The 144,179-nt window shown below is 41.4% G+C and overlaps 1 protein-coding gene and 1 long non-coding RNA gene across 3 annotated transcripts; one reads left to right on the forward strand and one right to left on the reverse strand.

Moving 5' to 3' along the window:
• Positions 1-968: 968 nt before the first annotated feature.
• LOC124099312 (uncharacterized) lies at positions 969-66,375 on the forward strand. Of its 2 annotated transcripts, XR_006853924.2 has the most exons (4): positions 969-1,081; positions 6,444-6,622; positions 63,072-63,395; positions 64,567-66,375. It is a non-coding gene; the product is annotated as an uncharacterized LOC124099312 (long non-coding RNA). The 2 variants fall into 2 exon arrangements; XR_006853925.2 differs by lacking the exon at positions 63,072-63,395.
• A 62,572-nt stretch (positions 66,376-128,947) lies between these two features.
• Positions 128,948-129,892, reverse strand: LOC124099487 (putative olfactory receptor 2B8). The gene has a single exon (XM_046454623.1). It carries the CDS (start codon positions 129,890-129,892, stop codon positions 128,948-128,950), a length of 945 nt encoding a protein of 314 aa, XP_046310579.1.
• Between the last annotated feature and the right edge of the window lie 14,287 nt (positions 129,893-144,179).

The raw sequence follows: 144,179 nt of genomic DNA on the forward strand, positions 1-144,179 counted from the left end.
CTTGATTTGGCTTTAAAATGTAGCTCCATATCCTTTTTTAATAAGATGTGAGATGTTATTACTCAAAATGCTTTAATATCTGAATAAAAACTTCAGCAATAAAAACCTTTTCTTAGTTGTAGTAGTAATATGACTTGCATTTGTTGAGGCTTTAGGCATTCTCATTTACTCCTCAACAAAACCATAAAGATACTCAATCTTGTTCTACAGGATCAAAGCTGAAGCACAGAGAGGTTAAGTAATTTGCCCACAGTCACCCATAGTAAATGGTGGAACTGTGATCAGAAATCAAGTAGTCTGATTCTAGAGCAGAATAAAACACTGTGGACAGGTTTTGGGGAACGAGCAGTTTGTGAGACTGGTTTGTGTCCACTTTTATATATCTAATTATAAATATGCTCTAGAAAAAGCAAATTGGTTTGCATTTGTTGACAAATTTATTTCTGCATCTCTTTGACTAACTCTAAACCTCCAGGTCCTTGACTTTCTCCTAAACCAGTCTTAACATCTTCCTGATTTCCTCATTAATTCAGTTGAGTAGAATCTTTGACTTCTGTTTTTTTCTTTTTAAAGAGACTTAATTTTTTGAAAATTATACTTTGCAAGAGTATTGCCAATATGAGCTCATATAACTCCCATATAATAAGATCCACTTTCAACTTCATGCATTCTTAAGTTAAACTTGGCCAAGTAGCAGAGAATAACACACATACATACATCTATGCTGTGTAAGATATATATATATATATATATATATATATATATATATATATAAATATAATTTCTTAAAGAGAAGTATAATTTGGTACTATGATGTTAAAATATTAAAACTACAAGTTGATATTAATTTTAAGAACTACAGACAATTTTAACAGGCTGGCCTGTTGCTCATTGGACTCTCATTCTATTTGCAAAAGCCCAGTGTTTGATCTGAGTTCCTCTCTTGTGGAGCCATTTCATAATCTATGGGTGTTAATGATTAATAAATGAGAAAAGAAGAATTTTAAATGTTCTCAGGGATCTATCTGTGTGACCAAGATATCTATACATTAGAAGAACAAGACTCTCTAAGGACTGGAAGGTAAACAAAATTTGTGATTTCAAAGGGATTCCCTGGGATTAGTGAAAATAGTAAATAAACCAGGACTAATGAAATGGTGGCATAGCACATTTGAAAGAAATCCTCTCCTATGATTTCCAGCTCTGGAATGTGGTGTCGATTAAATACTGGCTTTGCTGATTGAGAGATTTGCATCCCCATGCAACTTTATTTCTGACAAGGGTGACACCTGGCAGTTTAGGAGAGAAGACAATTTAGTAAAGAATCGTGAATGGGCAGGTCTGTCCAGCATACGCCATTTATTGCATAAGGTGAAGAACTCTGTGGGTTTGATGCTATAACAGTCTCTGCCATCCACGGATGCACAGTCTTGTCATAAAAAGATGTCAAAGCTAGAACATGAGCAAGCAGGGTGAAAATGACACAGGAGAAATGTAAGTGCTCTGGAGGTCAGAGAAGGAGGGCATATCCACAGAGGGACCAGGAGGGTCTTCGGAGCAGTAGTGGAAGTCCAGAGAGGACTGAAAGAACAACTAGGATTTCAACAGACAGATGTGAGTGGGGCCATTCCGTCGAGTCCACCAGCTCAGAAAAGATGTGTGGAAATAGAACAATGGTGTTTAAAGACTTGTGAACAATGAGGCAGAAGCAACATAGTGGGCCCACCTTGTACCAGGCTCCCAAGGGATAGGATAAGAGGCTTGTTCTCAATTCAGTAGAAAATCAGAAGGAAAATATGTGACCACGAAGTCCATTTGAGTTTGAAATGGAGAGGAAATACTATTAATTGAGCACTTACAGTGTGCCGGGAACTTAATAGTTGTTATTGTAACTCTACAGCCTGAAGACTGAGACTCTGGAGAGATTGAGAAATTAAAACCACAGTGTAAATAACTGCAAATTCAAATCACAAAGCTCACCTTTTTTCTCTCACACCTTACTGGCTAGCAGGGAGGAATGGTGGGGAGATCACTGCAGAAGCCACTGTATCAATCCAAGCAATAGGTAATGAGGGCCAGAAAGAGGAAGATGGCTTTGGAAATGGAAAGGAAGACATAAAGATGCATCCAAGAAGGCCAGTCTATGTGGCAAAGGAAATAGATGCATCAGAGGAGTCTAATTAATGCCCAGTTTTGAAGCCTGAACTCAGAAAATGATGGGAGTGTTTAACAGGAAAAATGCAAGTCTGGAGAAGGCCCTGGTTTAGAGGAAGAAGGATAAGCTCAGTTTGATAGTTACTATGAGATGGGTCAGGCTCCATTTCAGATGTAGGAGACATCTTCACAGAAGTGAGAGGTGAAGGCTTTGAATAAATGGCTAAAGTGAAGAAACATGGAAGGACCAGCAGACACCTTTAGACAATTCCCACCTTTAGGTGAAAGATAGAAAAAGAACTAGGGGAGGAGAGGGAGAGGGAACTGAATCACAGTAATCAGCCTGAAAGGAAGGAGATAATTTCAAGGCACTGACCCCAAAGGTTAGGAGTGCAGCAGTTCTAGTGCTAGTGGCCTCAGGATGTACCACAGAGCACACTGGTCATCCTGGGTCATGGGACAGGGGCCTGGCACACACTCCAGCCTAAGAGGCTGGGAAGCCATGGGCAAGGTAAAGATGGGGAAAGATACTGACTGGGGTGAGGCCTAGGTCAAAGGTGACTTTGTTCAAGGGTGATGGGGATGCAGGAGCAGAGCAGACTGGGAGAACAAAAATGCCCCAGAGAAAAATAGACAATGGGGCTAATGCTCAGAGCTGGAGATAGAGGAAAAAAAATAAAAGTGGCCTTGGTTTTCTTCCTTTCACACCTACAGAAAACCTGTTTTTGTATTTATTTGCCTCTTCTTAAAGACCAGCATTTATGTTACCAGGAGTACTTCCAACTTGGAACAGAACCACAAGTCACAGTGAATAACAACTGGCGCTTTTCTGAAGACTTCTATTTTAACAAAGGAGTGGTGCTGTTTGGCCATGAGGGCTGCCTGTATGTATATTGACTGGTGAAAGGCCTAGAATCCCTCTGTTTGTAGCCAGGTTTACAGCTTCATTATTATTTAAAGCCTCCCTTTCAGCAAGTTGTAATATCAAACCCTGTGCTGGCTAATGGAATCTGAAGCTGCAAGCTGAGGTTTAGTGGCTCTCCCCAGCCAATCCCAAGACTTTGTAAGAATTTTTATTTTGGTTGTGCTGAGCTTACTATAACTGGAGCAGCTGAGTTGCTATGGTGATTTGTTCTCAAACAAAGCACTTTGCTTCAATGTATTAAAACCCGTTGATAAATCTACTTTATTTGACTTGATCGTGGCATTAATTCTAGTTAAGAGAACATTCCTCTACCCCAATCCTGCCGCCCCATCCCCACTCCCATTAGGACTTCGTGTATAGGAATCTGAAGTGGGCCAAGAAGGCATTGGCTAAAAAAAAATAATAATAATGCAACTTTGCTTTTTAAACCTGGGTCTTCAGATTTCACAGATTTGAAGGCTGTTGGCTTGCAGCCTGGAGAGCTGCATCCTGGGGGTGGTCTGTAGCTGGGGGAAGATTGTCCTGAAGCAATTTTGTGACTCGCAATTTTGTGACTCACACTATGAGCTCACCCCTCCTTGCAGGTGGAGCGGACAGGATGCAGGATGCAAAAACCTCAGCTGCAGCTTCCAGTTTCTTTTGTACATCTGAAAGTCACCCCCATCTGCCTTGAGGTGTGGGAAAGGCAGACATTAGCTCCTAGGCACATGCCCTCCTGGTCTCACCAGTAGGGGTCCTCATTGAGTCACAAGTCCTAAACTGTTAGGCTGGAGTCACCAGACACTTTAAGGATGACTATGCTTTGACTGGGGTGTCTCTGCCTCTGATTTCTTGCCTAACCATAACATGGGAGAGAAAATAAGGAGATGCCTGAATTCCAGTGTGACTCATTCATTATAAACAAATGGAGGACAGATTCACTGCCTCTTATTGGAACCGAGGATGTGCCCCAGTACAAGTGTGAGTCAAAACGGAAGTCCTGAGCCTCGCTGATCAGAGCATTCTCCCTCCAGCTCCACCTCCCCAGGAAGAGGTGCAGTGGGGGGTGTAGCACTTTGGGTTTCTTAAATCCTATCAGAGACCCCATATTAAACCCTGGGCTTCTAAGTGAGTCAAATCCCCTCAAAACCAAGAAGGCTTCCAAGTTAAAGATAAACATTGGCCATATCTACAAAGAAACTAATTTGGAGTGGACAGAAATGTTTGTAATCTTAGCAGGGATGATTTCTCAGCATATGTCAAAAATCAACAAAGGGCACTTTAAATATGTACAGTTTACTCTATGTAAATTATACTTAAATGATATTTTTAAGAAGAAATAGAGGGGCCTGCAGTTGTATCTCAGTGATTGAGTGCTTGCCTCGCATGTGTGAGACACTGGGTTTAATCCTCAGAACCACATATAAAAATAAATAAATAACAAAGATACTGTGTCCATATACAACGAAGAAGAAGAAGGAGAAGGAGGAGAAGAAGGAGAAGGAGAAGAAGAAGAAGAAGAGGAAGAGGAAGAGGAAGAGGGAAGAAGGAAGAAGGAAGAAGAAGAAAGAAGAAGAAGAAGAAATACAATTCCCAAACTAGTGGAGGTAAAAACACCTATCCACAACCTATCTTCAGTGTGCTGTATCTTGAAGCTCCAGGTAGCTCTTCTTTTTCCATCCATACCCTTGTTCGATTGTGTGTGGGTGCAAACCCGTAAAAGACACAAGCCTACAGGGATCCTGATGTTGTATCATCAAACACTGATCCCAGTTTCCCAGAGCGTGTGTTGGTAATGTGTTACTTATTTTTTTTTACACAACACCCCACTCTTCAAAGGGAATTGTAGCAGCAGGAAGGGGTGAAGACTAGGTTGACAAGCAATTTCGAGTAGTGGGGAGAAATGTTAGGTAGCCAAGGGAAAAAAAAGCATCTTCTGTGAACTCTGCCCCACCCCACCTCAGGCAGCCACAGGGTGGTTGTTTGTGCCTTCGTGTTCTGGTGGAGGCAAGGTTGACTTGGGTCAAGTCGACAGCATGACTGCACTTAAGAGCTGGCTGTCAGCTGTGCCTGCAAACATGCACATGAGAAATGACTTCATGACTTCACGGTTGGAGACCAGTTTATCATGAAGCATATTAATTTAGGGGAAACAAACACAAGACTTAGATGGAAAACAAAACAACAGCAAAAAAATGAAATAGTTTGGCAAGTAGAGTCACTCAAAGAATGAGCAGTCACCAGCAGAGGGAAGGTTCAGATTTTTTTTAATATAAATAACCTCAATTGGGAAAATATGAACATGTGTCTATGCATGAATGTCCTATGACTTCCTGAAAAGTATGTGGGATTTTTCTCCTTTTGGATAAAATGCCCATAAGGGACAGGAAAAGGAACTTGTTCTTTCTCTTTCTAGAGGTATGCTCTTGTGAATATCTGCTTTTGATGGCTAACTTTATGGGAAAGGTCCTTGTTTCTTTAATTTTGATGGTTAAACTTCATCCCAAAGGACTTATTTATGTCTTTCATTTTCTCCTTTTCCCTTTGGTTTCCAATATGACCAGCATTAGACCCTGCTATTGTCTTTTGGCAAGAAAATTCAAGATTTGCATCCTAGCCATCTGGAAAATTTGTCATTTTAACAAGGGGGCCATCTATGTAGGAGAGCTTTGTTATTCTCCTAATTGCTCGGTCAGTGGTATGTGTGTGTATGTGTGTGTGTGTGCATGCGCGCGCACGTGTGCATGCGCGCACGTGTGTGTGTGTGTCTGTGTGTGCATGTGCATGCACATATGCTGCCTCTCCCAATTCTATACACTCTTTGAAGGTATGTCCTTGCCATGTGGATGTCCTCAAGCAAAATGCCTATCAGTGTCCATAATTCCTATAGTCCCAGATTTCAACTTCTTTTTTTTTTGACATACGCCATAAATACATTTATACTATTTAGGGCAATCTTCTTGCCATAGAAAACACTGTCCAGAGGAAGTATATTCTTAACTAGTCTTTCTCTTTAAATCCAAAAATTAGTATTTGGAAAATCATGCATGGTTATTTAACAAGCATTCTGAAGTGTCTACTGTGTGCCAGAACAGCAGAGCCCGTCCCATAGATCAGAGTTAACAGGTTGTTGTTTTCTCCAGGTCCTAAGGAATCCAAAAAACAGAGCAAGCTTCTGTATTTGTAATAATGGAATTGCAGCAACATGTAACTTATTAAAAACAATGACAACTAACTCATTGCCTGGAAGTAGCCTGTGTTTGCAGCACTCCAATATGCATTACAGAGCTCTTTGGTACAATAAGCATGGGTTACAGAAGTTGCAAAAGGATACTTGGTGGCAAACTGCCAAGCAAGACCTTATTTCACATTTAATGCCTTGTAGGAAGAAGAGAACATGAGAGAAGTCTTTGGAGCAGACAGGAGAGTTCAGTTGTGAAAAGCAAGGAATCCATGTCCTCCATTGCTGGGGATCTCCAAGTCACTCGCTGGTTTTTGATGACCTGGGTCCAGGTGCCATCTGGAAATGGAAGAGAATATTTACAAAGAAAATGCATTCTTCAGGTGTGTCTTATGTAATATACTCCTGAGAGCTGTCGTGGAGATAAGTTTCATAATGGGTCTTTTTAGCATGAGCTCTGAACCTTCCATCTGACACTTTGAATTGAATCATTAATCTGTGGTCCAGACTCAAACCTCCCATGTTTCTTATAACTAATAACCTTATTTCCCTCATCTCAGTCTAACTTCTGTTTTAAAAATATGCTTTTATAATTGGGCCCCTCTTACTATGTGGTCCACAAAGCATGCATTGATCCATGCATGACCTTCTTTGTTATTTTCAATGAAGGTAAAACTCCTGAAACTCCCCCTTCCTCCACTGCCAAAAAAATCACTAGGACCTTGACAAGAAATTAAAACATATAACAACCTTATTGATCCACATTCATCTGATTTCCCTCCTTCTCCCAAGCCAAAGTGAACTCTCATCCCGAGTTATGTGATTAATATTTCCTGGCATTCTTTTCCAAAGAATCTTATCAAGTCTTCTTTGTGGGGGCTGGGGATATAGCTCAGTTGGTAGAGTGCTTGCCTCGCATGCACAAGGCCCTGGGTTCAATCCTCAGCACCACAAAAAATATAAATAAGTAAAAAAAATAAAAATAAAAAATCTTCTTTGTGTTATATGTATTTCAAAAAGTATGTATATGCATATATATGTTGTTTTAACTTTATTAAAAAATGTGTAATTGTAGGGCTTACTTATATTGGTAAGATCCACCCTGGTGACGCATGTGGCAGGCATTTGGTTTGGGCTTTCTATAATATTTTATTATATGAATATATCCTAATTTATTCACCAACACTGCCTTTTCTGGTTGGCTGGGTTACTTATAGGTTCTTGATATTATGAACTGTGCTTTTATGAACATTCGTACATCTATCCAATCTTATCCATGTGCAATCTAGGAGTGAAATTAGGTTAAGGGTTACATTCAACTTTAGAGGAGAGTGTCAAACTGGTTTTTTAATGTTTTTTATTGGTGCATTATAGTTTATATAATAGATATATAATCATATATACATGGAATATAATTTCCCCATTTTCCTTCCTCTCCTCCTGCAACTCTTCTCCTTCCTCTACTCTGCTGGTCTTCCTTCTCTTTACTTATTGCTTCTTTTTAAATTGGTGCTGTATAGCTATACACAAAGGTGGATTTCACTGTGGTATATTCGTATGCATTCATAGCATAATCTGGTCAATTTCATTTCACCATTCTTCTCTTTTTTCTGTACCTCCTCCTCTACTCCACTGATCTCTCTATTTTTCTGAGATCCACTCTCCTTTTTATTTTATTTTATTTTTTTCATATTGTGCTCTAGCTTCCACATATAAGAAAAAAATTGTCCCTTGAATTTCTGAGCCTGGCTTATTTAACTTAGCATGATGTTCTCCAATTCCATCCATTTATTCAATTACCAGTAAATACCATCATTTCACTCTCCTTCATAGCTAAGTAAAACTCCCTTGCATAGATATGCCACATTTTTTTTCATTCATTAATATGTTGACAGGCACCTGGGCTGGTTCCATAACTACGTTATTTTGAATTGTATTGCTATAAATGTTGATGTGGCTGCATCTGTATAGTGTGCTGATTTTATATCTTTTGGATAAATATCAAGGAGTAAGTTAACTGGGTCACTTGGTGGTTCCTTTGAGGAATATTCATAGTGCTTTCCAAAGTGCTTGTACTAATTTGCAGTCCCTCGGGCAATGTTTGAGTATACCTTTCTCCCTCATCCTCATTTTCTCCCTAATATGCCTGGCAGGTTGATAAGATGCTTTGGGTCAAGTTCCCAGAATAGGCCCTGGGTCACATACCATTAAAGCTAAAAGAAGCTTTCGAGATAGGAATGAGGAACCTAACTAATGCTTATTCATTCAATAGCTATTAATCAGGGCTAACTTGGTGCTAACTATTGCCCTAAGCCCTGGAAACTTACTAGAGAATGAGTCAAACAAGACCTCCACTTTTCTGAAGTTACTTTCTCATCTTGGGAGGGAATCGGGATTATAGTTTGATTAAAGTACTTTGAAAAACACATTGATTAGATAGGGAGAGAGAGAAACAGAAAGCTACTGTTCTCGGGCCTCCCTTATTCTCCTTTGCCTTCCTAGGAGTGACTCTGAATAGTAGGGCATCTATTAGCACTCAAAGTCCCATCTTAAAACACCTCCCACCGCTGCCTGTTCCATAGCCAATCAAACCCAATAGTACAGCCCAGCACCCAAGCTAGGCAAACATGATTCAGAGAGCCATGGAACTATGAGGACACAAGACTGGATACATTCTGAAATCCACCTTTGTCAAGTATGCCCTCACTGAGCACCCACTCTGTGCCAGGGTCCTGTGGCATGTACCAGGGCTTCCAACATGAAAAAGTCAGTGCATATGTTCTTCAGGAACTCACGATACCCTGGGTAAGGCAGAAACACATGGTGATGCTTTCAAAGCAATGCATGTGATACAATGGAGAGATGAATGGAGTTCACTGGGAACCCAGAAGAGAAACACCTTGTCTGGTCTTGGAAGTCAGGAAGACTTCCTGCAAGAAGGGATGCCTGCTGGAATAGTTTGTTCTCTGTAAGGCCACAGGAGCAGAGAGCTAGTTGGGTGCTAGTGAGCTAATTCTGAGGTTAAGCACACAATTTAAGCTCTGGCTTAAACAGATTCACTTAATATCTTACATTACCCACCAGCGAAAACATTCATTTTCCCATCTGTAAAACAGGGATGATAGAGAACATACGTTCATTAGAAGAATTAAATTAAAATGTGTCAAATACTTAGCTCTTAGTCAATTCTTTCCATGACCAACTTACAGCAAATCAATTCAGTTAGCCAAGTTACCAATACACTGAATTTTTCCAAAGTTACCAAGTAGCTTAATTAGAATATTTAGCTGTGAGTTTCTGATTGTAAGGTATATTTTACTATTAACCAAATTTAGCTTGATAATGCCACCCAGCAAATGAATCCATGTAATGCTACCTTTTAAAAGTGACATAGGCAAAGCCATGGGTTCAACCTTTAGCACTGCAAAGGTTGGGGGGAGATATGTCAAAGCAGCAATAAGTCTAAGCTGATTTTTTTCTATGTGAAGAACTATTTTCCAACCAAATATTAAGTAGTTTATGTCAAACAAATTTGCTTCAGTTTCTTCTCATTTCCTTTTGATACTCATGGATGTCTTTTTCTATTCTTTGAACTGTAAATTTTAAAATGATCTTTCATTAGTTTTTTCATGGTATATCAGGCTAAAATTTAAATTTATTAAGTTTAAAATTTAATTTAGTTGTAATTCAGTTTTAAACAAATCAAATTTTAATGCAAAACATCCCAAAGAAATCTGAAATCTCAATTAAGCTTAAAAGAATATTAGAAAAATCAGGATTAGCTAAAACAATCCTTTCCTGAGAAATGCTGAAAATTTTGGCTCTAACAAGGATCATTTGGAATATGTGAATAAGTAGCAGTTTGCATAAACATTTGTCATAAAAATGTGTTGAACAGTTCAAAAACGAGAAAGTTAATTTCCTCAGAACAAACTAGTGTAATGAATCACGTTATCAGTACTTCCTTTCTGAGATGCACTAACCATAAATAGAAACTTTAAAGGAAATAATCAACAAAACCAGCTTCATAAAAGGCCAAGAATGTTAAGTGATCATCAAAAAGTTGAACAAGGATTGTAATCAAAGCATTGACCATATTCTTAGAAATAAATAAGGAAAGAAAGAAAGAGAAAGAGAGAAAAGAGAAACCTCAATGTAACCATTTTGCAATCCAGATAATGGGTACATGGGAATTTATGGCATAATTTTTTCCCCCATGGCTGGGGACTTAACCCAGGACCTCACTCTCTAGATAAGCTCTTTGCTTACTATGCTCTACCACTGAACCTCACTCCACATCCCTGTATATATACAGCCCTTACATAATATTTATATAAGTTTGAAATTCTAAATATGCAGGTCGGGGGGGGGAAGTTGATGTAAAATCAAATTTTTTTATAAGAAATGCTGAAAGCATATTCCTATCAATAATAACCAAAACTAAACTGTGCCTAAAGCTATGAAATTTTCTGGTAAAAGCTACTGAAACTTTTTTTTTGTTTTAATGAATATCCAAACTGACTAATGTTGGCCAGTGTTTCAGTCCATAAATTAATTCCTGGGATATTAAGCTTCGAAGAAGAGAATGCAGTCCTGGCAGGAAAAAAAAACAAAAAACAGAAAGTAGATATGACACAATGGAAACGACAGAATTTAGCTGGAATTCTGCAACCAGGAGAGGGAGAGAAATTATGGAGATAAGCAGGGCCCAGTCCTAGGGCAGTTATAGTCATAGTATTGTTTTATAATACTTAGAAGTTGTACTGTGAGGGTTTTTGTTTTCTGATTGTAAGCATAACATAACATAATCAAATTTGGACTAAGGAGAAGAACCTAAAAAAGAAAATGAAAACCACAAGCCTGTCACTCACATTTTTATGGGACATGCTAATAAGCATTTTTCTTAATACTTTACTTTTTCTCCTGAAAGGCTGAAAGTCTTGATATGATGACCAGTAGGTGACTGCCTGACTCCAGTCAGAAACCTTTCCAGATAGTACCTTTTTCCACCCTGGAACACCTACCAGTATTAACCATTATTCTTTTTTAAAAAATTATTTATTCATTCTAATTCATTATATATGACAGCATAATGCATTTCAATTTATAGTACACATATAGAGCACAGTTTTTCATGTCTCTGGTTGTATACAAAGTAGAGTCACACCATTCTGGTCTTCATACATGTACATGTCATTGCACCATGTTTTCTACCCCCATGCCCCCCCCCCTTACTTTCCCTTTCCTTTACCCTATCAAAAGTTTCTCCATTTTTACCATGCTGCTCCCCATACCCCTGTTATGGATCAGCATCCACCTATCAGAGACAACATTTGGCCTTTGGTTTGGGGATTGGCTTACTTCACTTAGCATGATATTCTTATCTCTCTCTCTTTTTAAGAACTTCTGCTAAAGAAATTACAGTAGTTCCTTTTATTCACATGGGGTAGGTTTCAAGACGCCAGCAGATGCCTGAAAACACACTGAACTCTCTATCTATTTCTAGCATGGCTAGAAATGGAGAGTAGAAAAAGTGTTCATCAAAGGCACCCAGGGACCCAGGCTGATGGGAAGTCCTGGAGGAGGAAGAGGCAGACTGCTGTGGTTTCAATGTCCCCTCCAATGCTCACGGTGAAATTTAATTGCCAGTATAACAGAGGTGGCACCTTTGAGAGGTGGGATCTTTAAGGGATGATTAGGACAAAAAGGCACCACACTTGCCAATGGATTAAGCCTTTTATTGCAGGAGTGAGTTCATTATCAGTGGACTCTTTGTGAAAGGATGAGTTCAGCTTGCTTTCTCTACTTGTGTTTCTTCCATGTTACAATGCAGCACAAAGGCCTGGCCAGACACTGACGCCATGCTCTTTTTAGTCTCCAAACGTGTGAAAAATTCTTTTCTTTTTTATAATTTACCTATTGTGTAATATTCTGTTAAAGCAACAGAACATGGGCTAAGACACAGACCACACCAATTCTCAAAGCTTCTGCCTTGCAGTGACAAAGTCACTTTCATTCCTATTTCACTAACTGGCAATGCACACAGTCACCTTTAACTTCAAAATTGGCCAAAAAGGGCTGGGTCTGTGGCTCAGTGGTAGTGCACTTGCCTGGCATGTGTGAGGAACATTTTTAAAAAAATTTTTTAAGTGGGTGAAATATAGAATCATTTTATTGAGAGGGGAAGGTAAATTGGAATATTTGTGAAAAGCTTATTCACTTCATAAATGCTGAGGAAGATATTCTCAGCTTTTTACAGACTGGGAAGTCAAAAATCAGAGCTGAAGGGCCTTGAAGAGGAAAGACAGCTAATAATTCAAGCAGAAGGAACCCACCTCCCAAGCCTGTGTTTGTTTGTGTGTGTGTGTTTGTGTATGTGTGTGTGTGTGTGTTTGTGTGTGTGTGTGTGTATGTCTGTCTGTCTATCTTTGTGGGGGTACCAGGGATTGAACTCAGGGCACTCAGCCACTGAGCCATATCCCCAGCCTTATTTTGTATTTTATTTAGAGACAGGGTCTCACTGAGTTGCTTAGAGCCTCTCTTTTTGCTAAGTATGGCTTTGAACTCATGAACCTCCTGCCTCAGCCTTTTAAGCTGCTGGGATTACAGGTGTGCACCATGTTGTTTGCATTTGTATTAACTACATTGACACTTTCACTGAGATACTGTTTTCTACAGAGTTTTGAAACATCCCCACTGAGTAGTAGGACACACACACACACACACACACACACAAACAAACACATATGAACAACTTTGGCACATGGCTTTACTCAGTCCTATAATGAGATCAAGCTCACATCTAGAGAGCCATGTCATGGTCTCTAAATACTGACTCTGTTTGCCTACTTCAAACTAGGGTTTATGTAATCATGTAATCATCTCCTTTGAGATATAGAAGACCCCTGATCCTGTCACCATTTTCATAGCTACAGGCCATATCTTTTTACTACCCATCCCCAGTGCTTTTGCTCTCAAAAAACTCCAGACCATATTCCAAACATAGAAAACCCTGCATGCTTGGAATGGGTCAAATAAATTTGTTAATTAAAAGCCAGCAAAGACCAGGAGAGGGACTTTATTGTAAATAGGGAAGAACAGCACATAACTCCAAGCTGACTTGGTGCCTCAAGGAGAGTACTACCGTGAATTTCCAGGTCCCTATTCTGAGGATTGCATCATAGTCAGGTGTGCAACACATCCTCCAGGCCTGGACTTGGCTCTGTTGGCTGGCTTTGAAACCTTGTGCAGCTGACTCCTCTAAGCCTTTGTTCCCTCCTTGGTAATTGAATAAGGAAATATGTAAACATCCTTATCAGGGCTCCTGGAGCTTGGTGAGAGTTCAGCGGTCATGTTAACCAGGGGTATCATTGACATCATCATAACATATTCAGGTAGCGGTAAACAGAAGTTTCCAGGTTTGATGTTCAGGGAAATCTTGGTCTTGGAATTATATTCTAGTTTGAAGTTACACTGCGATGACTGTCTCCATTTATGATTATGTCTACTTTTGCCAACACTAGTCCAGGGCAATTTATGATAAGTTGAGGGAAAGGAAAGAACATCAAGAAGGCATTGAAGGGACTAGGAAGGGGCTCTTTCCTTAAGGAATAGGAGTGCTAATGATTCCCTTCAGGGGGGAAGCAGCATCTAGTGGGGTACTACCTCTGGGGCCCTGAGCAGCTTACCTTGCCTGTCTGGCCCTCTGGGTAGGAGAACTTAAGCAGTGGAACTTTAGTTTTGCCTCTGGTGTCTCTTTAAAGTTTTAATGGGGTGAATCCTTATACCCACACTGGATAAGAATTTCAGGCTGGCACCAGAACATTTCTTCTCACTCATAGTTTTAAACACTCCTTTTATTCCTAAGTCACACAGTTAGTCTCTTTTCTAATATTGGAATGTCCTACCTAACACACTAACCTATACTTCAGACTTTTTTGAAGAGAGCCTTCTTCCTCTTCCTCCACTGAAGAGGGTTGCTGATCTTCTGGAAAGAGGAAAATAGACGCCATCTTCCCCAACATATGCACATGGGGGCTGGAAGTGGGGAGAGGTAGGATTCATGAGGGTGAATCCATGGTGCTCAGGCACCATGTGGGTCAATAATTGGGCATGGTGGGTGGCTAGGGTTATGGCTCAGAGGTAAAGTGCTCACCTATCATGTGTGAGGCCCTGGGTTCAATCCTTAGCACCACATACAAATAAATAAAATAAAGGCATTGTGTCCAACAACTAATAAATAATAATAATAATAAGGCACAAAAGGAGCCACCAGCCCTGAGGTAGCTGCAGCTCTGGCCACCTTAGGAATCCCTTCCTTCTTTGAAGACTCTGGTGGTCCACCTTCCTGTGTGTCTGATGGGGACTCATGTCCTCTAGATTATCCCAGGAGACCATATCTAAGATGTTCCACATCACAAGACTGTCTGCAGGAAACATACTCTGTCAAGACCAGCTTTCAGCATACAAATTCACATTCATTTTTGTGTTAGTCAGCTTTCCTTGACTCTAAAAATACCTAAGTTAATATATTTATAAAGAGAAAAGGACTTCTTTCTTTTGAACAGAAGTGGTGAAAATGGAATTCCTGTCTTGTTGCAGTTTGTCAAGGCAATGCCTTCCATTTTTTCTGTGTTTAGAGTACTGTTGGCCTGAGGCTTTGCAGAGATAGCTTTTATGATGTTGAGATGAGTTCCTGTTATCCATAGTTTTTCCAGTGTTTTGAACTTAAAGGGGTGCTGTATTTTGTCAAATGCTTTTTCTGCATCTATTGAGATGGCCATATGGTTCTTATCTTGAAGTCTTATTGATATGATGAATGGCATTATTTGATATCCGTATATTGAGACAACCTTGAATACCTGGGATGAATCCCACGTGATCATGGTGCATGATCTTTTTGATATGTTTTTGTATTTGATTTGCCAGAATTTAATTGAGGATTTTTGCCTCTATATTCATTAGAGATATTGGTCTGAAGTTTTCTTTATTTCAGGTGTCTTTGTCTGATTTTGGAATCAGGGTAATATTAGCCTCAGAGAATGAAGTTGGATGTACTCCCTCTTTTTCTATTTGCTGAAATAGATTGAAGAGTATTGGTATTAGTACTTATTGAAAGGTCTTGTAAAACTTTGGCTGTATATCCATCTGGTCCTGGGCCTTTCTTGGTTGGTAACCTTTTGATTGCTTCTTCTATGTCCTCACTTGATATTGGTCTCTTTAAGTTGTGTATACCTTCCTGACTCAATCTAGGCAGGTCATATGACTTTAGGAATTTACCGATGCCTTCATTATCTTCTATTTTATTAGAGTTACAGTTTCAAAATTTTCTAAAATTATCTTCTGCATTTCTGTAGTGTCTGTTTTGATATTGCCTTTTTTCATCACATATGCTAGTAATTTGGGTTCTCTCTCTTCTTCTCTTCATTAGAATGGCTAAGGGTCTGTCAGTCTTATGTATTTTTTCAAAGAACCAACTGTGAGTTTGTCAATTTTTCCAAATGTTTCTTTTGTTTCTATTTCACTGATTTCAGCTCTGATTTTAATTATTGCTTCCCTTTACTGCTTTTGCTGCTGGTTTATTCTTCTTTTTCTAGGGCTCTGAGGTGTACTGTGAGGTTATTTACCTGTTGGCTCTTTCTTTTTTTAAGGAATAGACTTCATGCAATGATTTTTCCTCTTAGTACTGCCTTCATAGTGTCCAGGGATTTCAATATATTGTGTCTGTGTTTTCATTAACCTCTAAGAATTTTTTAATTTCCTTCTTGATGTCTTCTGTAACCCATAAATGAACATTCAGTAGCATATTGTTCATTCTCCAAGTGATGAAGAAATTTTTCTTCCTTATTTTATCATTGATTTCCAATTTCATTCCATTTTGATGGAATAAAATGCATGGTAGTAACTCTACTCCCCTGTATTTGCTAAGAGTTTCCCTGTGGCATAATATAGGGTCTATTTTTGAGAAGGATCCATGTGCTGCTGAGAAGACAGGGTATCCTCTTGATGTTGGTTGATATTTTATATATGTCAATTAAGTCTATATTATTAACTGTGTTATTGAGTTCTATAGTTTCTTTATTCAAATTTGTTTGGAAGATCTCTCCAGTGGTGAGAGAGGTGTGTTAAAATCACACATGATTATTGTGCTGTGGACTATTTGACTCTTGAAATTGAGAAGAGTTTTTTAGATGAACATAGCTGCACCATGGTTTGGGGCATATATATTAATGATTGTTATGTCTTCTTCGTGTATGGTTTCTTTGAGCAGTATGTAGGTTCCTTCTTTGTTACTTTTGATAAACTTTGGTTAGAAGTCTACCTTATTTGATATGAGTATGGACACCCCTGCTTGCTTCTGAGGTCAATGTGAGTGGTATGAGATTTCCCAACTTTTCACCTTCAGTCTCTGTATGTCTTTTCCTATCTATTGAGTCTCTTGTAGGTAGCATATTGTAGCATCTTTTATTTTAAATCCAGTCTACTATCCTATGTCTTTTGAATGGTGAGTTTAAGCCATTAACATTTAAGGTTACTATTGAGATATTGTATGTATATCCAGCCATATTGGTTTATTTTTGTTATTTAACTTGAACTTGATTTTCCTCTATGATTAGATCTTCCTTTACTGTACTACCTCCCACTCTTGGTTTTCACTATCATTTTTTATTTACTCTTTATGAAAAATTTTGCCAAGGATGTGTTGAACTGCCTGTTTTCTACCTGCAGATTCTCTTAACTTTTGTTTATTGTGGAATGATTTTACTTCATCCTCAAACTTGAAGCTTAGACTTGCTGCATACAAGAGTCTGGGTTAGTGAAAGAATGAACAAGGCTCGTCGTGGAAGAAAATGCCTATTTATTGAGGAACAGCTCTTTATATTTATAAAGCTGGGGGTGATTTGACAGTTATGACAGTTCTATGGTTGAATGGTTTGACAGTTGGCATGGGGTGCTTTCTGATTTGTGGGTAAGGATCATGTGAGCCAGCAGCACTAGTCTTATTGGTGGGTAAGGATCATGTGATCCATCAGGGCTAATCTGATTGGTAGGTAAGGATCATGTGAGCCAGCAGGGCTCACCATTGAACAGCTCTTCTCGGGGGGTGGGGGTGGGAAAGTTAGTCTTTGGAGCCAGGGTGACTCCCAACATTCCCCCCTCTTTGTTATTAAATGAGAGTGGGTGTTTACTCATTCTGGCTGCTTCCTGCTGAGATGGGGCAGCATGGGAGAATAGGAGGGAAGTAGGGAGCCCCCACAGGAGGGCAGAGAGAACTGGAATAACTTCAGGAACCAGATCAACGAAGGTTCCTTGCCACTGCAAATCCATGAAGATGTCAGTCCATTTGGCATAGATCTCAACTGAAGGTATCATCAGTAGCCAGGAGTTGGTTATTCCTGAGGAGAAGCTGGTTAAAAGCTTGATTACAAATTTTTACCCACCAGAGTCTGAATGAACTTTATGATAAAGGGAAGGAACAGGCACAGGTGGTGAAGGCGATCCCCCACTCACTGTCTTGACAGGGTCACAGTGAGGATGAATGGTGGCAAAGCCACGCTGGTTGGTGGGAAACCGAAACCATGAGACCCTTTTTTATGTAATTGGGACTTTTCATTTTCATGCTTATGTTCCTGACAGGAGGCATGAGTATGTTAAATGCCAAACAAATTAAATTTCAGATGGCTAGAACATAACAGGTAGTTCATGCCTTGAAGGCTGTTCTACTACCCCTCAGCATATCAAGGACAAAGTAGAAGGCTGTTCTTCTACCTCAGTACATTGAGGACAAATCTGATAATGGACAACAATCATTTTCTGAAAGGTCATGAGAATTTTAGGCACCACATTGATTATATCAACTAGAACCCAAGCTCATATTTCTGGCCTCTTAGAAAACCTAATTATTATGCTGATTTTACAAAGCCCACCATATGTAGCCTCATTCCTGATTGACGAAAGTTATATTATACACTTAGGAAAGTTAAAACATATAAAGATATATTCTTCTCTTTTTATAAACCCCTTTTTACTTTCTATAGGGATTTATGATGAGCATAGTTAATATTGGCGGAAAGTGAACTAATGTTTAGAACTTACTTTCTATTGAGAAAGATTATAAAGATATGAGAACTAGTGCACCTTGACTGAGAAACAAAGAAACTCTTTGAGAAAGCAGCTCAACCAGTTTTATGAGAATAAATTTAGGAATTAATTAAAGTAGCTTTATAAGATGTACTTTTAGAATAATGTTAGAAATATTATCCTATTTAGATTTTTGGTTTAGAAATTCTTAAGTTTTTAGTTGTATGGGTTTCTGATATGTTTTAAGAATGATTTATAAACTTTAGGATATTTTAAGTATAAGATTTAAGGGTACTTTTTTAGATGGGAATTTTAGATTAGAAATAAAGTAAAGGTGTACTTTAAACTTAAAGGTTAATGATAGGTTAGGAGAATTAAAGTCTGGTTATGTAGTTTGGCATTAGTTAATAAGAAAATAGCATATCTTGGGGAAAATAGTAAATCTTGGGAAAATCTGAAAAATGTAAATTAGTGACGCATTTTATTAATGATTCTGTACTCTTAATAATTAAATAACTAAAGGTCATATCCTGGAAAAATGTAAATTAATGTTACATTTTTTGTACCCCTAATTATGGTTAAGGAAATGTCGTGTCTTGGCAAAGTTTTAAATTGTATAATTAATGACGTATTCTGAATTTCTAATGATGAGAAAAATTGTAATAAAAGATGACCCAGAGAAAGCTGCATTAGAGCTCTCTCTCTCTGGAGATTGCTCCAATGGAACGACTCCTGTCTCATCTTTTTGCAGATGCCACTCATCCTTCAGGACTCCCTGGACCCTGCTAGGGCAGGACCCTGGCACATAGGGAGTTTTTATAGCCCAAATCTAATGGGGTCTCTGGGTCTTCAAGCTGCCTTGTTGGCACAATGGGGGTTAAGTGTTCAGCCTTGAATGGGGGCTTGGGTGTTTGGGCTTGAAGCAAACAGGTGGTAAAGAACCAGACAGAGGGTTTGAGAAGCCAGGTCATCCTGCAGCTAACTTTGTTTGGCATGCCCTGCAGACAACTTATTCAGTCTGTCCTGCACCTAATACCCTCAATTCCACTCTTCATTCAAACTCTCTCCTACCTGGGTGTCTCTGAAACCAGCTGGATTCTCTCTTTACCTTTCTCAAAATATTCCAGCTTTCCAAACCAGCTTAAATCCCACTTCTCCCATGCTCTGAACAAAGGAGGCCAAGGGAGGACGGTGGCCCATTGTTACCAGATTTCCCTTTGAGAGCAGTCAGATCTCTCCAGGTTTAAACACCTCAACTTTAAATACTGATACTTGAAATTCTTATGAAACTGGGAGGGTAAACAAAACACACATATACCTCCTTAGGCCCAGAAGGCAACTGGTAAAGTGCTCTCTTATGATAAAGGTAGTTCACTCTTATTCAGGGGTCACCATGCTCCAGACACCTAAGTGATTTTTCAGAAGGACAACACACAACAGTTCCACTACCAGCCAGATCCAAGCAAGTAGGGCTCTGTAAGGAGGAGAAGGGGGTCTTGCTGGAGGGGGCCCTTAGGGTCACTTGCTATGACTCTCCAGACATAGGATGAAGAGAGGACCCAAAAGGGGCCAGAAATGAGGGGGAGCATTAGGTATTGGGCTAAGAACAGAGACATGGGAGAGGCAGAGCTTGAGGGGATCTTGTGGAGAGGGATGACAAGAGTAGGAGCGCCGGGCTTAAGCCTGGAAATGTGAATAGTTTGGCCACCAAGGGAGTGCACATAATGACTGCCGTCCCTCTGGTGGTCAATAACCCCCTTTCTCTCCAAATGGCTGCGTGTGAGATCAGGATATGGAAGATATATTTGGAATCTGTATATATAGAGAGGGTTTTTCCCTCCACTAGCTCACATGCCCTTGTGACAGCTAGGAGTTCAGCTTGTTGGTTGGTGGTATTGGGTGGGAGAGGTTTTGCCACTTTAACCCCGTCGTATATAAAGGAGCTACCATCTGAGAACCAGATGAGGTCCGAGGAGAGCAGGAGTCCCTCAGAAATGGTAGTAGGGCAGGGTAAAATCATCTCTAATACCTCCAGGCATTTGTGGATGGGATCTTGTGAGGGAGAAGATGGGAGCAGGACTGAAAAAAGATGGAGGGATTTTCAAGGAATGAGACAAGGAGGGATAGAACCCTGGAAGGAGGAAGTGACTGTAGCCCCTTGTAAGTGAGGAAATCCTTCAGATGGTGAGGAGATGAGATGGTTAGCGGGGAGCCAAAGGTAAGCTTGTGTGCTTCTTTCTTGAAGTCATGGGCTGCTGTTAGGGCTCTGAGGCATGGGGGTCAGCTCCTGATGGTGGGGAAAAGTTGTTTTGATATGTAGGCCACTGGTGCAAATGTGGGGCCATTTTCCTGACCCAGAATGCCCAGACTTTGTCCCTGTTTTTCATGTACATAGAGAGTGAAGGGTCTGGAGAAGTTGGGGAGATGCAGGGTGGGTGTCCAGAAAGGGCTTCCCTACCATTGAGGGTAGGGGTTCATCTTGGGGGCCCTTGGCCAGATTATATAGCAGCCTGGTGAGGAGGGAGAAATTAGGAATCCAGGCCCTGAAGTACCCAGCCAAACCCAAGAAGGAGAGTATGTCATCTTTGGTCTTTGGTTTAGGTATAGACACAATAAGTTGTTTTCTGTCTACTGTAATGGCCTTTTTCCCTTGAGAGATATGTGACCTCTTTACATGCTCTTTTGTGGAGAGGCCCAATATCCCTTTAAGGCCAAGAAAGTAGGAGAACTGTGTCATCTGTTGAGCACCCTTTGGATGGGCTAGAAGAATTTGTAGAGGTTTGCAAGAGGTGCAGAGAGCAGGATTGGATTGGAGCAAGAAGAAAGCCTGGAAGAGATCCCTTAGAATGGAGGGATCCAGGGACCCAAAAAGGGGCCATCTGCTTTGGTTGTCTAAAGGATAAGTGGGCCAGGCCTGGGTGCTATAATTGATCCAAGAGGCATTGTAGGGGAGAGTTGACTGGCAGAGAGGACACATTACCCATGTAAGGAGGAGGGAAGAGGACACAGATAAGGAGAAAACTGATTTATTGGCAAAAGGGGTGTCCACACTAGAACCAAAAAATCAGGAGTGCCAAAGTGGCAGGTTCGAGCTGCAGAGATTGGTCGTCACCAAATCCTGGCAGTCAAATCTCTCTTCCTGGACAGAGCCGAAGCCATGGGAGACCTTGGCCAAGGCTTTTCAGGACCCCTCCTGGAGAGACCGGATACTCTCAGGGCCAGAAAGAGGGGAGAGGCAGGGCAAGAGAGAGGAAGGGGAGGGTAAGCATCTCTCTAGTGGCCAAGTCTTAAAGGTGAGAGGACTAGGACTTTAGGAATCTGCCCAAGGAAGGAGTCCCTGAGGTCCACCGTAGACTTAAAGGCTGTGGTGGGGTGCTTTCCTCCCCGCAGGTGGGCAAAGAGATTTGCTGGATGATCAACATATTGCAAGAGGGTGGATTCGGGGCACTGGGGGTGAAAAGATTGGAGGTTGGAGGCCAAGGTTTGTCCAAAGAGGTGTGAACTATCTCAAAATCTCTGAGGAAGGACAGTCCAGGTTAAAGGCAAAAAGATATCCTTTAAATCTATGACCAAGAAGTGGGTGGCAGTGTGGGGGATCATAGGACCCATTGGGCTTTTTTACCGCCAGTATGGGAGTATTGTAAGGGGAATGAACAGGATGGAGGTACCCTTTGTTAAGAAGGTCCTGAATAATAGGTTGTAGGCCCAGAAGAGCTTTTGTGGACAGGGGGTATTGAGCTTGATTAGGGAAAGTTTTGGGATCTTTAACTGGTGAGCAGGAAACGGTGGAGGGGGTGTGGGTATCCCATACAATCGGGTCAACCAGGTTCATAAGTAAGGGGTCTTTTTTAGTATGGTGTTTCATGTCAGCCTCACAAGTGGAGCAGAATGGCCAGTCTTCTGTCAAAAGGGCCAGAAAAGATGAACAGGTCAATTCTGGGGCCTGACTGAGTCCAGGAGCCCAGATGTTGATTGTTGTATTGAATTTAGACAGAATATCTCATCCAAGCAAAGGAACTGGACATTGGGGCATAACTAGGAACGTCTGAGAGAATGGGAAGTTGTCTATGGAACAGAATAATAGGGGAGTCTTTTTTGGATAGATGGTCTTTCCTCCTACCCTGACAATAGGAGAGGTGGACAGCACTGTTTGCCCCCAGAATTCTGTCAGGACTGAGAAGGTAGCCCTAGTGTCAAGGAGAAAGTCAACCTTGCACCCATCCACCTGAATCCGCACCCTGGGTTCCTGTCTATTCATTGTTACAGCCGGGGACAAGGACCCAAGGCTCCATCAATTGATTGTTATGCCCAGAAGGTCGGAGGGTTCCCTGGCCATAGGCCTCCTATGGAATCTAGGACAGTCAGAGCCCCAATGACCTTGTTGTTGACATTTAGGGCATGGGGTACGTGGAGTGCATGCTGCGGGGCATACCTTGGCCCAATGTCCCTCCTTGCCAAACTTGAAGCAGGCACCCTGGGGGGTTTTGACCTGTGGTGATGGGTGGCGACCCGAGGAAGCACCCTGCAAGGCCTGGGTGAGAATCCGAAATTTCTCAGTCTGGAGGGTGGCAGGGCCTTGTTCGAGCTTTTTAAGTTTGGCCCAGATGTCAGGGTAGCTCTGCGAGAGGAAATATGTCATAAGGACATGATGGCCATCTGGGGTTTCAGGATCTAGGTTACTGCTGAAGGGCTTTTGTAAGCCAATCCAGAAATTCTGATGGGGTCTCTTGTAACTTTTGGAAATTGACAGACTTATGTGCAGCTTTTTTGAGCCCAGCAATAATACATGCGGAGAATCGGTCCCTACTCTGTATGCCAGCTTGTGTATAATTTCAGTCGGGAGTTTGATCTGGGACAGCAAGTGGCCCCAGAGGGTGATTGGGATTAACTCAGTGAGTTTCATTTGCATGGGCTCTGGCAAGTTCCCAGACTCTGGTATGTTCCTCAAGAAGGAGAGTATTAGCCAATAACATATATATATCATGGTGAGTGAGGCTTTTAGCCCAACCCATTGAAACTCTCTTCTGTGGTGAATGAGCCCAACCTTCGCTCGAGTTGCGTGAGGTCATTCATAGAGAATGGGACATGTACCCAGATAATGCCCTCAGGTCCAGCAACCTCTCTTAAGGGGGCCATGGTTTGTGGGACTAGGGAGCAGGACCTAGTTTTGGGGGAATAAAGGTGTCGGCTGAGTCAGAGGGAGCACCTGAGGGGCTGGTCGGAGCCGGTGGGGGAGGTTGGTAGGGAGGGGGGATCATCTGTCAGATAGGTTGGGGTGAGAACAAAGAAGAGAAAAAGCCTCAACATAGGGGATCTCCTTCCACTTTTTCGAGTGCTCACAGAAGTTAAATAGATCTCTGAGAATTGCAGGATCTAGGGATCCTCCTGGGGGCCATTGACTTTGATTGTCTAATTGATAGTAAGGCCAATCTTGTGTGCAGAATTTAGTAATGGGGAGTCTGCAGGGAGGGAAGAAGAGGCCCCATAGGTCAGGAGAGGGACAAGGGTGGTTGAGAGAGAGAGAGAGAGAGAGAGGAGTGCCTGTTATTTCACCCCTCAGGACCTCCCACTCATGAACCGGGTTCCAGAGAGTCCACTGTGACCATGAAGGTCATGGTGGGGTGCGTTCTCTGCTCCAGATTTGGCATCAGAGGTTTGCCAGATGATCACGGTCAAAGCCCCTGAGTATAGCCCATCTGAAGTTCGATACTCAATAGGGGAACTCACCTACTGAAGAACCAGTGTTGTGCAAGTAGTAGCAGGCTCAAAAGAGTGGACAAGGATGGCAAGCCTTGAGAGAGGGGGCCCTCGAGCAGCGAGGCATTTCCCCCTCCCGGGATTTGGCACCAATGAAAGAACAAACAAGGCTTGTCATCAGAGAAAATGCCCATTTATTGAGGAACAGCTCTGCATATTTATAGAGCCGGGGGTGGTTTGACAGTTATGACAGTTTAATGGTTGAACGGTTTGACAGTTGGCATGGGGTGCTTTCTGATTGGTGGGTAAGGATCATGTGATCCAGCAGGGCTAGTCTGATTGGTGGGCAAGGATCATGTGATCCAGCAGGGCTAGTCTGATTGGTGGGTAAGGATCATGTGAGCCAGCAGGGCTCACCATTGGACAGCTCTTCTCAGGAGGTGGGGAAGTTAGTCTTTGGAGCCGGGGCAACTCCTAACAGTTAGAACACAGTATATTGTAGTGTTGGAAATATATTGTTCCAGGATCTTCTAGCTTTCAGGGTTAGTGTTGAAAGATCAACCTTTAACCTATTTGGTATACCTCTATATGAGATTTGCTTCCTTTTTCTTGTGGCTTTTAATATTTTCTTCTTGTTGTGTATGTTGGGCATTTTCATTTTAATAGTCTTGGTGTGGATCTTTTTAACATTTGGCGTCCTGTAGAATTCAAGGAGTTAGATTTCTGTTTCATTCTTCATCTCTGGAAAGATTTCCAATATTATTGCATTGAAAAGATTGCTCATTCCTTTGGTTTGGACCACAATACCTCCCTCCATCCCAATCACCCTTAAATTTGATCTCTTTATGCTATCCCATATCTCTTGGATGTTCGGTTCCTGGCTTCTTGTCAGTCTCTTTATGCTGTCTACGTTCTATTTGATATGATATACTCAGTCTTTGTTGTCTGATGTCCTATCTTCTAAGTGGTCTACTCTGCTGGTGACACTCTCATTTGAGTTTTTAATTTGGTTTATCATTTCCATCTCAGAGGCTTATATACAGAAATTCCTTCGATTTATTGGTATTGATTTTATATCCTGCAACTTTGCTGAAATCCTTTACTAGTTCTAAATGTTTTCTGGGTTTTCTAGGTATAGAAACATCATCGGCAAAGAGTGCTCATTTAAGTTCTTATTTTCCTATACATATCCCTTTGATTTCCTTTGTCTCTGTAATTGCTCTGTCTATTGTTTCAACAACTATGTTGAATAGAAGTGATAAAACAGAGCATCCCTGTCTTGCTACAGTTTTTCCAGGGAATGCCTTCCATTTTTCTGGGTTTAGAATGATATTGGCCTGAAGCTTAGCATAGATAGCCTTTATGATGTTTAGATGAGTTCCTGTTATCCCTAGTTTTTCCAGTGATTTGAACATAAAAAGTTGCTTTTTCCGCATCTATAGAGATGGTCATATGGTTCTTATCTTGGAGTCTATTGATGTGGTGAATTACATTGATTGATTTCTATATGTTGAACCAATCTTGCATACCTGGGATGACTCCCACCTGATCATGGCCCACGATCTTTATGATATGTTTTTGTATTCGATTTGCCAGAATTTAATTAAGGATTTTTGCATCTATATTCATTGGAGATATTGGTCTGAAGTTTTCTTTCTTCGAGTGTCATTGTCTGGCTTTGTTATCATGGTGATATTGGCTTCATAGAATGAAGTTTGAAGTACTTCCTCTTTTTCAATTTCCTGAAAGATATTGAAGAGTATTGGTATTAGTTCTTCTTGAGAGGTCTTGTAAAACTTAGCTGTATATCCATCCGGTCCTGGGCTTTTCTTGGTTGGTAATATTTTGATGGCTTCTTCTATGTATTCACTTGCTATTGGTCTCTTTAATTCATGTATATCTTCCTAGCTCTCTCTGGGCAGGTCATATGACTTTAGGAATTTACCACTGCCTTCACTATCTTCTATATTATTAGAGTTATGGTTTGAAAATAATTTCTAATTATCTTCTGTATTTCTGTAGTGTCTGTTTTGATATTGCCTTTTTCATCATGTATGCTAGTAATTTGGGTTCTCTCTCTTCTTCGTTAGCATGGCTAAGGGTCTGTCAATCTTATGTATTTTTTCAAAGAGCCAACTCTGAGTTTTGTCAATTTTTCCAAATGTTTCTTTTGTTTCGATTTTACTGATTTCAGCCCTGATTTTAATTATTGCTTGCCTTCTACTGCTTTTGCTGCTGGTTTGTTCTTCTTTTTCAAGGGCTTTTAAGTGTAGTGTGCGGTCATTTACTTGTTGACTCTTCCTTCTTTTAAGGAATAAACTCCATTCAATGAATTTTCCTCTTAGTACTGCTTTCATAGTGCCCCAGGGATTTCAGTATGTTTTGTCTGTGTTCTCATTTACCTCTAAGAATTTTTTAATTTATTCCTTCATGACTTCTCTAACCCATTATTCCTTCAGTAGCATATTGTTCATTCTGCATGTGATGAAGGAATTTTTCTTCCTTATTTTATCTGATTTCCAATTTCATTCCATTACAATTGGATAAAATGCATGGTGTTAACTCTACTCCTTTATATTTGCTAAGAGTTGCCCTGTGACATAATATAGGGTCTATTTTTGAGAAGGATCCATGTGCTGCTGAGAAGACAGGGTATCTGTTTGATGTTGTTGTATATTTCATATATGTCAATTAAGTCTAAGTTATGAATTGTGTTATTGAGTTCTATAATTTCTTTATTCAAATTTGTTTGGATGATCTCTCCAGTGGTGAGAAAAGTGAGTTAAAATCATCTATGTTTATTGTGCTGTGGTCTATTTTACTCTTGAACTTAAGAAGAGTTTTTTAGATGAACACAGCTGCACCATGGTTTGGGGCATATATATTAATGATTGTTATGTCTTCTTAGTGTATGGTTCCCTTGAGCAGCATGTAGGGTCCTTCTTTGTCCCATTTGATCAACTTTGGTTATAAGTCTACTTTATTTCATATGAGTATGGACACCCCTACATCCTTCTGAGTTCCATGTGAGTGGTATGATTTTTCCCAACCTTTCACCTGTATGTCTTTTCCTATCTAATGGTTCTCCTGAATATCTCTGTATGTCTTTTCCTATCTAATGATTCTCCTGAATACAGAATATTGTAGGATCTTTTGTGTGTGTGTGTGTGTGTGTGTGTAAATCCAGTCTACTAAGCCTATGTCTTTTGAATGGTGAGTTTAAGCCATTAACATTTAGTGTTACTATTGAGATATGGTTTGTATATTCAGCAATATTGGTTTGTTTTTGTTATTTTAATTGACTTGATTTTTTTCTCTTTGATTAGATTTTAATTTAGTGTACTCCCTCCCACTGTGGGTTTTCATTTCCTCTTCATGAAAAATTTTGCCAAGGATGTGTTGAACTGCCTGTTTTCTACCTGCAGATTCTCTTAACTTTTGTTTATTTTAGAAGGTTTTTATTTCATCTTCAAACCTGAAGCTTAGTCTTGCTGCATACAAAAGTCTTGGTTAGAACACAGTATCTTTTGGCATTGGATATATATTGTTCCAGGATCTTCTATCTTTCAGGGTCTGTGTTGAAAGATCAGCCTTTAACCTAACTGATATACCCCTATATGTAATCTTCTTCCATTCTCTTGTGGCTTTTAAATTTTTCTTCTTTTTCTGTATGTTGGGAATTTTCATTGTAATGTGTCTTGCTTGTATTTTTTTCACATGGGCATCCTATATGATTCTAGGATTTGGATTTCTGTTTCATTCTTCTTTTCTGGATTTTTTTCCAATATTATTGCATTGAATAGATAGCTCATTCCATTGGTTTGGACCACAATACATTCCTCCATCCCAATCACTCTTAAATTTGTCTCTTCATGCTATCCCATATCTCTTGGATGATCTCTTTGTGGCTTCTTGTCAGTCTCTTCATGCTGTCTACATTTTATTTGATATGATATACTCTGCCTTTGTTGTCTGATGTCCTATCTTCTAAGTGGTCTACTCTGATGGTGACACTCTCATTTGAGTTTTTAATTTGGTTTATCATTTCCATCTCAGAGGCTTATATACAGAAATTCCTTTGATTTATTGGTGTTGATTTTATATCCTGCTACTTTGCTGAATTCATTTACTAGTTCTAGAAGTTTTCTGGTGCATTTTTCTGGGTCTTCTAGGTATAGACACATATCATTGGCAAAGAGTGCTCATTTAAGTTTTTCTTTTCCTATACATATCCTTTGATTTTCTTTGTCTCTCTAAGTTTTCTGACCAGTGTTTCAAAAAGTATGTTGAATAGAAGTGGTGAAACAGAGCATTCCTGTCTTGTTGCAGTTTTTTGAGGGAATGCCTTCATTTTTCTGTGTTTAGAAATGTTGGCCTGAGGCTTAGCGTAGATAGCCTTTATGATGTTGAGATGAGTTCCTGTTATCCCTAGTTTTTCTAGTGTTTTGAACTTAAAGGGGTGCTGTATCATGTCAAATGCTATTTCTGCACCTATGGAGATGGTCATGTTTCTTGTCTTGAAGTCTGTTGATGTGATGAACTACATTGTTTGATTTTCGTGTGTTGAAACAACCTTGCAGAGCTGGGATGAATCCCACCTTATCATGGTGCAGATCTTCTTGATATGTTTTTGTATTCGATTTGCCAGAATGTAATTGAGGATATTTGCATCTATATTCATTAGAGATATTGGTCTGAAATTTTCTTTCTTTGAGTTTTGCGTTTGGCTCTCCCCCCTCCCCCTCCCCACACCTGGGTTCAAGGGGTCTCGCCCCTATGGGGGGTGTCCCCTGGACAAAACTGGGTGCAGCCGTACCTGATCTCCCCCTTGCACCTGGGTTCAAGGGGTCTCGCCACTAGATGGGGGAGTCCCCTGACCCTGGGTACTGCTTTACTGGAACTCCCCCCACCACCCAGGTTCAAGGGATCTCATCCCTAGAGGGGGTATCCCCTGGACCTTGGATGCAGCAGTACTTGACCTCCCCCCAGCACCTAGTTTGAGGGGTTTCGCCCCTAGAGGGGGGGAGTCCCCTGGACCCTGTGTGCAGCCGTACCTGATCTCCCCCTGGCACCCGGGTTTGAGGGGTCTCGTCCCTTGAGGGGGGCGTCCCCTGGACCCTGGATGCAGCCATACCTGATCTACCCTAGGCACCTGGGATCGAGAAGTCTCCCCGCTACAAGGGGGCGTCCCCTGGGCCTGGGTGCAGAGGTACCTGATCTCCCCCCAGAACCCGGGTTCAAAGTGTCGCGCCCATACTGGGGGATCCCCTGGACCCTGGGTGCAGTGGGAGTCCCCCAGACACCCAGGTTTGAGGGGTCTCGCCCCTAGAGGTGGGCCTCCCCTGGACCCTGGGTGCAGCCATACCTGATCTCCCCCCAGCATCCGGTTTCCACAGGTCTTGCTCATAGAGGGGGAGTCACCTGGACCCTGTGTTCGGCCATACCTGATCTCCCCCCTGCAACCAGGTTCCAGGGGTCTCAACCCCATAGTGGGGAGTCCTCTCAACCCTGGGTGCAGTGGAAACTCACCCCAACACCCGGGTTTGAGGGGTCTCCCACTAGAGGAGGGCATCCCTTGGACCATGGGTGCCCCGATAGCTGATCTCCCCCGGCACCCGGTTTGAGGGGTCTCGCCCCTATAGTGGGGGGTCCTCCTCGACCCTGCATGCGGCAGGTGCTCCCCCTGACACCAGGGTTCGAGGGGTCTCGCCCCTAGAGAGTGGAGTCCCCTGGACCCTGGGTGCGGCCGTTCCTGATCTCCCCCCCTGCACCCGGGTTCGAGGGGTCTCACCCCTAGAGTGGGGCGTCCCCTGGACCCTGGGTGCAGCCATACCTGATCTCCCCCTAGCACCGGGTTCAAGGGGTCTTGCCACTAGAGGGGGGCGTCCCCTGGATTCTGGGTGTGTCGGTACCTGATCCCCCGGCATCTGTGTTCAAGGGGTCTCTCCCCTAGAGGGGGGAGTTCCCTGGACCTAGGGTGCAGCCGTACCTGATCTCCCCCCAGCACCCGAGTTCAAGGGGTCTCCTCTGGAGAGGGGGGAGTCCCCTGGACTTTGGGTGCAGCTGTACATGATCGCCACCCCAAACCTGGGTTCAAGGGGTCTCTTCCCGCAAGGGGGGAATCCTCAAGACCCTGGTGTGGCCTTACCTGATCTCCCCCAGCACCCGGTTTCCAGTTTTCTTGCCCCTAGAGTGGGGCGTCCTCTGGACCCTGGGTGCAGCCATACCTGATCTCCCCCCCCAGCACCCAGGTTCGAGGGGTCTTGCTCCTATAGTGGGGGGGTCCCCTCGACCCTGGGTTTGGCGGGTGCCCTCCCACACCCGGGTTCGAGGGGTCTCGCCTCTAGAGGGGGGAGTTCCCTGGACCCTGGGTGCAGCAGAACCTGATCTCCCCCTGCACCCGGGTTCGAGGGGTTTCGCCCCTAGAAGGGGGAGTCCACTGGACCCTGGATGCAGTGGTACCTGACCTCCCCGCAGCACACGGGTACGAGGGGTCTCGCCCCTAGAGGGGGGAGTCTCCTGGACCCTGGGTGGAGCGGTACCTGATCCCCCCCCCCGGTTCGAGGGGTCTCGCCCCTAGAAGGGGGAATCCCCTAGACCCTGTGTGTGGCGGGAGTTCACCGGACACCTGGGTTTGAGGAATCTTTCCCCTAAAGGGCAGCGTCCCCTGGACCTTGGAGGCCGCAGTACCTGATCTCCCCGGGCACCCGGGTTCGAGAAGTCTCCCCACTAGAGGGGGGCGTCTCTATATCTGATCTTCCCCTGGAACCTGGGTTTGAGGTGTCACACCCTTAGCAGGGGGAGTCCCCTGGACCCTGAGTGCAGCCGTACCTGATCTACAACCTACACCTGGTTTTGAGAGGTCTCGTCCCTAGAGGGGAGAGTCCCCTGGACCCTGGGTGCAGCCGTACCTGATCTCCCCCCAGCACCCAGTTTCAAGGGGTCTTTCCCCTAGAGGGGGGTGTCCCCTGGACCCTGGGTGCGGCTGTACCAGATCTCCCCCCCTGCACCCGGGTTCGAGGGGTCTCGTCCCTAAGGGGGAAGTCCCCTGGAACCTGGGTGCAGGCGTACTTGATCTCACCCGGGCACCCGGTTTTGGATCCCTTGGATCCTTGTTGCAGAGGTACTTGATCTCCCCCGGTACCCAGTTTCTTACCCTAACCCTAACCCCAACCCTAACCTCAACCCCAACCCTTAACCCTTAACACTTAACCTAACTCTAATCCCCACCCCTAACCCTAACCCCTAACCCAATCCCCTAAACCCCAACCCCCAACCCCAGACCCCAGACCCCCGACCCCTAAACCCTGACCCCTAAACCCTGACCCTCTAACCCTCTAAAACTCAACCCCAACTCTAACCCTATCCATAACCCTAACAACAACCCCAACCCCAATTCTAACCCTAACCCCCAAAACATAACCCTTAGGATGGTTAGTTGTAAGGATTAGGGTTAGGGGTTAGGGTTTTGATTAGAGGGTTAGGGTTAGGGTGGGGTTAGGGTTAGGTTAGAAATTAGAGGTTAGGAGTTAGAGGTTAGAGTTTAGGGTTTAGGGTTGGGGTTGGGTTAGGGGATAGGGTTAGTGTTAGGGTTGGGGTTAGGGTTTAACCAAAAACCCTAACCCTAAACCATAACCCTAACCTTAACCCCAACCACTAACCCTAACCCCTAACCCTCAACCCTAACTCTAAACCCTAAACACTAACCCTAACTCCTAATCCTAACCCCTATCTCCTAACCCTAATCCTTGGCCCTAACCCCTATCCCTAACCCCTACCCTAACCCCTACCCTAACTCCTGACCCTAACTTTCAACCTAACCCAACCCCAACCCTAAACCCTAAACATTAATCTAACCGCAACCCTCACCCTCACCCTAACTACCCTCACCTTCCCCTCACCTTCCCCCTAACCCTAACCCTCACCCTAACCCTCATACTCACCCTCACCCTCACCCTGTCCCTCATACTCACCCTCATAGTGAATTTCATAGTGGCTCAGAAGCACTGTCATTATAGAAGTCTAGTTTCCTGGATCACCACAAGGAACCCACCAAACTTGGGTCTTGTGTCATCATATATACCCAATACAACATTCTGCAAAAACAATTTTCTGAAAATCCTGAGTAATGGAAATAGGTTTCTTTTTTTTTTTTTTTTTCAATTTTAAAGTTACTTTGATAGTTAATAAAAATTTACACAAGAAAGTAAGGAAAAAACAAGAAGATTGAATGCCTAGGCCCAGTGCCTGGAGATGCGAGTCCCTAGGCTTTTCTCAGAAATGTATACAAGGACGTGACTTCTGTTCTTCCTTAATCAAGTACCAGGAGTTTAAGTTCCACCAAGGACAACTCTAGTTTTGTAGAACAGATTGATCTCCAAGGTGTTCTCAGCCACTGAGAGTCCCTCCAGCTAATTACAGCCTTGAACCCTAAGATGCAGGCTCTGGGGCAGCACAGACCCCTCTGCATTAAGGATGTAACCACTGCCCCGTGCGCTCAGTGGGAGCTGTAGCTCTCCACCTGACCTTCACCGTAGGACCGCTGCGCCCAATCAGGGCTCTGAAGCTGCCCGTGGATGGCGCGTTCCAGGGAGCCCCCGCCTCCCGTATCTGCAGCTGCAGCAGCCTCAGCGTCCTGCCCGGTGCCTGCCCATGTCCCACCTGCCCCGCCTGCCCGCTCTCAGACACTGCAGCGAGTTAGGAGCCCCACTCACCTGGGTGGAGGCGCTCACGACGGACAGCAGGTAGACCGCAGCATCACAGTGAGCTAATGGCGTGCACAGGAAGAGCAGCAGAAGAGCGAGAGTAGTGGTAAGTGCGCCTGTGTCCGCACAGGGGTCTGCCATTGTGCATGTGCGACCCCCTTTCGCCTCCCTGAGCCTCAAGGGCAGGGTCTCTTTCCTGGTGGCGCTCTGCAGTCCCGCAGTCCGAGCTGGGGTTCCCTGGGGAGTGCCCCCCCCCCCCAGGTCTCTGTTGCTCACCCAAGTGGTATTAGGATACCATACTAAAGATGTTATATTAGTATAAAAGTCACAGGGCATATATCAATTTTGTATGCTACTATATGGATGTCACATTTGTATTAAATGTCACAAGGCAGTTATTACATTTGGTTTAGAAACTATAATATGGCTATGATATTAAAATTAAAGGCCACAGAGCAGCTATTATATTCATTTCAGATGCTGGAATTAAAAGCCAAGGATATTTTATAATTTCTGATGTTAATATTAAAGACCAAAGGGTAGTTAATATATTAGTATCAAAAGCTACACTATCCTAAAGACCAAAGTGCACCAATTATTTTTAGTTTTATATACTCTACTAGGATGTCACAGTAATATTAAAGTAGACAGAATAGCTATTAAATTAGTTTTAGATAGCATACAATGAATATCATATTGGTATTACTTGCCAGAAGGCAAGTAATATCAATTGTAGGTCAAGTATATGAATTGTAGATGCCATGGTATTGATATTACATGAGTACTAAAGGCCTCAGTACAGCTATTATATTAGTTTTAGATACTATATTGTGGATATTATGCAAGCAAGAAAGGAATTTATTACATTAGTTCTAAAGGCAACACTATGGCTACTATATTAATGTTAAAGGACATAGAATAGTAATTATATTAGTTTTTGAGGTCACAGTATGGGTACTATATTAATAAAAAAGGAAACAGGTCAGTTATTAAATTAATTAGTTGCTATAGAATCTATATCATATTAATATTAGAGGCCATGGGGCAACTATCATATGAGCATTAAATGCTATATTAAAGATGTTAGGTTAATATTAAAAGCTACAGAACATTAATATATCAGTTTTCAATGCTATTGTATTGATATCATGTTAGTACTAAGGTCACAGGTCAGTCATTATATTAGTTTTAGATACTATAGTATGGATATTATATTAAAAGTAAAGGACAAAGAGTACCTGTTACATTAGTTTTAAAATGTATAATACCTGTACTGTATAAATTATAATTGCCACAGGAAAGCTATATACCATAGTATGGATATTATATTAATATAAAAGGCCACATTGTAGCTATTATATTAGTTTTAGATTGTACGGAATAGATATTATATTAGTACAAAGTTCCAGAGGGCAGCAATTGTATTAGTTTGAGAATCTATAATACATGTAATATATTTGTTATAATCACTACAGGCCAGCTATTTTGTTAGTTTTGAATACTATGGTATAGATATCATATTTGTACTAGAGGCCACAAGGCAGCCATTATATTATAGAATAGGCCACAGTGTATGTATTATATTAATATTAAAGACCACAGGGCAGCTAATATCTTAATTTTAGAGGCCAAATTATGCATATTATGTTAATATTAAAGACCACAGGGCAGTTATTATTTCAGTTTTGTGACCAAAGTATGGATATTATATTAATATTAAAAGCCAAAGGATATTTATCACATTGGTTTTAGAGGCTGTAATATGTATATTATGTAAGCATTGAAGGCCACAAGGAAGATAATATATTAGCTTTAGAAGCTATAGTGTGGATATCATAATAGTCTTTAAAGCTATAGGGAAGCTATTTTATTAGCTTCAGATGCTACATGTGGATACTGTGTTACTAAAAAGGACAAATGAACAGCTAATATGCTAGTGCTAGGTGTTACACTAAGGATATCATATTAGTATAAAAGACCACAGAACAGCTCTTACATCCATTTTTTGATGCTATAATATGAATATGATGTTAGTATTAAATACCACAGGGCAGCTATTATATTAATTTTAAATTATATATATCACATTAAAATTAAAAGCCAAAGGATAGCTATGGTATCAGTTTTCAATGCAAGAGTATGGTTACCACATTAATATGAAAGACCACAGAGCAGCTATAATATCAGTTCTGAAACTATAGTATGAATATATTATTATTAAAAGACAGGACAGCTACTAAGTTTGTTATAGATGCACTAGTATGGATATTATATTAACACTAAAGGCAATTGGACAACTGTTACATCAGTTTTAGATGCTACAGTACACAGGGCAGATATTGTATTAGTTTTAGATGCAATAGTATGGATATTATAGTAATACTGAAGTTTCAGGGTAGCTATTCTACAAGTTTTGATGTAGGAAAGACGTTACATTAATACTAAAGGACATAGGGCAGCTATTACATCAGTTTTAGAAGCCAGATTTTGGATATAGTAGTAAAGGCCACAGGATGGCTCTTATAGTAGTTTAAGATGCTATAGTATACATATTATGTTAGTATTGAAGGCCAAAAGTCAACCTTTTTTTAAAACTTTTGATGCTGTAGCATGGATATCATATTAATATTAATGGCCATAGTGCAACTATTATATCAGATGTCAGATGCTACTGTGGATATTAGTAATAAAGAACTCAGAGAAGGTATTACATTTGTTTCAGAGGCTGATATATATATCTCATTAACAAAAAGGTTAAAGTTCATCTATCTTATTAGCTTTAGATGCTGTAATACAGATATTACATTAATATTAAAGGCCACAGGACAGCTATTATAACAGTTTAAGATGTTAAAGTGTACATGTTTTACAAGTGTTAAAGGCCAGAGACTCACCATTATATTAGTTTAAGAGACTTTAGTATGGATAGTATGGCTATTGCATAATTATTCAAGGTCACAGGGCAGATATTATATCAGCTTTAGTTGCTAAAGTATGAATATATAACTATTAAAATCATATTACACTTAATGTATTAATTTTTGATTATATAATATGGATACCATATTGGTGTTAAAGTACACAGGACAGCAATTAGTTTTAGATGCTACGGTTTCCACATTGTGTTAATCTTAAAATCTTCAGGGCAGCAATTATATTAATTTTAGATTCTACAGTGTGGAAATCATATTAGTTATGAAGGCCACAGAGCAGCTATTATATCAGTTTTAGATACTACAGTATTGATACTGTATTTGTATTAGAACACAGGACAGCTATTATTTCAGTTTTATAAGCCACGGTATGGATGTTATATCAATATTAAAGGCCATGGTGCAGCTATTATTGATTGTAGATGCTATTATACTGACATCATATTATTATTAAAGGCTGAAGGGTAGCTATTATATTATTTTATAGGCTATGTCATGAATATTGTATTGGTATTCAAGGCCGCAAGGCAGTGATTATGTTGGTTTTAGGATGATATGATGTAAATATAATATTAGTATTAGAAGACACAGGGCAGCTATTACATTAGCTTTAATTGATATAGTGTGAATATCATATTAATACTAAAGGCACAGGGTAGTTATTATATCAGTTTCAGATATTCTGATATGTACATTATATTAGTATTAAAGGCCATAGGAAAACTATTATGTCTGTTTCCGATGTTATGTTTTAGATTTTATGTTAGTATTAAAGGTCATAAATGTTAGTATGTACACACCCACCCAGTCACAATTAATACCAATAGAATAGCTGAACTGTGGCCTTCAATATTAATATAACATACATAATATGATCTTTAATACCAATGGAAATACTATATTAGTATTAAAGGTAAGAGGGCATATATTAGTTCTAGATGTTCTGGTATGGATATCCTATTAATATTAAATGCCACACGGCAACAATTACGTAAGCTTCAAATGCTATAGTTTGGATATCATCTTAGTTAAAAGCAGCTATTACATTAGTTTTGTATCCTATAATACAGATTATATATTAATATTGAAGGTCACAGTGCAGCTAGTATATTTGTTTTAGATGTCATAATATGGATATTATATTACTATTGAAGGCTACCTATTATATTAGTACTAGAAGCCACAGGATATTTATTTTATTAATATTGATGGCCACAACAAGCTATTAGTTAAAGGTGTTATAGAATGGAGTTTGAATTAATAATAAAAGCCACTTTGCAGCTTTTACATTACAGTTATACACTATTTTATGGATATTATATTATATTTTATTATATATTATATTAATAGTAAAGGCCACAAGGTAATTATATCAGATTTAGATGCTATAGAATGAGTATTATATTAGTAATAAAGGAGGCAGTGCAGCTATTCATTTTAGATACTATAATATGAAAAGCTTCATGGCATCCATTATCTTACGTTTTGTTACTATAATGTGCATATTATATTAGAAATAAAAAACACAGGCAGTTACTATATTTGATTTTAATGCTATAATATGAATTTCATATCAGTATTTAATCCCATAGGATATTAATTTTAGGTTCTATTGTATGGATATCTTATTAGTATTAAAGATCACAAGGCAGATATTATATTAGATTTAGATTCTATAATATGAATATTATATTAGTAATAAAATCCACAGGGAACCTATTATATTAGTTTTAGATACTATAGTAAGGATAAAATATTAACACTAAATCTGCAGGCAGGTAATATATCAATTTTCAAAGCTATCATATGGATAATGTTAGTATTAAAGGTCACAGGGCAACTGTTGTATCAGTTCTACATGCCATAATATGGCTATCATGTTTGTGTTAAAGGCCCACAGTGCAGCTATTTTGTCAGTATTATCTAATAATATGAATAAGACAGTATTTAAGGCCACATGTCAGCTATTCTATTTGTTTTAGATGCTGTAGTACTGTATTACATTATTATTAAAGACTCCAAGGAAGCTATTTTGTTATATTTAGATGGTAGAGTATGGATATCATGTTACTATAGTATTAAAGACTGCAAGAAAACTATTATGCCACTTTTACTAGCTATATTATGGATGTTTTATTAGTGTTAAAGGCCATAGAAGAGCTATTCAGTTTCAGATACTATAGCAAGGATATTAATATAATAATTAATAATATTATATTGGTAGTATAATGATTATATTAATACAATATACAGGGAGTTTACAATAATAGTTTTATGGGTTACTCTATGGATGTTATATTATTATTAAAAGTCACAGGGTAGTTGGGCTGGGGTTGTGGCTCATTTGTAGAGTGCCTGCCTAGCACATGTGAGGCATTGAGTTCAATCCTCAGCACCACATAAAACAAATAAATAAAGTAAAGGTATTGTGTCCATCTACAACTAAAACAATATTTTTAAAAAAGAATTCACAGGGTAGCTATTAGTTTTATATGTCACAGTATGAATATTATATTAATATTTAAGGCCATAGGGAAGCTAATATATTGCTTTCAGATGGTATATATGAATATCATATTAGTATTAAAGGCCACAGGCAAATATTTTATTAGTTTTACATGCTAGTTTATCAATATTATATTAATATTAAGGGCCCTTGGCAAATGTTATAATGTGGACATTCTATTAGTACTAAAAGCCACAGGACAGATATTATATTAGTTTTAGATGCTATAATATGGATATTGTATCAATATGAAAGGCCACAGGAAAGGTATGTTATTAGTTTTAGGTCCCCAGTATGGATATAATATTAATACTAAATTACACATTTCAGCTACTATGTCAGTTTTTTTATGCCATAATATGGATACCATATTAGTTATAAAGTTCACAGGGGAGCTATTATATCCATTACAATTTCATAGTATGGATGACATGTTTGTATTAAAAGGTCACAGGCAGCTCTTCAGTTTTAAAACTAATATTATATTGACATTATAGCATGTAAAACTGATATAACAGCTTCCCTTTAGGCTTAATTGTAAGGGTTCTGTGTTTGGAACTGGACTCTCTGATGGCTTCATGAATATGGCATGCTTGGTGGCTAAGAAGTTTCTGTGCAAAGACGAGGAATGCCTGGATGCTAGGAAAACTTCTGTGCAAAGACACGGGATGCCTACCTGCTGTAGCAATGCCCTGCATTAGAAGGCTTTGTGCTAGAGTCTTATCAGCTTTGACCTTGATCTCAGGCACACAGCTCCTGGGAATAAAGAAACACTCTTGTTATACAATAAAAATGTTTCACCAAGCACCCATGCTCTTGGACCTACCCACCTAACAGTAACTTTAAACAATAAACTTTCTTGATAGCTACACAAAGCTTCTAACATTGCATATTGTAACTGTAGAATGTAACTGAGGAATAAGCTGCATAATGTTGCTAACTCTGTAACCTGCCAAATGACACAATGAACAATAATATATTACTGATGCCAATGTCCAAATGCAACCTACTGATATAAATAAAGCTGGCAGCTTGATCATTCTGCCATTCTGTCATTCTGACTCTGCATCTTCTCTCTATGTCTCTTTTTATTTTCCTTACATTTAATATTAATATCCATACAATGATCTATAAAACTAATATAATAGCTACCCTGTGACCAAATTATTGATATTACATTAATATTAGAGGCCACAGGGAAGCCATAATATTAGTTTTAGTTGCTATATTATGGACATTATAGTAGTATTAAAGGCCATTGCAGGTATTATCTTAGTTCTGGATGCTATAGTATTTATATCATAATAATGTCCACATTTGCCACAGGGTAACTATTAATTTTAGATGCTATATTATTGATATAAAAGGCCAAAGAGCCACTATTATATTATTTCTAGGTAGTACAGTATTGTTTTAGTAAGCTTTTTTGCTTTTGTGTCTAAAATTCCTGACAAGAACAATTTTTAGAAAATGAAAATTTTATTTGACACTTACATTTTCCAGGTCTCAGTCCATAGAAGACCAACTCCATGGCTCTTGCCCAAATGGTATAGAGGTGGGAAGCAAATCAGGACATGGCAAAGAGGAAGCAGATAGAGAATTCTGCTTGCCAGAGACAAATATACACTCCAAAGAAATGACCCACCTTCTCCAACTACACACTACCTTCCTAAAGTTACCATCCAGTTAAACACTATCAGTGGATTAATGCACTCAGTAGGTTAAGGCTCTCATAAACAAATAATTTCACCTTTAAATCTTCCTTGCTTTTTCTCACACATGAGCTTTAGAGTAACACTTCATATCTAAACCATAACATTCTGCCCTTGGCCCCCAAAAGTTCATGTCCATCTCATGATGCAAAATACATTGAGTTCATTTCCAGGAGTCCACATGTTCTTAACAGTTCCAGTATTCCCCCAAAGTCCAAGTCCAAAACCTCTTCTGAAACTTAAGGAAAACTCAGCATGAGAACCCATAAAAATCAGAGCAAGCTACATAATCCAATAGATAATGGCATAGATTAAACATTTCCATTCTACAAGTGATAAATAGGGGCATAGAAAGAAGAGATGGGGGGCTGGGGATGTGGCTCAAGCGGTAGCGCGCTTGCCTGGCATGCGTGCGGCCCGGGTTCAATCCTCAGCACCACATACAAACAAAGATGTTGTGTCTACCGAAAACTAAAAAATAAATATTAAAAAAATCTCTCTCTCTCTTTAAAAAACAAAAGAAAGAAAGAAAGAAGAGATAGGACCAAAACAAGACCAAAATCCAGCTGGGCAAACAAGATCTGTAGTTCCACATCAAGCATACTTGGGCAAAAAACATTGTGATGTTCTCTACAAAGGGCTTGTTTATCTCCACTCCTATGGCTTTGTTAATAGCAGTCCACATGGCCTAGCTTGTCTTGTGTCTGTTCAATTCCTATGGGTTTCCTTGGAAAATGATCCATGGTACTAGCATCTCTTAATTTCAGGAGTCCCCACTATAGCTTTCTTCAACCTCTCAGGGACTGCCTGCTGGTATTCCAACTCGAATACATGTTGCCTGACCTTCCAGGTTTTCCTTTGAAATCCCAGTGGGAGCCTCCATGACTCCCTAATGCCAATGTCTTACAATCCTAAAAAACCAGCACCATGTAGTTGATACCAAGATCTGCAACCAACTCAAGCAGTAGCTAAACCTCCTAAGATCATGGCTGCAACAACCTCTGAGTGCCTGGGCAGCTAAGCATGGTGAAATAACCTCTTAGGCCCCTCTCTTCATCATGGTGCCTCAGTGGTCTCTGCACAAAGGAATTTTTATTTTTAAAACTTTGAGTAGGGCAAGATCGTGCCTGACTATAATCCCAGCAGCTTAGTAGGCTGAGGCAAGAGGATTGCAAGTTCAAAGTCAGCCTCAGCAATTTAGCAAGGCCCTGAGCAACTCAGTGAGATCCTGTATCTAAATAAAATATTTTAAAAGGATGAGGATGTGACTCAGTGGTTAAGTACCTCTGGGTTCAATTCCTGGTACAAAAAAAGAAAGAAAAATTAAATCTTTGAGCCTGAAACTGGGGTGGTTTTGCAAATTCCTGAGATGCACTCAAGTCTTTTTTCCTATTGTCTCTGGGCAAAGCATCTCTTTAGTGGTCATAATGTTTTAACAATCACACCTTCCTAAGCTCCAGTTTGACTCACACATTTAGTTTGACCAAATTAAAAGGTGTTCTTTCTTTCTGCTCTGCTTTATGATCTTGATTATTACAGCAAATTTGGCTAAAAGCTGACAGCAATATTCATGTCACTGCCTGAATTCTGTGCTGCCTTGAAATTTCCTCCACCAGATTAATTACTCCATCACCTTTAAATTTAGCCTCACAGAAAGTCTCAGAACATAGGCAAAATGTAGACAACTTTTTAAAATATAACAAGAATGGTCTCTCATCCAATTTCCAACAGAGGCCTTTTCCTCTGAAACATCATGAGCCCAGTCTTTACTATCTACAGATATTTTATTAGTTTAATATGCTATAGTAAGGATAAACATTAAGGGCCAAATGGCAGCTATGTTACTAATTCATTTTTTTTTGGAGGGGGTAAGAAAGTCCATCATGCAGCTATTATATTAGTGTTGGATGCTATACTACAGAAATTATTTTAATGTTAGAGGCCACAGTGCAGCTAATATATATCTGTTGTAGATGCTATAGTGTGTATGTTGATTTTAGATGCTATACTTGAATATTATATCATTATTATTAAAGGCCACAGCACAGCTATTATATTAGTATTAGAGGTAACAGTATAGATACCATATTAGTATTAGAACACATAAGGCACCTATAGTGTTAGTTTTAGTGCTATACTATGAATATAGCATTAATGTTAAATACCATAAGGCAGCTGTTATATTAGTTTAATATGCAATTGTATTTATATTACATTGATATTAAATAAAATACAGCTTTAGATATTATAGTGTGGATATCAAATTAGTGTTGAAGACCTAAGGGCAGCTATTAAATTAGTATTAGATGCTATATATGAATCTCATATTAGTATAAATATCATGTTATATTAATTTTAGATGCTACAGTATATTTAACATATTAGAATAATAGTCACAAGGCATATATTATATTAGTTGTACACATTATATTTGTTTTTAGCTTTACCTATTATGGATATTAAGATAAAAGGTCACAAAACACTTATTAGCTTTTAATACCATAATATTGATGTTATATTAATATTAAAAGCCAGCACACAGCCATTATAACAGACTTAGATGTTCCAATATGTATATCATATCAGTATTAAAGGCTACAGGGCAACTATTTTATCAGTTTTAAATGCTATGTTATGAACACTATTTTAGTATTAAAGTCCAGAGGGCAGTTATTATAATAATTTAAATGCTTCTGTATGGATATCACATAAGTATGGAAGGCTGCAAGAAGCAATTATATTAAATGTAGATGCTATATTGTGGATATTATATTAATATTGAAGACCAAGGACAGATATTACATTTTTCTTAGAAGTCACAATATAAACATTATTGAATATCAAGGTCAGCTATTATTACTAATATCAGAGGCCACATATGGATGTTATGTTAATATTAAGGACACAAGGAAGCTATTGTATTAGTTTTGCATGCTATAATATGGATATTACATTAGTATTAAAGGCCATAGGGCAGCTATTATATTACATTAAGATGTTATAGTATGAGTGTTACATTAATAATAAAGGTCATGGGGTAGATATTACATTACTTTTCGATGCTATAGTATGAATATTACATAAGTTTTAAAGATCACAGGGCATTGTTATATCAGTTTCAGATAATATGCTCTAGATATAGAACTAGTATAAAAGGTTACAGGTCAGCTTTATATTACATTTAGATGGTATAGTATAGATATCATAATGATATTAAAGTCCATGTGTTACATTATTTTAATGTTAATATATATTATATTGTATAAATAATATTAATTATATATTACATTAGTTTAAGTTGTAATACTATGAATAGTAACTACATAATGTCAAAGACTAGAGGACACACTTTCATTGTTTCTAAATACTAAAGTATGAATATCACATTAATATTAAAGGCTACAGAGTATCTATTATATTAGTAAGATGATACATTATGGATATTGCATTAGCATTAAAGACCACAGTGCCATTGTGTTGTTAGCTTGAGATGCTAGAGTACAAATATATTTTGCTGCAAAAGGCTGCAGGACAACTCTTATATTAGTATCAGATGCTATGCCATTGATATTATAATTATGTTAAAGGCCATAGGGTAGCTATTATTTTACTTTTTGATACTACAGCATGGATATCATAACAGTACTAAAGCCAAAGGGCAGCTATTATATTACTCTTAGATGGTATGGAATAGATATTACATCAATGAAGCCCTCACAGCAGCTACTTCATTTATTTTAGATGCTCTAGTATGGATATTATATTAATGTCAAAGGCCACAGTATAACTAAAGTATTACTTTTAGATGCTATACTGTGGATATCTTATTACCATTAAGATCCACAGGGCAGATATTATTACTTTAAGATGATAAAGAATAGATATTACATGAGGAACAAGGCAACAGGGCAGCTATTATATCGGTTTTAGATGTTATACAATAGATATCATGATAATAAAATAAAGGCTATAAGTCTTCTATTGTGAGATTTAGATGCTATGCTATGGACATTATATTAGTTTAAAGGTCAAAGAGCATATATTATATTCATATTTTATGCAGTAGGATGGATATTATCTTCATATTTTTGGCCACAGGGCAGTATTATATTGGTTTTTGATGCTGTAGTATGTATATGATATTATTATTAAAGGCCACATGGCAAGTATTATATTAGTATTAAATGTTACAGTATGGATAGCACATTTTTATTAAAGGCCATAGGACTTATAGTAGTTTGATATGGATACTTCATTAATATTAAAGACCACAGGGCAGATACTATATTAGTTTTAGATTCTATAACATGGGTGTTATATTAATATTAAATGTCATGCAGCAGGTGTCCAAATTGGTTTAGATGCTACAGTATGAATATCACATTATTATTAAAGAACCTGGGGAGGTTATTATCTTATACTTAGATAGTATTGTTTGGATATCATATTCGTACAAAAAGCAATTGGTCACCTGTTTTATTAGTTATATTACTTTTAGATGCTATAGTATAAATATTATGTTAGTGTTGAAGGCCACAGAGTAGCTATTTTATTTATTTATTTATTTTTATTTTTTTAATTTTTTATTGTGGGTTGTTCAAAACATTACAAATTTCTTGACATATCATATTCCACACTTTGATTCAAGTGGGTTATGAACTCCCACCTTCACCCCATACACAGATTGCAGAATCACATCAGTTACACATCCATTGATTTACATATTGCCATAGTAGTGTCTGTTGTGCTCTGCTGCCTTTCCCATCCTCCCCCCTCCCCCCTCCCCACCTCTCCCCTCCCCTCCCCTCCTCTCTCTCTACCCCCTCCACTGTATAACCCTGAGGGTCTCCTTCCATTACCATGCAATTTCCCTTCTCTCTCCCTTTCCCTCCCACCTCTCATCCCTGTTAAATGTTAATCTTCTTCTCCTGCTCTTCGTCCCTACTCTGATCTTAGTTACTCTCCTTATATCAAAGAAGACATTTGGCATTTGTTTTTTAGGGATTGGCTAGCTTCACTTAGCATAATCTGCTCTAATGCCACCCATTTCCCTGTAAATTCTATGATTTTGTCATTTTTTAATGCAGCTATTTTAAAGTAAAACTTTTTAAAAAGAAGCTGCAGTTTGGATGTTACATCAATTAAAGTCCAATGTGCAGCTACTATTTAAATTTAGATGTTCTAATAGGATATTGTGGTAACATTAGAGGCCAAAGGAGAGCTATTATATTAGCTTTAGATAGTACATTATGGATTTCATATTAAAATTAATTGCCACAAGGCAAGTATTATATTAGTTTCCAATGCTATAGTATTGCGATCTCATTGATATTAAAGGCCATAGTGCACTTATTTCTTTAATTTTAGGTGCTCTGCTATGGATATAACTTTGGTATTAAAGGTCACAGTGCAGTATTAGTTTTAGATGGTATATTACAGACATCTTATTAACATGACAGATGACATTGAAGCTAAATACATTCATTCTGGATCCCATGTTATGTATATTGTATTAATGATAAAGGCCACAGGAGAAGTATTGTATTCGTTTTCCAGGCCAAAGTATGGATATTTCATTACTAATAAATGAAGCAGGGTAGTTATTATATTAATTTTAGTTGCCATAATATATGAAAGGTATATATATATATATATATATATATATATATATATATCATATTAATATTAAAGGTCATAGAGTAGCTACATATCATATCAGATACTTACTAAAGATGTTATGTTAATATTAAAGCCAAGGGCTTTTAATCAGTTTTCTATGCCAGAGTATGGATATCATGTTAGTATAAAAGTCATAGGTCAGCCAATAAATTTAGATGCAATAGTATGGATATTATACTAAAATTAAATGTCATACAGCACCTTGTAGATTTAAAATCTATATTACTGATATTATGTCAATTACAAATATCATAGGGTAGTTATTATAATAGCTTTGGATACTATAGCATAGATATCATATTAATATCAAAGGCTGTAAGGCAGCCATTTTTTCAGTCTAGATATTATAATATGAATCTCATATTTATACTAATGGCCCCAGGTCAACCATCTGTAACTTTTAGTTGCTTGAGCATGGATATTGTTTTTAGTATCAAATTCAACATGGCAGTTAGTTTCTTACTTTTATCTGCCTCAAAGTAGATATTATATTAAAGGTGCTATAATATAAATATATTAATATTAAAGGCCACAGAGTACCTATTTATCAATTTTAGATATTAGAGTATAGATATTAGATAAATATTAAAATCCATCAGGAAACTATGATATCAGTTTTACAAGCTGTAGAAAGGGTGTTAAAGGCCACAGGATGCAAGGCCATGAATATTTCCACAGGACATCCATTACATTTGTTTTAGAGGCTATGGATATGACACTAGTATTACATACTACAGTGCAGCTCTCATGTTAGTTTTAGATGCTTCATATGGATATCACATTAGTAATAAAGACCACAGCACAGCTACTATATTGGTTTTAGTTACTACATTTGGATATCATATTAGTATAAAAGGTCTCAGGGCGGCTGTTATATTAGTTTTAAAAGCATATAGTACAAATATTAAATTAATATTAAATATCAAAGTTCTGCTATTATATTACTTTATGATGCTATACTACGAATATTACATTAATATTGACACTCATATGACAGTTATTACATTGGTTTTAAGATGCTACAGTATGGATATCATGTTAATATCAAAGGCCACAGGCCAACTATATGTTAAATTAAATTCTATACATGGATTCTACATTAATATCAAAGCCATAGAGCAGCTAATATATTGAAATAAGATGCTGCAGTATACATTTATATTATTATTAAAGGCCAAAGTTCACCTATTATAATAGCTAAATGTTATTGTATCAATATTATATTAATAAAAAGCCAGAGTTCAGATGCTATATTAATTTTTTGATGCTATTTCATAATTTAATTATAAAAAGGTCATATGTCAACTATTAGTTTAGATAGTGAAGTATGGATATTACATTGGTATTAAAAGCAATTATTTTTATTAGTTGTAAGGGCTATTGCATGGCTATCATGTTAGTATAAAGGCCACATAACACATTAACTTAAAATGTTATAATATGCATATTACATGAATATTAAAGGCCACAGGAAGATATTATATTTTAGATGCTATTGTATAGATATATTACTATTAAAGGCTATAGCATAACTATTATATTAGTATTAGATGTGAAAATATGAATATCATATTAATATTAAAGGACACAGAGCACCTATAGTATTATGTTAGATGCTCTACTATGGATTTCATATTAGTATTACATACCACAGAGAGCTATCATATAAACATGCTATTAATATTGATGTTAAAGGCCACAGAACAGCTATGATATTAGCTTTAGATGTTATAACATAGTGTTGAAAGCCATGGAGCAGTTATTATATTACTTTAGGATGCAAGACCATGAATATTTCCACAGTATTAAAGAACACAGGGCAGTATTATATACATGCTATAATATAGATATCATTTAGTATTAGGGGCCTCAAGGCAGCTGTTAAAATAATTTTACAATCTGTAGTTTGGATATGACATTACTGTTGAAGGCCGAATGGCATATATTTTTTATCTGTTTTAGATGATATATTATAGATATCATCATATTAATATATGTTGGGGACCACAATCAAGTCAAGATGGTGCAGTTTGCCAGGAGGAGTGGTTTGTGACAACGCCACCCAGCCATTAAGATGATGGGGATTCCTTATTGGCTGATTGCCATATCTGGATGATGCTAATTGAGTCAAGCTGTGTGTAATTAGTTAGGTATATATACCTCTGCTGTTCCACAATAAAGTGGCTCCTGCTACCTTGGGTGCCCACTAAGTTCCCACTGAGTTTCCCTGCAATAAAACAGTTCCTGCTTGAACCTTCAAGTTGCTTGTCACCTCCCTGTTATTTTGCCCAGCCGGACTGCGGCAAATATAAAAGGTCACAGTGCAACTGCTCTTTTAGTTTTAGATTAGGATGGGTATCGTGTTAATAATAAAGGACAAATGAAAGACATTACACTAGCTTTAGAGGATACAGTAGGGATATAATATTAAAGTCTAGAGGGCAGCTACTATATTAGTTTATTGCTTTGTTTTTAGATATACATGGCAGTAGATTGCATTTTGACATACATACATGGAGTGCAACACTATGGATATTATATTAATGTTAAAGAGCATGGAAAAGCTATTTCATTTATTTTACACAATATAGTATGTATGTTACATTAGCATTTAAGGCCACAGGGCAGTTGTTATATTTGTTTGAGGTGCTGTAGTGTGAATTTACATTAATAATAAAAGCCACAGAGTAGTTATTACATTAGTTTAACTAGTATAGGATACACATTATATTAATATTAAAGGCCAAAGAGCAGCTATTATATTAGTATTAGATGCTATAATGTGGATATCATATTAATAATAAAGGTCACTTAACATATATTACATTAGTTTAGGATGCTTTAATGTGGACATTACATTACATCAAAGACCACAGGTCACATTTTATATTAGTTTTAGATGCTATAGCATGACTAGTACATTAATATTACAGAACCAGGATACCTATTACATTAGTTTAAGATGTTATATTATAGGTATTATGTTACTATTAATGGCCACAGAGCAGCTATTATATTAGCTTGAGTTGCTATAGATGGATATCATTTTACTACAAAAGGCTGCAGGGAAGTTGTTATATTAGTTTTGGATAATATCACAAGGATATTATACTAATAATGGTCACAGGACAGCTATTATATTAATTTGTATTAATTTTAGATGCTATGTTATGAATATAATAATCCAGGAGTCTCAGGGCAGCTACTGTATTCATTTTAGATGCTATAATACAACTATTACATTGATATTAAAGGTGATGGAGCAGCTATTATATTTATTTTTAAAAATATATTATGGATATTATGTTAGCATCAAAGGCCACAGGGCAACTATCACATTAGTTTTAGATGCTATAGTATATGTGTATTATATTAGTAATAAAGGCCACAGGGCAGGTATTTTAATAATTTCAGATACTACACTATGCATATCATACTAGTATTAAAGTCCACAGGACAATTATTATATTAATTTTAGATGCTGTACTATGAAAATTGTCACAGTTTTAAAGACAATTTATAGCAACACTATATTAGTTTTAGGTGCTATATTATGAATATTAGTGTAAAAGGTCACAGGCAACTAATATATTGGTGTAAGGTTCTATAGTATGAATATAACATCAATATTAAAGGCTTCTGGGAAGCTATTTTATCACTTTTAGAGCTATAAGCATGTGTATCATATTAGTATTAAAGGCCTCAGGGTAACTATTATTTTGGTATTAGATGCCATAGTATGAATATCATATAAGAAACAAAGGGACAATGCTAATTTAAGATGCTGTGTATCGATAATACATTAATATTAAGGGACACAGGGCATCTGTTATATTAGAGGAGATTAGGCAGTATGTATTATGTTAGATTGAGATACTGTTGTGTGGATATCATACCACTGTAAAAGACCACAAGGAAACTATTATATTAGAATTAATGCTATAGTGTTGATATTATTCTAATATAAAGGCCACAGGGCAGCTATTATATCAATTTTGGATGCTATATTATGGATATTTTAATAGTTTTCCAATCATAGTGCAGCTATTGTATTAATTATAGATATAATATTAATCTAAGATGCTACAATATAAATATTCCACTAGTATTAAAGGTCACGGAGAAGATAGCATATATTAGATGCTATAGTATGGATATCATTTTAATATGAAGGCCACAGGATAGTAATATATTAGCATAAGATGCTATAGCATGGATATTACATCATTATTAAAGGCTGAAGTGCAGCTATATTTATTCTATGTGGTAGTGTATGTACACTGGTATTAAAGGCCAAAACTCAGCTATTATATTAACATTAGCTATGACAGTATGCATATCATATTAAAAAATCTATGTTATAGTGCAGCTACTATATTAGTTTAATGTAGTATAGTATTGATATTGCATTAATACTGAAGGCCACAGTGTAGCTATTATATCAGCTTTACATGCTATTGTATGCATATGACATTAGCATTAAAGGCCACACAACAGCCATTATTACAGTTTTAGATGCTGTATTATGGATGTCATAGGACAATAGTAGGCCATAGAGCAGCTATTTTCCTCATTTTATGTATATCTATATGGATATTGTATTAGCATTAAAGGCCACCAGCCAGGTATTGTATTGGATTTAGAAGGTATAGTATGCATATTATATAAGCACTAAAGGCCAAAGGTGAGTTGTTATATTAGTTTTGGAATCTACATTATGGATATTATTTTAATATTAAAAACCACAGAGCTGGGCATGGAGGTGTATGTCTATAATCCCAGTGGTTTTGGAGTTCAAAGCCAGATTCAGCAATTTAGCAAGGCCCTGGGCAATTCAGTGAGACCTGTCTCTAAATAAAAAACCAAAAACGGTTGAAAGTATATATGGCTTAGTTCTTGAGTTCCCCTTAGTTCAATCCCCAGTTCAAAAAAGAAAAAAAAAAGCCACAGGACAACTATTATATCTATTTTTGATGGTATAGTATGGATAAAATATTAATATTAAAAGGCCACAGGACAGTTATTATACTAGTTTCAGAGGCCACTTGATTGTTAACATTAAAGACTGCAGGGCAGCTATTATATTAGTTTTAGATGCTATGGTATAAATATTATTAGTATTAAAGACTACAAGGCAGCTATCATAGTATTTTTTAGGTACCATAGTGCATATTGTATTAATATTTAAAGCCACAGGGAAGCTATTACATTAGTTTTAGAGGCCACAGCATGTATATTATATTAGCATGAAAGGCCACAGGACAGCTATTATATTAGTTTTAAATGATACAGTATGGATACCAAATTATGATGAAAGGTCTTAGGATCTTTTATTTCTCTTAGATGCTATAGTACAGATATTGTATTAATATTAAAGGCAACAATAAAGCTCTTATATTAGTTTTAGATGCTTCAGTATAGATATCATACTCGTTTTAAAGGCCATAAAAAATATATTATTAGTTTTACATGATAGAATATGGTGAACATGGGACTGGGTTTGTGGCTCAGCGTTAGAGCACTCGCCTAGCAAGTGCAAGGCCCTGGGTTTGATCCTAAACACCACATAAAAATAAATAAATAAATAAAATAAAGTTATAGTGTCTGACTACAATTGAAAAATAAATATTTTTTTTAAAGAATATGGTGAATGTATTAGTGTTCAGGCAACAGGGGAACCATTATCAGTTTTAGATGCTATAGCATGGACATTATATTGTATTAAAGACCACAGGGCAGGTCTTTGTCAGTTTGGGATGGTATAGTATGAATAGATTAATATTAAAGGCTATAGGGAAGCTATTATATTAGTTTACATGGTATTATGGATATTATATTAATATATTAAAAACCAAAAGATAGCTATTAAATCAGTTTTTGATTTTGTGTTACAGTTACCACATAAATATTAAAGACCAGGAAAAAATTACTCTATTATGTTTTAATACACATGATATTAATATTAAGGGCAATATAGAAGAAACGTTTTAGAGACCACATATGAATATTATATGTAAATAAAAGGCCAAACAGTAGCTATGAAATTAATCTTAGATGCTATAGTTTAGCTATCATAATACTATTAAGGCCACAGGAAAACTATAATACTAGTTTTAGATTCTACACTGTGGATATTACATTAGTATTAAAGGCTACAAGGCACCTATTATATTAGTTTAAGATGCCAGAATATGTATGTTATATTAGTTTTTAAGGCCTGAGGGCAACTAAACATTAATTTAAGATGCTACAGTATGGAGATTACATTAATATTAAATGCCATTGTACAGCTATATTAGTTTTAGATCTATAATATGGATAGTACATTAATATTATAGGCTGCAGGGCAGCTATTATATTAGTTTGATAGTATAATATGGATATCATGTTAGTATTAAAGCCTACAAGACAACTTTGTATCAAGTTAAGATGTTGCATTATAGTTATTATATTAGTATTAAAGGCAACAAGGCAGCTATTACAGTAGTTGAAGAGAGCATTAATGTATCAGTTTTCAATGCTATTGTATAAATATCATGTTAGTATTAAAGGTCACAGGGTAGCTATAATGTTAGTTTTAGATGCTATAGGGTGAATATTCTATTAACATTAAAGGCCACAGGGTGCCAACTACATGTTTTAAAATCTGTGATACCAATATTATATAAATTATAAATGTCAGAGGGAAGCTATTATATCAGTGTTTCATTCTATATTATAGATATTATATTAATATAAAAGGCCACAGGGCAGCTTTTATATTAGCTTTAGATTGTATAGTATGGTTATCATACAATATGAAACATGGAAGGACAGCAATTGCATTAGTTTTAGAATGTATAATACAGATAATATATTAATTATAATCACCAAAGAAAAGCTATTTGATTACTTTTGGGTGCCATAATAATAATATGTATAATATATTATTATTAAATGCCATAGGGCAGTCATTATTAGTCTTTGATCCACTTTGTGTTTTGTGCAGGGTGAGAGATAGGGGTTAAATTTTATCTACTACATATGGACTTACAGTTTTCCAAGCACAATTTATTGAAGAGGCAATCTTTTCTTCAATGTATGTTGTTGGCACCTTTGTCTACTGGGAGATAACTGTATTTATGTGGATTTGTCTTTGTATCTTCTATTCTGTTCCACTGGCCTTCATGTCTGTTTGGTACAAATACCATGCAGTTTTTGTTACTATACCTCTGTAGTTTAATTGAAAGTCTGGTATTGTGGTACCTCTTGCTTTGCTTTGCTTGCTAAGGATTACTTGGGCTATTCTGAGCCTCTTATTTTTCCAAATGAATTTCATGACTGCCTTTTCTATTTCTATGAAGAATATCATTGGAATTTTAATGGGAATTGCATTAAGTCTGCAATTTTGGTAGTATGGTCATTTTTACAATAACAATTCTGCCTATATAGAACATGGAAGATCTTTCCATCTCCACAATTTCTTTCTTTAGTGTTCTGTAGTTTTCATTGCAAAAGTTCCTTTGCCTCTTTTGTTAGATTGATTCTCAAGGTTTTGTTTTGGTTTGGTTTTGAGGATACTGAGAATCGACAGTTTTCCTAATTTCTCTTTCAGCTGATTCATCATTGAAGCATAGAAATGCAATTGATTTTTGGATGTTAATTTTATATTCTGCTATTTTTCTGAGTTCTAGAAGTTTTCTGGTGGAGTTTTTTTGTTTGTTTGTTTGCTTTTTGTTTTTTTGTACTGGGGACTGAACTCAGGGGCACTCAACCACTGAGCCACATCCCCAGTCCTATTGTGTATTTTATTTAGAGAAAGGATCTCTCTGAGTTGCTTAGTGCCTCACCATTGCTGAGGCTGGCTTTGAACTTGCTGGCTCAGCCTCCCAAGCCACTGGGATTATAGGCATGTGCCACTGCACCCACCTTCTGGTAGAGTTTTTTTTGATCTTCTAAATATAGGATCACATTGTTGGCAAACAGAGATAGCTTGAGCTTTTATTTTCCTATTTTTATCCTTTTAATTTCTTTCTTTTGCCCAATTTCTATGGCAAGAGTTTCAAGGACTATATTAAATAGAAGTGGTGAAAGTAGGCATCACTGTCTTGTTCCTGTTTTCAGAGGGAATACTTTCAGTTTTTCTCTAACTAGAATAATGTTGGCCTTGGGTTTGTCATATATAGCTTTTACAATGTTGACATATGTCCCTTCTATATATAGTTTTTCTAGTGTTTTGTACATAAATGGATGCTGTATTTTATCCAATGCTTTTTCTGCATCTATTGAGATAATCATGTGATTCTTGTCTTTAAATCTATTTATGTGATGAATTAATTTATTGATTTCCCTCTGCTGAACTAACCTTGCATCCCTGGGATGAAACCCACTTGATCATGGCATATTATCTTTTTAATGTGCTTTTTGTATGTGATTTGCCAGTATCTTAAGAATTTTTGCATCTATGTCCATCAAGGATATTGATCTGCAGTTTTTTCCCCTTGATGTATCTTTGTCTGGTTTTGGTATCGGTTGATACTGGCTTAAAGGAATGAGTTTGGCAAAGTTCCCTTCTGTTCTATTTTATAGAATAATTTGAGAAGGATTGGTACTCATTCTTCTTCAAAGGTCTGTTAAAACTCAGCTGAGAATCAATTGGTCCTGGGCTTTTCTTTGTTGGTAGGCTTTTTTAAAAAATATTTATCTTTTAGTTTTTAGGTGGACACAATATATTTATTTTGTATTTTTATGTGGTATTGAGGATCGAACCCAGCACCCAGAACATGCCAGGCAAGTGCGCTACTGCTTGAGCCACATCGCCAGCCCTGTTGGTAGGCTTTTGATGGACATTTTCAATTTCATTACTTGGAATGGATCTGTTTAAATTTTCTATATCCTCCTGATTCCAGTTGGGTAGGTCATATGTCTCTAGGAATTTGTTAATAGCTTCAAAATTTTCTAGCTTTTTTGAGTATAAATTTTCAAAATAGTTTCTGATAATCCTCTATATTTCAATAGTGTCTATGTTGATATTTTGTATCATAGATTTTAATAACTTGAGTTATTTTCATTTGGTTAGCTTGGCTAAGGGTTTATAAATTTTGTTTTCTCTTGTATTAGGACTGATGCTATAATATCAGTTTATGATTCTAATATCAAGTTGGTATTGAAGGCCACAGGGAAGTTATTATTTTCCATTTATATGTTACAGTATGAATATTACATAATATTAAGATCACAGACCAGGTCTTATAGTAGTTTAAGATGCTAAAGTATGCACATTGTGTTAGTATTAAATACCAAAGATAACTTATTTTATTAACATTAGATGTTATAGTGTGCATATTATATTAGTATTAAAGGCCACAGTACATCAACTAAATTAGTGTTTGATGCTTGCTATGGATGTTTTAATAGTAATAAAGACCTCAGAGCAGCTGTTACATTAGTTTTAGACACAGTAGTATGGACATTACTTAATGTTAAGGCCACAGGGCAGAGATTAGATTAGTTTTATAATCTATAACACAGATAATACATTAATTATAATCACCAGAGGTCAGATATTTTATTGGGTTTAGATGCTATGATATGACTATCATATTAGTATTAAAGTTCACAGGGGAGTCATTGTATTAGTTTATAAGCCACAGTATGTACATTATATTAATATTAAAGGCTACATGGCAGCCATTATTTTAGTTTTAGAGGCCATTCTATTAGTTTCAATATGCTACAGTATGGATTCTACGTTAGTTTATTAAAGGCAGCTGAGCAGCTATTATGTTAGTATTAGATGCCATGTTATGGACATCATATTAGTATTAAAGGTCACAGAACTGCTTTTGTGTCAGTTTTAGATGCTATAATATCAATATTATGTTAGTATTAAATACTATAGTGCTTTTATGTTGGTTTTAAATGCTACATATAATACATAATATTATAATACATAAATAAGATATATATATCTTATTTTCCTATTTTTATCCTTTTAATTTCTTTATTTTACCCAATTTCTCTGGCAAGAGTTTCAAGGATTATATTAAATAGAAGTGGTGAAAGTAGGCATCACTGTCTTGTTCCTGTTTTCAGAGGGAATACTTTCAGTTTTTCATATATATATATATATATATATATATATATACACATATCAAACTACTGATATTATTGTTAGTATTTAATACTAGTTTAAGGCCAGTTTAGCTATAATATTGGTATTAGTTGCTATGCTCTAGATATTATGTTAGTAATAAAGCCTTCAGAGCAGCTTCAGAGGCTGTAGTATGGATATTACTACTATGCATATTAATATGGATATTATAATGGATATAATACATTAATATTAAAGGCTATATTTATTATTTATTAGTCTTAGATCCTATAATATGAATGTTATATTAGGATTAAAGGCCATAAGACAGCTATTATAATAGTATAAGATACTATAGTGTACATATTATACTAGTATTAAAGACCATCAGTCCATCATTATCTTAGTTTAAAAGGCTATAGTATGGATATTGTGTATGGATATTATAAGATCACAGGGCAGATATTATATCAGTTTTAGACAATATAGTTTTATGTCATATTAGTACTGAAGTCACAGTTCAACTATTATATTAATTTTATTCTATAACATAAATATCACATTAGTATTTAGGTACAGAGGCAGCTATTTTATTAGCTTCAGATGCTTATACTTTTGATATTATATTAGTCTTAAAGTTTTCAGGAAACTATTATGCTAATTTTTGATGCTACAGCATAGATATCATATTAGTTATGAAGGCTCCAGAATAATTATTATCTCAATTTTGGATGCTATAATATGGATACTATATTAATATTAAAAGGGAAAAGGGCAGTTATTATTTCATTTTCAGAGATCACACTATGAACATTGTATTAATATTAAAGGCCACAGGAAGGCATTATATAAGGCAGATATTATATTAGTTTCAGATGCAGTAGTATGGACATTAATATTGATGATCACAGGCAGGTATTACATTCATTTTTGATGGTTTAATGTGGATATTACATTAATGTTAAAGGCCACAGGGCAGTTATTGTATCAGTTTTAGATGCTATAATATGAACATTTGTACTAGTATTAAGGGACCCAGGGAACATATTATATTAGTTAAAGATGCAATAGTATGGATACTGCATTAATATTAATAGCAAAAGGGCAGGTATTGTATTAATTTTTAGATGCTATAGTATAAATATGTTAGTACTAAAGCCACAGCCTACCTTTTATATTAGCTTTTAATTCAATAATAAAGATGTCATATTAATATTAAAGGCCATAAGACATTATTTTAAGGTGCTAAGTATGGATGTTATATTAATGTTAAAGACCACCTGACATCTATTATATTAGTTTATCTTTTAAAAAAGGAGAAAAAACATTAAAACATTAAGGAAGGAGATGGGGTTGTGGCTCAGTAGTAGAGCACTTGCCTGTGAGGCATTGGGTTTAATCCTCAGCACCACATAAATAAATAAAATAAAGGTATTGTGTCCATCTGCAACTAAAAAATATATTTTTTAAATATTAAAAAAAACATTAAGGAAAACAAGTAATGGAGCACACTAAGGCTCCATCTTTTTGGGCTCAGGACCCTCCCTCAATGTTCCTCCTTTCCTACATGTCAAGTTCCTCAGAAAACACCCAGGCTGGCCATGTTATGATGATGAGGGTCACAGCCTCAAGGAAGGGGCCCTTCTATAAGGTGAGCCTTGCTGAAAGAGAAGAGAATGAGCTCATATCCAGGCTCCCCTCAGCTCTCAGGCCCAGGTTGGGGACTTTCTAGTCACCCTCCCCACATTTTCCTCATCTACCACTGGTCCATCCAGAAGATTCTGAGGCCTCTCCCTGAGGCTGCTCTAAGGAGAAGGAAGCTCCGTGCATCCCCCAAGCTAGGCATCAGCCCAAGGTTGCTCTGAGGAGAAGGGAGTTCCTGGCATCCTAGAGACATGACCCATGAGGGTCCCCAAGCCAAGAGTCTGGCTAAGGCTGCTATAAGGAGAAAAAAAATCTCTGGGCATCATAGAGACATTAACCATAATGTACCCAAGTCAGGAATCTTCCTCAGGCTGCTCTGAGAAGGGAGCTACAGGCATCCATGAGGGTATGCAAGCCAGGCATCTCCCTCAGGCAGCTCTGAAGAGAAGAAAACCCTAGGTGTCCCTAGAGACATGACCCACAAGCATCCCCAAGCCAGGCATCTCCCTCAGGCTGCTCTGAGGATAAGGGAGCTCCTGGTGTCCCAAGAGACATGACCCACTAGGGTCCCCAACCCTGGCATCTCCCTCAGGCTGCTCTGAAGAGAAGGGAGCTCCTGGCATCACTAGAGACATGACCCATGAGAGTCCACAGTGAGGCTCACCCTCAGGCTGCTCTGAGAAGGGAGCACCTGCCGTCCCTAGAGACTTGACTCATGAGGGTCCCCAAGCCAGGTGTCTCCCTCTGCCTGCTCTGAGAAGGGAGCTCCAGGTGTCCCAAGAAACATAACCCAGGAGGGTCCCCAAGCCACACATCCACCTCAGGCTGCTCTGAGAAGGAAAACCCAGGCATCCCTAGAGACATGATCCAGGTGGGTCCCCACGCCACACATCCCCCTCAGGCTGCTCTGAGAAGGGAGTTCCTGGAACCCCTAGAGACATGACCCATGAGGGTCCCCAAGCCAAGCATCTCCCTCAGGCTGCTCTGAGGAGACGGGAGCTCCTGGCATTCCTAGAGACATGACCCCAAGCCACGCATCTGCCTTAGGCTACTCTGAGGAGAAGGAAATCCCAGACGATCCTAGAGGCATGACCCACGAGGGTCCCCAAGCCAAGAATCTGGATAAGGCTGCTCTAAGGAGAAAGAATCTCTGGGCATCATAGAGACATAAACCACAATGTACCCAAGTTGGGCATCTCCATCAGGTTGCTCTGAGAAGGGAGCTCCAGGCATCCCTAGAGATGAGATCCATGAGGTTATGCAAGCTCAGCCATCTCCCTTGGGCTGCTCTGAGGAGAAGGGAAGTCCTGGAGTTCCTAGAGACATGACCCATGAGGGTCCCCAAGCCACGCATCTCCCTCAGGCTGCTCTGAGGAGGAGGGGGTTCCTGGCATCCCTAGAGACATGACCCACAAGGGTCCCCAACCCTGGATCTACCTCAAGCTGCACTGAGGAGAAGGAAACCCTAGGCAACCCTAGAAACCTGACACATGAGGAGTCCCAAGACAGGAGTCCCCCCTCAGGCTGCTCTGAGAGAAGGAAGCTCTTAGTGTCCCTAGAAACATGACACACAAGGGTACCTAAGACAAGCATCATCCTCAGGCTGATCTGAGGAGAAGGGGGTTCCTGGCACCCCTAAAGACATGACCCACAAGAGTTCCAACCCTGGCATTTCCCTCAGGCTGCTCTGAGGAGAAGGGAGGTCCTGGTGCCCCTAGAAACATGACACAGAAGGGTCCCCAGCCAGGCGTCTCCCTTGGGATGCTCTGAGGAGAAGGGGGGTTCTTGGTGTCCCTAGAGACATGACCCACAAGGGTCCTCAACCCTGGATTTCCTTCAAGCTGCTCTGAGGAGAAGGAAACCCTAGGAGACCCTAGAAACATAAAATATGAGGGTCCCCAAGACAAGCATCGCCCCCAGGCTGCTCTGAGGAGAAGGAAGCTCTGGGTGTCCCTAGAAACATGACAATGAGGGTCCCCAAGACAGGCGTCCCCCTCAGGCTGCTCTGAGGAGAAAGGAACCTCAGGTGTCCCTAGAGACAAGACTCATGAAAGTCTCTAAGCCAAGAGTCTGCTGAGGCTGCTCTGAGGAGAAGGGGCTCCGGGAGTCCCTGGAGGCATGACCCACGAGGGTCCCCAACCTGGGTGTCTTTCTCAATCTGCTCTGAGAAGGGAGCTCTGCCCCTCCCTGTGGAGTGACCCAACACTCCCGTGAGCTGGGGCTCTCCTGGGTTGTTCCTGAGGGGGAAGCCAGCTCCTCAAGGAGGCGTCATTAAAGATGGCAGCAAGACCCTGCCCCTTATTAACCAGGCCCCTTTGGCCACGCCAGCGCAGGAGCTGCTCACAGCTCAGAGGCAGGGCCTCTCCAGGCTCCCTGGTGAATGTCAATGCTTTCTTGCTCCCTCAGGAGTTACTGAATAAAATCTGTTCCTACTGCTGTAACCAGATCTGGCTGTGGCACCATGAGGAGTGGAATCTCAGGAGAGGAGAAATGGAGTCCAGGAGACCCCCTCACTGCACCCCAGCCCTGCACTCCACCAAGCTAAGTGCTGCAGCAGCCTGAGCCAAGCAGACAGATGCACTGATGGAGGCAGCCTCAGGGAGTCCAGACACTCATGCACCCAAGGGCAGAAGGCCAGAAACAGACCACCACAGAGGCTTCTGGGATGTGAAGTCTTAGAGACAGGGTGACTTAGCCAGGGACTGTCCCATTTTATAATCAGGGGTTTTAAGAAAATCTGTTAAATCCCAGCCCAGAATGGCCACTGTCAAGTCGAGGAGAACCTGAGCTCAGAAGCAAACTCCCAGAACCCCAGGGTGGTTCTAGACAGTTAAGTCCATCCTACCAGCCGTCCTCTAGTAGCAGAGGTGTCTGGGAGCTGCCAGCCACAATGCCCACCCTTGACTCAGGGCAATCTAGATAATTCAGTCTGTCCTACCTTCCCTTCTCTCACCATAGAGTCCCCTGGAAGAATTGGATGCACATTCACTCAGCATTTGGGTCAGCATATCAGGTGTCCTGTCCACACAAGCCTTGCCATAGAGGACCTTGGGAGCTGAGTGCCACAACTACTCTGCCATAGAGGACCTGGGCAGAGTCGTCATGCTCTGACCATGCAGCCCTCCCGCAAGAGACCTCTGGGAGATATGGGCCAGAAGTGTATTTTGGCACTCTGCCACCCAGCCCTCAATGTGAAGGCTTTGGAAGACACAGACCCCCAAGTTTTCTGGGCAGTGCAGTCTGGTGTTCTGCAGGTGAAGCACTCACTCTGGAAGCCTAAGTGGGCTGCAAGCCATGTGTTTGCCTGGCAGCCCCAGGATAGTGTAATCCATTATTCTACAATGCAGCCCTTGCTCTGGAGGCTGCAGATCCCCCCAAAATCATGGAAAGTATTGTCTGATACTATGTTGGTATAGCCTCACGAAGTTGGCTCCTGTGGCTGTGAACGCCCAAGAATTCTGGACACTGTAATCAGTTCTTCAGCCCTGACTTCAGAGGTCTCTGGGAGCTGTGGGCCACTTGGTGTTCTGGGTAGTGTAGCAATCTACCCTACCTAAGTGGACCTCTTCATCAAGGCTCTTGATAGCTGCCTGCCACATTCCTGTCCAGGTATTCCTGGGGACTCTGGATAGCACAATCCAAAGCTCTACCCATATAGCCCTCACAGGAAGATGTCTGGGAGCTTCCATTCCCCCAGGAATCTTGGGTAGTGTAGTCTGACCTGCGTTCATAGCCCATGCCATGGAGGCCTCTGGGTGTTGCAGGCTGCATGCTTGCCTGGATGTCTCCCACCAAAGATTCTGGGTAGTAAAGTTCAGCTTTCTCCAGTTCTCATCAGGGAGGATCCTGGGAGTTGCAGCCCCTGAGAATTGAGTGTACAATTCTCAGGGGCTGCTGATACACCCCTGCCAGGAGGACTATAGAAACTGCAAGCCACAAGCTTGCCCTGGTACTCTGAGGATTTTAGCTGGTATAATCTGGTGCTCCTCCAATGCAGCCCTCTCCATGCAGGCCTCTGAGAACTGCAGCTACATGTTCACCTGGGGATTCTGAGAAGTATTGTAGTCTGGCCTTCAGCCTGCACAGTTCTCACAGTGGACATATCAGTGAGTTGTAGTCTGTACATTCTCCTTGACACTCCCCTGTCCCAGGATTCTAGGTAGTGGAATTCATTTCTCTAGTCTAACAGTCCTGACCATAGAGGATTCTGGAAGCTACAGCTCCCTAAAAATTATGGGAAATGTAGTCCAGTGTTTTGCTTGTGCATCACAGAGGATCCTGGGAGCTGGCACACCTGAGGATTCTGTGTAATGTAGTGCAGTGTTTTGCCTGCACACCCCTACATCAACAGGACATGAAAGCTGAAGTCCACATGCTTGTTCCGGTAATATGAGGATTCTAGGTAGTGTCATCCAATGCTCTAGCAATGGAGCCCTCAACAAAGAAAGCTCTCAGAATTATAGGTAGCCTATTCATCCAGGAATCCTCAGGGATTCTGGGTAGGGTAGCCCAGTATTCTTCCCACACAGTCATGACCATGTAGGGCCATGGGAGCTGCAGGCTATGCATTCACAAAGGCATGCCCAAGAATTCTGGGCAATGTAGTCTGGCTTTCTGATCTTGCAACCTTCATCACAGAGGCTCTGGGAGATGCAGGTACTGAGAATTATGTACAATATATACTCTGCTGTTCTGCCTATGCAGCCCTCACAGCAGAGGCTGCTGGGAGTTTGGGGCCCCTGACAATTCTAGGTGGTGTGGTCCTGCACTCTGCCTACAAAACTCTCACTGTTGGGTTCATAGGTGCTGAAGGCTATACCCCAAGGATTCTGAGTAGTGAAGCCAGATGACTACCCACACAGCCAGTATCCTGGGACTTACCAGACAGCTCACCCTGCTGTGAGCAGGATCACCCAGCAAAACCCACTATCATCTGGCTTCTTCTACAAAAAAAAATTTAGTCATGTAATGGGAAGAACTCTTTAATGCAACCACAATAATATTTTCACAGTAGAAATAATCACAGATAATTCCTTAATCCCATATGCCCAATCAATACACAGATTTTTCCAATTGTTTCAAATTAATTTTATAGTTTTAAATATAAATAAATCTGCTTCATACTAGGAGCATCCATTGCGTGTGATTAATACATCTTAAGTCCTCCTTCCTTTTCTTTCCATGTAACTTACCTACTGATAAATAGTAGGTAATTAATACTGCACAATTTTCCAGTCTGGGTTGGGTTTGGTTAGGTTTTCTTGCAGTGCCTGGATTTGAACCCAGACCTTCACACATGCTCATCACCCCTCCACCACTGAGCTAGAACTCCATCCATTAGATTATTCTTTTAACAGACACAAATACAATATTTACACTTAAAGTAATTTGGGGTTTTAATATATCCACTTTTCAATCGGTATTTTTCAAGTACTTTAACACTATAACAAAAGTGAGCCATAACCAGGCACAGTGGTGCATGCCTGTAATCACAGAGACTCGGGAGGCTGAGACAAGAGGATATCAAGTTCAAAGCCAGCCTCAGCAAAAGCAAGGTGCTAAGCAACTCAGTGAGACCCTGTCTCTGAATAAAATACAAAACAGGGCTGGAGATGTGGCTCAGTGGTTGAGTGCCCCTGAGTTCAATCCCTGGTACCAAAAAAATGAGCCATTATAACATGAATAAAAACAAGAAATGAGATGTGCATTAGCTCTTCCCTCAGTGTGGCTTCAGATGCTGGGCCCTCCTTGCCCTCCTTGCACCATTCTGAGGTTGTATCTGTATTTCCCCTTTCTGTCCTAGGATTTCTCCCCAGAAACACCTCCAATCCCAGTGAAACACTTTGACATGCTATGTTGGCAAGTGGCCAAAGCCTCAATAAAGGATACGTTTGTAAAAATAAGTCTGACTAGAATGTTACCAGGGAAAGTAAAGAAGGTAGCAGGGCTGCTTCCTCAGCACACAGTGCAGCAGCAAAGAAGGAAGCTCTGGTCCTCACCATGGACACTGCCACCCAAGCATCCCAGGCCACGGTGTCTTCCCAGGAGGGTCACCAGGAGAAGGAAGCTATGGCCCTCTAGATGTCCTCGTTCTTTTCAGGTGTCCCCAGGCCACGGTATATCCCAGGTGAGTCACTAGGATAACGAATCTCCGATCCTCACTGTAGCCATGGCCCCCAAGTGTCCCCAGCAGGGTCATCTCTCGAGGTGGATCCTGAGGATTAGGAATCTCTGGTCCTCACTGTAGGAGGTGTCCTCCCAGTGTCCCCAGCAGCAGCATCTCCCAGGGTGGGTCCAGAGGAGAATAAACACTCCCCTACAAGGATCCCCAGGCTTCCCCAACTGTGGGGTCTTCCCAGGTGGATCCCAGGAGAAGGAAGCTCACTGTAAACACAGGACATCCACTCCCTGAAGGTGGGCTCCTCCTAGGAATAAGAGAGTGACTCTGTGCGCCCCCTGCTGGTCGATGTGGATAGCACAGGACACTGGGAGCTCCTTGTTTAACCATGGCTAAGCACCCCCTCATGGCAACACTGGTAAAACTCTGAAATTTGTTCTAATTACTCCAGAACATCAAACAGAAATAGAGCATACCATCCCACGTCTTGATCTAAATGGGTGGAAATAACAAAAAGCAAAGTAAATAGCCACTGGAAAAAAGTCCTTTGATTTCCTATATATTATAAATAATATGTAAGAGTTTTTGAAGTTTGAAAACTAAAATTAAAAAAAAAATTTGAGAGGGTGAGTACCATGGATTGAACTCAGGGGCACTCGACCACTGAGCCACATTCCCAGCCCTATTTTGTATTTTATTTAGAGACAGGGATCACTGAGTTGCTTGGCGCCTCACTGTTGCTGAGTCTGGCTTTGAACTCGCAATCCTCCCATCTCAGCCTCCCAAGCCGCTGGGATTACAGGCATGCACCACTGTGCCCAGATAAAGCATTACCATTTACAATAGCACCCCCCAAAATTAAAGTCCTTAATTAAAATCTTAAAATACAAACGTACTTTCAGAAAACCTTGAATACAATTGAAAGAAAACAAATTTAATATAAATGAATGCAGACATTCCTTGTTCAGGATTGGCAGACTAATATAGTTAAGATAAAGTGCTCTCAACTTGTTCTGAGCTTTTTTTTTTTTTTTTTAAGAAAGGTCTATTTAGTTCTACTGCACATTTAGAGCTGTTTACTTAGTTTTTTACTATTGAACTTTTGGAGTATCTTATATATGCTGAATATCAACCCCATGCCAGATCTATAGAAAATGAATTTTCTCCTTCCATTCTGTAGGTTGTCTCTGCACTCTGAGGAGTGTTCCTTGCTGTGGAATCAGCCTGAACTTTGCATCTGTACAGCACACAGGGGAAGCTGAGAAAACAAATCTGACAGTTTCTTGGACTTTTTCTTAATTTTGCAGTACTGCGTTCTCATGGGTGTCCATCCACAAGGAAGTCACCAGATCACAGTATGCACCCTGGCCTGAGTAAAGGGATATGTGGAGGAAATGAGCTTCCTGCTCCTCACAAAGCTGATTCCACATGGGTGGCATTCGTACCACATCAGTTGCCTCTTCTGGGGATTTCCACTTAGTACTCAAAGGAAGGAGATGTAAACTTACTTTCTCAGCGCAGATGCACATTACAGCAGCTGTTCTCCAATCCTTCTGGCTAGCTGTCCTCTTTGGAACAGGCTGCTGTGTGCTTGGATCATGCACAACCATCTCTGATTATTCCTTAGGACGCTGGGGGTCTCACATCAACCTACACATGCTTTTCTACTCTGCATCATTCAAAATCAAGAAGATAGTTCCTAAGTCTGTCAATTTACACCCGTGTTAAATTCCTCGGGAAGATGGTGATGTTGACCTAGAAAATGAGGTCGCTCCTTTACATATTGCTCTGATTTTTAGCAGTTGTTGTGTTTTGCACACTCTGCCATCTGAGAGACTTTCTCGGTGTCCAGAGGCTGCAGAGGTGTTAATCTGTTGTTCCAACTTAACTTTTCCCTTCATTTTCATTGAGCCATAGTGGCCCTGAGGTTAGCAACTGTAGCTCCGACCCACCGAAATCCTGCAGGTGTCCTCTAGGTGAGCAGAGTGTCCCTGCCTCCAGGGGACTGGTGGCCGCGCTGTGGGAGTGGAGCAGAACAGGTGAGCCTGGAGGAGAAAGGGGGCTGGGGAGCCTTCAGGAGAAAGGGCAGAGCCGTGTGCGCGGAAGCTTGGCCCACAGTTTCCACTGCAGGACAGATCAAGCACCTTTCAGAAACCTACAACCTGGCTTCTGTCCACCAGGTATCTCCTATGGGCAACACAAACAGGGGACCCGGGACCCCTGAAGCCACACCTGGAAAGGGCAAGTGGCCTCCCAGGCTGCATAAAGTCAATCCAGGGTGCTGAAGTGGGAGAAAGGACTGCGTTCCAGGTCGTGATTTCTGAGTTCTAATTCCGCTGCACCCTGGCCCAAGCCTGTGTGGTTAGGCCATGGGACTTAACACCTCTGAGCTGTAGTTTCCCATCTGCGCCAGGCGGTGGCAGTGCTGTCCTGGTTCCCGCCGTATGGGAGGCGAGGAGCTGGTGCTTTCAGGGTTGGAAAGCGCTCTGGGGCTCTGCAGCACTGCCACCCTCTGGGCATGGATCCTGCTCCCCTCTCCATAGCTCTGTATTCAGCTTGTGATCACTGCAGCCATGATGTAATTCCACATAGGTACTCGCCCATACTTCAATATACCCCACATTGTTTGGAGAACCATGCAGTAAATGCCCTCATTTGCCGGGCTGGGATGTGGCTCAGTGACTGAGCGCTTGCCTCAAACATATGAGGCCCTGGGTTCGATCCTCAGCACATAAAAAGAAAATAAAAATTAAAAATGAATGCCCTCATTTGCTATTCCCCCTTTCAAGACTTAAACCTTTCTTTCAAGCTTTGGATCTGAGATTTTTCAGTGTCCGATACAGGTGGGTTTGGTTTTTCCTTCATCTAAGACTGGGCCCTGCAATATGGTGGCGCCAGAAGCTGATAGGCATGAGGTGGTGTTTACACATGATGTTGAGGCTGGGACAAAGTTATGTCTAGGAATAGTGACTGAGCCTGAACCAAAATGTAAGGAGTTTTGAGAACTGTTGAGTAAACACCCAGGCCCTGCCTCTCTGGGTGTTTATTCAACAGTTCTCAAAACTTCTACATAGCATACATGAAAGCAATTCACAGGAGAAAGGCAAAAAGGAAGACTACAGAAGGGATCCTACACTTGGCTGGGCTCTGGGCACGGCTCTGACCGGTGGCCCTTCCCCTTGGGGCACTAAGCCCCGCCTCCTTACTGCCAGGAGGTTCCCTGTCCTACAGACACGAGGTTGTCCTCATCTTGGACACAAGAGTTTTCCACCAAGGCCTTCTGGGTTCCAGCAAAAGTTCAGTGTCTAAGCCCAATGGATGCTACTGAAAAGAGCAGGCAGCTGCAAAAGGGGGATGTGAAAGGCTGGCCAAGGGGAAATAAATGCAGGTTTGCCCTTGCACAGAAATGGGCTTTCAGTGAAATGGGCTTTCAGTGGACACACTTTGTGCAATAAAGTGGCTAACTCTGAGATAAACAAGATTGATAAGCATTTAGCCAAACTAACCAAAATGAAAAGAGAGAAGACTTACATTAATAAAATTAGAGATGAAAATGGAGAAATCACAGACATTACAGAAATTCAACAGAACATTAGGGACTATATTGAAAACTTATACTCCAATAAATTGGAAAACCTAGAAGAAATAGACACATATAACCTGCTAAAACTGAATCAAGACGACATAGAAAACCTAAACAGACCAATAACTAGGAATGATATAGAAACCATAAAAAATGCCTTCCAAAAAATAAAACCCTGGGACCAGATGGATTCTCAGCTGAATTCTACCAGACCTTTAGTTTTCGGCGGACACAACAGCTTTGCTTGTATGTGGTACTGAGGATCGAACCCGGGCCGCACGCATGCCAGAAGAGCGTGCTACCACTTGAGCCACATCCCCAGCCCTCTACCAGACCTTTAAAGAAGAACTAAAGCCAATACTCCTCAAATTATTCCATGAAATAGAAAGGAACGGAGCACTTCCAAATTCATTCTATGAAGCTAGTATCACTCTCATATCAAAACCAGATAAGGTCACATCAAGTAAAGAACACTGCAGACCAATATCATTGATGAACTTAGACTTTTAAAAAAATATACCTAATAAAATATTAGCAAATCATGTTCAACAACATACTAAGAAGATTGTACATCATGACCAACTTGGTTTTATACCAGAGATGCAAGGATGGTTTCATATACACAGATCAATAAATGTAATTCATCACATAAGTAGAATTAAGGGCAAAAATCATTTAGTCATCTTAATAGGTACAGAGAAAGCCTTTGACAAAATTTGGCACAAAATTTGACAAAATAAAAGCAATGAAGAAACTAGGGATAGAAGGAACCTACCTCAATACCATAAAGGGTATATACGAAAAAACCTAAAGCCAACCCCACAGTAAATGGGATAAAACTGAAAGCATTTCCTTTAAAATCAATAACAAGACAAAGATGTCCACTCTCACCACTCCTGTTTAATATAATTCTAGGCAGAACCATTAGGCAAGAGAAGAAAATACAGGGATTAAAAATAGGAAAGAAAGAAGTCAAATTATCACTGTTGGCAGATGATTTGATCCTATACTTAGAAGATCAAAAAAAAAAAAAAACTCCACCAAAAGACTATCAGGGCTAATAAGCAAATTTGTCAAAATAGCAAGTTACAGAATCAACATAAAAATCAGTAGCTTTCCTATACATCAATAATTAATCTGTAGAGAAAGTAATCAAGAAAACTATTCTATTCTCAATAGCCTCAAAGAAAATAAAATACCTGGGAATAAATCTAACCAAGGAGGTGAAAGATCTCTGCAGTGAAATCTATAGAACATAGAATAAAGAAATTGAAGATGACTCAAGAAGATGTAAATACATCCCATGTTCATGGACACAAATGAGAGCTTTCAAGGCCCCTTCTTTTTTCTGATATGGCTCACAGGAGTCAGAAAGCAGTGTACTTAGTACTGCCAATTCACCACAAAGCCTGTCTTTCAAACATATCTTAAATAATAAACTTTAACAGGCAGGTGACAAAAATCAGGGAAAAGAAGTCATAAAGGGCATGTCGCTTCATGCCCTCTCCAGGTACCACCTCCCAGCATCTTCAGCAACATGGAGGGTCCTTAACCCCTGTCCTTTTGCTTTTCATTTAATGATTCATTAAATAATTGCTCATGTGATCACCTGAAACTTCAGACCCTCAATCCTCCCCAAACTTGTGGGAGGGCTCAAGTTCCAATGAGTTAATCACAGAGTTGGTTCCACTGCACCCAGCCATCCAGGGCCACCCAGGAATCATAGACCATGGTTCACCTCCCTGGCTGCAAATAGACACACTGCTTCATAGATTGAAGGACCAGGAGGTTAATGCCAGGAAACTGGGTCAAAGACAAAAAAAAAATTTTTTTGAACCCAGGGACACTTAACCACTGAGCTCCATCCCCATACCTTCATTTATTTATTTATTCAACTATTTTATTTTTAGATAAGGTCTTCCTAAGTTGCTTTAGGGTATCAATAAGTTGTTCAGTATGGCTTTGAATCTGCCTCACCCTCCCCAAGGCACTAGATTAACAGGCATCCAACACTGTGCCTTGCTCGTATTTCTTAAAATCATGACTCACCAACATACATAAAGAAATAAATGGCGTGTGTGTGTGTGTGTGTGTGTGTGTGTATATATATATATACACACACATATATACATTTCAACTTGAAAAAGAACTTGAATACACACTGCACTAGCAAACATGAAAAGATGCTTAACATCTCATTAATTATGTACATGTAAGTTAAAGTCACAGTGAAATTTCCTCACTCCTGTTAATATTGTTGGGAAAAAGTATAATGGCAGCCACACCCCCAGGAAAAAAAACCCTACATGGCGCCTGAGGAGCTTCTCTTCCTGCCTCTCCCTTTCCTGCAGACACCAAAAACCCCCGCCGGCGCCAATTTCAAATCTCGCTGGCAGGAAACCTTAACCCCAATAAGAACTAATTTCATGGGCTCCAGAACTGACATCTAGAAGAATTTACCAATAAACGAGTGACCCATCATTTACCTAAGCCCTGCCATCTCTCCTTAGATCTATATAAACCCACAGCCTTTTGTATTAAAGTGGAACTCTCCCGGCAAAGTGTCTTGCGTGGAGGAATTCTTTCAAATATAACCATTATCAAAATAATTTAAAATAGCAGGTGTTGGGACATTTTACCTCCCTTGGGACTGCAGCCATTATTGGGTGTTGGCTGAGGTGGCCTCATGGGTTCTTCCAGAGCATTTCCGTATACATGACCTGGCTGGATTGGCGTTCCTGGGCTTTTAGCCCGCGCACACGCTTTTAACGTTAGCCCTGCCTAATGGTTTAATCTGAAATCTGCCTAGGCCCCTTAGTGATAGTGATGTAATTGCCCCTTATTGGTTCTCACTACTGTCTCTTCTTACACCCTCCTATCACTATATAACCTTGTCCCTGACACAATAAAGTTGAGATTGCTGCACCTCTATGGTTGACTCAACTCCCTACTCGGTGTGATTCTTGGCCAGGCTGGGTGGCCGGCCGGGTTGCGACACTTACCCTCTCGCTCAGCCCCTCAGAGACGACAGGCTGGTCCTGCCTGTCTCCCACGTACCCTTGTTGCAGGGAGCGACAAGCAAGCTTTGGTAAGAATGAAGACAAATGTGTGACCTGTGTGTGGAATAATTGCAGTTTCATCAAAAAGTTAAAATTAGAGTTATTAGAATTATCATAGTACTCAAGTCTGTTCCTAGGTTTTTACACTAAAGAACTGAAAGAAGGTATTCAAAGCAAAATGTGTATGTGTTCTTTCCATCTGTTTAAGTCAAGAAAATGAGGGACAGGCTCAGAAAGAGTTCCAGGAAGAAAAATGTGGATCTGAGTAAAAAAATCATAATAGCTATGATGTTTCATCCCCCATTAAACAAAGAACTGTCAGCTCTTTTCACAGAGCACAGCAGCCCTGTGATTCTTGCTCTCATAGAACACCAGTTAGGTGGGTCTCCATATTCAGCACAGCAGTCCTGTATGTTCCTGTCTCTCCACGTGGACATGTGCAACTCTGCAATTGTACACATTTTAGATATCAAGTTTCTTGGATCTGCCAGTAGACATGATCAGCCTTAAGAATCCTTTTATCAGAAAATTCCAGTTTTCTGGATATAGAATTCAACAGTCTTGCACATCTATCCTTCAATAGAACCCCAATCACCTGTCTGTACAAGTGGTGCCCAGGAGCCCTGAGTTTCCTGCCATCATTATCCCAGTTGCCTGGCTTTGAACATGGACAGAAACAGACCTGGCATTGTGGGTCTCCAAATAGATTCCAGCAACCATGGTAATTCTGAGACCATGAGCATTATAGACCACTAGCAATGGAAATACTGGACAGTATGATTTCCTGACCGCATAGAACCCCATGCTCCTGTTCCTGATGTACAGCCCATCAGTACTGTGTGTCCTCCCATCATGGAAACCAAGTTGCCTGGCTTTTCTACAGCAGCCTATCAGTCCTTCACATCCTGCCATCATAAGAACCCATTTCCCTAGATGTTAACAAAGAGCAGAGCAAGTTTGTAAGTCCTGACATCACAGAACCTCAATTTTCTGTGACTTCCATGTAAATTCAAGAAGCCCTGCAATTTCTGCCATCATAGAAAACCAATTGTCTCCCCTTGAACATACACACCAGCAGCCCCAGGAATCCTGTCATTAGAGAAACCCATTTTCTCTGCTCTCCACATTAAAACCAACAGCCTGGCAATTCCTGCCATCATACAACCAAGTTAACTTGCTATCCAAGCAGATCCCAGCAGTACTGTGAGGCATACCATAACTTCCCCTTGCTTAAACATGGAGTTCAGCAGCTTTGTGAATCCTGCCATCATAGAACCCAATTTCCCTGGATCCCCACATACCCAGTGAATTCTGCCATCCTACAACACCAGTTACCTGACTTTCCATGTGGACACCAGCAGCCCTTGGATTTCTGACATCATGGAAACACAAGTGTCTCTATCTCCATGAAGATTGCAGCAGCCCTGTGTGTACTGCCGTCATAGACACCAGTTCCATGTCTTTCTATCTAGAAGACAGTAGTCCTAGTTGTTCAGTCATCAATAGAATCCCAGTTCCCTTGCTACCAGAGTCCAGCAGTACTGTAAGTCCTACCATCACAGAACCACACTTTCCTGAGGTTTCTCATAAATCTCGGAGCACTTCAAGTCTTATCAACAGAACATCAGCTCCCTTGCTTGCCATATAAAAAAGCAGAAGCTCTGGGAGTCCAGACATCATTGAATCACTATTCCATTTCTTACTACTCAGAGCCATCAGTTCTGAAAATCCTGCCATCACAGGCTGCAGATCCCTTTGCTACACAACGAGGTCAGCAGTCAAGTGTGCTTTTCTCATAGAAAATCAGTTCTGTGGCACTATACAAAGATCCTTATAGACCTGGAAGTTCTGCCATCATAGACTCCAGTTCTGTGCCATTCAACATAGACCCCAATATAATGAAGAGTCTGGCCATTACAGAAACTCTATAATCTTGCTCTCCATATACATAATATCAGTATTGTGTATTCTTCGTTCATAGTATCTTAGTTCCCTTGTTCTCCAAATAGAGCACAGAGCCTGGCAATTTTTGTTACCCTAGAACCCCAGTTTCCTGGCTCTACACATACACCTAGCAATGCTGAGACTCCTTCCACTATAAAATGCCAGTTTCTTGACTCTCCTCATGAAACCCAACAGTTTGGGGTGTCCTGCCATCATAGCACATCAGGTCCCTAGGCAGTGCTGATTGCTCTTCTGTCAGAAAACTCCTGTTCCCTGGAACTCCATGTAGAGACAACAAGCCATGAGTGACCACCATCATAGAATCTCACTTCCCTGGTTCATCACATAAAGCACAACAGCACTACAGTCTTTCCATAACAGATCCAGATTTACCTGACTCACCATGGAGAGTCAAGTAGCTTTATGATACACACCATCATAGGACTCCAATTCCCTGAATTACCTTATAACACTAAGAAGATATGAAGATAATGCCATCATATAACACAAGTTTTTTGTCTCAGTATGAAGAGCCCAACAGCTCCAATGAGTCATGTCATCAAGAAAATCCCTGTTTCCAGTATTTCCACAATAAGTCAGAATTCCCAATATCCCTGCTATCATAGAATCTGTTTCCTGGCTTTGAACAAAGAAGCCAGCAGTCTTATAATCCTGCCATCATAAAAATCCAGTTCCCTTGCATTCAAATAGAGTCCACCAGCCCTGTGAGTCTTGTCATCAAATAACACAATTGTTTGGGCTAAGCAGAGTCCAGTGAACCATGAGTCCTGACATGATACAATTCCACTTACTGGCTCTCCGTATACAGCCCTTTGGTACTGAACATGTAGACATCAACAGAACTATAGCTCAATGTCTCACCACATAGATTCCAGCAGTCCTGAATAGTTTTCCATCATAGAGCCCCACATTCTTCACTCCCACCTAGAACCCAGCAATTTTGTGAATCCTGAAATCCACTTCCCTGACTCTCCACATAAAATTCAGAAGACCTGTTTCCTTTCATCATTAGAACCCCAGTCCTGGGCTATCCAAACAGTGTCCATCAACACTAGAAATCATGTCATCAGAAATCCCACTCTCTGGTACTCCATGTATAACCCTGCAGCCTTACGAGGCTTGTCATCCATATAAATCCTTTATACTAATCCAACACTAGAGACCAGTAGAACTCAAAATCATGCCAAATCAATAGAACCACATATCCCTGGCTCTCCATCAAGTCCATTAGCCTTGCAAGCCCTGCCATCATAGAACCCCATTCCCAGCAGTACCACAATGTGTGCCTTCATAGACGCCCTGTTTCCCACCTCTCCCACTTCTAAATGTTCTGTGATTCCTACCATAATAGTACTTCATTTTCCTTGGTCTCCACCTAGCACTCAGCAGACCTCAGAATCCTGCCCTAATAGGTCCCTGGTTTCCTGGCTCCTCACAAAGTGCCCTGCAGCTTTACAACTGCTGCCTTTCAAGATCCACAAAGAGCTCAGTAGAAAACCAATATCCTGTTTTTTTCACAGAGTGCAGTCTTGTGTTTCCTTCCAATTTAGATATCATGTTCTCTGGATCCCCACAAAATACTCAGCATTTCTACAAGTTCTGCAACTTTATAAAGCCAGTTCTCTTACTCTTCATATACAGTCCAGCATCTTTCAGTGTCCTGCTATCATAGAACTAGGGTTCCTTAGATCTCTGAACAGATCTTGAACCCCAGAACAGAACCCCAGCAGCCTTGGTGTTCTGACTTAATAGATCCCCAGTTCTCTGGCAATCTGTGAAGAGGCTGCAGTCCTGAACATCAAGCCATAATGAACCTCCAGGTTCACCACATAGAGCCAAGCAGCCCTGTGAATCCTACAAGCATACAACATCAGTTCCATGGAACTCCACATAGAACTGAACATCCTTGCACATTCTGCCATCTCTAGGATCAACATTGTCCACCTCTCCATCAGGAACACAGAATCCCATGAGACCTGCCATCATAGAACTCCAGTTTCCAGCTTGGAATGCAGAGATCACCAGCCTTTAGTGACCTATTATCATAAAAACATAGCTCCCTGTCACTGCACATAAAGATCAGGATCCCTAATGTGTTCTGCAATCATAGAATCCCATTTTCCCAATTCTCCATGTAGATTACTGTAGCCCTTGTAATCCTTCAATCACAGAATACAAGTTAATTCCATGGCTTCCCATATAGCCCATATAGGGCTAAGCATATCTGAGCATTCTGCCATCTTAAAAATACCATTAACATCCCACCTTTCATACAGTCAGCATCCCCATGAATCCTGAAATCTAAAGTACCTGTCTTCCATGGCTCTCTAAGTAGAGTTTATCTGCCCTGTGAATTCTGCCATCCATAGAAATAATATTCCCTGGCCCTCTTCCTAGAACCAAGAAGAGCTGCCTATCCAGTCATCTTAGAATCCCTTTCTCTTCTCTAGGAGCATAGAAAATCTGTGAGTCCTGAATTCATGGAACACCAGTTCCTTGGATCTTCCATGTGAATCCCAGCATCTTGAGAATCCTGAAATCATAGACATCCAGTTTCTTCTCTCTCCACACAAAGATTCTCAGGATTGCAAAACTTGCCATCCTAGAATCCCATTCTCTGGTGCTCAATGCATAGCCCAGCAACCCAGTGTATCTGGTAAGCATACAGTTCAGCTCCCTGATGATCACACAGAGGTCAGTAATACTGTGAGTACTGCCATCACAAAAGTCCACTTTCCTGGCACTCCAGGGAGAGCCCAGCAGCCCTGGGAGTTCCTCCATCATTGACACCTATGTCTCTCTCTCCATATAAAAGTCAGCATCCCTATGAGTCCTACTATTATAGAACCTCATTCTCTGTTGTTTTACAAGTATCTACCAGCCCAGTGTATCCAGATCCCTGATGTTTGCACAGAGCTCAGCAGCACTGCATATACCATATTATAGAAACCCTGATAGAAATCCTGGCACTCCAGATACAGTCAAGTAACCCTGGAAGTCCTTCCATTATAGAAAGATTGATCACTGAATTTCAGAGGGGCCCAAAAGTGCCACAGTCTGGCTGGGCACAAATCATGAGCCACTGAAGCAGGAACAAACTTTATTTCTGAACTCCACCAGCACACTCCACACATGCTCCCGGGAACTCCCCCAAATGCCACGCAGCACCTCCAGGAACCAGCAGCTGGAAAAATCCCTCTTCTGGCACTTCCCCAACCAATGGGAACTCTCCGGGAATCCCCGCAAGAGCTCAACCAGAACTCAACAGGAACTCCGCCAGAACTCAAAAGTCATCATCTTAATGGCTCGCTAGCATCACGTCTCAACCACTACTTCTGGCAAAAGTGCCATGCGTCATCCTGACTCGGCTGTGGCCCTCTACATCTCCCCCCTTCTGTTTAATTAAACAACAAGCAATGTGGCTTAGGGACCGTGCCTGTTAGGCTGTCCAATACTACATATGGTCCTTACCCGTCATCGGATGAGCTGACCTCAAGGCGTCAGCCTCCTGTCTTAGGTTGGTACCACTGCAATTGGATCATACCCGTCACTGACTACCGGTCCAGCATATAGCCATACTTGTGGATAGGCCTTTGCACCAGTGGGGGGGGGGGGTGAGGTTTTTGCCTCACCTCTGTTGGCCCCCAAATTTGGCCTTTACACCAGTGGGGGGGGTGAGGTTCTTTGCCTCACCTCTGTTGGCCCCCAAATTTGGCCTTGGTGCCAGTGGGGGGGGTGAGGTTCTTTGCCTCACCTCTGTTGACCCCCAAATTTTAGACCATCACTAGCAGAAGGGAGGAGGATACAGAAATGCCACAACACCAAGCCAATTGATGGCTCCTTTGGAAAAATTGTACCACCAGTGACACCATCAGCAAAGATACTCCAGCACTACCACAATTCGCTGCACCAACAGATAGTTCACAATGTATACAAGTAATACATAGTCCAGGCAAGTTCTGCAAGCAGTTCAAAGCAGAGGAATCTATCAATATGTCCATTTCCTCCCAAAGTAAATCGACTCCTTGATTGAGCATTACTTGTTGAGTTACATTATTCATTGATGCATCAGTTTATACAGTTTGTTGTGATAACTATTGAAGAAGCTGTAGTTTGGTTTTATCTTTGTCTTCAAAGGCACTGGGATGAAGATAGGAATTCTGGCAACGATGGCTAAAAAAAAATTATGTAACATTCCAACAGGTACTAAGAAAACAATTTTCTGAACAATTTGCATTATCCTGAACAGAATTATTAAATATAATGAAAAGGAAAGGTGAAAGTAAACAAACAGATCTGTTAACCTCCTTTTTTGTTCACATATTAAAACAATCCTCAACAGTTGTTTACACAATTTAAATTAAACCATTTAAATCACGTGAATAAAAAAAATTCGGATCCAGTTTTTCATGAGCGCTCCTCATATATGATATATGGACATATGCACATACAGACATACAACACAAAACACAAGTGTGTACACATAACATACAACACATAAGACAATAGTAAAGGCCTTGTAGCTTTACACAGGTGAAATCTCCATTGCAATGTTTAAAAACTCCATAGTCAAAAAATAAAACTGATCAGAAAAACATTAACCTAGGTCTGTATGAGCTCAAAAAACAAAATAAAACTTTATGATGTGGGAAAAGGCAATAATAAAATAGATATTGAAAAAAGCATCCTGGTTACCACCTGGGTTTGACTCCTATTTGGATATCCCATCCTTTTTCCTATAACTTGCATAATGGGTCTGAAGGTATTCCCACAAGCAAGCCCCAAGGTTTTTTACATTTGAAATAGGCTTTAATGGTGTTCATTATTCATTAGCCTCCAGGTTTGGGAGAACCACTGTTGCAGATGTAAGAATAGCCAAGCTGGAGCTCTGGATATCAGCTGTTATGGATTTGAGCCAAACCATCTTCTTTTTGATCTGTAGAAATCACTTTGGTTAGTCTCTCAGGAATCCAAATTGGCTGCTGTTCTCCCTGTGGAAACACACAAACAGAATCCTGACTCCAGACAATCACTGGGCCAGGACCTTTCCATTGTCCTGTTAGAATATCCTTCCAAAGTACCTTAGGCTTATGTACATTTTTTGGACACATATGCCTTTCTGCAGCACTAAGCCCTGATGAATCCAAATTTTAAAAGTTTAGGGTAAAAAGGGTTATTTTAAGTTTGTCTTTGGGGGATATATACCCGTTTCCAATTCCCTCTTTTTGCTTTAATAAGTACATTTTAATAGTTTGATGAGCTCTTTCAACTATGCCTTGTCCCTGTGGATTGTATGGAATTCCTGTTATGTGAGTAATGCCAAATGATGAGCAAAATTGTTTAAAAGAGGTTGAAGTATAACCAGGACCATTATCTGTTTTTAACTGTTTTGGAACGCACACAGTGGCAAAATTTTGTAAGCAATGAACTATAATATCTTTAGTTTTTTTCTCCGTCATGAAGGGAGCCCATCAAAAATCCGGAAGAAGTATTAACTGTAATATGCAAATATTTTAATCTTCCAAATTCTGGCAAGTGTGTGATGTCCATCTGCCAAATATGGTTAGGTATCAGTCCTCTAGGATTGACTCCAAGATTAACTTGTGGTAAAAAGGTCACACAATTTTGACATTGTTTTATTATTTGTATAGCTTGTTCCTTAGTTATTTTAAAATGCTTTTGTAAAGTATTAGCATTGACATGGAACCTTTTATGAAAATTTGTAGCTTCTTCTAGTGTAGAGAAAATACGTATGTCATGTGTAGTTTTATCTGCTAAATCATTGCCCAAACTAAGGGCTCCAGGCAATCCTGTATTTGCTCTGATATGTCTTATAAAGAATGGATCTTTTCTGTCCCAGATTAGACTTTGTATAGTGGAAAACAAAGAGAAAACAGTAGAGGAAGGGGAAATCCTACCAGCATCTTCAAGGGATACTATAGCATTAACTATATACTGACTATCGGAAAATAAATTAAATACAGAATCTTTAAACATCACAAAAGCTTGTAAAACTGCATTAAGCTCTACCTTTTGAGCTGATTGTTTGGGTACTAAAAATGTAAAAGTTTGATCAGGGGTAGCTACTGCTGCTGTACCATTATTTGACCAATCAGTGAATATATTTGGAGCATTCATGATAGGTGTTTTTCTTGTCATTTTTGGAAAAACTACAGGATGTGAGGACCAAAAAGACAACAAAGGATTAGATGGTAAGTGATTATCAAATGAAACATTAGATTTACACATGATTATTGCCCAAGTATTTACCTCATTAGCTAACTCATCAATTTGATCCATAGTATATGGAGTAATAGTTTTATTGGGAGAAATTCCAAACATTCCCTTTGCTGCTTTTATTCCTTTGAGTATTAATTGTCCTACAGCCTCAGGATACCTAGTAAGAATAGTGTTAGGAGAATAAGATAAATGTATCCACAATAATGGACCTTCTTGCCAAAATACTCCTGTAGGAATATTTTTTGTTGGTAGTACAATAAATAATAAAGGCAAACATATCAATTCTATCCAAATGCATATTTTTCATATATGTTTCAATAATTTTTAATGCCTTTCTTCAGGCGTTAACATGCGGGGTGAATTTGGATCTGATGGACCTTTTAGGATATCAAATAAAGGTCCCAAGTCTCCTGTTGGTATGCCTAGATAAGGCCTTATCCAATTTATGTCTCCTAATAACGTTTGAAAGTCATTAAGTGATTTGCGTTGATCTACTCGTATTTGAATTTTTGGTGGATGGACCATGGTTGAGAATAATAGAACTCCTAAATAATTAATTGGAAGATTTAATTGTACTTTATCTATTGCTATCTCTAGATTATAATTTTTTAATAAGTTTGTAAGTGTGGCATAACATTCTAGCAATGTGTTTTTATCTTTAGGTGCTAATAATATATCATCCATATAGTGAAATATTTCTAGTTCAGGATTTTGATTTCATTTTTTTTATTGGTTGTTCAAAACATTACAAAGCTCATGCTATATCATCTTTCATACATTTGACTCAATTGGGTTATGAACTCCCATTTTTACCCCAAATACAAATTGCAGAATCACATCGGTTACACACTCACATTTTTACATAATGGCATATTAGTGACTGTTGTATTCTGCTACCTTTCCTATCCCCTACTATCCCCACTCCCCTCCCCTCCCATCTTCCCTCTCTACCTCATCTGCTGTTGTTCAATTCTCTCCCTTGTTTCCCCCCCGCTTTCCCCTCACAACCTCTTATATGTAATTTTGTGTAACATTGAGGGTCTCCTACCATTTCCATATGCTTTCCCTTCTCTCTCCCTTTCTCTCCCCCCACTCGTCTTTGTTTAATGTTAATCTTTTCCTCATGCTCTTCCTCCCTGTTCTGTTCTTAGTTGCTCTCTTTATATCAAAGAAGACATTTGGCATTTGTTTTTTAAGGATTGGCTAGCTTCACTTAGCATAATCTGCTCTAATGCCATCCATTTCCCTGCAAATTCTATGATTTTGTCAGTTTTTAGTGCTGCATAATACTCCATTGTGTATAGATGCCACATTTTTTTTTTATCCATTCATCTATTGAAGGGCATCTAGGTTGGTTCCACAGTCTAGCTATTGTGAATTGTGCCACTATGATCATTGATGTGGCAGTATCCCTATAGTACGCTCTTTTAAGATCCTCAGGGAATAGTCCGAGAAGGGCAATAGCTGGGTCAAATGGTGGATCCATTCCCAGCTTTCCCAGGAATCTCCATACTGCTTTACAAATTGGCCTCACCAATTTGCAGTCCCACCAGCAGTGTACAAGTGTACCCTTTTCCCCACATCCTCGCCAACACTTATTGTTGTTTGACTTCATAATGGCTGCCAATCTTACTGGAGTGAGATGGTATCTTAGGGTGGTTTTGATTTGCATTTCTCTGACTGCTAGAGATGGTGAGCATTTTTTCATGTACTTGTTGATTGATTGTATGTCCTCCTCTGTGAAGTGTCTGTTCAGGTCCTTGGCCCATTTGTTGATTGGGTTATTTGTTATCTTATTGTTTAATTTTTTGAGTTCTTTGTATATTCTGGATATTAGGGCTCTATCTGAAGTGTGAGGGGTAAAAATTTGTTCCCAGGATGTAGGCTCTCTATTTACCTCTCTTATTGTTTCTCTTGCTGAGAAAAAACTTCTTAGTTTAAGCAAGTCCCATTTGTTTATTCTTGTTATTAACTCTTGGGCTATGGGCGTCCTATTAAGGAATTTGGAGCCCGACCCCACAGTATGTAGATCGTAGCCAACTTTTTCTTCTATCAGATGCAGTGTCTCTGATTTGATATCCAGCTCCTTGATCCATTTTGAGTTAACTTTTGTGCATGGCGAGAGAAAGGGATTCAGTTTCATTTTGTTGCATATGGATTTCCAATTTTCCCAGCACCACTTGTTGAAGATGCTATCCTTCCTCCATTGCATGCTTTTAGCCCTTTTATCAAATATAAGAAAGTTGTAATTTTGTGGATTGGTTTCTGTGTCCTCTATTCTGTACCATTGGTCCACCTGCCTGTTTTGGTACCAGTACCACACTGTTTTTGTTACTATTGCTTTGTAGTACAGTTTGAACTCTGATATCGCTATACCTCCAGATTCACACTTCCTGCTTAGAATTGCTTTTGCTATTCTGGGTCTTTTGTTTTTCCATATGAATTTCATGATTGCTTTATCTATTTCTACAAGAAATGCCATTGGTATTTTGATTGGCACCACATTAAACCTGTAGAGAACTTTGGGTAATATCGCCATTTTGATGATGTTAGTTCTGCCTATCCATGAACAGGGTACATTTTTCCATCTTCTAAGATCTTCTTCTATCTCTCTCTTTAGGGTTCTGTAGTTTTCATTGTATAAATCTTTCACCTCTTTTGTTAGGTTGATTCCCAAGTATCTTATTTTCTTTGAGGATATTGTGAATGGAGTGGTTTTCCTCATTTCCATTTCAGAAGTTTTGTTGCTGATATACAGGAATGCCTTTGATTTATGTGTGTTGATTTTATATCCTGCCACTTTGCTGAATTCATTTATTAACTCTAGCAGTTTCTTTGTAGACCCTTTTGGGTCTGTTAAATATATTATCATGTCATCCGCAAATAGCGATAATTTAAGCTCTTCTTTTCCTATTTTTATGCCTTTAATTTCTTTTGTCTGTCTAATTGCTCTGGCTAGTATTTCAAGAACTAAATTGAATAGAAGTGGTGATAGAGGGCATCCCTGTCTTGTTCCAGATTTTAGAGGGAATGCCTTCAGTTTTTCTCCATTTAGGATGATGCTAGCCTGAGGTTTAGCATATATAGCTTTTACAATGTTGAGGTAAGTTCCTGTTATCCCTAGTTTTTCTAGTGTTTTGAACATAAAGGGATGCTGTACTTTGTCGAATGCTTTTTCTGCATCTATAGAGATGATCATATGGTTCTTGTCTTTAAGTCTATTGATGTGGTGAATAGCATTTATTGATTTCCGTATATTGAACCAGCCTTGCATCCCAGGGATGAATCCTACTTGATCATGGTGCACAATTTTTTTAATATGCTTTTGTATCCGATTTGCCAGGATTTTATTGAGAATTTTTGCATCCAAGTTCATTAGAGATATTGGTCTGTAGTTTTCTTTCTTTGAAGTGTCTTTGTCTGGTTTCAGGATCAGGGTGATGTTGGCCTCATAGAATGAATTTGGAAGACCTCCTTCTTTTTCTATTTCTTGAAATAGCTTGAAAAGTATTGGTATTAATTCTTCTTTGAAGGTTTTGTAAAACTCCGCTGTATACCCATCCGGTCCAGGGCTTTTTTTGGTTGGTAGTCTTTTGATGGCTTCTTCTATTTCTTCCTTTGTTATTGGTCTGTTTAAATTGTGTGTGTCTTCCTGACTCAATCTGGGCAGATCGTATGACTTAAGAAATTTATCGATATCTTCACTATCTTCTATTTTATTGGAATATAGGGTTTCAAAATACTTTCTAATTATCTTCTGTATTTCTGTATGTCTGTTCTGATATTGCCTTTTTCATCCCATATGTTAGTAATTTGAGTTCTCTCTCTTCTTCTCTTTGTTAGCATGGCTAAGGGTCTGTCGATCTTATTTATTTTTTCAAAGAACCAACTTTTAGTTTTATCAATTTTTTCAATGGTTTTTTTTGTTTCAATTTCATTGATTTCTGCTCTAATTTTAATTATTTCTTGTCTTCTACTACATTTGCTGTTGTTTTGCTCTTCCTTTTCTAGGTTTTTGAGGTGTAGTGTGAGTTCATTTATTTGCTGGTTTTTTCTTTTTTTGAGGAAAGAACTCCAAGAAATGAATTTCCCTCTTAAAACTGCTTTCATTATGTCCCATAGATTCTGGTATGTTGTGTCTGTATTGTCATTTGTCTCTAAGAATTTTTTTTTATCTCCTCCTTTATGTCTTCTGTAACCCATTGATCATTCAGTAACATATTGTTCATTTTCCATGTGATGTAGGATTTTTCCTTCCTTCTTTTATCATTGATTTCCAGTTTCATTCCATTATGATCAGATATGGTGCATGGTATTATCTCCACGCCTTTATATTTACTAAGAGTTGCCCTATGGCATAATATATGGTCTTTGAGTAGGATCCATGTGCTGCTGAGAAGAACGTGTATCCACTTGATGATGGTTGATATATTCTATATATGTCGGTTAAGTCTAGGTTATTGATTGTGCTATTGAGTTCTATAGTTTCTTTATTCACCTTTTGTCTAGAGGATCTGTATAATGGCAAGAGGGGTGTGTTGAAGTCACCCATAATTATTGTGTTGTAGTCTATTTGACTCTTGAACTTGAGGAGAGTTTGTTTTATGAACATTGCAGCTCCATTGTTTGGTGCATACAAATTGATAATTGTTATGTCTTGTTGGTGGATGGTTCCTTTTAACAGTATATAGTGTCCTTCTTTATCCCTTTTGATTAACTTAGGTTTGAAGTTGATTTTATTCGATATGAGTATGGCCACTCCTGCTTGCTTCTGAGGGCCATGTGAGTGGTATGATTTTTCCCAACCTTTTACCTTCAGCCTGTGTATGTCTTTTCCTATCATATGAGTCTCCTGAAGGCAGCATATTGTTGGATTTGTTTTTTTGATCCAGGTTTCTAGCCTATGTCTCTTGATTGGTGAGTTTAGGCCATTAACATTTAAGGTTACAATTGAAATATGATTTGTACTTCCAGTCATGTTTATTTATTTATTTATTTTAGTTTGGCTAGTTTTTACTTTTTGGTTATTTTCCTCCCCCTTTACTAAGATACCTCCTGCTGTTAGTTTTGGGCACTATTTTTCAATTCCTCTTCTTGTAGTATTTTGCTCAAAATGCTTTGCAGTGCTGGATTTCTGGCTGCGAATTCTTTTAGCTTTTGTTTATCGTGAAAGATTTTAATTTCATTGTCAAATCTGAAGCTTAATTTTGCTGGATACAGTATTCTTGGTTGGAATCCATTATTTTTCAGCGTTTGAAATACATTGTTCCAGGATCTTCTCGCTTTCAAAGTCTGTGATGAAAAATCAGTCGTTAACCTAATTGGTTTACCCCTGAATGCAATCTGCCTCCTTTCTCTCGTAGCTTTTAATATTCTCTCCTTGTTCTGTATGTTGGCTATCTTCATAATTATATGTCTTGGAGTTGGTCTATTACGGTTTTGAATGTTTGGGGTCCTGTAGGCTTCCAGGATTTGGCAATCCATTCCATCTTTCATCTCTGGGAAGTTTTCTAGAATTATTTCATTTAATATGTTGTCCATTCCTTTGGTTTGAATATCTATGCCTTCTTCTATCCCAATGACTCTCAAATTTGGTTTTTTTATGATATCCCATATCTCTTGAATAGATTGCTCATGGGATTTAAGCATCTTTTCTGTGTTGACTATATTCTTTTCAAGTTGATAAACTTTGTCTTCATTATCTGATGTTCTGACTTCACTTGATCTAGTCTATTTGTAATATTCTCATTTGAGTTTTTAATTTGGTTTATAGTTTCCTGCATTTCTAGAATTACTGTTTGATTTTTTTTAAGATCTCTATCTCCTGGTAAAGCTCGTTCTTTGCCATTTGAATTTGTTTGTTTAATTCATTTTCAAAATATACTTTTATTGCTTGGACTTGCTGTCTCATGTCTTCTCTAATATTCCTTTCCATCTGAGTTAGGTATGCCTTGAGTTCTTTCCCTATCCATGTTTCTGATGCTTCTAGGTCCTCCTGTAGATTTAAGTTGTCCTGCATTGTTTGTACTCCTTTTTTCCCTTGTTTTTTCATGATGTTCAAGTTACTTTCCAGCTCTATTTGATTGCTGTGTTTCTGCTCTCTTCTATAGATTTGTTTTGGTTTTGTATATCTCTGTTGTCTCTCCTTTGTGTTGGTAGACTATGCCTGCTAAAGTGGATTCCACTGGGAAGGAATTCCAATGGCCGAGCTCCAGTGACGTCACCTCTCTGCTATGGCGGGCCCCAGGCTCCTTGCCGGGGTGTCCGAATGGGGGGGTGGGACTGGACTGTCTCTGGTTGGTTTCAGCTCCCGGTTGCTGGCGGGCGGGTGGACTCCAGCTGCCCAGTTGCACGGGCAGCCGGCGGGTGATCGGTCGCCAGCGGGCGTGTGGTCTCCAGCTGCCTAGTCGCAGGGGAACGGGCTGGCTGTCGCTGGTGGGCGGGCGGTCTCCAGCCGCCCAGTCGCACGGGCAGTGGGCCGCAGGCGTGGGGTCTCCAGCCACCCAGTCGCGAGGGCCTGGCCTCTAGTCCCCTGGTTTCTCCTGCTAGTCCTGGTTTCTCATGCTAGACCAGATTTCCCCTGAGTGATGCCTCTCGGCAGTTCAAACTGTACTCTGGGCCTGCCGTTTGTTGGGTGTGGAGGGTGGCTATTGGGAACCATGGCACTCTATTGTTTTGATTTTTTTCCGCTTGCCCCTCCCCCAGCGCTGGCAAGACAGGTTTTGTTTTCGCCGCTGATGGGAGGGGGAGTTGAAGGTCAGGTGTCTCTAGTTTTCCCCGCGTCTTTATGCAGGCTTGCTCTGATAATCCCTCCCCCGGAAAGCCTAGGAGAGATTTTATGCGAATTCCCCGCTGTATGGGAGATGAGCTGAGTAACACACACATGTTTTATTGTTGCAATCTGTCGGAGAGTGGTGGTGGTTACTTCAGCTCTCCAAGATGGTGGCCGCTGGTTTCCTTGGTGGAGTTTCCATTATGGGGGATAGAACTGTACCGCTTCCTTCCCCGTCTGAAATCCCGAACTCAGCCCAGGGCTCAGTGAGGGCTCAGCCGGTAGGATTCCACAGAATCCGCAGCAACGTTTCTCCCGGCTTGCTGGTCGCTTCTCGGCAGCGCCCCGCCATCTGTAGCCACAGGGTGGGCCGCACAGATCAGTCAGCCTGGATCTCAGGTAGCACAGTTGGCTTGTGTTTGAGACTCAATTACCGGACCTCGGTGCTGGAAATCCTTCCTCTAGGTTTCGGTGCACCCCCATTTTGCTGTAAGTTCCTACAAGATAGTTTTTTGTCATTCTAACTCGTTATTCACCTACGCAGTGGCGCGGTACATGGGGTGTGATGCACTCTATTCGCGGCCATCTTGGAGTCCATCAGGATTTTGATTTCTAATTGGCTGGATTGCTTTGTTAACATAAATTTGACACATAGTTGGGCTGTTAGCCATCCCTTGAAGGAGCACTTTCCATTCATATCTCTGATCAGGACCTTCATGATTCAGTGCAAGGATAGCAAATGCAAAACGTGGACTATCCTCAGGATGAATTGGAATTGAAAAAAAAAACAATCTTTAATATCTATAGCTAAAACATACCAGGTTTTTGGCAAAGCAGACAATTGGGGAATCCCCGATTGAGCAGGTCCCATAATAACCATCTCATTATTAATGGCTCTTAAATCTTGCAATAATCTCCACTTACCAGATTTCTTTATGATGACAAAAATGGGAGTATTATGGGGAGATATGGAAGGTCGTAAATGTCCCTCCGCTAATTGTTGTTTGACCAGGTCATGAGCTGCTTGTATCTTTTCTTTAGTCAGGGGCCACTGAGGAACCCATACAGATCTTTCTGATTTCCAAGTAATTTTTATTGTCTCAGTGACCCCTTCTGAAAACCCAATCCATGTCTATTTATTCCTTGATCTATTTGAATTGGTGCTGCTATACCTTGTTCTTGTTTTTCTAATCTTTTTTCTTTCCTAAAACCTTGTCTAGCCCTAATAGTGGGCACATTTGGATTGATGTTATTTGTTAATGTCAAACCTAATTGATCTAGGACATCTCGTCCCCATAAAAGGGACTTTGGCTGTATAGTTCCTTCACATACTTCAAGATCCTTCCAATCTAATACCATTGCACTTCTATGGGGATTAGTCGCCACTCCTAGGCCTCGAAGCGTTTGAGTGGCTTGTTGTAATGGCCAATGTTTTGGCCATTCTTGACGAGATATGATGCTAAGGTCTGCACCTGTATCCAGTAGTCCATTAAATTCATGTCCTTGAATATTTAGTTTTAGCATTGGGCGAGAATCTAAATTTAAAGACAGCATAGCCCAATCTACACATGTGGAGTCTAATCCCTTGGAAACTCTTTCTACAGCATGACTGGAAAATTTATCATGTAGGCTGGGTATTATTAATAACTGTGCTACTCTATCTCCTGGTGAAATTACTGATATACCCTTTGGAGAACTAGCTATAATTTTTATTTCACTTTTGTAATCGGGATCAATTACCCCAGGACTTATCATAAGTCCATTTAGAGTAGAAGAACTGCATCCTAACAATAAGCCTACTGTTCCTTGGGGAAGAGGTCCTTGTACTCCTGTGGGAATGATTTGAACTCCCATCTCTGGAGTTAGTACTGTTCTGGCGGAGGCGCAGATGTCCAACCCTGTGGTCCCTCTGGTTCATCTGATAAGAGATCTGATGGATAATGTGTCCTGGGCACTACCCTGATGGTGTTGCTGGGTTCCTCCATGGTGTTTCTGGGTTCCTCCGGTGCTCCGTATATTTGTGGTCATGGGCCCCGGGGCATTGGGCCCCCCTGTCCGTTTTTTGGCAATGGAGCCCGATGCCTTTCTCCACAATATCATGGGTAAACACCTGGTCCTTGTCCATTTTTTTATAATGGAGTACCCTCTATGGTGGTTTGAGAATGGCATTCATTAGTACAATGTCTCCCTCTATGGCATCGTGGGCAAATACCCGGTATTCTACCCCTTTGATACCTAGTTTTGTTAAACCCTCCTCCTATGGGCAATTCCTTTTAAAATGTCTTGTTTGTTCACAATTGTAGCATGTTTTTGGCCTGGCATCTAAAGCCTGTTGTACTGCAGCTGCCAAGACTTGCCCTTGTTCATTAATGTCTCTACATAATTTAATATATGTGTTTAAATCTCCATGTTTCCATGGTCTAATGACCTCTCTGCACCAACGATTTGCTTGCTCATAAGCCAGTTGTTTTATTAATGGCATTGCTTGTTCTGTATCCCAAAAAACTCTGGTAGCTGTTTGAATAAGCCGATCTACAAATTCAGCGTAAGGTTCATTAGCTCCCTGTATTACCTTAGATAATTGATCTTGTAAATCTCCATGTCCTTGTAAAGTCTTCCATGCCCTAAGTGCATCTGCAGCAATTTGTGAATATATAGCAGGATCGTATTCAATTTGTTGCCATTGACCCTCATAAGGTCCTTTTCCTAACAACATATCTAGATTTCTTTGAGGGTAACTGGCTGCTGCATTTTGCCTAGCCGTCTCCATGCAAAATTCCTCATTGGCAACCTTCCATAACAAATATTGTCCTCCATTTAGCACAGATTGACACATGCTAGCCCAGTCTGCTGGCGTCATGTCCAAGTTGGTACTGGATTCGACCATGCTTACAGTGAAGGGTGCTTGGAGACCATAGGTTGTTACAGCCTCCTTTAACTGCTTCACTGTTTTGAAATCTAAAACACGGTGAATTTGCTGTCCTCCTACCTGCTCAAGTACAGGGCATGTTAATCTTTGAGGTCCTGTCTCAGGATCCCATCTATCAACTACAGGAGTTGAGGGCCACTCAGCTGTCTCCATAGGTGGAGCTGTTGGTTGAATTACACCCTCTGGTGATAGAATGGTGTTAGTAGCAGCCTCCTGTTGTAGCTTTTTCCCTAATAGCCCCTTTTCCTTTAAATTTTCTTCCTCTGTCTGACTAGCTCAAGAGACCTTCTCTTTTGCTTGATCTAAAATGCCTTTCTCCATGGTCTGAACCTCTAACAATTTACTTAACACTCTTTTGGTTTGTTTTTTACTAATTTCTAATCTACTATAAAGATAATGCAACCCAACAAGATAACACAAAACAAAACCGAAACAGAATGAAACAAAAACGGAACAAAAAATCGTTGTATCAATTTTCCTATTTTCTTGAAATGTACATTTGTGGTCTATTTCTATCTCTTCCTCAGGGGTGAACAACTTCAAACCTTGAGCCAACCATTTTTCCCAGTTTGCCTGAGAAAGTTCTAGGGATAGGCAGCTTGAAACAAAAACAAAACAAATCAAAACAAGAACACATTGTTTTTTGAAATGGTCACCCATTCTCTTGCCTTCCCTCAGGGGCAAGCAATTTACCTTATCACTTACCCTCAGGTGTTCCCCGCACGGGCCACCAAATGCCGCAGTCTGGCTGGGCACAAATCATGAGCCACTGAAGCAGGAACAAACTTTATTTCTGAACTCCACCAGCACACTCCACACACACTCCCGGGAACTCCCCCAAATGCCATGCAGTGCCTCCAGGAACCAGAAGCTGGAAAAATTCCTCCTCCGGCACTTCCCCAACCAATGGGAACTCTCCGGGAATCCCCGTGAGAGCTCAAGCGGAACTCAACGGGAACTCTGCCAGAACTCAAAAGTCATCATCTTAATGGCTCGCTAGCGTCACCTCTCAACCACTAATTCTGGCAAAAAATGCCATGCATCATCCCGACTCGGCTATGGCCCTCAACACAGAAGCACTGTCACTATAGAAACCTAGTTTCCTGGATTACCACATGGAACCCAGCAAACTTGGGTGTTGTGATCATATATCGCCATTAGAACATTCTGCAAAAACAATTTTCTGAAAATCCTGAACCATAGAAATAGGTTTCTTATTTTCAATTTTAAAGTTACTATGATAGTTACTCAAAATTTTAATAAGAAAGAAAGGAAAAAAACAACAAAAAGAAGATTGAGTGCCTAGCCTCCCTAAGTGAAAGGAAAGTGACCACAACACTCAAAACGACCAAGAGATCTTTACTGCAGCAGTGCAACAGAAGAGGAGAGAGAGAGAGAGAGAGAGAAGAAAGAGAGAGCAAGAGAGACAGAGAGAGCAAGAGAGAGGCAGAGCAAGAGAGCAAGAGAGCGAGGGGCCCAGCAAGAGGGAGTTTTTATAGCCCAAATCTAATGGGGCCTCTGGGTCTGTAAGCTGCCTTGTTGGCACAAGGGGGGGTTGAGTGTTCAGCCTTGAATGGGGGTTGAGTGTTCAGCCTTGAATGGGGGTTGAATGTTCAGCTTTGACGCAAACAGGTGATAAAGGACCAGACAGAAGGAGGTTTGAGTGCATGGGCCATTCTACAGCTAACATTTGTTCAGCCTGCCCTGCAGATAACATAGTTCATAGTTCTGCACCTAGCACTAAGTGTCAGGCACACTGTCCCAATGCCTGGAGATACAGGTCCCTAGGCTAATCTCACAAATGTGCACAAGGACATGACTTCTGTCCTTCCTCAATCAAGTACCAGGAGTTTAAGTCCCAAAAAGGACAACTCTGGCTTTGTAGAATAGGATGAGCTCCAAAGTGTTCTCAGCCACCAAGAGTCCTTCCAGCTAATTACAACCCTGACCGCTAAGATGCAGGCTCCGGAGCAGCGCAGACCCCTTTGTGTTAAGGATGCGACTACCGCCCGTGTGGTCAGCAGGAGCTGTAGCTCTCCACCTGACCTTCACCTTAGGACCACAGTGCCCAATCAGGGCTCCGAAGGCAGCCATGGACAGCGCATTCCAGGGCGCCCCCATCCCCCGCGCCGCCATATCCACAGCGGCAGCAGCCTCCGTGTCCCACCACCCCGTGGTCCCCACACGCCCTCATCCCGCTTGCTGAGCCCGCCCTCTCACTCTCCAACACCACCGCAGCGTCCAGGTGAGCTAATGGTGTGCACAGGAGGAGCAGCAGAAGAGCAAAGGAAGCAGTGCGTGCGCCTGCACCCACACCGGGCTGCCCGCCATTGTGCACTGGAGGCTCCGTCTTGCCCCCTGAGCCTCAAGGGCGGGGTCTCTTTCCAGATCGCGCTCTGAGGGGTCCGCAGCCCAAGCTGGGGTTCCCGGGTAAGCACCCCGACCTCTGTTGCTCACCCAAGTGGACTCCCAGGAAAGCTAAAGCCAAGGCGTCCCTGCAGTGGGAGGTTCCATAGAAAGGAAACGACTTGAGGGAGTTGGTAGACCATGGAGTTGGCTCCTTTGGGTGGTGCTGCTTGCTGCAGGTGGTGCCGGCCTTGTCTGCACACCCTCCTGTGAGCCCAAGCAGAGACACACTAAAAACCACTCACCCAGCCTAAGCAAACCCCAACACGTTGACTGCTGAGCACGAATTAAGGCTCTGGTGTAACAGTATAGCATCTCAGTGTCACAGGAACTTAATAACCTGTGTTTGCCAAGTATAAGTCCTTGCTAGTAACTTATTACCATGTGGTATTTTAAAGAAGTTGACTGTGCTACTATTCTCATTGATAAAACAAGAGAAACGAGTTTGAAAATTATTTAGAAGTCAGATAATTATGGAGGTCTGTGTTCTGTGTTAGTAATGATATGATACTTGGTTTCACATATCATACCCTAAAGGCCTCCAGATCAGCCTCCTGTTTTGTTTGGTAATTTTAGCAGGCCCACCCCATCCATGTGGCCCCCTGTCTTGCAGAGTGCTGCCAGTGTGGTGAGTTTTCTAACACTCATCCTTGAACCTGTCCATGCCAAAGAGCACTTACATGGTCCTATAGCCCTGTGCAGTCACAGCCACACCTTCCACCTGAACATCTTTGGCAACCTCTTCAGCTTCAAGAGCTCAACCCTGAAATATTACTTTCTTAATTCCTCATTATGTCAAATTTTGTACTTTCACCCTCCATGTGAAAATTATGTGGTTTTTCTTTTTTACCACAAAATGTTACCAGGACTCTACTAAAGTAACTTGGAAATTTAAATCATATCTTTCTCCATTTAAAAACGTGGTGAGGGGCTGGGGTTGTGGCTCAGTGGTAGAGTGCTTGCCTAGCATGCATGAGGCACTGGATGGGATCCTCAGCACCACATAAAAATAAAATAAAGATGTGTCCACCTAAAGCTAAATATATATATATATAAATTAATTAATTAAAACGTGGTGAGCCAGTGCTGTAGGGCATACATATAATCCCAGACACTTGGGAAGCTGAGGCAGGAGGAGTCCTGGAAAGTTCAAGGCCAACCTGGGTAACCTAGGCAGACCTTGTGTCTAAAAATAACAATAAAATAAAGAGCAAGGAGAGATAGAGATTTTGCCTAGTGGCAGAGCACTTGCCAAACATTCAAGAGCCCCTAGGTTCAATCCCCAGTACTGCAAAAATAATAACATAAAAACAACATAGTGGACTGGGGTTGTAGCTCAGTGGTAGATCACTTGGTTTGCATTCATGAGGAACTGAGTTTGAATCTCAGCAGCACATAAAAATAAGTAAATAAATAAAGACATTGTGTCCATCTACAACTAAAAAAAATTTTAAAAACAACATAGTGACACATTTTCCAATTCATAAAGCCTTTATTGATGTTAGTATAACTTACAGAAATTTGGGGACTCAATGGCCACCATAGATGGGAGATAAATATGACAACAATAGTTCCAAGGTCATCATCCACACATACACCTTGTATCTCAGACAAACTCAAAACATAACCATCAGAAGTATAATCCAGAAGCCCCTATGGAACAAGAGGCTCTTTCAGAGGGTCCATAAAATGAAAACTTTTCATGGTATAATACATTATTTACCTTTTTATTATCATCATTTCATATTTGTATAGCAAAATTTGACCAGAAACTACCAGACTTACATTAACCCAAGAAACTGAATGCAGAAGCAAATTTCAAGAATCTGGTATTTTATTATGCTAGACTTTAAAATATTTGCAAAAGAGTAAAACAATACCACTCTTCTCACTTTTTCAATTATTATTTATAACAATGTTATGTTAACTTGTAATGGATTTGTAACTGTGTGTGTGTGTGTGTTGTGGTACTGAGGTGTGAACCCAGGGATGTGGGCCACTGAGCTACATCCCCAGCCCTCTGTTTTATTTTGAAACAGGGTCTGGCTAAGTGTCCCAGGCTTTCTTCAAATTTTTGATCCTCTTGCCTCAACTTCCCAAATCCCTAGGATTTATGAGTGTGTGCCAATGTGCCTGGGTTATCATTTTTAAATAAATTACTGAGTGTGATAAGCAGAATAATGGTCTTTCAAAGATATATACATGTTTCATCTGTGGAACCTTTTAATATGTTATCTTAAATGACAAAAGGGATTTTGTAGATATGACTAAGAATCTTTTCCTAGGCTTGGTGGTGCACAGCTGTAATCCCAGAAGCTGAGGTTGATCTTGGGAGCTAGACATTAAAAGATTGCTGTCTGGCATACCTTCATTTTAGCCCTGTGAAACTCATCTTAGACTTCTTACTCCAGGACCCTAGATAATAAATTTTTATCATTTAAGTCACTATCTGTGGCAACTTCCTTGAGCAGCCATAGGGAATTGACACAGTAACTCAAACTTTGCTCGATTTCAATTTCCAAAACAATAAAACCAACTGATCTTATGATAAAAGCTCTTCGTGATGAATAATTTTTTTTAATGGGATTGTGTTCTGATTCCCAGGCTGGTCTCAAACTCAAGACCTCTCAAGTGATACTCCTGTCTCAGCCTCTCTGCCTCTGAGACAAAAAAAAATTAAGAACCACTCTTCTAAATAAATCCTGTGTCTTTCTGACTTGTCACCTCTCTTTTCACCTTGGTTCTTGCTGTTCTGAGTGCCTAGAATGTCCTTGCCTTAATTAAAGTCCTCACCATTGTTTAAGGTCCATCTTACTGTGTACCTCATCATCACTCCAGCCAGAAGCCTCCCTCAATCCTGTTTTCTGACATTCCATGAGGAGGTAACCATCTGTGCAAATCCTGCTCTCCACAATTCAAGGTCCCTGGCTCTCTACATAGACACCAGCTATACTGCCATGATAAAAATCCCAAGTTCTGGATGCTCCACAAAAAGCCAAGATTCCCAGTGAATACTGCTGATATAGACTTTAATTCACTAGCTCATCATGTAAAACCCAGCATCACTGTGAGTCCTACCATCAAGAGAACTACAGTTCCATTTTTCTTAACATAGAGTTCAGAGGCATCTGAGTGCCCTGCTGATACCACCGGTTATTGGTGACAAGCCTGTTTCCCCACATGTGAAGTTTGAACATTAGAGAAGCATGCCGAGGCAAGCATATGAACCAGGGTTTTATTTGAAAAGGGGCAACATAGACTTCTCCTGCCTCCTGCGAAGGAGAAGGGAGCCATAGCTGGTATCCTGGTATCCTAAGAGGCGAGGTGTTCTGCCCTTTTTATATGTCCTAGGATTCTTTTGTTCTCCTGCTTTTTCCCCCTTATCTTTCTCCTTCCTCCCTAGTGACTAGGCCCAAGAATGCTCGGTGGGAGGGCCAAAAGATAGGAAACTCCTGGGCTGAAGGGGGAAGGGCAGAGTAGAGTAGCCAAGAACACATTAATAACCTTATAGCTCCCTGTAGGGAGGGGGAAATTCCTGGCACAGGTTACCTAGGCAACAGGTTGGAGCAGGGGCAGGTTCTTGATAAGATTCCTCAGGGGACAATCTCTGACTTCACAGAATCACTCAAATTGGCCTCCAAGATCCAACCTGACTCCATTTACCTATCTACATGGACTGCCTGTCTAACTCTGGCTTCACTGCTACCAGAGAAACCCACCTACCTGTCTCTCTTGTAGACTCCAGGAGACCAGGAATCCTTCCATAAATAGAACCTCAGCTTCATTGCACTCCACATAAAGATCAGCAGGACAGATAGTACCACCATCCTAGAATTTCAGTTCCCTGTGGGTTGGTTTTTTTTTTTTTAAACTGGGGATTGAACTCAGGGGCACTCTACCACTGAGCCACATCCCCAGCCCCTTTTTTGTATTTTATTTAGAGACAGAGTCTCACTGAGTTGCCTAGTGCCTCACTGTGAGAAACCAGCCTCTACCTCAGAGCAAAGCCTGTCCAAGGAATGGGGTGTGACCCTTGTCCTTGGAAAGACCCACAGAGCACTCCTAGGCACATACCCACCCTGCTGAGTTATTTATCTACCAATAACAAGAGAGATCTGTGGAGCCAGGTGTCCCTGACTCAGTCAGTCTAGGTGAGGACCTATAGCAACCCCCTAGCAACCACCAATCAGCATGAGACAGGGAAATACCTGTGATGCCAGATGACCCTCCCAGTAGTTTCTGGTGGTTGATAACATGTCGGGAAACCATGTAATTCAGCAAGTACACCCTTCGTGGCTTAAACCAATCAGTTCAATCGAATCCCCCTCTTGTAGTAACCAACCACCCCTACCCAACTTGTAGCTGCCAGTGAATGTGCTAATCATGTTTTAGAGTTGTTTTATGATTTTCCCGTGGTGTGTGATGATTTGCTAAGAGATGCTATGATGTTTGTGAAGTCCCTGCCTTCCCCAAAGAGTGTATAAAACTGCTGCAAACCTGGACTCGGGGCCTCTCAGCATCACCAGTTGCTGTGTGTGCGGAGGACGGAGCTAGCTCATAATAACACCTCTTTGCTGCTTACATCGATCTTGGTCTCTGGTGGTCTTTTGGAGGTCCTGAATTCAAGCATAATAACTGTGGCTGAGGATGGCTTTGAACTCATGATCTTCATGCCTCCTGAGCCACTGGGATTACAGATGTGCTCCACTGCACCTGGTAGTTCCCTGGATTTTGAAGAAAAACCCAGAAGCACTGTATATACTGTCATTATAAAAGCCACTTTTGGCTCTCTGCATGGAACCCAGCATCTCTGCCATCACAGAACCCAATTTGCCTGGCTCTCCACATAGACCTCAGCAGGCCTAAGAGTCCTGCCATCATATAACCCAAAGTCCCTGACTCTGAAAGTACTGTGCTTTAGCCTGGGGAGTCTTGCCATGATAGAAACCCAGTTCCTTGGCTCTACATGTAGAGACAAACATTACAAGTCCTATCATCATGGAATTCCAGTTTCCTGGCTCTCCAGGTGAATTCTCAGAGGCCTGCAAGTATTGCAATGAATAAAATCTGAGTGTAGAAACCAAGATTCTACACTCTCAATGTAGACTTCAGCAGACCTATGTATCTTGCCATTATAGGCATCTTTTTACTCCTCTTTTTACATTCAGTCCAAATCTCTTGTTATACACAGAGACCAGTAGCTGCAAGTCATCTCTCCATTTACAGCTTAGCAGCCATACATGCCTTGACATCATAAAAGTCCCTCCTTCTTCAGATAGATTCCGGAATCCCTGTGATTCCTATCAACATATAATCCAAGACTCTGGCTCTATACAAATCCCCAAAGCCCTGCCATCCTGTTATTATAGAAACCAGTTCTCTTCTCCCCATATGCAGATCAGCAGGCCTCTGTGTGCTGCCACCATAGGACCCAAGTTCCCCAGCTCTCCACACAGAATGTAGTAGTGCTAGAAGACATGAAGTTATTGAAATCCCATGATCTGACTCTCCACATATAGCCCAGAAGCCCTGTGAGACACACCTTCATAGAACTTCAGTCCCCTGCCATCATAGAACCAAGTTCCCCTCTGTTTACACAGAGTTCAGTTGAATTGCAAATTATGTTATAAAATCTCAGTCCCCTGGATGTCCACATAGAGGTGTCCAGTAACATTACAAATCCTGCCAGCAATGGAATCTCACTTTATTTTCACTCCACATAGAACCCAGCAGCTCCAGGTTTGCTGTAACCACAGAAACATAGTTTCCAGTCTTTGCACATAGAGCTCATAAGCTTTTGGAGTCCCTCCAACAATACAACCCATTTCCTATTTTATTTTTTACCAGAGCCCCAAATACTGAGAGTCCTGTCATCATATAATCCAAGTCTCTTGTGACTTCCATGTAAATTCCACCAGACTTGAAATTCCTGGAAACATTTTTTTAATTGTTTGCTTGCTATATCCATGGATAACAGCAGTCCTGAGAGTCATACAATCATAGAAACCAGTCCCCTTGCTCTCCATATACAGACCTGCAGAACTGTGAGTTCTGACATGATAGAACCCCATTTCTCTGTCTCCAAGTAGAGCCAAGAAAACATGGGAGGCCAGTTTATCCAAACTGTGTTCCATGGCTTTCCACATATCTCACAGCAGCTCTGATGATTATGCTATCATAGAAAACAGTTTCTTCTTCTCTACATAAAGCTCAGTTGTACTGCTGTCATAAAACACCAGTTTTGTATCTCTCAGTGTAGAGTCCAGGAGCCCTGTGCATAGTGCCATAAACAGAAAACCTGTTTTGTTGTTGTTGTTTTGGTTCTTCATGTACAGCTCAGACATGATGGGAATTCTACCATTAATTGAATTTCATCCTTTTGTTCTCCACATGGACCACAGAAGCACTTTGAGTCCTGTCAACATAAAATCAAGATCTCTCAATTTTCACTAAGAAGCCAGAAAAATGTGAATCCTATCATAATAAAACCCCATTTCCCTAGGACACATAAATCTCAACAACTTTGTGAGTTTCACCATTTTAGTGTCAAATCTCTTGGTGTACACACAGAGACCGTAGCTGCAAGTCAGTCATGATAGAACTTCAAATCCCTGTCACTCCAGAAAGAGTCTTGCAGCATGGAGATTCCTGTCATCAGTACTCCAGTTCCTTGACTCTCCAAATATGATCATGAAGACTTGGAATCCCTGCTATTTATTTATCCCATTCTCTGGCTATCCATGAAAAAACTAACATTTCTATAAGTTTTGTCATTATAGAATTTGTCATTTTTTTACTCTTCACAGAGATCCAAGTAGCTTTGGGTGTCCTGTCATCCAAGAAATCTAGTTCTGTGACTCCACATTTTTTTGAGGCAGATTTGGGTATTATGAAATCATAGATTGCAATTGACCAGGTCTCCATGAAGAGCCATGCAGTCCTTGGAGTCAGCATTAATTTAAACCCTGTTGCCTGGACTTCAAAATAAAGTCCAGCAGCCTTCAAACACCTATCATCTTAAAACCCTATTTCCCTGACTCTTGAAATATAATCTGGCAGTCTTGCATGTCTTGTCATCCTATAATGCCAGTTACCTGTCTCTATATGTAGACCCAGCAACGATAATCCCATTACCAACAAAAGAAACCCAGATCCCTGGATGGCCACACAGAGTTTAGAAGCCCTGGGGTTTCTACCTTCACAGAAACCCTTTTCTCTGTCTGCACATACAGCTGAGCAGCTTTGTGTGTTCTGACATGAGAGAAACCCAGTTCCCTAGCTTTAGACCTACAGTAAATCAGTCATTTGACTTCTACCACAATCAAACCCAATTTCACTTGCTTTCCACATTGGAGACCAACAGACCTTTTATAACTGCTATTATAGCACACTACTTATCTGGATATCCAAGTAAAGCCCAGAAGACATGGGGATCCTCAGAAAATACAACACAACTTTTCTGACTCTCTTTGTAGATGCCAGCAGCTTTGTTTTCCTCCCATCATATAAACTGGTTCCTTTTTCTACACATAGAGGTCAGCAGATCTATGAATCCTGCCATAATTGAAGGCTAGTTATATGGCTCCCCATTGACCAAAGATGATATGGTAGATTTGTCATCATATATCCCAAGAACCATAGATAGATCTCAACAGTTCAGAGAATTCTAACATCATACAAATGGTTAACTATGCTCCACATTGTGCTCAGCAGGCTTGTGTATCCTACCATCATATAAAATGAGTTATGTGGTTCTTCACAGAATTACAGAGCCAGTGAAACTGCCTATAATAGAAACCCTATTCTGTGGTTATGCACATATAGCCAGTAACTCTGGGAGTGATACCATCAATAGAGACTCAATTCCCCAGGTTTCCATGTAGAGTCCAATATTGCTGAGTCTTGGTATCATAGAAATAAGTTCAATGACTCTAACCCTAATCCTAACCCCTGACCATAATCCTAACATCTAACCCTAACCCCTAACCTTAATGCTAACCATAACCCTAATAATCTTATCTTAAACCTAACCCTGCAGTTAGCATTAAAATTGTTGAGTTTCATTACCTATAATCCTTAGGAAAGTAGTTCCTTGGATTCTCTGCATCTAGGTGGCAGTTTTGAATATTGCATTGTCCACAGTCCTATGGTCCTTGCAGCTTTCAGATGTTCCTGAAATGAGTGGTGAAATTGCTAGACTACATTACCCACCATCCCACATGGACATGTTTCCCAGAATCTCTGCAGTGTTAAATCATAGTGTGAGACTACCTTACCCATAATCTTTAGGTAAGAATTTCCCCAGATCTTCTACGTTGAGAAGGTAAGTCCAAGGACTACATTGCCCACATTGTAAGGATTAAGATCCTTCAAGTGTCCATCAGTGAGCAGTCAAATTAGTTCAGTTTGACTGCTCACTGATGGCCACTTTTTTATGCACAAGTTTCCTAGCAATCCCTACAGTCATCTGGAAAAATTATGAGACAACATTCACCATAATGCTTAGTGAGGTAGTTCCCAGGATCCTCCATAGTAAGAGGACAATTCCAAGGACTACAAAACCCACAATTCTATGACACTGTATGCTCCCAAATTTTCCTGCTATGTGATAAATTCCAAATAATCACTACCCCCTACATGGACAAATTTTACAGAATTTTCTGCAGTAAGCAGGAAAATTTGGGGATTATATGACCCACAGTTTTTAGGGAGTAAGTTTCCAGAATCCTCTACAGCAAGAGGGAAATTCCAATGACTAACTTGCCAACAATTCTAAGGGGCAAAAAATTCCATGGTTGTCCATCAGTGAGCAGTCAAATTGAATTACAGTGCCGCAATTCTTTGTAAATAAGTTTTTCAGGAATCTATGCAGTTTGCAGTCAAAACTTGGGACTACATTATCCACAATCCTTGGGAAGTTCCCAGGATCCTCAACAATGAAGGGTATTCCAAGGACTACATTGTCCACAATCCCAAGGGATAGTAAGCACCAAGATTATCCAAAGGGCAGTCAAATTGGACTACAGTGCCCACAATAAATTTTGAACAAGTTTCCCGGGTATCCCTGAAGCAAGCAAATAAATTTTGGAAATGTATTTCCTCCAATTCTAAAGAGGTAGGAAGGTTCCAGAATCCCCCACAGTGAGTGGTGAAATCCAGGACTAAATTCATCATAGTTAAGATATCCATAATTATCTATAATTTTCTAAAAAGAAAGAGCCCAAAATTCCTCATTGTAATGAAAGATCCACAGATCCCAAACCCGGAATGAACCACACGAGACACTGGCTGCAAAAAGCAGGAGGCGTTTATTCTCACACAGGTGCCTGCGGGTGCACAGCAAAACCTCAGCCGGAGCTTCGGTGAACTGGCACACCGGGCTTTGGGGTACAGATTTTTTTTATATAGGAAACAAGCGGGTTAGTTCTTAGCTTAGCACAGCAACAGCCTTTCTATTGGTTCCTCTGAATCCAGCCACTGGGTCGCCTAGGGGGTAAACTTGTTTTTTTCACTTTATGCTCTCGGAAAAACCCTAAAATTACATCCTGTCTTTTCAGTTTCTGTTTTTAAACCTAGTTCTCAAGTTTAACCAGTAGGGCTGTCTAAGAGGAACATCTTGTGGTAGGGGGCCCGTTAGGGTTATCTACATGGAACATCTTGTGGTAACATTGTGCAACACCTGAGGTGCTACGTGCTGCTGGAGGGGTTTTGACATGGGGGTTGGGTGAGGAAGCGTCTTGCAGCTTTGAGGCCTAGGGGTTTGGTCACCTAATGCTGGGCCTGGGTCTTGAGGTCCTACATTCCCCCCTTTTTCTTTATCCGGGATATAATCTTATATCCATTGATCTACCTGCTCAGAGTCCGGTATTTGCTCAGCTGATGGTTCAGGGTGCTGTGGGAGTACTTGATATTGCTGCGCGAGGACCATAGTTTGAATTACAGACAATCTTTCTTTTATAAATTGCATTAATTTGTTAAATATGCAGGGCCCAAATGTTAAGATCAGCAGCAATACAATTAAGGGACCGGCTACAGTAGATAATATAGTAGTTAACCAAGGGGAGTTATTAAACCAGCTTTCAAACCAACTTTGGGAGCTTTGCAGAGACCTTTCCCTTGCATCTAGTCTTTCTCTAAGCTTTGTCATAGACTCCCTTACTACCCCTGTGTGATCGGTGTAAAAGCAACAGTTTTCTTTTAAGGCTGTACAAAGTCCTCCCTCCTTCAAGAATAATAGGTCCAGACCTCGTCTATTCTGCAAGACAACTTCTGATAAGGAGGTTAGGGATTTTTCTAAAGCAGTTACAGAGGTTTCTATTGCTCTTAGGTCTTGTTGGATTGCAGCTTCTAGAATCCCTAGCTGTCGGGGGCCCTCAACCAGAGCTGCAGCCCCAGTCCCAATTCCTGCCAATACTCCTGCTCCTAACAAGACTGCCAGGGTAAGGCTGATAGGCTCTCAGGTGTATCGAATCCTGCCCATGAAATGTCCTTCAAACTCCTCTGAGGAATAATAGAATAGTCGTGGGTAGATTCGGACTAACACACAAAAATCAGTGGAGGCATTGAGGATTGCCGTGGAAACACAGGGGGTCAGTCCAATGTTGCAGGCCCAATAAGTTCCGGGGGGACCCCACAAATAATTATTTTGTGAGCCATTTGTCAGGATGTCAGGAGGGTGGTGTTACAGAGAGGTTGATGTGACAGGGGTATATTTCCTACACAGATCCCTTGTCCTGAAACTTCAGTGATGGTGAGTTTATAGCCGGGCAGGGACATACATTTAGGATCAGGGTTTATGTTACTGTTCCAGTCAGACATTATTGCTATTCCTTCATAGTAGGGTGGGCCGAAGGTGAGACAGAGCCAACATTCCCGGGTGCAGTCTGGGTCGGTGGCATTGAGGGCATAAAAGGCTCCTTGAATCAAATCTAACAATCGGTTTTCGGTTCCAGGGAGTGTGGGTTCGGGGGAGTAACTAGAGGTTTGATAGTCTATGGTTACAATTGGAGACATGGGTGGCTCACTGGGAGGTACTTTGGGTGGACTTTTTGATTGTCTGGGAACTGAGGGAGCTCTTTGGTCCCCGAGAGCAGGATTAGGTCCTATTGGGCTCATCAAAATTGGGGTTAGAGATAATTTGATTCTGAGAATTACACCGAGATCATCTCCTTTCATAAACCATCTAAGGCCCCATGTTCTCCCAGTGAGCCAGGGATCTAGCTGTTCTTTTCCTTTTTTTGTAAACTGTATCCATAAGGGCAATGATTTGTCCCCTTGGTAGTAAGATTTAGGGGGGGGATAGCAATCAGAGGGGCGCGTGCCATGGGGAGTGAAGTTTTTGAGTATTGTTATGAATTCCTTATCAGAAGAAGGTTTCCAGTGAGCATCCCCTGTAGTTTCACAGCCCCAGGAGGAGCAAAAGTATGTTTCATAATTTCCACATCTACGTGCTTGGGTTCGGTTTCTCCCTTCTTTGGGACAAACGTAAAAGTCATGTTGACCCAGTCTGCATCTCGTTATGGGGGTAGAACAATAAGTACTGAGGTCATGTGAGTTGCCGGGAATATCCCAAGAGTCTGATTCAGCGGCTAGTTGGCAAAAGTCTGGGGTCAAAATAGGCCACCATGTGCCAGGGATGTGGGCTGCTGTAATAGACCAAATTATTTTCCCGGTTTCGGAATACACCTGCCAAGTCAACTTTATGGGGGTATGGGGATTACTACCTAGGACGAGGGGAGTAGCGTAGAGAGCAAGAGTGATTAACAGCGTGTAAGTCTTATCTTTAGCGGGTTTTGGGTGCGTTGCAGCTTCCATTCTGGATCCAGAGAGGCGTCTGTGGGCTCCTGCGGATGTGCAGCTTTCACGTGGGAAGCATGGATCCAAGCGGTGATGCCGTCCACTTTGATTGCAGTGGGAGTGGTCAGCAGGATGGTGTAAGGTCCTTTCCACCGCGGTTCGAGGTTCTTGCTCTGGTGCCTGCGTACCCAGACGGTGTCTCCGACTTTGAAGGGATGTGGCAGCGAGGGGGTTTTGAGTTCCTCCTTGTATGCTGCAGCTAGAGGCTTCCAAACCTCATTCTGGACCAACTGCAAGGCACGCAAATGAGTCTGCATAGATGGGGTGAGGGAGGCATAAGTTTCAGTTTCATAAAAGTTAACAGCAGGTGGTGGTGCACCGTACAAAATCTCAAATGGGGTTAGCCCCTGTGGGCCTGGGGTGTTCCGGGCCCGGTATAAAGCTAAAGGTAGGAGTTGTACCCAGTCTCTAGTGCCAGTTTCAAGCGTTAATTTAGTTAAAGTCTCCTTGATGGTTCTATTCATCCTTTCTACCTGTCCTGAACTTTGGGGTCTATAAGCACAATGTAATTTCCAATTAATCCCCAATGTATTGGCCACCATCTGACTTACCTGGGAGACGAAGGCAGGCCCGTTATCTGACCCAATGGTCCCAGGTACTCCATACCTGGGAAAGATTTCTTCCAGTAATTTCTTTGCAACCACCTTAGCAGTCTCATGCCGAGTTGGGAATGCCTCTGTCCATCCAGAGAAAGTGTCAACAAAAACCAAAAGATATTTGTAGCCATACATACCAGGTTTGATTTCAGTGAAGTCTATTTCCCAATGGGTTCCGGGCTTATGGCCTTTCACCCGGATCCCTGTTCCAATTTTGATCTTACCAGCATTTACCTGGGCACATGCTTGACAGTTTTCTGCTTCCTGGTGCAGAAGTTGATCCCTGTTTGGAAGGTATAAAGTACCTTCCCCACGCTCTAAGAGCTCCTTCATCTTTTTAGCCCCAAGATGTGTCAGTCTGTGTAGGGACTTTACTAATTGTTTTGAATTTTTGAGGGGCATGATAGTGTTTCCTCGATATTTCCAGACATTTTTTCCGGGGTCATAAGTGGCCCCCAGTTTCTGTATGGCATTTAAATCTTTATCTTCATAGACCCAGTGCTCCTCATGGTCATCATGTTGTGGGTCTGCTCGTTGGGGCAATAGAGTCACTATCAAAAGCTGTGGCCCTAGGGCTGCCTTCTTGGCTGTTTCATCTGCTAATCTGTTCCCTTTGGCCTCTGGAGTATTACCTTTTTGATGACCGGGGCAATGCATGATACTTAACTTTTTAGGCAAGAATAAAGCTTTAAGTAAAGCTAATATTTCAGCCTTATTTTTGATCTCTTTTCCTTCTGAGGTTAGTAGACCCCGGCGTCTGTAAATTTCTCCGTGTATGTGAGCAGTAGCAAAGGCATATCTACTGTCAGTGTACACGTTTAGTTTCTTCCCCTCTGCCAACTTTAACGCTTGAGTCAGCGCTATCAATTCTGCCCGCTGAGCTGATGTTCCGCCCGGAAGTGCACTCGCCCATATTACCTCAGATTCGGTGGTGATGGCTGCTCCTGCTCGTCGTTCTCCATTGAGCAGATAACTGCTTCCATCTGTGTACCAGACCACCTCCACATCCTTCATCGGTTGGTCAGTGAGGTCTGGCCGGGTTCCCTGTGTCTCTGCAAGAATCTGCTGACAGTTGTGAGGATCTGCTTTTCCTGGGAGCGGCAGGAGGGTCGCTGGATTCAGTGTCACCATGGGACCAAACTGAATTCGGTCGGTGTCCAATAACAAAGACTGGTAATGGGTGAGTCGGGCATTTGACATCCAGCGATCAGGCGGCTGGCGAATTACAGTTTCGATGGCATGAGGGGTTAACAGGGTTAATGGCTGTCCCAAAGTCAGTTTAGTGGCATCCTTAATCAGAAGAGCCACAGCTGCAATCATCCGGAGGCATGGTGGCCATCCTGCTGCCACTGGATCTAATTTCTTTGACAGGTAGGCTATAGGTCGCCTCCAGGGCCCTAGTTTTTGGGTTAAAACCCCTTTTGCATAACCCCGTTTTTCATCTATAAATAGATCAAAGGGCTTGGTAACATCTGGTAAGCCCAAAGCAGGGGCTGACAGAAGAGCCAATTTGATGTGATCAAATGCCAATTGATGTTCCTTAGTCCAAGCAAAGGAGTTACCTTGCTTAGTTAGTAGATACAAGGGGGCTGCTATCTCAGCAAACCCAGGAATCCAGAGTCTACAGAAACCTGCGGTCCCCAGGAATTCCCGCAGTTGCTTGGGACTCTGGGGGGTTGGTATACTTGAGATAGTCTCTTTTCTGGCAGTTGTCAACCATCGTTGACCATCATGGAGTTCATAGCCCAGATAGGTAACTTTTGTCTGACAGATTTGGGCCTTCTTTGCTGACGCCCTATACCCTACTAGTCCCAAAGTTTGCAATAATTCCTCCGTACCTGCCTGGCAATCTTCCTCGGAGGTCGCAGCCAGCAAGATGTCATCTACATATTGAAGCATGATTAGGGAAGGGTGTCTTACACGGAAGTCTGCCAAATCCTGATGCAAAGCCTCATCGAAGAGTGTTGGGCTGTTTTTAAATCCTTGTGGCAGTCTCGTCCAGGTCAGTTGTCCAGAGATTCCTCCTTCGGGATCTTTCCATTCAAATGTGAAGAGAGCCTGACTTTGGGGAGACAGTCTTAGGCAGAAAAAAGCATCTTTCAGATCCAGAACAGTATACCAAGTATGAGTAGGAGGCAAAGTGCTAAGGAGATTGTAAGGATTTGGCACTGTGGGGTGGATATCTTCTACCCTCTTGTTAACTTCCCTTAAGTCTTGGACCGGTCTGTAATCATTAGTCCCCGGCTTTTTAACTGGCAGTAATGGGGTGTTCCAGGGTGATTGGCAAGGTGTTAGGATGCCTTGGTCTAGGAGGTGTTTGATGTGTGGCTTGATGCCCTGATAGGCCTCTCTTGACATAGGATATTGTTTGATATTAATGGGAGTAGCAGTGGCCCTCAGATGAATGACTATTGGGGGCCGTTGTTTTGCCATTCCCATTCCTCCGGTTTCAGCCCAGGCCTCCGGGTAGGAACTAAGCCAATAGTCCATGTCTTTCATAGATACCGAGGGTTTGTCAAAAAGTTTATATTCGTCTTCCAATTTGAAAGTCAATACATGTAAGGGAGTCTGGTTTGGCCCCGTGATGGAGACGCTCCCATCTTTAAAATAAATTTGGGCTCTCAATTTAGCCAATAAGTCTCTTCCCAACAGTGGATACGGACAGTCAGGCACATGTAGGAATGAATGGGAAACCTTACCTGTGGCAAGGTGTACTTCTCTCTTGGTGGTCCACCGGTAGGGTTTGCTCCCAGTGGCACCTTGGACCCACGTCGTTTTGTGGCTCATGGGTCCTGGTGTCTGTGTCAGCACTGAGTGTTGGGCTCCGGTATCCACTAGGAAGGTCACAGGTTGCTCCCCTACTTGTAGAGTTACCCGGGGCTCAGGGGGGAGCTCCTGGCCCTGACTCCCCTAATCTTCATCTAATGTCAGCAGTCGGGGAGCCCGGTTGGTATCTCTCCTGGGGTTGGGGGGTCTCTTTGGGCAGTCTTTTACCCAGTGTCCTTTTTCCTTGCAGTAGGCACATTGATCTCGGTCTACACGGGGTCTGCTTTGCTCCCTGTCCCTGTTTACTTTGTTTCCCTGATGTCCTGCCTGAACTACGGTGGCCAATATTTTACTTAGTTCCCTGTTACGCCTTCGTTCTCTTTCTCTTTCTTTTTTGTCTGATTCCTCTCTAAGCTTAAGTTCTCGTTCTTCCTGCATCTTTCTGATCCTGTCCTCTCGTTCTTCTGGAGTTTCTCTTTTGTTATATATCTTTTCGGCTTCCTTCAGTAAGTCTGCCAGAGAAAAATCTTGTAAGTTATCTAGTCTCTGCAATTTAGACCTGATATCTGGGGCGGACTGCCAAATGAAAGCCATGGATACATTTCCTTTTTGGTCCTCACTATCAGGATCAAAAGGAGTAAACCTCCGATATGCCTCTTTTAATCTTTCTAGGAATGCTGTCGGGGTTTCTTTTGCCCCTTGGGTAGTCTGTCTTACCTGAGCCAAATTGGTGGGTCGTCGCCCTGCTGCATGGAGACCCGCTATGAGTAACTGGCGATAGAGACGTAGGTGGTCCCTACCTGCTTCAGTCGCATGGTCCCAGTTCGGCCGGGTTAAAGGAAAAGCTTCGTTAATCAAATTTGGGAGTTGGGTGGGATGCCCATCGTCCCCTGGCACATTTTTGCAAGCTTCCAAAAGAACTTTTTGTTTCTCCTCTGAAGTGAGGAGAATTTGCAGGAGCTGCTGGCAATCATCCCATGTTGGCTGGTGAGTTACTAGGATAGACTCAATCAAAGAGGTTAGAGCTATAGGGTCTTTAGAAAAGGAAGGGTTATGGGTTTTCCAGTTATAGAGGTCAGAGGCAGAAAAAGGCCAATACTGATATTGGCCATTGGGGCCTCCCGTCTGTCACAGGGGGAGAACTCTGGAGGTGTCTCCTGAGGCGGTGTGATCCCGGCGTCCCCGGAGCCGTCCCACCATGGGAGATGGATCCGGGGGAGCATTGGCGACTGGGCCTTCTTGGTTCTCGTCCTCAGAGGATGCTTGATCAGGTTCAGGGGCTTGTAAGGGCTGGGGCTGATAGGGAGGAGGCTCATCAGTCAGCAAGTCAATCAGAGTTGAGTCCTCCGGCGGTAGAACCTTCTTTGGTGTTGTCCCTGTTTTAACTGAGGTCTCAGATTTGTTAAGAATAGGGTAAAGATGAGAGGTTTGGGGAGGGGGAAGTGGAATGAGGGGAGCAGAGGGTTCGAGGGGAGGACGGAGAGGGGGTTTGGGTGGAGAGAAAGGAGCAACCCAAGGGGGGGGGGGTTGGAGGCTAAGTCCTCCCAGGTAACAATGTAGGGTATCTGGTCAGGGTGTCCATGAGGACCATGGGTGAAGATTCAGGTTTTCACCTGGAAAATAAGATCAGTATTAAAAGTCCCTTCTGCTGGCCAGCTGGTGTTGAATGTTGGCCATTCTGAAGTACAGAGAGTTTTCCATTTTTTCTTTTTGACTGTCACGGACAGGTTGTCTGCCCGATCTTGAACGTCTTGCCAATGATCTAGAGTTAGGCTCAAAGGGGTTGTTAGTGATTGTCCCATGTTACTCTCAGAGAGGAAATAGAGAGACAGACACAACGACACAAAAACGAAACCAAACAGTGAGATCGCTGCGCGGCTTCGGTGGAAACCGAAAAAATCAGATGGCCTGGGAGAAGTTTGTACTTCTCCGTCGCCTACAAAGATGGTGTAATCCTCGGAAACACCGGGGGCCCCAAAGAAATGGACCCCTCTGATCCCTGGGACATCTCCCAGGGTGGCAGGGGAGAAGTCCGAGTTCATCAACTCCTTCTCAAACTGCCTCAGAATACTAGATGACTACAGAACTGCCTCAGAATACTAAATGACTATGCCTAGGATCATATAGTCTTACAGACGCTGCGCGGAACAAAGAACAGATAGCCAACAGGACAACAAGACAGAAAGTTTGAGCTGGCCAGCTTACCTCCCAGTGATGTCGGCTGTCCTCCGGATAGGGATCGGGATCGGAACTGGAACCGGGATCTTGGATCTTGGTGGAACCTCCAAAATGAAAGATCCACAGATCCCAAACCCGGAATGAACCACACGAGACACTGGCTGCAAAAAGCAGGAGGCGTTTATTCTCACACAGGTGCCTGCGGGTGCACAGCAAAACCTCAGCCGGAGCTTCGGTGAACTGGCACACCGGGCTTTGGGGTACAGATTTTTTTTATATAGGAAACAAGCGGGTTAGTTCTTAGCTTAGCACAGCAACAGCCTTTCTATTGGTTCCTCTGAATCCAGCCACTGGGTCGCCTAGGGGGTAAACTTGTTTTTTTCACTTTATGCTCTCGGAAAAACCCTAAAATTACATCCTGTCTTTTCAGTTTCTGTTTTTAAACCTAGTTCTCAAGTTTAACCAGTAGGGCTGTCTAAGAGGAACATCTTGTGGTAGGGGGCCCGTTAGGGTTATCTACATGGAACATCTTGTGGTAACATTGTGCAACACCTGAGGTGCTACGTGCTGCTGGAGGGGTTTTGACATGGGGGTTGGGTGAGGAAGCGTCTTGCAGCTTTGAGGCCTAGGGGTTTGGTCACCTAATGCTGGGCCTGGGTCTTGAGGTCCTACAGTAAGACCACTTTACCTACAATCCTAATAAGAGCAGAAATTCCCAAGATTCCCTAAAGTGATCAGGTAAAACTTGGGACTACATAACCCACAATCTTAAAGGGATCAATATCCCAGGGTACCCAGTGCCAAGCATAAAAATTGTGGGACTACATTGTGAACAATCCTAATGGGAGGAAGTTCCCAAGATCTTCTGTCATGAGTGGTGAACCCAGGAATGTATCACATACAGATTAAGGTTTAGAAACTCCTAATTCCCTACTGTGAGCTGGCTAAACCCGGGACTACACTACCCACAATCCCAAGAAAAAAAAGAAAGCTTCCAGCATTGATTGCCAATGGTTATCAAGCAAAAAATGGGGGCATGTTATTCATACATTTTGGAACTGTATTACCTAAGGCAAAGATGTTCCAGGAACCCCTGGGCCTGCGGTAAACCTGAGACTATTCTTTTAAAATCTTAATGGGGGAGGAATCTCCCAGAATCCCCCAGTGAGTGATAAATCCAAGACTGCATTACCCACAATCCTAACTGGGGAGAGTAACAAGTCCACAGGAAAGGAAGCTTCCATAAATCCCCCACTGTATAATACATGGGACTACATGACCCACAAGTCTATGGTACAGGAAGTTCCCAGAATTCTTTGCATAGAGAGGGCAAATCATGGGACTTCATTAACCAAAATCCTCAGGGAGCAGGCTCCCAGAATACCCAGCAGTGGCCAGGCTACTTGGACTACATTACCAATAATCCTCCCATGAGCCCCTGTTGCTATTAGGGAAAAACTTGGGACATACCAATAATACTAAAATGGAGAAGTGGGATACTGAGAACTTCCTCGATTTTAGGATTATTTGTAATGGTATCCCCCTCTCCCTTCGAAGTGGTTATGTCTAGAAATACAATATTCACAATTATATGGGCTCAATCCCTCAAAGTGAGTAGTAAATCTGATATTACATTACCAATAATTTTAAGGGGAAGACTCTCCCAGGACAGCCATTAGTGAGCAAGCAAATAATGGAAGTTTAATTCCCAGAATTCTATGAAGACACATTTCCCAGGATCTCTTGAAAAAACCTGGGATTATATACCCCACAAAACCAAGGGGTAAAACAGCTCCCAGAACACTCAGCAATGAGCAAGCAAATGCTGGGACTACATTATCCATAATCCTTAGGAGAGGAAGTTCCCAGGATCTTCTGCATGAAGAAGACAAATTATGAGACTACATTACCCAAAATTCAAACAGGGAGAAATCTCCCACAATTCCCCACAGATAGTATAAATTGTGTGACTACATTACCCACAATTCTGAGGGGAGGAAGTTCCCAGAATTCCCCAAAGTGACTGGTACACTCACGACTACTTCACCCACCATCCTCAGGGAAGGAGGCACCCAAAATACCAAGAGATGAGTGGAGAAATATTGGAACTACATTTCCCATAATAATAAAAGGAAGGAAGTTCCCAGGATCCTTGCACAAAAAGGACAAATCATGGGACTACATTACCCACAAGTCTATTGGGTGGAATTCCCAGAGCCACCCAAAGTGAGTGGTATGCTCTTTACTACTTCTCCCACTGTCCTTATGGGAAAAGGCTCACAAAATACCCAGTGGTGAATGGCAAATGTTGAGACTGTTATTCGTGATTCTAAGGAGGGGAAGTTCCCAGAATTCTTTGTTCAGAGAAGCTAAATCATGGGACTACAATACCCATAAGTCCACAGGAAAGGTTGCTTCCACAAGTCCCCTTCCCTTGTGTAATACATGGGACTACATGATCCACAATTCTATGGAACAGGAAGTTCCCAGAATTCTTTGCATGGATAGGGCAAATCATGGGGCTACATTATCCAAAATCCTCAGGGAGGAGGCTCCCAGAATACCCAGCAGTGGCCAGGCAACTTGACTACATTACCCATAATCCCTGGAGGGAAGAAGTTCCCAAGATACTCTGCACAGGGCCAATAAATTATGAAACTACATTACTCATAACTCTAACAGAGGAGGAATCTCCCACGATTCTCCACAGTTTGAATAAAACATGGGATTATATTACCCACAATTCCATGTGAATTAGTGGGAGGAGTTACCCAGAATTCTTCAACGTGAGCCATAAACCTCTTAATACTTCACCCATGATATTTAATACTTCTCCCACAATACCAAGCTAAGAGTGGGAGATATTGAGACTACATTATCCATAATCTTAAGGGGAGGAAATTCCCAGGATCTCCAGTGTCAGTAGTTAAACCTGGGACTGTACTACCTATGGTCCTTAGTGGAAGAAATTCAAGAGTACCTCTTGGTTTTGTAAATCTCAGTAACCTTTGCCCTGTGGCTAATTTTTGCCTAGCCCTACCCCTACCCCTAAAATTACTCAGAATCATCAAGGTAAGGCAAGCATGTGCATTCAGTTTTCATGGGTCTCCAGGCAGAGGTGTGTGAGCAAGATGCAGGACTACATCACCCATAATCCTTAGGGTAAGGAAGCGCCCAGGATCCCCCAAGGAGAGTCAGAAAAACCCAAACTCTAACTCTATTCTTGTTTAATGTAGTTCAGCATTTTGCTGGCTCTTCATGGGGGAACCTGGGGCTTCACCTTCCTTAGGATTGTAGGTTATTTAGTCCAGAATTTTTCTCACTCCCGAGAAGAGGTGGAAATGATTCTCCTGAAAGTTTCTGACCCTGAGGGCTATGGGTAATGTAGTCCAGCATTTTGTCAGTTTACTGGGGGCAGTGCTCCCATGAGGTGACCCATCCCCCATGGATTGTGGGTAATATAGTCCATTATTTTGTTGGTTCTCTCTGCAGAACCCAGGGAACTTATGCCCCATTAGGATTGTAATGAAGTCCCTGTATTTTCTGGCTCAGAGGGGTTGCTTCTGTGCGCTTCTACTTCCCCCTCCTTGGAATATAGATAATGTAGTTCAACTTTTTGCCTGTTCATAGAGTGGGGATGGGGGGTGGGAAAGGGGGCTCTTGAGAACTTCTTTCCCAAGGGCTGAAGGCACTGTAGTGTAGCATTTTGCTGGCTCTCTGGGGGAAATCTGGGAGCCTCTGCCACCTCAGGATTATGAATAATATAGTCGCATGTTTTACCAGCCCACAGGAAGCAGGGGAATCACGTGATTCCGCCCCCCAGGATTCTGGGTAATGTAGTCCCACATTACAGCTCATGGTGAAGGAATGCCTATGAACCTCCCATTCCCACCCCACCCCCAAGGATTGTGGGTAATGTAGTCCAGTGTTTTGCTGGTTCTCTGTGGGGGATCCTGAGAGCTTCTTCCCCCCCCACCCCCTTAGGATTGTGGGTAATGTAGTCCCACATTTTGCTAGCTCACAGTGGGGAGCTCTCCTATAAGCTTCTGCTGCCCCTGAGAATTTTCCCACATACACCTCTGTTGGATGTCTATGTAAGCTGCAGGCTGCATGGTTGCTCAGGCACCCTGAAGACTCTTAGTGCTATGGTCCAATGACCTACCCATGCAGCTCTCACCACAGAGGACTATCAGAGGTGCACATTTCCCCCAGGCATCCCCAGGTAGTCTGAGCAATGCAATGCAGTATTCTGCATGTACAGCCCCTATCATGGAGGGCCATATGAGCTCCACATTCACATGGGCAAGCTCGGAAACTCTAGGCAGTAAGTCCAGTTGTCATTGCAGAGCCTTCTTGGAGCTACAGGCACCCAATGTTCATGGTTAGTGTAGTCAATTGTTCTGCTGATGCATTCCTCACTGGGAGGAATGTTACATGTCACTGGGAGGAATGTTACTGGGAGCTGCATGTTACATGGATACCAAGAGAATCTTGAGGATTATGTCACTGCAGTCTGGTATTCTGCTATTCAGCCCACACCATGGAAGCCTTTGGAAGCTTTGGGCCATGTGCTTGCCCTGGTATCCCAAGGAATCTGGGTAGTATATATCAGTTATTGCCTGTCCAGCCCTCTCCACAAAGGAGTGTGGAAGCTGTAGCAATATGTTTGTCCAGGCACCTCAGGGATTCTGAGCAGTGTAGTCTGGCACAGTTATCACCACAGTAGCTTCTGGGAATTATCAGGCAAGTCACTCAACTGTGTGCAGACTTACCCAGAATAAATATAAACAATGCAGCAACATTTAGCCCTTGCCCTCAGGCACTAGTGAGTCTCCCTGTTCTGGGAACCCCAGGCTCCCCTGCAGTACCCTGAATTTGTGCCTCAATTTCTCCTTTAAGTGTCCTGGGATTTCACCCCATAAAATATACTTTAGTATGCTATGACAATGAGCAATCAAAGCCTCACAAGGAATACTTTCATGAAATTAACTTCCACTAAAATATTACCTACAAAAGTAAAAACACAGCAGAGTTTCTTTCTCAGCACCTGGGATAGTGAACAAGAGGTTTTTCCTCATTCTTCCCCACCTTTTCCTCAGATAGACTTCAGTTATTCCAAAACCACAGTGGCATCCATATGTAGATGCCAAGGGGAAGAAATCTCATGGTGCATATAGGCCCTATGTGTCTTCAGCCAAGGCATCTCCCTGTGAGGATACCAAGGAGGCTCTGCCACAACAATCATGGCTCCAAGGTGCCTGCAGCCTGCAGTCTGCAGCCCTTCCTGGGTGGGTTCCCAGTTTAGGGTTAGAATTATCTCACTGTGGACATGGCCACCAGGTGTCCTCAGCCACAGCATTTCCCTGTGTGGGTCCCAAGGAGGAAGTTGTCGCCACACTCATAGTCCCAAGGTGTCCACAGCAACAGTCTCCCCTGGTGGACCACAAGGGTGAGGATTACAGCAGGTCTGGAAGGTTTGGGTTACCTCACTGTGGATGCAAACCCCAGGTATCTCCAGCCATGAAAATTCCCCAGGTGAGTCCTGAGAAGAAAGTTTGCTGTGGGCACAGGACATCCATCCCTGGCAGTCTGATGGTTCGAGGGGATCAAAAAAAGTCACTCTGAGCACCCTCTGCTAGCCATTGTGGGAAGCTGAGGATGATCAGTGCTCACTGTTCAGCATTGGTCCTGCGCCCCTTGTGGCAGTCCTGGTAAAGCTTTGAAATTCATGGTCCTGATTTTACTAGGCCATAATTTTGGAAATCAAACAGCAATAGAATTCACCATTCCATGTTTGATCATAAAGGATAAAGATAGCAAAAAGCAAAATACATAGTCAATGGGCAAAACTCAATTGATTTCTTATATATCAGCAAAACTATATAGGAAAAGTTGGAATTTAAAAATTAGAATAAGAAAAAAATTGAACAATTCCATTTACAATAGAACCCCCAAAATTGAAAAGTTAAAATATGTTTTAAGTTACAGCTGCACTTTAAGAAAACCTTGAGATTGTTCTCTCTGCTCCTCTTGCATAACAGCAGTTAAATTGCCTTTGATAATTTGGATCAACCACTCCATCCAGGAGGGAAACCCTCTCACAACCTGTTGTTTTAGTGGAATAAGAAGCCCCAACCTCCAGGTGTCTGACTCATCCATTAACTGGATAAAACCACTGTCGAGTCCCCTGGTGGAAATCATCCCCAGGGGACTCTAGGACCTCTGATGCAGCAGAGCTCAACTTTGTTGGGAAAAGCGCATCGCCGGACAAGGAGACCTCCAATGGACTCCTTTAGGGGGTAAGTAAGGCGCCTCTTCCTCTTCTTCCTCCTTCTCTTCTCCTCCTTGTTCTCCTTCTTGTTTTTCCTTTGCGATCGCTTAGAGCTTTTTGGTTTTTGGCTCAATGGAGAGCGTAAGTTCTCAGAGCTTTTTGGTTTTTGGCTTGGTGGAGAGCGTAAGTTCTCAGAGCTTTTTGGTTCAGGTTTGGTCTTTGGCTTGGATTGGTTTGGTTGGGTTGGCAGCGTGGCCGTCAGTGGAGAGTGTAAATTCTCCCTGGCAGTGGTGACAGACGTGTCCTAATCCACAGGCCACCCCTCTTAAGGGACGCCTTAGAGGATTCGGGGGGGGGGGCGAAAGTGCCCCCAGTTGGTAGAGGGACAAGAGTGCCCTCGTTTGTACTCTGCTGCCAACCCGTTTGGTTTCGCCGGCAATTCTTTCTCTCAGATTGGATTCACAGTCTGTCTTTAATCTTTGCCTCTGAACTTGTGTTAACCGTTTACTGTTTGTCCTTGTCTCTGTGTCACGTTTGTATTGTCCCTGTCTCTGCCTGAGTAACTCCCAGTATGGGACAAAGCCATTCCACGCCTCTGTCCCTGAAGCCTTTCTTGGTCCCTGCCTCCACTCCGACCCCTTCCCCCAAGATCCTATCACTCAATCCTTCTGCTCCTCCCCCTTTTCCCTCCATTCTCCTTGAGTCACAAGATTGTAGATCTTGGGGTTGTGAACGAACGGGAGCTGCATGATGATCTTTGTGTGTCATTTTGTCTGTGTCTCTGTTAAGTGTGATGGCATTGTTTTACTTTGGACCGATGCAGAGTCCCAAATTCCAAATGGCCTTAGATGTGTGGAAGTAACTTTAGCTAAATTTTAACCTAATGCTTCTCCTGTGAGTGACCAAAAGTCAATAGAACTGCCAGCTTTTCTGTTCTCACCTTTTACACCTCTCTTAGCTGTGTTTTAAAGAACTTTGATAAACTTTACCCCCCTTTGTTAAGCGAGATTAGGGAAGCAGTGTTTTCTTTTCTTCCCGTAGTTGGCTTGAGCACGCCCACTGCAGAGGGAAATGCCTGGGGTCTAAAAACTTTGATATCTCGCTTAAACTTTTCTCAAACTCGAAACAACTGCAAGCAGAAGATGAACTTTTTGGGAAGCTGACTACTGAAAAGTTAGGAGATGTGAGAAATGCCTAGTGCTTGGGGTCAGACCAAGCCAGAGGAACTAATCCTATAAGTAAAAGGTGGAACTAAGGGGCTCCCAGCAGCTGCCAAAGCCATTTTGCTTTGGGGAGTCTCCTCCTTCCTTACTTGCACTTTAGGGATTACCCCACCTCTGTTTGCTTAACTAAAATGTTGGTCTGGTTTATTGAAATGACATTAATTAGCAACAGTCTTGGAAATTTTTAAGGCTTGATTTTGGATATACATGATAAAACTTAATACTACTTTAGAAACTTCAGAACAAAGGAAGCAGCTTAATGATCCTGAGGGAATTTCCTCTGATGGTGGCCTTTATATTATCAGAAAAAGATCCTATTTTCAGTTTTGCGTGAGCAAGTGTTTCTAATGTAAAAAGATATAAAGATATAAAATTTTGAAAATTACATCTTAAACCTAGAAATTATGACTTATAGCTAAAATGCTTTAGGCATGAGGTTTCTGCTCAGAATTCCAGTTTTCCCAGTTCCTTCCAGACCTCAGCCAGGACTTAAGCTGATATGCAAATAGAAGAAGCCTGGGGCTCAACAGAGGGCAGATTTTAGGCCCAAGGGAAAAAAAAAAAAAAAAGGTTAAAGTGTCTTTTAACCTGAACTCAAACTAGACCCCAACCCTAAAGTAAATTATGTGGTATTTATTAATTACTGGCCAGTCATCTTTTTTAGGACTCTTGCTTTTTCTTAGATTCTGCATTTTTTTTGGAGCTCATGATTTTAATCCCACAGACGGGTTAATGTTTTCTGATCAGTTCTATTTCTGATCAACTGTGGAGTTTTTAAACATTGCAATGGAGATTTCACCTGAAAAAGCTACAAGGGTGTTACACTTGTGTTATGTGTTGTATGTCGGTATGTCTGTATGTGTGTATGTCCATATATCCTGCAGTGATATGACAATTGACAGATGACGAGCGCTCAAAAAAAATTTAAAAATGGATCCAAATATCTTTGATTCACGTGATTCAAATGGTTCAATTTAAATTGGGTAAACAGATAAAAGTAAATATGTCTTTAAAATTAAGCTTATAAGTTTTTCTAGGTGTTCAAAAAGACCCTAATAAAATAATGATGTCTATAAAATAATCTGCTTAAATTCAGAAATTTACAGATATTGTTTTAAAGTGTGAACAGAAGGAGGTTAACAGATGGAAAAGAAAAACAAGAAAGTTTTAGATATGGATTTAATAGAGGGAAAATGTGTTTCTGGATAAGAGAGTCTATGTGATTAAGTAATTAAGAGGGTTTAAGTAAGTGATAAAGAAGGTCTGTGTAAGTTGGTTATATGTATAAGTTTGAGCAAGTAATCTTAAAAAAAATTAAAGATTATACAACTATGGTTAAACAACAGCTGTTATTTTTCAATATTGTAATGTTGTTTCTTTAAAAGCTAAACTTGGTCAATATAAAAACATCAATGTAATTATGGTGCTATTAATGTGTTCATATCTTCCAGGTATACAAGTCTGTAAGGTAGAAGCTTCAAAAGAACATTATATCAAGCTGGTGTTCTAAAGTTGTATGGTAATTTTAGGCTTAAAAGAAAAACATGTTGGAGATTTATTCATATCATTTGTGTTCTACAACTGGACTTGTTATCAATAAGATATGTACGGTTCCATGTTACTTTCTACTCTGAGATACAATTTATGTATTTTTGAGTTAATGAGAGCCTAATCTGTGTGAAGGTTTTATTGCAAAACACAAAAGTACATTACTACTTTTCTACAAGAGGTTAAAAGCTTTCAGCCTTTAATTCATGTTTTAAATGTGATATTATGTTGTGTTAGCTAATGTTCATGTAAACTTGAACAACAATTTATGTAAACTTTGTAAAATGATCAGCTTCAGAACTATAGTACTTGAGATTTATAAAGAGCCCTGCCTTACTTGAGATAAGGCTCTGTCCCATCTCACTACATGTGAAAGTGGCTATGAAAGAAGTAAGCCAGATTTCAGTACAGTTAAAGTTGTATCCAAAAGTAGGTTTTTGCCAAGATTACTAGGATCTCAAACAGGGAATTATGATGTATAACCCTGCCAGAATTCAAGGTAGCTATTATATAAGCTAAATATGTTTTTACCCTAGTTAGTTTTGTTTTGTAGTTTGCTTATAGATGGTTTAAGGATTGCCTGTTAATGTTTTAAAGAGGTATTGCTTTAAGAACACAACCTGGGTCAACATAAGATAAGGAGTTATCACCTACAGGATAGAGAGATAGACATTAAAGCCCAGTGCTCTTAATATAAGGCTGTTAACTTATTTGCTGGATGTTTAAGATCAAGTTTTTAAAATTAGTTAAATTAAAAGGGCCAAGAAAACCAATATTTGGCTCTTGCCCTCTAAGTCAGTCTGAATCAGGGAATAGGGGACTTCTCCAAAGGGCTCTGCAACTCTAGGCCACATAACCTCCTGAGTAGGGAGATTAATGAGACCAGTGTAGGACAGAAAGCCAATCAGTGCATTTGCTGTGAAGAGGAGGGTCATCAGAAAAGGGAGACATCCCTGATGCTTCCAAGGGAAGCCACATGGTCAAGCAAGGCCTGGACCCATCCTAGCGCAAATGGCACTAGCAGAACTGAGAAGCTGCTGTGAAGTTCCCGAGGACTCCCAGGGAAACTCAGCTGACTGTTAAAAATAGATAGAAACAAAAGTCAGTTTGACTTGCTTCATCTTAAACACTTAGCAAATACAGTCAAAGCCAAAACACAGCTATCCCTGGGCATTTTAAATAATAATAATAATAGTTAAATGTAACTTCCAAAAATAAGTAAACTGGAGGCTAACAAAAGAGATTATCAGACAGGAATGCCTGATAACTATCAAAAGGGACTGCCAGAGTAGTTTTTAGTTTAAGGCCTTTATTTCTAACCTACACAGGTAGGCTTAGTGTTTGCAAGTATGGTTATCCAGCCCTAAGTAACAAAATTAAAGGTTTCTCTATTAGACATAGGTCATACTAGTAAAAAGGACATCTGTAAACCTAAATGTTAGTTGTTGTGTTTACATCCCTGACATTTCTGGCAAGGTGACAAATATCCTTAAAGATTTACATGCTTAGATAGAAGCCATGTCCTCAGCAACTTTGTCATGGAAACAATATCTTAGCTTCTGGTTCTTGGTACTTCCTGGTGGAAAACATTGTTAGTCTCTGTCTTGGCCATTATACTCATTGGCATATTCCTGTGCTGTGACATTTATTGCTGCATCAATATGGTTCCAGTAAATTAATGAATTCTTGTTTCTCTTATAGACCACCTATCCCTCGAATGGCCCTCCAGCCTAATACTTCTCAATTGGACTTTTATCATGGACCACTCGATAGACCCGATTATTAAAGGGGGACTCCAAACTGCTTGCCCCACACCGTCCCTTTTCAGCCTGAAGAAGCCAGAAAGATTCTCTTTGCCCCCACTTCCTTACAGCAGTGAGGAGTTCCCAAATTAGAGGGGGGAATAAAGCCAGATTTTAAGTTAGGTAGTCAGTGTAGTTAGATAAATCGGGGTCTAATACCGAGTGAAATCTAAAATGGAGGCCATGCTGAAAATGATTCCAGGGAACGCAAAACAACTCATGAAATGTAAAACCCTTCAATAATTGTGATGCATTACTTTTAAGATTAAAAGTAGTCAGAAAAAGGAGTGGGGAATGTAAGGGTAAAAGAAATTGAAGTTAAAGGGTAAAAGTTAAAGGGTAAAAGACTGGGTGTTGTAAAGTTTCTAAGCTGCAAGGTCTGAGTTAAATTTCTGTAGCTGTTAAGACAATGCTTGGAACTGCCCAGTAATAAGGGCTCTGTGTGGTCCCACATAGGCATTGCAGGGCCTGGACCAATCAGTTTAAATGTAACCCCCTCCTTAGGAATGACCTATCACTCCAGCCTGACCTGTTCCCGCCAATGAATGAACCAATCATGTTTAGGAGTTGTTATTCAATTTTCCCGCGCCTAATGATGATTTGTTCTGATGTATACAAAGCCCTCCGCCCTCCCCAAAAAGTGTACTTAAGCAGTGCTCAGCCCCTGCTCAGGGCTCTGGGCTGCTTTCCCTTCTTGAGTGGGCACGGAGCCCCAGCACGCTGGTTCAATAAATCCCCCCTTCTGCCAATTGCAAAAAAAAAAAAGAAAACCTTGAAACAATTGAAAGAAATTGAACAAAATATAAATAAGTAGAGATATTCCTTGTTCAGGTCTCTACATAGGCAAGATGGAATTTTCTCACACTTGATCTGCAGATTCAGCACAATCACACTCAAATTTCCAGCAAACTGTTTCTGAACCTAGAATAGACGACACAGGCTACAGAAGGACAAAGAACTCACACATCTGTATCCCAATACCTGTCAGAAAGTTGAAGTAGTGAGGAAAATGTGATGCTGTGAAGGAATACACAGGTAGATAAATGGAGATGAGTAGAGAGCCCAAAACTCAATCACTACCTGCAGGCAGCTGATTTTGTCAAAGGAAAAAGACCTTCAATGAAAAAAAAGAATATCTGTTGCACAGATGGTGATGGAGTGTTTGGAAATCTTATGGGAGAAGTGGACAGGGAAAATCTTTATAAGGTTCACAAAATTCACTCTAAGTAGTCCATGGCTTACACTGCAAAAGTGAAAGTATAAAAATTATAGTAGAAAATACTTATGATCATGTTTCATGATGAGTTTTAAAATTTTTTTAAATGAAAACACCTATTCTGAAAATTTCATATTAAGTGAACAAAAAGATAAGCCACAGACTCATGAAAATATTTGGAAATACATATCTAAAGTGGACTTGTATTCTATATATGGTAAGAAACAAACAACCCAAACATCGTGTTATTTGAGCGAGGGAAAAGACCGAGTCATGGGTCATGGCAATACTGCAACAGACTACAGTGATCTTTCAGATCCCCATGGTGCATCAGGACTTAAAGGTGTGTGCATTTGGAGTTGCTTTACATCTGCCTATCAGAATCACATTTCTCTGGGCTTCCATCAAGAGGAGAGTAACCCTGAGTCCTGATATCATAGACTCTCAGGTCCCTGAGAATTCATCATAGAATCACAATTCCCTCTGTTTCCACCAGAGGCCAGCAACCCTGCAATTCTTGCCATTATAGATCTGCAGTTCTCTGGCTCTCTACATATAGCCAGAAGTCTTGGGAGGTGGAGTCCTGCCATCAAAGAATGCAAGATCCTTGATTCTTCATGTAAACCGCAGCCATCCATGGTGTCCTGCCATCACAGACACCAGCACTGATTTGTTTGTTGTTGTTATTGTTTGTATGTGTTTGTGTGTGTGTGTGTGTGTGGTTGGTTTTTTTTTTTTTTTTTTTTTTTGTGTGTGTGTGTAGAGATCAATAGGCTCATCCTTGTGGATCCCTCTCACAGGTTGGCAAGTCCTTGGACTCTTCCCAAGAACATCTTCCAGCCTGAAGGCCAGGAGTGCCCAGGCCTGAACCTGCAGGACAGCTTAGAACCCTCCCCAGGGACATGGTTCTCCCTCCCCAGATACCAGGCACTGAAGAGCAGTGGGCTCCCTGCATCCATGGTTCTGTGTCCACGGGTCCAACCAACCACAGATCAGGAATCTCGGGGGAAACTGTGTCTGCACTGAACGTGTGCAGACTTTCCTTGTTGTTGCTTCCTGTACAATACACTGTAACTGCTTACACACCATTTTCCTTTTGTTAAGGTCTAGAGATGATTGAAAGTACAGAGGAGGAGGACATGCCTAGGTTATATGCAGATGCTGTGCCACTTTGCCTCTAGAGCCTGAGCATCTGAGCTGAGATGTCCTTGGGATGCCAGACTTAACCCCATGAATTTGCAGTGAGGATGGTGATTCCTCAACTTCAAAACCCTCAGGCTCCTAGAGGTGGAGGGTGGAGTTGAAGGCAGCCGTGCCTTCTGTGTCTGAAGGCCAACTGTTGTCTTATTGGAACGGTGACTGGTGAAGCCTTCCATAAATGCCAAATCACCCCAAGCTTGGATGTCCTGGGACATGGGCTATCTGACCCTACCATTCCATTTTGTCTCCTGAGTAGGAGCTATGCACTGTCAACTTGTCCCTCCAAATCAAAGTGGTAACAGGCAGGGCCTTTAGGAGGTAGCTGGGCCACAAGGACCCCTCCTATGTGAGTGGCATGAAGTCCCTCACAGAAGAGGCTTCCCCAGTGGCACTTGTCCCTGTTTTCCCATCTACCGTGTGAGGATGCAGTGAGGACCTCCAGCCTCCAGAACTGTGAAAAGTAAGTCGCTGCTCTTTATGTGTGAATTCCCTGGTCTCCTGTACACTGTGACACCAACTTACACACTGAAAGAGAAGGTCGACAATTCCCTTAATGTTTAATAGTGATAAAATATAAAAATATGAAGTTTAAATCAGCCATTTTAGGTGCATAGTCTGTGGCCTTTAGCACATTCACATGCCGTCCATCTTCAGAACTCTCCCACCTGCCCACACTGGCACTCTGTGCCCACTAAGCCTGGTCACCCAATCCAGCAAGTGCCACTCCATGTCATGTTCCTGTGAGTCTGACTGCTGGGGACCCAGAGGACCAGACTCACAGCATTGTCTTTCCATGGACCCTGTGGCTGAGGTACACCCCACGTTCACTGCCAACCCTGGGTGCCTCGCTGGAGCTCTCAGTGACAGGCAGAGGTGACCATCCACACAGAAGCTCTTTGTCCAGGCGGTCCCAGTCCCAGGAGCTGGGATCTCAGGTTCAGCCTGTGGGCTCCCTCCTCTCCCAGGATTTGGCAGGGCAGGGTTGTGAGACCCCAAGCATGTAGCATTCTGTAGGTGCTTGGCAGATGGGCCCCAGCACAGTGCCTGTGAGCCAGACCTTGGTTACTGCGGGACAACGGGCTGGGACTAGAAGCATGGATCCTGTTGGGTCCTGGGCCGGATGGGCATGTGAACTGTGAACTGGTATGATCTCCTGACCAAGTAGGTTAAGAGGAATGGGGGCAGGGATTCCAGAGGACCGGCTGGCCCAGAGTGCCCCCAGCCCCAGGGAAAGGGGAAGCATTGCTCTGATGGTAACTGACTGGAAACCCTGGTGGTCTAAACCCAGAGTTGAGGTGCCCAAGACCAGCAGATATGGGTTCTAAAGTCCCCACCCCACATGACCTGGACACCCCAGGGCTCAAAGAGGCCCAGCCTGGCCAGCACTGAGGGGATTCATTACCTCTCTGCCTAGCAGGAAAACCGAGGTTTTCTTTAGGGCCTCTAGCAAATCCACACAGAACCAGAGACCCAAAAATCAGATCCAGTGTTGAGACCCGGCCTGCCCTCAGGCCTGCCTCTACCAAGTATCTCCCAGCACCCTCTCCCCACTTTCTCATGGGGCCAAAGGTTGGAGAGTGGGGCAGCCCATCATCCCAGGGTTCTAGGCATATTCTACAATGTCACCCCTTCTTCCTGGGATCCCAGAGGTGGCCACAGAAGGAACCTGATATGGCTGCTTCAGGGAAGGGAGGACTGGCATGGCAGGCTGGGGTGGAACCTACGGCTCACTGCCCAACATGGGTACTGACTGGAGGGACATTTGAGGGGACAACCTCACCTAGTTTCCTATGTTAATTCCAACTGAGTTTGCGTGAGGGAATCCTGGGATCCACTGGCTGTGCTACTGGGGTGGGGAAAGCCTGGCTCTGGGGTTGGTAGGGGTATCACCAGGTCTGGTGAGCTGCAGTTTATTCTCTGTCCCTCTCCTTCTGGTGACTCCCATCTCTAAGTCAATGCAGGCTAGCTCACCACCAGGCTAGCTCACCTCTCTTTCTGGTGACTCCCATCTCTAAGTCAATGCAGGCTAGCTCACTACTAGGATCCCACATGGACAGCCCCAGGCTCCTCCTGTGGTGTGTCAGGGGTGGGGATGGGATTGTAGGACCTTGAGGAAGCCATTCATGATGTTCCACCTCACCTGCAGACAGAGTCAGATTACACTGTGCCACTGTTCCCATGTGTGAACCCTGCTTCTTGGCCCCAGCCCTGACCTCAGGCTGGAGGAGCTGGTGGACCACCTGTGCCATCCTTGTAGCAGGGACCCAAGCTCCCACCCTCCTGTGCAATACCAAAGGTCCCCCACAACCCACCAGGCAGTGATGGGAGCTGATGTTTACAATGTGAGTGCCCTACCTCTAAGCCCTAGTGCCACCTCTTAACCATCTCAGGAAGGCCTGGCAGCTCTCTGAGCCTGTCTGCTCTGTGGAAACTGGGTTGCTCAAAGGGCCAGGCTCCTGGGTGTTGTTTGGACCAAGTGGGGCGAGTTTGAGCGTGCCTGCCCAGCCTGGCCCTGTGAGTGGGCTACCCAGGGTTGCAGGCTTCTCCTTTATGGTAAGTTAGGCCCTGGGCTGAGCACTTTTTCCATCATGAAGGAGGTTCCAGATTCCATCTGGGGAGCCCCAACTAGGTATAGCCAGACAGTGGCCCTGGGGGCTGGCAGCTGGGCCCCAGGCCCACTGAGACATCTGGGAAGCAGCTAGTTGGGTGCATTCTTGTGATAAATATGTGTGCAGGCATGCTACCAGGCACTTAGCATAATTCAGTGTAAAGAACAGTAAAATCTCTGCCATTTTGGGCCCTTCCTGTGGTGGGGTGGGAGTTAGTCAATGATATGGTTTGAATGTGAGGGTTCCACAAAAGCTCATTAATGCAGAAATATTCAGAGGTAAAATGATGAGAGCTTCAACCTCAATAATCCATCCCAGTTTGAGTGGACCCAGTGTAACTGTAGGCAGGTAGGGTGTGGCTGGAGACGGTGGGTCACTGAGGGGCTGCCCTGTATCCTCTCTGTAGCCCCTGATACACCTTCCAGCCCCTGCTTCCTGACCCCACCATGATCTCCAGCTTTCCTCCCCTGGTCCTTCCCCCAGGATGTGCTGCCTCACCTTGGGCCTAGAGCAATGGAACCAGCCACTGAAGACCACTTCACTAAGACCACTGAAACCTGAGCCAGAATAAACTTTTCCTCCTCTGACAGGTGTTTCGGTCACAACAATAAAAAAAAGCTAACTAAAATGGTCACTCACTGAAGACATCATAAGTAGGGTTGGTACACGTGACAGGGAGGAAGTGTGTCTTCCCTGAAGCCTGCTGGTCACACCATTGAATTAGGGCTCCCTCCAATGAAGGTTCTTTGCAGTTCCTGCCTGGTGACCTGTCTGCCACTGCCTGGAAAGCCAAAGGGGCTTGGGATAGGGTGGACTGGCCTCTGGAGAAGCAGTGGAGGCACAGGAACCCAGCCCCACATGTGTGCTGTGGGAGACCATGTGGAAGGAGAGGCCAGGCCTCTGCTGACTGCTGACGTCCTGCACCCTGGGTGCCCATATAGGCCAGAACTTGGAGAATTTCTGTCAGCCTCTGGATTTTCCTTGCCTCAAGTTGCTGGTGGCTTATGTGCAGCTCAACATGCTAACTAGACTGGGAGCACAAAGCCTGTCTTCTCCTGGCCCAGCTGGAGGACCTGGAGTCCAGTGAGGCTGAAGCTAAGGACAAGGATGCCCCCACTTCAACTTTATCTGCTCTCAGAACATGGCATTTGGCTGAAGCCCCAGCATGGACCCAGGCCTCTCCTTCCCGGGCCACAGTCTCCCCTCCCACTTCACCTTTATCTGCTCTCAGGACATGAGATGTGATTGGAGCCCTGGCATGGACTTGGCCCCACTTCCTAGCCTACACTGCCCTTGAGTCTCTCCTCCCACTTCACCTTTATCTGCTCTCAGGACATGGTATATGGTTGGAGCCCCTGTATGAACCCAGGCCCTCCTTCCCAGGCCACACTGCCCTTGAATCTCTCCTCCTGCCTCATCTTCACCTGCTCTCATTTTATTTAATAATGGCTCCTAAAGTGCAGGAGTACTTAGGCAGGTAATTTGGAAATGCCAAAGTAAAGCCAGCAAGTGCTTTTTTTAAGTGAAAAGTTGAAAGTTCTAAGCCTCGTTAAAAAAAAAAAAATCATATGCTAAAGTTGCTAAGATCTACAGCAAGAATGAATTTTCTAAAAAATATATAAAAATAGAAAATTAATCTTGTGCTATAACACTTCAACCTGCAAGAGCTACAGCCACAGTGCATAAGTGCTAAGATGGGAAAAGCACTGAATTTGAGGGCAGAAGACATGAAAAGAAAAAATGATCCAACTTACATTTACAGCAATATGATGTGCCAGAAAGCACCACTACGAAGACCTGGTGAGGGATCCCTGAGATGCGTGGTACCGAATCATTTGCTGAAAATAAGGGGAAGTTATACAAATATAAGAATAGGTTTGGACCTAAATATAAAATATAAAAAAATTTATAAAATTTTAATTTTAATAAAATATAAAAATCACCAGCAAAGCTTCATCTGCTAATGAGGGAGCTGATTAAGGAGAAAGGATGTGGTGTCAGTCAGGTTTTCAAAGCTCTGATAAAGATATCTGACATTAAGAATGTAAAGGAGGAAAATTTTATTTTGGTTCACAATTTCAGAGGTTTCAGTCATGGTAAGCTGACTATAAGGCAGAAACACCATGGCAGAAGGGCTTGGTGGAGGAGAGCTCCTCATCTAGAGCACACTCCCAAGAAGCCAATCCCTTCTCTACTATGCCCCACCTCCTACCATCACCTCCCAATAGCCCATTCAAATTATGAATCCTTAAATGGATTAATCTGCTGATGAGGTTAGAGCCTCACAATCTAATCACTTCCCAGAAGCCCACCTCTGAACACTGCTGCACTGGGGACCGAGCCTTCAGCACATGGGCCTTTGGGGAACATTCCAGGTCTGAGCCTTAAAAGATATCATCCAAAGACAGTTTGAAACTCTACCTTATGGAAGAAGATGCCCAGCAGCACCTACATTCACAAAAGTGTAAGGGAGGTGCCAGGGCTCACAACAGGTAGCACAGATTGGTAATCTGGCAATACCACACAGCATATGGAAAGTCCAGGTAGAGTGCGCAGAACAGAGAGTCCATGAAGCCTTAAACACAGAGCTCCCAATCCTGTTCTGCAACACAGTCAACAAACACAGGTGACAGCCACCTCACTTCTGGAATGGTGCCACCAATACTTCATCCCTGGAGTGAAGTCCTGCTAGTTGTAAACAAGGCCCCTACCATGCTGAGCTTGTGGCTATAAACATGACAATGAAGACATTGTATTTTTAGCTTCATATACAGCCTCATTTCTTCAGCCCTGCACAGAGAGTTGCGCTATCTTTGGATTCAGGCATTGCTGGAGTCCTGGAAGGTGCCCCCGTGGGCAAAGGGGAACCACTGCAGGAGACCTTAGTCATGAAACTGATGTGGTCATGCTAGTGAAGTGAGCTGCCATGGATGCAAAGTAGAAGAAACTGTCACTAAACTGTCACATCCTCAGGACTGTGTTCCAACAATGAATGCAAGTCACTTGCACGTTCAACACAGGAGATGATTCCCTCAGAGAACTCAGCAATTCACCAATCTATTTTGGTTTATATAAAGATTTTGTTGCTCTGTCATTTGATTAACACAATAACATTACAAGTCTTCCAACTTGCCATTGTCAAAATTTAAAAGTGATCAAGAAGAAAATATTTTTTTTAAAGAGAGAGAGAATTTTTTTAATAGTTAGTTTTTAGTTTTCGGTGGACACAACATCTTTATTTTTTATGTGGTGCTGAGGATCGAACCTAGCGCCCCACACATGCCAGGCGAGCGCACTACCGCTTGAGACACATCCCCAGCCCCAAGAAGAAAATATTTTAATGTTTAATATTTTAAGTTTACCAGAAAATGATTGTGCATGTTGCTTTATTTTATAATCCCCTCCAACCCCTACTACTATATCTATATAACATCACGTTTAAAAACCTCAAAATTTTCACTTTTGAAAATATTTTCTTTTTACTGAATAGTGGATTTTCATTGAAAATGAAATGTGTAAACCTTCATTTACACAAACAAACACATTAAATTAAACATCCTTTCAATGAAAATACTGAGTAGTAAAATTTTCTTTTGAAAATGATCACTCTAATTTTTGCCTCACAAACTGACTACTGAGTGTTCATGGGGAATGAAGAACAGAGCAGAGACTCACTGCAAAAATGGCCTCTGGTAGAAATCTCTAAAGGAGAAAGTTAGATAAGGTTCACTCTAGTCTGGCTAAATACCATTAATATCAAGAGACATCTTAGCACCCAGTAGTTCAGCTACATGTAAGTAGTAACTTAGATCACTTAGAAAATAAACTCAAACTGTGTGAAAAGAAGAAAGTATTCAGCATGATTCTTTCATAATGTGGTATTCTATTATCACCTGGGTTACTAAAAAAATTAATGTAAATGAGATCAAAGTTCAGTGTACATAAAGAAATTGTATATGATTTAAATGTGCAGTTCAATGTCTTTTCACTAATTACATACCTTAGAGAACCAGCATCCAGTTCAACAACCAGAGTATGACCAGATCTCCACATCAATGGCCAGAGCATGAACAGATCTCCACATCAACAACCAGAGCATGACCAAATCCCCAGAATCCCCTCTCTCATCTCTCCTTCAAGTCACTGCTCCCCAAGGAGATCACTATTCTGACCTCCAAAACCACAGATCAGTTTTGCCTTATTTTGGAATTTTATATAAAGAAGAATTATACTTAGGGTAGGCATTTCTGCCTGCCTAACAGTAACTTTAGACAATGGACTTTCTTAAGAGCTGCACAAAGCTCCTGATGTTGCATATTGTAAGTGTGAAATGTAACTGCAGAATAAGCAACCTTAACAATACTCTAAACAATAATGTAGTTATGGTACTAATGACCTAATGTAACCTATTGGTATAAATAAACGTCACCACTTGGACAAGCAAAAAAAAAAGAAGAATTATACAATATGAATTGTTTTATATCTGGCTTCTCATCTCAAAATTGCATTTGTGTGAATCACCCATGTTGTGCATGTTGAACCATGAAGCAAAGACCACCGTCTCCAATTTAAATCAAATTAAAGCAAGCTTATATTGTGTACACAAAAGAGAGCTGGCCAGCATCTGCCCCTACCCAGGAAAACAGGGCCAGAGGACAGCAGCTTGTCTAATTACAGGGAAGTTTTTGTAACATGGAAAGTTACAAAAAGGGAGGTGTCTTGGGAAATTACAGCTGACAGGGTTCAGGCAAGTGTGATACAAGGGCAGATAGCAGATTTATGACCTATATTGTTTAACATCTCAAGGTAGGGAGCAGACTCAGATTTCAACATCAAAATTAATGAGGAGCAGCTGAAATATCAGGGAGGGTTGTTATCTGGTCAAGGAGAGCCGGTAAGTTCAAAGCATAGGCAGGAATGCCAAGCAAGTTTTTTAAAACATCAAAATATTGGAAGGCCAAATAGAAATCTTAGCATTTTGCAGTAAAACAGAAATGAACTTTTTATGACCTTGTGACAAGTTGTCTCCCAATCTTAACATGGAATTGGGCTGGGTTCATCAGTGCATACATATAACTTGTTTATTTCTATAGAACATCCCAATACATAATATGCCACAATTTAATTTTAGCTCATCCTACTTATTTTCTCCCCATAATAAAGTTTAGCTCTACAAGGACAGAAGTCTCTCTACTTTGATCTCAGCTATCTCTCTCTATATAATCTCAAGGACCTAGAGAGTGCTTGGTACACAGTAGGTGCTTTACAGAGACTGGTGAAACTAAAACTTCTGCACCCAGAAGTCTGCCAGTGCACATAGGCATGGGCCAGGCACCCCTGTGCTAACTCTCTCTCGAGTCAGCGGTTCTCCTCACCAGTCTCCTCAGTGCGCCCTTGACTTCCTTGTTCCTCAGAGTGTAGATGAGGGGGTTCAGCACAGGAGTCACCAGAGTATAGAAGAGAGCTATGCTTTTGTTCACATCCTGTGAGTAACTAGAGGGTGGCTGGAGGTACATGGAAATGAGAGTACCAAAGAAAATGATCACCACCAGAAGGTGTGAGCCACAGGTCCCAAAGGCCTTCCGCCTACCCTGAGCCGACTTCATCCTCAGGACTGTGTGAGCAATGTGGCCATAGGACACCAGGATGAGAGACAGGGGCACCACCAAGAAGAAGACACTGACGGCAAAGAGCTCGGCCTCGTTGATGGAGGTGTCAGTACAGGCCAGTTTCAGCATCACTGGGACTTCGCAGAAGAAATGGTCCAGCTGGTTCTTACCACAGAGGGGCAGTGTCATGGTCATCGCCGTCTGCACCACAGAGTTGCTGAACCCTGTCAGCCAGGCAGTCACCACGAGCCGCAAGCACAACTGGGGGTGCATGACAGCCATGTAGTGCAGTGGGCGGCAGACAGCTGCATAGCGGTCATAGGCCATGACAGACAGGAGCACGCACTCCACTCCCCCGAGGCCCAGGGCAACGAACAGCTGGGCCACGCAGCCACCGTAGCTGATGGTCTTGTCCCTGCCCCTGAAGTTGACCAGCGTCTGAGGGACAGTGCAGGTGGTCAAGCAGAGATCCATAAAGGAGAGATTGGAGAGGAAGAAGTACATGGGGGTGTGGAGGCGAGGATCCATGAGGGACAGAAGCATGATTGTGCTGTTGCCTAGCAGACTCAGGAAGTAGAAGACCAGGATGACCAGGAAGAGCACGGCCTCCAGCTGGGGCCTGCTGGAGAAGCCCAGGAGAGTGAAGCCCGCGAAGGAGCTATGGTTGGCTCTCTCCATCACACCTGCATGGCACCTGCAACACCAACAACCTTCCCTGAAGGTTCAGCCCAGGCCTTCTTGGAGCCTGGGTAGGTGGGCCTTGACTGGGAGGCTGGGCACTTCCTCTGTCCCTTTCTTGTTGGCAAGAGAGGGGTGCCATCACCACTAGGTGCACAGGCCTCCTCTGGCCCATGCACAGCTGGTGCCTCTACTCTCAAGATGTAGCATGGCCATTCCCTCTGTTGAGTTGGAGGGCTCTGAGGGTGTGTAAGGGGTTAGGAATTCTCCTGTAGACTCACCTAGTCAGTGGCAGAGACAGGATTTAAATTCATTGCAGCACAATTTTTTCACTGTCTCAAGACCCTGCCTTTCCATGACAGAATGAACTTCAAAGATGGCTCAAATTTCTCCAAAAATTAAATCAAATTTTCCTGAATAAATTACAAATTTGCTATTCCTCTTATCCATGTATCTGGAATTGAAATTGGTGAAATTGAAACTGGTGCTCTTATTCTGTTTTGGGCAGAGAATAAATTTATTCTCCAAAAATACATAGAAAAGGAATCCACTTGGCAATTTTATTTAAAGGGGGACAATGTGCTTTATTGAGAAAACCAAGGGAATCTTGAGTTATTAGCACCTAGAACCATTTTATTGACTGTAAAGCTTCTTACTAGACATGGTTTCAGAATTTGTTGCACACAGACTTCACATTTCAGGATGACCAATCCTGAGTAACCGTCGTTGGTACTATTTTCAGCAGAACCCTGGACAACTACCAACCCAACATGTAATCTGTTCTTTTCTCTCACTTCAAGACTCTTAAATTTTTTCAGTGTAACCAATAAATTTATTCTTTCAATTTCTCATTCTGCACTTCTAAAATACCAATCTCACAAAAACAATTATCTTTTCATTGGGCCTAAAAACTGCCCCATTGCACTCACACTCTCCCCACCCCCCAACATTCACACACCACTCTCATGGTGCAAATTTGATAGGAAATAATGCCTGAACAAGAATAATGTCTTATCATTTTTTTCTGCTTTGGTGGGGCTGGAAAGAATCCATGACCTGCTTCCTGCCAAACATGTGCTCTACCACTGAGCTATAGCCCCAGCCTGAGAGTAATAGGATAATATCACCACAATCTAAAAAGGAGTCTGGCATAAAGATACAAATTTTTTTAAATGATGCTTTAAAGCTGTGATAGTCAATTGATAATAAATTCATGGTTATAGACATTTTTAAGTGTACAAGGGAAAAACAAAAGAAAATTTCAAACAATAGTCATTAATAGCTTATTTCCCATAAAAGGGAAGTTTTAAACACCTGAAAAACCAGGTCTGTTGGGAGGATGCAACTATTTTCAGTTTCCTCCAGGCCTCCAAGACACATGGTAATAAGCTGTCACATATTCAAACTTTGTCCTTTAATGCTCTATTGTGTAGAATCTTGCAGGACTGTTAATCTCCTATAAACATCACTATAAACATCACTTTTCTATTAGCAATACCCATGACCAGTCGTGAGTATATAACCCTTTATACTCCTAAATGTTTTCAGTGACTGCTTTGATGACAGTTACCGTCATGCCAAAATGCACAATTAATTTGGGATGTTTTACTCAGAATACTTGTATTACAGGTATAAATCTGTCATTAATAGCTTTGAGGCTTTAAAGTATGCACCTACTTACTTCCTGATAAAAATAGTAGAGCCCTTTTTCCTTCCTAAGGAAAGAACCAATGCTGTTATCCTTTAGTTGTGTACTAAAACCTGAATAGGTCTGTGTTGCCATAGATCTGATGTCATATCTGCAGTAAATATGCCTTGGCCTTGGCACATTCTTCAAGACAAACTGGCTCACAATCTGTGTCTCTCAGATGGATGGGCAGGCCTCATTTCAAGACTGATAAGGACAGAATTGATCCAGAACTTGGTTTGCAGTGTTATCACTCACCTTGCTGCTCTCTGTGCTATGCTGCTCATCACAAGAGGGGCTTCTCCAGCCTGCCATGGTGCCCAGGGATGTCTCTCACAGCATTTTAGAAGAGTCTTTGGTTTCTCTGTAGCCACTGGAAGCCTAATGACTTGTTCTAGCTGTGCCTTCACATGACTTCACTTTTCTTGGCAATGCACAGAAGGTAACCTGAACCAAAAAAAAAAAAAAAGGACACATTCTAGAAAGACTCATCATAGCCACACAGTGGAGTTAGACAGCATAAGCTTTTAACACAACTTTCTATGTGGTTGTACCAGTTGCACAGGGCTGTCATAGCAGAGGACGCAAATGACTTAAGACAACAGGAATCTGTTATCTCACGGTTCCAGAGGTGCAGAATTGGCATCACAGGGCTCTGATCCCTCTGACACCTCTTTCCTGGGCTTCTGGTGGTTTTCTGGCACCCCTCACATTCTGGGGCTTGCACCTCTCTCTACCTCTCCTGCACACTCAATGCTGTTCTCCTGTTGCCTGTCAGTCTCTCCCACTCTCCTTAAGAAGAGAGCAGTTGTGCTAGTTTAAGGCCCATCCAAATGGACCAAAGCTTCATCTTAACTTAATTATATATGCACAGGCCTTATTTCCAAGTAAGATGACATTCACAGGTACCAGAGTTTAGAATTTCAACGTATCTTGGGGGGATTCAACCTAAAAAATAGTATGATCTGATCCTGCCCATCAAGTGCAGTGATTCTCTGCTGTACATGCCTGCTCCTGGTGAAAGCCTAATGTGAAAGTACTGGTCTTATCCCACCCCACACTCATTGACAAAGTTATGCTTATATAGTTAAATTATTGCTTATCACACTGCTATTTTCTTATATTCCATTGGTGTGTGGATGGTGGCAGTCCACAGTAACAGGCAAAGCTGATTCCTGTAACTTGGCAGGAACATCTAATCAGGGCTTTCCTCCTGTATGCATCTCACCATACACTGCAGATCTAGCATGCCATGCAGATCTCACACTTGTAAGATACAGCACCTCACATTTTATTTGAATGAAAGAGAGCACTTATATCCTGTCACTCCTGTGTGCAGGGGTGTTCCCCTAACCTGGAGTGCAGATTCCTCCTCTAGCTAGGACTTGCTCTAACAGCAGACTCATGTGCGGATGCTGGTGCTCCAGGAAGCGCTATCACCTTTGGGTCTAAGGGATCAGGATGAGGGGAAACCCGCTGGCCTAAGGTGCAACTGAATGCAGGTTGGACCAAGAACAAGCATCATCTTCCACAAGACAACAGTAGAGGTCACAGACACTCAGCTTCCTTCTGCAGGAGCAAGACAGTCTGTGAAGGATGAAACCAGAAGATTGGCATGTTGGCAGAAAAGTTAGTATCCAGTGGAATCACATGAATGCTGGCCCCAAAATACAGTAATTCAGAGACTACCAAGTGGTGGATTTGGCTCCTGACCTGGAGAGAGGGGTCAGGAGTAAAGTGGTAGAGCAGAACCCTTAGGATACATATAAATCACATATATGAACAGCAGGCTCTAACTGTGGGTTGGGGGTGAAGTGGTATAGCAGACCCTCAGGACACATATAAATCACATATATCAACAGCAGGCTTTAACTACCCACCCTGGGACAACCCTTGAAAATGGATGCTTGGCAGGTGAGGGGATCGGAGACTGCTACTCACTCTGGCTCTGTCAAAGGCAACATCAGCACCTTTTAAATCACTGTCAGCACAGGAGCCACCCCAGTTCTGGCAGGAAGATTGCCCACCAGCTCTACAAAGCTGTGGTGCCCAGAGGGAGCAGGACCCAGGGCAGACAACTGAGCCTGGAGCTGATCAGAGGCTGACCCTAAGGTCTCTGGAATCTACTCATGAAAAACAGGTTCATGTTGTACCTCAGGAGTATTTTACAAGCTACCAAGCAAGATGCATCCTTCAGGGACTGCAATGCTCAACATGTCTGCTTTAGTGGCCCCGAGAGCGTCCTGTCCCACACAGCTCATTAGCTTCAGTTAGGTATCCAGGTTTCAGCTGCCTCAGGGGACATGAAGAGGAAGACTCTTGAAAGGTGGCATCCACAGTCCACCTCGTCCTGCCAGGCTGACAAAGGGAAACTTGCTGTCTCTAGGTACTGTCTGTTTCTCATATCCAAGAGTACTGATGATCCCACCATTCAATGCATTTCCTAAGAGGTCTTCCCACCAGATGCTCAGCTTCCACATTGCTACCAGAATTATTGTTTCCAAAACTGACAATCACATCCCTTCTTTGCTTCAAATAGCTTTGGCTACCATTGACTGCACTGAATAAGAATGATACCTATAATTTACACTGCCATATTTATTCCATAGGCTTGATAGCTGCAAAAAGAAACCCACCCACCACTTGCTGGCCATTGAAGCTGGTTCCAATTAGGGACCAGCACATTCTACAATCTATTATGGTGCTACATCTGAGGCCTATATTTCCATTTGGCATACATCATTCGTAACTCACAACTTGTTCAAATTTCATGTACCTAATCATGGCTGTTACTAACCAGTTTTGTGGAAATTAACTTTTGACTGCCTGCATTCCACACTAGATATGAGCTCCTCCAGTTCACGACCTACTTCCTCTTCATCTGCCATCACTAGTGCCTAACTCCATATCCCAAGCACTCTAGGCCTTAAAACTTTTATGCTGAATGAATGTTAAATTGGTGAGCTGGGATTCTGGAAATTTGAACATAGTGTAAAAGTAAACTCTAATTGTGGTGCATTGTGAGAAAACTATGCAAAGTGCTTTATCTTATGCTCTGAATATGTAGCATTTACATATAAATCTTCCACATGTGGAGATTGATTTAGGAGGTGAAATCATGAAATTATTGATTAAGTAAAATCATGAAGGTGAGTGTTAGGAATTTTCTTTTCCTTCAGCTTTGTTTTTTAATTGACATAATTGTACATATTCATGGGGTGCAATGTGGTACTTCAATACATGTATGTATTACACAATGATTAAAGCAGGTAATTAGCATATTCCATGCCCTCCAACACTGTCTCTTTGTGGTAAGTGATGAAAGCCCCTGGGGGGGGGCATTTTGATATGTACATGTCATTGTATGGACCATGTTCACCCTACCAGACAGTAGAATGACAGACATATTCTCTTTCTAAAAAGGCCACTGCACAAAATGTTGGGGGGGGTGAGTTGGGAAAAAATAGAAGTACTTTGGATTAGACAAAGGAGAATGAAGGAAATGGAGGGAGAATGGGAAGAGGAAAGACAGTAGAATAAATTGAACATTACTACCCTGTGTGCATATATGATTACATTACCAATGTAATTCTACATCACCAATGTAATTCCACATCATGTACAACCAGAAGAATGAGAAGTTATATTCCATGTATGTACAATGTGTCAGAACACATTCTATCATATATAACTAATAAGGGCAAATAAAAAATAAAGGCCACTGCACCCCGTGACTAGTCCTTGCTCACCCTCTTCTGCCCCCACCCTGGTAACCTCTGTCCTATTCTCTGCTTCTGAGTGACACAGTGTGGCACCTGTCTCTCTGTGCCAGCTGCTTCATGGATCATCTGCCACATGGCTGAGGCTGAAGCATCTCATGCTCCTGTATCTGAACATCCCCCTGGTGCCCATGTGCACTCTCTCTCCATTCACCAGGTGTGAACCAAGTTCAGGGACCTTCTTACAGTGCACCAATGAAAACTTTTCCTGCAGCTCACCGTTGTCTTTGGAATCAAGAGCAAACTCCAAGCAAGAGGGGTCTGGACATGGGGCACCTGGACCTGCTTCTCCAGTTCCACAGGTCAGCTTTCCTCTGATGCTCCTTTCTCCTGAATGTTCTTTTATAGAGAATTCCTTCTGAACTCCCCGGTTCAGTTAAGGCACTGCCCAACCTATGACGCATCTCTTCCTCATTGTGACAGACAACACCCATGTTATGTCCCCAGAAGGAGTCAAACCACTTTTATAAACAAGCAGGAATTAAAGTAAGATGTGTAAGAACCCAACTCAAGACATCATGAAAAAAATCCAAAGAAAGAAAATAAGTGTTAATAAAGTACAACATCGGAATCAATTAATGAAAAAGCATATGGAACTAATTCTTGCTCAAGGTCATATTTTTGGGCAGAGCCACTGACAAAGCTGAAGCGCTTTTCAGAGTGACTTGCTTGCCCTGTTGTTCAGATTTTGGATCTCTCTTAGATTTTCAGCTACTGCAACCTGGACTGTTGTGTGACTCAAGGTCTTGGGACTCTGCAGTACTTAGACCTGTCATTGTGCATTTTGCACCTGCTTTTTGAACTTGCCCCCAGTGTTACCTTTGTTTACTGGTGACGAGTCCTTGCTTCCCCAATGTTGAAGTATAACACCAGAGAAGCACGCTGAGGCAAGTTTAGAGTGGAAAGTAGAAGCTTTATTAAAGGACAGCAGAAAAGACTTCTCCCAGAGGAAGAAGGGGACCCAAGAGGTGGAATCTGTGGAAGGGCGATGTCTTCCCCTTTTTAATAGCTAAGGTTTTCATCTGGTTCCCCCCCCATACCTGTCCTTTGTTCTGTTATCTTTCAGTGATGGAATGTAGGTGGGAAGGCCCAAAGGGTGGGGCACAGGTGGGCCAAAGAAGTAATCTGGGCAGGAAGGACTTTTGGGTCAGCATCTTCAAGTTTGCTGGGAGCTGTTTCATTAACATTTCTTTGGGATGGGCTCTGGGCCTTGGGGACAATAACATTCCAAGAGTTGTTCTGCTTTTCTGGACTTCATTCTCAACATGGCCTTCATTTTGGATTTTACTCGATATTAGACCGGATTTACCTAACTACACTGAATACCTATCTTTAAATCTGGCTTCACCAGGACAGTTGCACATCCTCAGCAGGGTACTGAGTTGTGATGGACGCTGGCTCCAAAGCAAATGAGAAGAAGAAGACAGGTGCCACCCAGGTTGCCATGTATAGCGTGGCTGGGCCAGGCTGGGGCAGAGAACCTCATCCAGGATGGTGGACAGGGCTGAGAGCTGCTGTTGACTGAGGCCCACTGTGCCTGCCTCCCAGCTGCAGCAGGACCCTCTGGTCGAGTGTGGTCACTGAGGATGTTGCATCATCCTTGCTGCACCATGCCCAGCCAGGTGGGATCCGGTCCTCCTGCATGCACAGTGCCTCTGAGGAGCTAATGATCTAAGAGGGAAAGGGGCACAGGAGCCAAAAACACAGAGAATGGCCATTTCAACAAAAAAAGAAAAAGAAAAGGAAGGAAGGAAGGAAAGAAAGAAAGACAGACAGAGAGAAAGACTAGATAAAAAAATTTCAAGACATGAAAAACATAAAATGAGTCTTAAAACTAGACTGCCAGCATTAAATAAATAAAAGTTAAGGTATACCAAGGTTAAATGACATAAAATACACACTCACATCACTCAATGGGAAAGGGTACGGCAAGGGCAAAGGCTGTGTGGGCAGGTGAATCATGAACTAGGCAGCAGAAGGAGCAGATCTCACATGGGACAGGACAAGAGGAACAAAAAAAGGGTGGGAGACAGAGCAAGGCAATGAACAGTGCTTAAGGGCTCAGTCCAGGAAAGGAAAAGTGAGGTGGGAGCACAAGGAGCAGAGAAGAGGGAGCCTGAAGACAGGAAGTGTTAATTCAGGACCCCCAAAAGACCACCAGAGACCAAGATTGATGTAAACAGCAAAGAGGTGTTCATTGCGAGCTAGCTGGGTCCTCCGCATGCACACACAGCAACTGGTGATGCTGAGAGGCCCCAAGCCCAGGGTTTGCAGCAGTTTTATACATTCTTTGGAGAAGGCAGGGACCCCCACATACATCATAGCATCCTTAGCAAATCATCACACACCGTGGGAAAATCAAATAACAACTCTAAAACATGATTAGCACATTCACTGGCGGGAAAAAATTGGGTAGGGGTGATTGGTTACTACAAAAGGGGTATTCGTTTGAACTGATTGGTTTAAGCCAAGAGGGGTGTTCGTGCTGTACTACATGGTTTCCCAACATGTTATCAACCACCATAAACTACTGGGAGGGTCATCTGGCATCCCAGGTATTTCCCTGTCTCATGCTGATTGGTGGCTGCTAGGGGTTGCTATGGATCCCCACCTAGCCTGACTGAGTCAGGGATGCCTGGCGCAGCAGATCTCTCCTGTTATTTGTAGATAAACCACTTAGCAGGGTGGGAATGTGCCTAGGAGTGCTCTGTAGGTCTTTCCAAGGACAAAGGTGATGTCCCTTCCTTGGACAGGCTTTGCTCTGAAGTAGAGGCTGGTTTTTCATTCCCCCCTTTGTCTGGAAACTTGGGAACCAATCATGGTTCCCTCAGTTGGGGGCCTATTTGGGCAGGCTCTACATCTTGGTAAACAGTAATCATCAGGGGACAGTCTTCAACTTCCCAGACTCACTCAAAATTGGCTTCCTAGATTCAACCTGACTTGATTTACCTATCTACACTGTCTATCTATTTCTGGCTTCATTCCCCCCTAATTTTAGAAACTCTTTATTGCTGTAAGGAGAAGGGGCAATGGCTCATTCCAGCTGCTTCAGAGCTGAAAAGGGGAATGGAACATGAGGTGGCTCAACGACGTGGGGGATGACGTGGGGGACGACATGGGGGATGATGACATAGGGGACATGAGTTCCCTTTTAGAAGTCAGTTCTATTTGAAGTCTGGTTGGGGAAAAACAAGTTATCATCTGGGGATGGGTGCTTCTATGACAGAAACAAAAACCATGAGTACTGAATGAATGTTGCAGCAGCTGGAACATGTCACTATATAGAAGTTCCCTCACCAGGCTTTAACATCCCCAGTTATCAGGACTGTAAACATAACATTTAACTTTTAGGGTTACAGATGTCCTTCCCCTTAAGATACAGTTTAATAATTTAATGTCATCTGATCTTGTAAAATCCTTTTACTAGTATGACCTCTGTGTCTAGAAGAGAAACCTTTGATTCTGTTATTTAGGGCTGGATAATCATACTAGCAAACACTAATCCTACCTGTGTAGGTTAGAAATAGCTGTAGGCTTTAAACTAAAAACTACTCTGGCAGTTCCTTTTGATAGTTATCAGGCATTCCTGCCTAAGAATCTCTTTTGTAGCCTCCATTTTACTGATTCTTGGAAGTTACATTTAACTATTATTATTATTATTTAAAATGCCCAGGAATAGCTGTGTTTTGGTTTTAACTGTTTTTGCTAGGTGTTTAAGATGAAACAGTCAAACTGACTTTTACTTCTATCTATTGTTAACAGCTGAGTTTCCATGGGAGTCCTGGGGGAACTTTACAGCAGCTTCTCAGTTCCGCTAGTGCCATTTGCGCTAGGATGGGTCCAGGCCTTACTTGACCATGTGGCTTTCCTCAGAAGCATCAGGGATGTCTCCCTTCTTTGATGACCCTCCTCTTCATAGCAAATGCACTGATTGGCTTTCTGTTCTCCAGTGATCTCATTAATCTCCCTGATCGGGAGGTTATGTGGCCCAGAGTTGCAAAGCTCTTTAGAGATGTCCCTTGTTCCCTGGATTCAGATTGACTCAGAGGGCAAGAGCCAAATATTGGTTTTTCTTGGCCCTTTTAATTTAACTTTAATTTTAAAACTTAATCTTAAACATCCAGCAAATAAATTTCAACAGCCTTATATTAAGAGTACTGGGCTTTAATGCCTATCTCTCTATCCTGTAGGTGATAACTCATTATCTTAAATCAACCCAGGTTGTGTGTTCTTAAATAAGTACCTCTGCAAAACATTAACAGGCAATCTTTAGACCATTTATAAGAAAACTACAAAATAGAATTAACAAGAGTAAAAACATATTTAGTTACCTTGAATTTTGGCAGAGTTATACATTATAATCCCCTGTTTGAGATCCTAGTAATCATGACAAAACCCAACTTTTGGACACAACTTTAAATGTACTGAAATCTGGCCTACTTCTTTCGTAGTCATTTTTACATGTTGTGAGATGGGACACAGAGCCTTATCTCAGGTAAGGCAGGGCTCTTCATAAATCTTAAGTACTATCGTTCTGAAGCTGATCTTTGCTTTATAGACATCATTTTATAAAGCCTACATAAATTGTTGCTCAAGTTCACATGAATATTAGCTAACACAATATAATATCATATCTAAAACATGAATTAAAGAAAGGCTGAAAGCTTTGAAACTTTTGTAGAAAAGTAGCAAAGTACTTTTGTGTTTTACAATATCAACCTTTACACAGATAAGGTTCTCATTAACTTAAAAATACATTTAAATTGTATCTCAGTGTAAAAAGTAACATAGAACTTTATATATCTTATATATAAATAAATATATATATATATATATATATATCTTATATATAACTGGATAACAAGTCCAGTTATAGAACACAAATAATATAAATAAATCTCCAACATGTTTTTCTTTTAAGTCTAAAATTACCATACAACTATAAAACACTAGCTTGATACAATGCTCTTTTTCTTACAGACTTTTATACCTGGAAGATATGAACACATGAATAGCACCACAATTACATTGATGTTTTTATATTAACCGAATTTATTTCTTAAAGAAATAACATATTACAATATTGCAAAATAACAGTTGTTGTTTAACCATAGTTGTATAATTTTTAATTTCTTTTAAGATTACTTGCTCAAAAAACTTACACATATAACCAACTTACACAGACCTTCTTTATCACTTACTTAAACCCTCTTATTTACTTAATCACATAGACTCTCTTATCCAGAACCACATTTTCCATCTATTAAAACCATACCTAGAACCTTTAATTTCTCTTTTCCATCTGTTAACCTCCTTTTCTGTTCACATTTTGAAACAATCCTTGTAAATTTCTGAATTTAGGCAGATTTTAATTTCTCTTTTCCATCTGTTAACCTCTTTTTCTGTTCACAATTTGAAACAATCCTTGTAAATTTCTGAATTTAGGCAGATTACTTCATAGACATCAACATTTTATTAGTTTTTTTTGAACACCTAGAAAAACATATAAGCTTAATTCTAAAGATATCTTTACTTTCATCTATTTACCCAATTTAAATTGAACCATTTGAATCACGTGAATCAAAGATATTTGGATCCATTTTTTTTAAATTTTTCATGAGCGCTCCTCATATATCTGCCAATTGTCATATCACTGCATGATATATGGACATACACACATACAGACATACAACACATAACACAAGTGTGCACACATAACACAAGGCCTTGTAGCTTTTCTCAGGTGAAATCTCCATTGCAATGTTTTAAAAAACTCCACAGTTGATCAAAAATAGAACTGATCAGAAAAACATTAACTTAGGTCTGTAGGATCAAAATCATGACTCAAAAAAAAATACAGACTCTAAGAGAAAGCAAGAGTCCTAGAAAAAATGATTTGCCAGTAATTACTAAATACAATACAATTTACTTTTTGGTTCAATCTAGTTTGAGTTCAGGTAAAAGACACCTTTACTTTTTTTTCTCTTAGGCCTCAGATCAGTCTCCTACTGAGCTCACAGGCTTCTTCTATTGCATTTCAACTCAAGTCCTGGCTGAGGTCTGGAAGGAGCAAGAAAAACTGGAATTCTGAGGAGAAGCCTCATGCCTAAGGCATTTTAACTATAAGTCACAATTTTCAGGTTTGGATGTTGAAAATTATGATACAAGTTTAAGACACAATTAACAAAATTTCATACCTTTATATCTTCCTACACTAGAAAAACTTGCTCACACAAAACTGAAAATAGGATCTTACTTGATAATATAAAAGCTACCATCAGAAGAAATTCCTTCAGGACCATTAAGCCACTTCCTTTGTTCTGAAGTTCCTAAAGTAGTATCAAGTTACATTAAATCACCTGAAAAAAAAATTCCAAAAGAGAACCACACACTACCATGTATATCCAAAATTAAGCTTTAAAAATTCCCAAGACTGTTGCTATTCAATGTCAGTTCAATAAGCCAGACCATCGTCCCAATCCAACACTTTCCTTTCCTAAATCCTACACACTGAGGGGAATAGATACCATATCATAATTTACTATCCTTGCCCAAATTAATGCACTGGTATACCTAGCGAAATCTTCCCAGGCTACCCAGTTCAAAAATTGATGAAAAAATAAAACTAAATGATTGGGAGTTACTTGCCAACTTGGAAGTAGAGTTCTTTAATTTTTCATCCTGAGTATTTAAGTTTTCTGGCATGAATTATCTGAAATCATAAACTAAACAATTACCTAAGCCCAATTTTTAACTGCAAGATTGTGCAATGCTTCAAAAACCCATTCAGATACCAGGTTGTTATAATAAAAAATCATCTTTTAGATACACATTCAGCCAAGATCATCCCCAAGAAACAATCTATAATAACCTTTAAAATAGACAGACCAGATAAGAGAAAAATCTCCCCAGGTTTCTAACTCCCATTTAATTATGACTCCTACATCAGTGGCACCATAGATTTCCCCATGAGTGGACCAGATGTTCTCACATAGGGGCAACCAGAAGCGTAAAATCAAGGGTCTCAGTGTGGTGACTTTACTGCATTCAGTGTCTCCTTCTTTTTAAGTAGACAGAGATGGAGCAATCCTTACAGTGCAGGGAAGAAATGAGGGAGGTTCCTTGAAGCAAAAGGGGCTTCAGCAGCTGCTGGGAGTCCCTCAGTCCCTCCTTTTACTTACAGGATTAGCTCCTCTGGTTAGGTCTGATCCCAGGCATATCTCCTAACTTTCCAGTAGTCAGCTCTCAAAAACCTAATCCTCTGCTTGCAGTTGTTTTGAGTGCTAGGCTTCCCCAAGAAAGCAGAGTGGGGGCTCCTCTAAAGTCCCCTCTGGGGTGCCAAAATCTGTGGCTGAAAGTTTGGTTCCTGTCCTCGAAGCCAATTAATGCCAATTTAATAATGAGGACAGGGTTTTGAGACAAAGAAAAAGGGAGATATCAAAGTTCTTAGAGCCCCAGCAGGCATTTCCCTCTGCAGTGGGTGCACTCAAGTCAACTACGGGAAGAAAAGAAAACATTGCTTCCCTAATCCCATTTAACAAAGGGCAGTAAAATTTATCAAAGTTCTTTAAAACACAGCTAAAAGGGGTGTAACAGTTGAGAAAAGATGAAAAACCAGCCTCTACCTCAGAGCAAAGCCTGTCCAGGGAAGGGACATCACCTTTGTCTAAGGAGCACTCCTAGGCACATTCCCACCCTGCTAAGTGGTTTATCTACAAATAACAGGAGAGATCTGCTGTGCCAGGCGTCCCTGACTCAGTCAGGCTAGGTGGGGATCCATAGCAACCCCTAGCAGCCACCAATCAGCATGAGACAGGGAAATACCTGGGATGCCAGATGACCCTCCCAGTAGTTTATGGTGGTTGATAACATGTTGGGAAACCATGTAGTATAACACGAACACCCCTCTTGGCTTAAACCAATCAGTTCAAATGAATACCCCTTTTGTAGTAACCAATCACCCCTACCCAACTTTTTCCCGCCAGTGAATGTGCTAATCATGTTTTAGAGTTGTTATTTGATTTTCCCACGGTGTGTGATGATTTGCTAAGGATGCTATGATGTATGTGGGGGTCCCTGCCTTCTCCAAAGAATGTATAAAACTGCTGCAAACCCTGGGCTTGGGGCCTCTCAGCGTCACCAGTTGCTGTGTGTGTGTGTGTGTGTGTAGGACTGAGCTAGCTCGCAATAAACACCTCTTTGCTGCTTACATCGATCTTGGGTCTCTGGTGGTCTTTTGGGGGTCCTGAATTCGAGCATAACAACATCTGGGGACACCACAGATTGGATTTCAAACTATCCAGAAAGAAGAACAGGTCACTCTGGGGGACAGCAGCCACCAGTGGGTTCCTAATCGACCCAGACCCGCTTCCTGTTAATCTCTGCTCTAGACTTCTCCCCCATGGGGTGTGGATTCTGATTTAAACACACACAGTGTGGACTTTAAAGCAGAATTGTCAGGAGAGAGTGCCTCCCTAACTCCCCAGCCTCCCTGCCTCTCAGGTGGAACCAGGCCCTGTTCTGTCTCCCACCCCCACTATGCTATTCTAGCCTCTCAGTCCAAGCATTAGCTGGAGGAAAGATCATCTAGGAAATTCCTAAAATGCTATCCAGAGAAGAAATGAGGCCCTGCAGCAGCCATGTGACCTCTCCAGCTATCCTTCTAGAGGTCCCGGACATCAAGGAACAAAAGAGAGACCCCAGTTGTGCCACATACAAATTCTTAAGCCACACCATAACCCAGAATAAGCTGGCTGTTGTTTTAGCACCTGTAGAATGTGGAGTGATAAACCAAGACAAAACTCAGGTTCAGCTTCCACAA

This window comes from Marmota monax, unplaced genomic scaffold, assembly GCF_021218885.2.
Source record: "Marmota monax isolate L192 unplaced genomic scaffold, Marmota_monax_Labrador192_F-V1.1 WCK01_AAM20220418_F8-fsc00086, whole genome shotgun sequence".
Lineage (NCBI taxonomy): Eukaryota > Metazoa > Chordata > Mammalia > Rodentia > Sciuridae > Marmota > Marmota monax.

Excerpts from the sequence above, each read along its gene's own strand:
- LOC124099487 (XM_046454623.1), bottom strand. The coding sequence starts at position 129,892 with ATGGAGAGAGCCAACCATAGCTCCTTCGCGGGCTTCACTCTCCTGGGC.